At 39.4% G+C, this 118,587-nt stretch overlaps 1 protein-coding gene across 3 annotated transcripts; it reads right to left on the bottom strand.

Moving 5' to 3' along the window:
* Positions 1-23,305: 23,305 nt before the first annotated feature.
* Positions 23,306-108,887, bottom strand: FSHR (follicle stimulating hormone receptor). 3 transcript variants are annotated; one of them, XM_013192471.3, is made up of 10 exons: positions 108,703-108,887; positions 75,228-75,299; positions 52,209-52,283; positions 51,721-51,795; positions 45,096-45,167; positions 42,832-42,909; positions 39,870-39,938; positions 39,682-39,756; positions 34,309-34,494; positions 23,319-26,634 (listed from the first exon to the last, which is right to left on the bottom strand). In XM_013192471.3, the coding sequence occupies exons 1-10, from the start codon at positions 108,852-108,854 to the stop codon at positions 25,407-25,409; spliced, it is 2,082 nt and encodes a 693-aa protein (XP_013047925.2). In that variant the 5' UTR covers positions 108,855-108,887; the 3' UTR covers positions 23,319-25,406. The 3 variants fall into 3 exon arrangements, with proteins under 3 accessions (XP_013047926.2, XP_013047925.2, XP_066849665.1); XM_066993564.1 differs by lacking the exon at positions 23,319-26,634 and adding an exon at positions 30,468-32,337; XM_013192472.3 differs by lacking the exon at positions 34,309-34,494 and having other exon boundaries at positions 23,306-26,634.
* Between the last annotated feature and the right edge of the window lie 9,700 nt (positions 108,888-118,587).

Genomic DNA, 118,587 nt, shown 5'->3' with positions numbered 1-118,587 from the left:
AAACCCTCAGCAAAGCTTTCAGGATACTTATCTAGCAAACACTGTCACTTAACTACGGCTGGAGTCCAATCTGATGCCTTAAATTCTAGCCTCACATAAATATAACACTTTTAATCAGAAAAGTGAGACAAGTTATAAGAGCTTGCTCGCAGTATCTGTCAGCAGGGAGCTGGAGTGAAATCAGGACAAACTCTGAGCTGTTGTTTCCAAAGATGTTTGCTTCTTGAGCTGCAAAGGCTTATTAATGGCAGGGCGAGATAAATGGGTTATCACAAAGAGAGCCAGGGTGAGACTGTGCCATGTTATCTTGTGCTTGGTAGCTGCTGCCACCCATGCAGGGAGCAGATTAGGAAATGTCAGGTAGCAGGTCCTCAGCTATAGGGAGGCAAATAGCAACCCCCCTTTGCTGCACAGCAAGAACATGCACAGGGGTGGATGCTGCAGAAGTGCGGATGTAGTGCAGGAGTCCAGCAGTAGCCTCAGGGTCTTTTATGGAAGAGGTCGGAAGGTGATGGCCCAGCAAGACTTTTTGAAGTATCTATGTACATTGGTTACTGCAGGGAGTATGGGTCAAATCATTTTGCCTCTTCTTGGAGCCCAACAATGACTTTTTATAGAAAAGGTGTCAGCCGAGAGAGTTTGGAAATTGTTGACTAATCCAGCCTGCTGATTGCCTTCTAGGTGTAACTAAAATTTCTAATCCAACATCCCTGGTTCGCTTTCAACATTTCCTCTTCTACAAAAGATCAGATAAGAACCGACAGAAGTGCTTATTAAATTAACGCAGGAGCTGATTTACATATATGAGGGTAAATTCCTGACTGGTGGAGATCAGGCTCTTTTGAGCTGTAATAATTTCTACAAACACAGAGTGATATTCTGATGCTGTGTGGAAAAGAAAAAAAAATCTTTAAAATAAACAGCCAAATACCCAACAAAAATCTCTGAACTACATATAAAAGCATAGTGACATTTATAAACTTGATGAAATTCTACTGGATTCAAAAATTTCCTTATCACCACTCTATCACTGAGTGTATATGGAAGTGCTATCCTTACAGTTTAAAGGAAGGAACAGTCTCAGACAAGATAGGGACAATTTAAGCAGTTATAGTTTCAAATAGAAAAGATTTCCTTGGTTTTAAAGCTTAGTTGTAGCTTTCTGTAAAATATAAATATTAATTGGCTTTGAATAAAAGACAAATCAAAAGACATGCTATTCTTAAAACCCAGCTAGATTTTAGGTGTGCGTTCAGCAGCATGGATCTAAAATCATAATTCTCATATAAACTGCCCATAATGATTAAAATACATTTCTGAACCTCACTACCTTAATCTTCACAGTAGTTTTTAGTAACATGGAAAAACAGCAGAAGCACTTATAACCCATACTTCATTAAAGACGCTCAATTTTTAAAACCTTATGCATTCAAAATTTATACACTACTTGGATGCAAGGAACTGGAGTTTTTTATTCAGCTGGAACTCTGCTATGGACCTACACCAACTAAAAAAATCCCTGCATAAGGCAATGTCAGGTCTAAATGAGGCCTGTAAGCACTTCACACCTAATCACAAAACCAGCATTTTGGGGTAAATACCCCTCTCACAGCAGGATTGGTAAAGGATGCAAACAGTGAAGCAGGGTGAGAGTTGCACATACAGCTTCTCAAAAATCCAGTTTCTGGTTGAAGCACTAAGACACTCCGTGGTCAAACCTCTCCTTGGGAGTGTGCACAAGGCCGAATCTGAAAAGCGGTTTTATGACTCCTGGTCCATGTCTGCATGAGAATCAGAGATTGAAGTAAAGGTGTGAAGACACTGAGCAAAATTCATAGCATGCCTGGATGCTCTCCGTCAGGTGTTTTAAGTGGCTGTAGATCTCTAGTTTATGCCTCAGAGAATTAAATTATAGTGACTCTGCTGCACAAACTCAGGTGATTCATGTTGGGAAGATTTTCTTCCTCCAGCTTGAGACTCTTTCAGCAGGGTTGTAGCTTGGTCTGCCCTCAGCCTCTCTGCAGTGCTGCGCTTATCACTGACTTATTAATTGCTTGCACAATCAATTGTGGTTTGCATTAACTCTTGAGTCAATGAGCTGTGGTGCTGTGTATTAGACTTTTCCTGTGTCTTGAGCTCTTGCTTTGGTGATAGGAATAAGCAGAGAGGGCAGACAGGTGGGAAAGGCAGCGTCCTCTGTCATGCCAGGTAAATCTTGCAGAGTTAGACCCTGAAGCCATTTTAGCATCTTCTTGCAGGCTGATTGTGCTTTGAATAACATGCATTGTCTCCTGCCTGCAGCAGATTGGCCTTGACATACCCCAGTATGCCTGTGTGTGAACAAGTCCCTAAAGAGGAGCTTCTGTGCTCCTGAGGTGAATGGCAGAGTGTTTCTGAAGCATGGGATTGCCCTAGCAATAGTCGTGTGGGATTTAAAAGGCACTTCTGCTGTTTGTCTGTTTCCGTACTTTGCTTGGTTTTCTTACTGAAAGCATAAGTTTGAGATCATTGCTACAGACAAGGATGCTGAGTGACAAAATGTATAATTTCAAGAAAATATATGCCAGCATTGGGTTTGTGTGGATGGAGCTGAACTCCATTGGGGGGGGAATGTAACTTCACACATGGCTGAATGCTATATATTGAAGGACACCAAATAAAAGGGGATGAAGGGGTGAATGGACTTATATGTGATGATCTTGAGGGGCTGACCTGCCTGCAGTGGCTGGAGAAGCAGGTGCTGTGGGTCCCTTTTCTATGTCCACTGAGGCCTCCTGTGGTGGGACCTGCAGAGGTCCCTTTTCTGTCGATGGCAGGAGGGAAGGGTGGCAGAAAGCAGAACAGCTTTCTGCCTCTTCTGCAGGTCAGGAGAAGGAAAACAACAGGCCAAAAAGCTGAAAGCAGCCATCAAGGTCACAGGACTCTCCGGAGGTAATTCTCATTTGAATTATTAGTGAAACTAAAAAAATCCTAACTTTTTATTGCAACATCTTCCTGTCATGGAGAATCCAATTTACCTGTGATTAAGTACAAACATTTAAAAAAAATTATACTGGATTCCAAGTCTCCAGCTTTTCCTAGCTTCAGGTTCTAGCCATCTGATCTTTGATGTATTTTAATGCTAGATGACAGACTGAATACTGCTCAAAATATTTTTCCCTAGGACCTAACCAAGTAACCTCTGTGACTTGACATGATAAATAGCTTGAGCTCCTTGAATCAGTTGTCCTTAACTGTGTTGTCATATCCCCAAATCATCCTCAGGATATTATTATTACTTTTTTTAATCTTTTTTTTTCAGATTTTTTTTGAGCAACCGACACAGTATTTCCATCACAGGTGGGTGAGTATCATGTGCAGAGAAAATCTAAGCTCTCTACTTCTCTATCAATGCTCTTTAATTATGTACCTAATGATTACATTTGTCCAGGACCACAGTACTGTACTGAGTTCACACTGAAGCGATGATCTGCAGATCTACCCCACTGAAGATAATGTTTGTTTACTTTAGAGAGCCATGGGAGGATTTATCCTACTGCTGCCTTAATATGCAAATACTTTTTCTAGATTGTTGTGCAAAAACATGCAGGATGCCATTCTCCCCAGTTAGAGAGCCAGGCTCAGCCCAGATAATACTCTGCAGTGACTTGCTCATGTTTTACCATGTGAAGATGAGAAGGCTGTTTTTCTGCAATATGTGTCCCAGACTTTGTCTATGGACACAAGAAAGGATTTAAATAGACTGCTAGGTGCCAAGGGAACAGAGGGAGACACAACACAGTAACTGGCACCTCTCTCACTTGATCTCCCACCATAGCTTTGTTATCAGGCCTAGCTGCACTTGTCAGATTTCCTCTCCCTTGCAGGAAAAAAAAAAAAGAGAACAGTTGACAACAATACATGCTGGAGGGCTGCATACCCAGAGCTAATCTGTGCAGCTCATCCCAAGGCTGTACAAAACTGCCTGAGGAACACCAGTCAGTGAGAGCAGAACAGCTAGCATGCAGCTTATTTATAACAGCAACTAGCACCAGGGAAATGATGATTGGGGGAGGGTGGAGCTATCCATCAGGGTTTGTGTATAACAGGGTGAATGTTTAGTCTTCCAGACCTCTGTTGATGCTGCAAGTTTGCATCACAATAAGATGGGTTGCGCGTAACCTCTGTTAGTGGAGCAGCAGGTGGTCATAAGGCTTTATATCCTAGGGAAATTGTTATACATGGAACTGGAGGCACTTTATGTGTGCTGCAGCAGTGAATTACACAAATAGTGGTCAGCAAAACCAGCATGGTTAATGATTTTGTTGTAATAGGTACACATCACTATGCTGTATGGACATACAAAAGAGCTTTCCGTGGTGAAGGTAGTTGGAAGGAGGAGGGGACGCCTGGGCTTAAAAATTATAGGATTTAGATAAAGGAAGAAGTACATCTAAAAAAGGCTTTGGACATGATTCTCGACACCAGTACTTCTAAGTGAGAGGGAGTGTTTTATACCTGCAGTAAATCGGCATTGCAGAGCTGCAGGTGACAGCACACCGCAGGGCATGACAGGGGAGGACTGGAAGGCACGTGAATTGCCTTGGGTCTAAGGCAGCTGTCCAACTTGTGGGGAGTTACCTGCTTAAAGTGTCCCCAAGGATTTTAAACCAGCATAAAAATGAAAATGAATTAAGGGACGCTAACACAGCACATTTGCTCAAGTCGTATTACCTAAACTCAAGGTTACAGTGATGCAATGAACCAAAGCACTGGGGGGTTTAAAGAAAGGCAGTCCTTTAAGAACCTTTTTACCAACACAAGAACCTTGGGTCATAAACAAAAGTAATTACACATTCCCCTTCATGAAAAGAAACTGGATATTATTAGTATTATTGAGAGCTGGTAGCAAGACCAAGATAGCTGGAGTGCCCAAATCACTGGCCATAGCCTCTGCAGGAAAATTAAATTGGGCAGCAGGTTTTGGGTTCTTGTGGTAGCCTGGGAGAAGCTCTCTGCATTCAAGATGTTGTTTGTATCCCTAGAGTCATCTATTTCTCAAGATGAAGAGCTCCTGCATGTTGATGGTCACAGGCCTCCATACGGAAGGGCTAAGAAGCAGTGGTTGAATGGAGGAGAAAGAGTGAGGGAGAAAGACCTTTGCAGGTCACCAAGAGCATCCCTTTATAAGTTGAGTGAGGTAAGCAGAGGGAATAAGCAGTTGCTAAAACTGCTTTCATTAGAGTTTCTAAAAATGTTATGTAACTTTCTAAGAATGAAAGAAAAATCGCTATTAAATATTATTAAGAAATACCCATATCAGATCTTATTTTGTTGCATAAGGCTGCACAAGAAAGCAAACAGCATTGATGAAACATGAGAGATCAAACCCAGCTGCATTTGCTGATCCTAACTGGAAGTCAGATATATCCAGCAATTTCTCTCACTCGCTTTCTCTCTTCTCTAAAAATGGATAATTCTCAAAAGACAAACTGATAATGAGAAAAATTGACACATCAGACTACAATTGATAATAGAAAACTCTTGAAGAAAGATTTATTAAATTTCAAGCCCCTGAAATTCAGCAATCAGGGAAAAACAGGTTACAGCCTGCTGCAGATTAGAAGTGAGAACAGCAATTATATGAGAAAACAGATATGTTTACACATTCATACACATTCACATATAGGAAATGGGAATGTGAGGCTCTTAAATCCAACAGAAAATTAAGAAAATAGATAAAAGAGGCTAAAGAAAGTGCTGAACAGTCTAAATACCTTTGTTTTTAAGGGATTCCTCAAATGTATGAGGAACAGATGAGACCTTAGCCTTGGTGCATGGAAAGTCATAGACAAGGATGATAAAATTAGTCCTGACACTGATTTTTTAAATTATATATATATTTTTTCCTCATAATGGTACTGTTTGGAGTTGTGATGGTGTAAAGATTTAGGTAAGGCAAACTTTGCAGGGAATGATAAAGTCTTTTATTAGACTTGCTATCTCTATGATCAATGCTTTCTGTTATTCTAATAAAGGTATTGTTTATATATAAAAAAATGGTTTGTTCTGTGGTCACAGAGAAGCAGAATGATGGTTTTGTGTCTCAGCATGGTAACATACACTTTCTGTTCTATTCTTAATTAGGGAGGATATTAAACAACAGCTATTGAAATTAAGCATTTTTAAAATCTCAGAAATCTAGTGCCTATATCCAGGAGCATGGAAAGGATTGCCTGAGGATCTTTATGACCTGCTTGCACTGATTTCTAGCAAGTCTCAGAGCATGAGGGCTGAGGAATGCCACAGCTAATATTGTGACACAATTTAAAAAGGTGAATTGAATGACTCAGCAAATTATAGACCAATTAATTTTGCAGCTCTCTGGAGGAAAAATCATGTAAAAATAAAAGAGGATCAATAAGTAATGAATTAAAAATAATAACAGAATTGTTGCTTTGGGTTTGTGAAACACCAGTTTGCTCAGTTTAATGATGTCAACATCACATATTTTGATTTCTGCAAAACAATTGAAATTTGCCATCTTGATGAAAAGATTAGCCGTCTGCAAATATCACGGTGGGCCCTTACTAGGTGGTTTGTATGCCAATTAATCTGCTAAATTACAGAATGCAACTGTGAATGGGAAATTGTTATCCAAAAAGAGTATGTTTATTGCACACGAGATTGCATTTCAGTACTATTTTAACACTTTAGCAAATACGAACTGTTTGGCTGGTGCCATGCGCATATCACTATTGAAATTGTCTCTCTGGTCTTAAAATATTAGAAGCCAGGAAAGTTTCAGTGGTTTAAATTAGCAGTAGCTTCAGGCTGAGGAGGTGAGTAAGCTCAGCTGGCTAACTAGTGGAATTCTGCTAGAGATAAAAGGGTGGTTGAGGCTATCTGTATAGTGAAGGACTGGGCTTTTCTCACAAAGCAGCTGTTTACTCTGGCAGATTCATATTATTATTTTTTAATTACTTTTTTTTTTTTTTATTTTCCCTCCTCCAGACTCCAGAATTTTAATGATCCTTTACAGATCTAACTTATCAGCAAATTGTTCTTTCTTATGAACACAAGTGCTCAGCTTGAAAATCTCAAACCACCTTTACAATCTCCATCCCCACAATAAAAGCCTCTGGATGGCACAAATTGCAGAACTCCTGTCTAGCTTTTATGAAATCAAACCCTTAGGCAAAACACATTAAAAAAAAAAAAAAAGCAGATGGAAACGAATGATTTTATTTTGAAGTACTTTGTATTTTGCTATGTATTAAAATATATTTTGCTCTAATCTATTCCTATACTTGCAAGAAGAATCTAAAAGGAGATAACATGATACAAAAAGTGCAGTGACCCGATACATTTACTATTACCATATACTTGTAGAAGCCAAATGTAATAAGTGTGCTTTCAATTCCATGTAAATAAATATGTATTTTAATAACAGCTAATGTCAGTTCATAAAGAGAAGCACACTAGGAGGGTTATTTAGGAGAAGATTACACTATCAGTGCAAAAACCTTTCCTAGAAAGTGACTGAAAAGAAATAGGAACTTACGAAATATTACCTCCAACACAGGGAAGTCTCAGTTCCATTTTGTTCTTCCTCCCTTAGGAAAGTGGCAAGGCATTATTAAGGCATATCAATCGATTTTGGCAGGAATTTTATTGCCTAATATTATCACTGTGTACATACTGATAACTTCTCCACATGTTATTTACATAGTACATTTCATCAGTGCCTGCTTTCTCCATGTAAAATTTCTCATAAAAAAGTCCATGTCTTGAATAATGCATGAGCACACAGCCCTTGGTGACCCTTTGACATTAACCACCATTGGCAGATTTTGGGAGAAATGTGAAGAAAAGCAGGCCCCTTTTGCACAAGCATCATAGGTCCACAGTGTTAGTCAGAGTCAGCACTCCTCATTGGCTTTGTCTTCAAATTTTCAGAAGGAATGTATCATGCAGTGGTGAATGACAAAGAAATGGTGTAACTAAAATTTAAAAAACGCACTTCTTTACAAATCTGTTGTCAGACTCTGGTTTTGGCCAGAGTTCGGTACTGTTTGGATCTTGGGTTTCAACTCAGCTCATCACAGGCATAGAGGCAAGGTCAAGATTGTGGGTCATTGTCACAACATCTCCTTCATCTCTTACATTTATCACTTGCTTAGCCCCAAATAACATGTAGTAAATAAATGCTGCCATGTGGGAAGGTGGAAGGAACCAGCTGTGTTGTCATGACCCACCCCCCACATTCACAGACAACCATATTTTAGGCATTTTATTTAAAAGAACCACTGAACATCTGTTGCATGTATCATTCCTTTCTTCATCAACTACAAAACTAACTGAAGAAATGTAGTGTAAGACCAAACCCCCAAATACACTGTGCCACGGGACAGCTGAGGACGTTTCCAGCATCACAACTCTTGAAAAAGTGAGATTTAATTTGCGAAAAACTCCCAGATATTCAGGAAGTGGGCCATACCAGCAACAGGAAAATATGGACAGCAAAGAAACTAAAAGCAGACAGCCAGGAAACAATGATCATTGCAAACTAATCCGGAGAAAAAATGCGTTTCAGTTCCTAGCCAGGTGACAAGTTTGTCTCTGAACCAGACAGGGAAACACACTAGCTGGACACCTGGATTGTGATAGCATCGAGAGCACACTATCATGTCTCCTGTGGACAAGCTGTTGTGCTTCAGAGGAAGGTGGAAAAAGCCCAGCTCTTCAGGATTCGTATTATGGATAAGAAGGAAGAAAATGAGCATCCAGATTATAACTTTTCCTTTGCCATATTCCAGGTAAAATCCCCAATATTCTGATCTTACCTGAAACCAGTTTCTTACAGGTTCTCAGACCAATCGTGAAACTGAGAAGAAAAAAAAATCCATTATTTCCCAAACTATCCAATAAAGTATTGAGAATTAGAAAAATGAATTAGGAACGTGATAACTTTTAAAAGAAAAGTCCTCACATAACCTCTGTATTCAGCACAAGCCTCCTATGGTTACACTACACCACTGGAGTTCAGCTTTGAATCCTAGAATAACAGCCCTTAGTGCACTAATGCATCACCAATATCTGCTTTTGTCTCTCTAATATGGTAGAACATCTCTTCTTGAGACCACAGGGTGGGTATGCTCTGGAAAGAAGGATTTGCTGCTCACACAATCCTGGCTCAGGCGAGTATCTGTCCTTATAGGGCACTCAGCATAGACAACTGGCTGTCATATGCAGATGTGTTGAATATATTCATATGTTTAAAGCATTCCTCTTTACACTGAGTTAGGCTCAGTTAACAGCATTAATGAGCTCTTTTAGCACATTTTGACAATAGTTCCAAATTATGTTTGTTTGTTGGTTTTTCTCTCTGTTGTGAAGCAAAGGCAAATATATCTTCATTTTATTTTATTATTATTACTTATTGTTATGATTTGGCTTGCAATAATTAAATTCAGTAACTCCTTTCTACCCAGCAGTGAGAAATATTTTCCATCAAACTCAAAAGTCATGTGAAACTCACCTGGCTGCTGTTTTCTGACTGGCTCCAGCAGGGTTTTCTTTGAGATCTATTAGACCCTGCAAATCTTCAACACAATTTGCAAATGGAGTAATTTAGCTGCCTCCAGAGCAACACAAACCTCTGGTGTCAGAATCTCATTGGTTTATTTCAAGATCATTAATAAAAGTCACATGGCAAGTATTCTGGACCTTCATTTGTCTGGGCTTACATGCAGGAGTTAGGAGAAATAATCTCGGCGCCAGTCTCAGCTAGATATTTGTTATGTATCAGATTCTGTATTTCCTCATGGTTATTTGATTCCCAGTGAGCTAAATGTAAAACACTGCTCAGGTCTGTAAACCACAATTCCTCAACTTGCCTGTAGGAATGGAGATGTAATTAATTGGAGAGGGACAATTAATTAATACAAGATGTGAGGCCATAGAACACCTGTTCCAATAAAGACAGTCCGTCACTTCACATTCTAGAAAAAAAGGAATAACGCGATGTGTGACAATTAAAAAAAAAAAAATCCTCTATACCTCCAACCAAGGTGATGATAAAGAAGAGATTTTTCCAAATCAGTCGGGCTTGGTTTATTCAGGGAGGACAGTGCTGGCAGGATCTGGATGGCTGTCACTGCAATGGTCCAGTGTTAGTTATTTTGTCCTCATCCTTGAGGCAGAAAAACAGCTGGGGAGCCTTGAGCTACCCTTGAGGAGAATATAAACATCTAGCAACCTGAAAAGCATAACACCCATACCCAATGGGCAACTGGATTGCTTCATCTGGATTTACACAATGATTTAAACAATGAGTTGTGTAGTTTTTTTCCTTTGTGGGGTTTAGATTAACCCCATACTCTGACCATGTTGCTAGTGTGATTCACCATATGTTCAGCTGATAAATCATCTGTATCGTGAAAACTTTAATGATGAAGTATGTGAGGTAGGATGCCCTTTATTTTTAAATCTTCATTGCTTTTAGAAAATCAATGAGAGAGGAAGGAAATAGTAAAGAAAAAAAAGCGCATACACTAAGAGCGTATGAAAATATTACACTTTATGTTGCAGGCATTCCCTTGCTCATTATTTCATGAAATTCAAGCACACCCATTGGAATGAGTCTCTGATCTACTGGGGGAAAGGTAGGACACTACAGTAATTTCATTTTGCGTTACATTATTAAACAAAAAACAAGCTTGTTCCTCAACAATCATGCATGCTCAATAACATTGCTTCTAAGAAGAAATGAGTGTTTTCCAGGATAAAGCCCCTGCTTACAGTCTGTTCTTTCTGGAAATGGTATCGCCAGCCCTTTTGGGAGCAACAAGTCCATATGGAGCCTGTTCTTCCTCAGAGACTGACTTCTGTGATCATATTTTGCTATTGTTGGCAAACTGGTTGTATTTTTTTCTTGCAGCCTTCTTGTTAATTGTTGTGGATCTGGTATGTTTGGTGGAAAAAAGCATTACATTGGTACCTTTCCCTTCTGGGTGTCAAAACACAATAAAGGCTTATGCAATATGCTTTGCAGTGTATCTCCCTTTTGGAACATATTATTATTAAATTTAATCTAGCACTGTGGTGGGTGTTTGGCATTCATGCTGAGCAGAATGCTTGCATACACTCACTCCCTGTGATTTCACACAAATACGACAACCTTTTCAATAATAGCTCCAGGAACATGTTTGAAGGTTTTATTTTGTGGAGATTTTGCTGCTGCTGTTTTAATTTTCAGACATCTCTCTCTCTCTCTCTCTCTCTCAAATAAATCATCTCTTAATACGATTATCATTTATAAACAAAAGTGAATGGGCTAGGCCAACATATAACACCTAAATTCTTGATATTATATTAGGTAACAGTGCTATAGCTAGTAGTTTAGGAATGTTATGCCGTTGATTATTAGTTTTTCAAAATATAATCTTATTTCCTTATTAAAGAAGATTTATTACCAATTTCTCCATATAATCACCACACAGTATCTGATATCATTAAACAAATCAAGAGTAAACCTTCAGTGAGCACCACCACTTTTAACCTACCTGTATTCATATATGTATTTAAATACGTATTTCCTTGTCTTCCCAAGGTAACTCTGAGGATGCTCTTCATCCTGAGGAGGACGTTAAGCTGTGGAACATTTTATAGGAGATACTGAGAACCTCAGAGAAGTTGCGCTTACACAGGACTTGTTCCCCAATACAGCAGAGCAAATTGTATTTTTATTGATGTAATTAATCTGTCAACCCATAAATGGACAAATACATGAAAAACTACTGAAAGTATACCTTTACCCATGCACAGAGCAAAAAATCCTGAAGTGAAAGTGCATCTATTATAGAGATGGAAATAAACAAATTTATTTTTCTGATTTTTTTTCTAGGTGAAATGCTTATTTGAGAAGGAGAAGAAAGAGCAACAAAATGACATATTTGCAGCAGTAGGTGACAGAAAATATATCAAGACAAATGCCTGCCTTTTTGCTGCAAGCAAATCTTTTCTGTCAGACTCCTACAAGGGTTCACCCATGTGTGCAGCACCGTCTCAAACTTTTCACCTGGTATTAAATATATCCTAACTCCTGTCATCATCAAGAGCACAGACAGCAGAAATGAAATCCAGGGATCTTTTACGTACCGCAGGAGAAACTACGACCCTGGTCATGGTGAGCTGACTCAGCCTGATTACAGCTCTTTTTTTCTGTGCACCTTGCAGATGCTGTTGACACGCAAAGAGAAGGAAATGCGCTTGTGGATGGAACAAGTTAAGTACCACCTGTCTGGGCTGAGATCCAGGCCTCTCTCCAAGGGGCTAGCAGGGCTGGCCACAGGTCAGGGCCAGCTATGTAGGCACCCCCTTAGGTCCCCTCTGACCCTCCCATGTTGAAGTTGAATATGTTCTGGGGTGGTCCTAGGCTCTTCCCAGGCCCCCAGGAGACATTTGGTACCTTAACATTTTTACATAGGTGAGTTACAACATCCCCATCATACCAAATTCCTTTTAGTACTTCTTTTGGTACTTTCTATCATACAACTTATGCTTGCAACATGGACAGCAGAAGTGGAGGCCCCACGAACCTTCCCTTGCATGCCCCAGCCTCTCCCCAGTGAGTTACATCCCTTGGACAGGGAGCAGATGAGCAATACAGGCAAGGTCACGAGGTGTAGGAGTGGAAGGATCCAGCCTTGTCTGCCCCCACCTGCCAGCACCCTTGCATTTTTATCATGCTTTTCTGAGATAAGCTTTCTGCTGTTGTCCTTAAGGAAGGAGTGTTTCTCAGTATAGGCATGATGTAATGCTGCCTTTTATAATCCTGGAGGAAAACAGGCATTACCATCTGTACTTCAATAACATCTATGCAGTTAAATAACACTCTGCAGCTGTGTGTGGGAGTGCTCTGCCATGCCACTCTTGGAGTCATTCATTTTTCAGGCACAGCAGCTCCAGGGAGGAGGACTGACCACAGCACTGACCTTGGGTTGGGGGAGAAGCCAAAGACAGAGCCATGCCAAAGGCTGCTTTGCCCGCTGTGTGGGGGCTGATCCAGGAGAAATCGATTCCTTGGCTCTGCTGCAGCAGGGGAGAGCTGTTTTCCCTTGCAGACTGTGCTTGCTTTGGGGTGTTTCAGACATTGCCCGTGGATGAAGAAGGGAACTCCTTTCCACCACCTCCAGTTTTCCTGGTCACAAGGTTTGCTGAATTCCCTTTGGTAAAGCATCTGATTTCTAGACCCTTCAAAAGTTTTTAAGCATTCAGATACTTCAGTCAGCTCCTGCTGCACAGGCCTGGTTTTCATGTCCTTCTCTGAGCCTCCAACATTAAAGCTTATTTTATTGCTAAAAAACAAGCCCATTTTATTATTTTGCTATTATAAAGTGATTGCCATGAAAGCACCTCACAATAAATTCCTCTGAGATGTGACGGCCTGAACCTGATCAAAGATGTTAGGGAAGCACAGCTCTAAGCGAGCAATTCTAGTCAGTGCACACGTGTGAAGTCGTGTCCACAGGCACCGTGCTCCCAGAGGAGCAGAGCAACATCCTGCACACCAGCCTGGGAGGGAGGTGGGATGCTATAGAAAGGGATTTTTTTTTTTTTTTAATGTCATACCTACCAACTTTGCAAGGTTGGAAATTCTATGGCACAATGAGTACATTTTCCTGATGCATGAAATTAATTTTTTTTTGAATTCACTGTATTTTTCTAATTGAACTAGTTATTAAAAATAAATTTTCCTGGCCATCCATGGAACCTTTCTTTCCAAGAAAGAAAAAGACGTCAGAGGTCAAAAAGGATCTTTGACCTGAGCAGCTGCAAAACTCACTGGGTTTTACTTCACAACTATCTTTAAAGTGTCAGGGCCTAATGCCTCTGTAGAAAACTTTATGCCGTTTGCCCCAAATGACTCAGAGGTCAAGAGAAGCTTGAATGAACATGTAGGGTGTATGCCGTAATGCAAAAGCTATCATTTTCTACACTGAAAGCATCAAATAAGTCCTGTTTTCTAGTACTATGCACACATTTTCATTACGTTACACTAAAACCTCACATCCTTCTACCAGATAAACCTGCAAAAGCTATGGGTGTAGTCATTTTGGTCTAACTGCCCTAAGAGAACAAGTCTGGAGGAAGAACGATAACAATTCCTTCAGCCTCAGTCACAGCAAAGGAAAGGGTTAACCGAGCTGTCCAGAAAAAAGTCTTGTCAGGCTGCAGGTGTGAGAAAGAAAGCGATGCTCATTGCTGCCTTTGGAGCCACTCTGAGAAGACAGCCTGAAGTCCATTCCTGGAAGATGCATGGGCTGAGTCTAGAAAGCATAGTAATCAGGTTATAAATAATGCTGCAAGATATGACAGGAACTGCTACTGAGCAACAGGAGTAACTAATGCCACCACATTCATATTCTAAGCACTGGATGCTGTAGGAATCCAGGACAGCTGCTTGCGACTTGAAGAGGAAAGGGAGGCTTCTGACTTATTAATATGGATGGATTGAGATTGGATTTTTTATGCAACTGTGAGTTAATCTCATTAAGGGAACGGGCAGGAAACTGTGATCAAGGCTTACAAATACAAAAATAGCAGATGGTCACAAAACAGTGCTGCTGAACGGGGGCAGGTGCCTGCACAAGCTCACCCCATCTTCCTGCCCCACCAAGCCATGCAGGCAGGTCCAGATGGCCAGCAAGGACAGCCCACCACCCAGGTTCCCTGAGAAATGTGGGACTTAGGTGGGTATGTACCTCCCCAGCCTGACTTTGTGGCTGGAGGCTTGCTAGTAGTGCTGCAGTGCTTTAATATTTTTATTTTTTATTTTTTATTTTTTTCCTGGCAGGGCTTTAAACACAGCACAGCTTCTCTACTCTGCTATTGCTCTTATTAACTGGTAAATGCCAGCCAGTGTCATGTAAATAATGTGACGATCAGTTCTCATAATTGCTAGCATCACTCACTACCTTTCTCCTTCACAGCAGACAATCTCAATCTATCTAAACCCAGCTTTTCTGAAGGGAATGTTCTTTGGTTGCAAAAGTTGATCCCAAGTCAGGACATGAATACTTTCAGTTCAAGGCTCCTGCTTCTATGTCTTCTAATTTTCTCAGACAAATCATCTAACCCATCGGCTTCTTGCTTACCCTAGGAAACACTGAGCAAGCTCACGCTTCCTGTGTTGAGCCCGCCAAACCTCTGCACAAGTTGTTCATGTGCTTGAGGAGTAAAGGTTATTCCTGTCCAAGAGCCATGCTCTCTGTCTCTGCTTGTAGGCACAGAATAGAAAATGCAACGTGAGAGAAAATCAGAGAGTGTTTTGTGTATGCAGGGGAAGAGAGGAGACAAATATATGTGTAGAGGGAAAGAAGAGAACGCTGTAACATTTCCTGTGATGAAAAGTCCTCTCAAGTAAATGAGAACTGTCAGCATCCATTTCACACTGCCTTTCAGGATTACAAAGAATGTTGTGAAGGAAAAAAAGACACAAAAAATCAAAGGAAAAATATATTGTTAGTTTTTAAAGGGAGTTTTCTTGATTGCAATATTTTTCTGTTTCAGACATTAGTTGTAACTCTATAAAACTCGTGTCCATTACAGGCAGGAACAAGTGCTGAGACAAGAGGGAGCTGTGAAAGTATTGGTTCAAAGAGAAGTAAAAGAGTGGGAAATGGCATAAACAGGAAAGCACTCAACCAGCTCAACTCATTCCTCTGGATCACTCACCACGAGTAGTTAATGCTGTTCAAGCACCATCTTATTTCTGTGTCCTGGTTCTTAATAAGTAGCATGAAGAATGCAGTAGCAAAGCACAAGCTGCTAAACATGTTTATTTCCCCAGCTCAGGTCTTGATCCCTTGCTTATCATACATATTTGCATCAAACCTCCTGGGAAATTTTGCAGTAGGATGAAGGAGGCTCTGTGAGATGGGGGGAGGGCAGGGACTCTCCAGCACACTGTCTGCTCTCTTCCAAGCAGCCCCTGCCACCTATTTTGCTTATATGCCTGCGCGGTAGGTGGGACAATATATGCTCAATTATTTCCCAGGTTTTTTTTCTGCAAGATACTCTCACACAGTATATGATCAAAAACAATTTTGCAAAAGCACTGAGGGCTTGATCTTGTTTTGCAGTGTCTAACGTGCTGCCCGGGGAAAGCATGCATTGCATATACATGTGTAAGTTTGCCAGGACCTGCAGCTCTGATGACCTCTGAGGAGCGAAGGAGAGGCCTGAGTAAGTTCGCAGGCACAGCTGTGACTGACTGCTGATTTGGACATTAGCACTCTGGGAACAAAAAGGGATGGCACCACACAATGCCTGTTTCTGCACATGACAAGGGCGCTCGTTCCAGACAAACTTTTTGGTGGTAGGAGGGACTTGGTTAGAAATGGGTCATTTTCATTAAAAGTGAAGGAAAAGATGAAGATAAAGCCTGGAGATGAAGAGGCAATGTTCAGCAGTGGTACAGGGGGTGATGAAACAACTTATTTTTGCGTCTGTGCGTGCACGGGGAAATACAGCTGTAATTCAGCTGAGGAACTCACTTGGGTCGTTTATAGATAAGGATACAAACACATCCTTCTTCAGAAGCAACAAACATCCCATCTGCTTGGCTGTTGAGAGAACAGCAGCTTCCATGGGCTCTGTCTGCAGAGGAGAGGATACTGCTTGCAGAGGCTGAGACCTGTGACACCTTCCCTTTTCCTTGGCTTTCTTCCCTCTTTCATTTTCCATGCAACTGGAACAGATAGGAACTCAGGTGCGCCTATAGCCTGGCTGCCTCCTTGCTGGGCCTTTCAAATCAAAAAAGACCATCCAGACCCTGGGTAATAGCTAGAAGCTGCCCATTTTTTAGGGCTGTGTTTTCCCATGCATTTTTCAAAATAGCAAGTTACTCTGCTGTTATTTCATGGTGCAGAGCCTGCTAGTCAAAAAGACATGTAAAGAAATGTGCATTAGAAGTATCTGGGGGTGGGGTGGACGTGGGCAATTTTTCATAGGTGAAAGGCAACCATTACCTGCTTGACGTGCAATTCGCTGCAGTGCAGAGGGCCAGCACAAAACTTACACATCATGTCAGCCCTGCTTTAAAGGTCATTTGTTGTGGAAATGGTCCTTGTGCTGGTACTCTGAACAGGGATGAGTATTAGTCTTGGTGCAGACCATTGCTTGCAGGACACCCAGCTTAGAAAAATTAAACATTTTTTTTTTATTAGCCTCCTCTGTGCAATTCCTTTCACTGCCTCATAAGAATTATTTGTATAGTCTTATTTTAAGTGAGATAAATTTAATTCTCCCTGTCTCTATCTCCCTCACTCCTCAATAGCATTTCTTCAGAGTTTGCCAACATTAAAGGGGAAAAAGCCTTTGAAAGCCTCCTCAGGACTCTCTCTGACTATCTTCTCCTTGCTGGCTGAAGGGCACAGAACACAGAAGATTTTGTCCCAATATCATCTGGTGTCTGGATGCGGCCTTAAGATTAAGAAAATCATTCTACTTCTGATGTATGGTTGAAACTCCTCTTAAGTGCTTTGTTGCATCTTGTTTTCCTGGATGCTGTCCATCTGTCCCATTTGTCATTCTCCTTACTCAGCCAGCAGTGCTCACCTATCAAGGTATTCAGCCAAAACGGCCCCTTTAATGAAGAATTTTAGCAATAGATGTTATGATGACTCAACAGAAAAGTCTATATTGCTCCATACTTCCCTGCAATCTTCTACCTGTTCATATATACAGTATGTTCCCACTGCTCTCACGGTGGTCTTACTAACTTTTCTGGTTCTTTTTGATGTGGATACATCTTGCTGCTGGTGCCTGGGTTGGGGTAAAAAAGATCCAGGTGACACATGGCAAAGACTGCATGAGACAGAAAAAAAAAATTACTATATTTCAGTCACAATAAAGTTAAGTGAAGCACTCATTTGCTATGTTAGACCTGGAAATATATTTTTGTCTCACCCAGCATTATTTCTCTTGGAAAACCAATACTTTACAAAAGATTTTCAATGGACAGGGGGAGAGGGAGTACTCTGCAGTTTTTTAATGCTTGAAATCCATTCCTGAGTACTTTCATCCCAAATTAAAGGTCACCTACTGGTTTGAGAACAACCGTTAATGAAGAGCTTAATTATCCAGATGACAGCTGTAAAATCCTGCTCCTATGCATGAATATTTTAAAGCAACAAGGCCCAGATTTTCAAATATGTGTCTGCAGTTAAGTACTTAGACTAAAAACTCCCTCTGAAGAAAAGTGTTTACGTGCAATTCATGTTTGCAATTCACACTGGAGATTACACATGCCAATATTAAGAATGCAAACATGTGAGGAGGTTTGTATGTGGTTACCTGACCATTTGAACTGGATGCACCTTCCTTTTCTGTTCTTTCTTTCAGGGAGGGGGTGCGATGGTTAAATTATTCCTTAAGGATAAATCATTTTGCATTATTAACTCTTCTTAACAACAAAGCTGCATAAATTAAACGTAAGATTATCTGCTGTGTCCTCAGTGGAATGATTAGGAGGGAATCTGTAGGAAAGAAATGCAGTCAGATGATCTGAAGGCTTGCTAAATGGGATGCAAAGCCTCATCTTGCATTCCTAACAAGCTCAAATGTAGACCTGCCTTCTAATGAGCAAACCCTGCTTAGTGTATCTGTGCAACCTCCAGAGCAATGCTGTAAAGAAAATGGCTCATGGTTCATTTTCTCTACTGAGTTAGGTTTTTGCTTTTATTGATGCTTTTGACCAGCTGCTCCCATTAACTTTACCTGTGGTGGCAATGTTCATGATGTGACCTTTAGTCCATCACGCCAGTGGCCCCATTTCTCACTTCCCATCACAACACTAGCTATGTGTTTCTTGGGGAGGTCAGGTATTGGTTCCACTCAAAATACATGCCTGAAGGAGTGATGTCTCCATCAGGCAGACCAAGAAAAAGTTTATGGTGTCCCCAAAGGCAGCAAATTCACTTCCAGCACAATCTCTTATGTCACTCTGATGATGGCACTGTAAGAGGAAAGGAAGCCATACCTTTTTAACCAGGCATTTTCTGGGGCTTGGTGGAAACTGAAATACAAGGGCCGTGTAAGGGTGTGAGGAACCAGAAGAGGAGTGTCCGGGATGTCTTTCAGATTCCGGGAGTAATCAAGCAATCACTCACAGGAAATGTAAAACAAGTAAAAATGGGAAGAAAAAAACAACAGCAGAAAAAAAAAGTTGAAAAGTTCACAGCTAGACAAGTCGTTGCAATCAATTGATTCTTTAAGGCCTTTCTCCAAACAACACATATTCATGAATTACTGCTCTCACCCACATCCAGTGAGAGAAGAAACAAACCTCTGGTGCTGTTTTTCCCTGCAATGTTCTCACCAAGCTCAAACTGTGCCTGCTTGAATCCTAGGCCTTGTGCTTAGTCCTTTCAAACTAGTTAAATGTTAGTCTGGTGCTCATGACGAGCTCCTGGTGCTCAGCTCATGCTCTGGGCTGTCTCTAACATGTCATTGTCCTTGAGTTTGTTCAACACTTGCATTCCTTTGTTCTCTTTATCTCTGTTAGTGTGAGTCTGCAGTGTCACTGGTGGTTCATGGGAGTGGGGGAGAGCACCAGGCCTCGGCCTGTCATGGTGGGCCTTTGGTCTCCTTACACTGCACAGTGACTCAAGCTGTGACATACCCATGAGTTCTGCACCGTCTTGAAACCTGCCCTTGCCTGTGCAGCACTTGTCAAACAGTAGGGAGTAAAACCAGAAGGCATTACAGTATTGTCAGCTGTCAGATGGTCTTTGGAGCAGGCTGGCAGCAGGCTTCAGGTTAGAAAAACCCCAAGTCTTTTCCTGTGAGACAGAGCTTAGCAAAGACTCAGTTTCCTTGTTACTCATGGCTCATCTCATGACTGCCAGGGCTTGGAATCTCTGTTTTGATGAGTCTTCAGATCAGACACACTGCCTGTCAAAAAGAGGGACAGAATAGTGTTTCATCTAAGAAGAGTCATTTATATATATTAAAAAGGACCAAAACTCCGTCAATGATTTGTATCTTACTTCATAGAAATGTGAATTAATGGAAGAGACTGGTTAAAACAATGACGTATGAGTACTGCAAAGTTATCTGTTTTAGAAGTTTCAAACACACATTTTTCTGTATTTTCTTAGCTCTCTGGGAGACTACTTTTTATTTTTCATTTTTTTTTATTTTTTTTATTTATTGTGGAGGCTTTCATCAAGTGAGTTTCATTCATAGGTCACAATGACCCGATTGTGGAGGCTGCGCTGCATAAATGGAACTCCAGATAAGCAGTAACATTAACTGCTTACTTCATCAGCATATCTCTGCCTGCACACTTGCTCTCAAGGCATTTTGTTTGGTTTTATTAGATTTCAGAAAGGAAAATGTAAAATAGTTTAAAGATTACACAAATAAAACACATTGTTCAGTGCTGGGAAAATCCACACTAAACGTGAGCTGGCTTTTTTGACTTTACAAGCATGAATAAAATGTATCTTGCAGTTTTTCTTATTTTTCTTTCTTCAGTGTAAAAAACACTACCTTGAAAACAGCTATAAAAGGACCAATGTCCCACAAAAGGAATAGTACAGGCCCAACAATGCCCCTTACTTCTTTTCTTTTTTCTTTTCTTTTCTTTTCTTTTCTTTTCTTTTCTTTTCTTTTCTTTTCTTTTCTTTTCTTTTCTTTTCTTTTCTTTTTTTCTTTTCTTTTCTTTTCTTTTCTTTTCTTTTCTTTTCTTTTCTTTTCTTTTCTTTTCTTTTCTTTTCTTTTCTTTTCTTCCTCTTTTCTTTTCTTTTCTTTCCTTTCCTTTCCTTTCCTTTCCTTTCCTTTCCTTTCCTTTCCTTTCCTTTCCTTTCCTTTCCTTTCCTTTCCTTTCCTTTCCTTTCCTTTCCTTTCCTTTCCTTTCCTTTCCTTTCCTTTCCTTTCCTTTCCTTTCCTTTCCTTTTTCCTTTCCTTTCCTTTCCTTTCCTTTCCTTTCCTTCCTTTCCTTTCCTTTCCTTCCTTTCCTTTCCTTTCCTTTCCTTTCCTTTCCTTTCCTTTCCTTTCCTTTCCTTTCCTTTCCTTTCCTTTCCTTTCCTTTCCTTTCCTTTCCTTTCCTTTCCTTTCCTTTCCTTTCCTTTCCTTTCCTTTCCTTTCCTTTCCTTTCCTTTCCTTTCCTTTCCTTTCCTTTCCTTTCCTTTCCTTTCCTTTCCTTTCCTTTCCTTTCCTTTCCTTTCCTTTCCTTTCCTTTCCTTTCCCTTCCTTTCCTTTCCTTTCCTTTCCTTTCCTTTCCTTTCCTTTCCTTTCCTTTCCCTTCCCTTTCCTTTCCTTTCCTTTCCTTTCCTTTCCTTTCCTTTCCTTTCCTTTCCTTTCCTTTCCTTTCCTTTCCTTTCCTTTCCTTTCCTTTCCTTTCCTTTCCTTTCCCTTTCCTTTCTTTCCTTTCCTTTCCTTTCCTTTCCTTCCCTTCCCTTCCCTTCCCGTTCCCTTCCCTTCCCTTCCCTTCCCTTCCCTTCCCTTCCCTTCCCTTCCCTTCCCTTCCCTTCCCTTCCCTTCCCTTCCCTTCCCTTCCCTTCCCTTCCCTTCCCTTCCCTTCCCTTCCCCCTTCCCTTCCCTTCCCTTCCCTTCCCTTCCCTTCCCTTCCCTTCCCTTCCCTTCCCTTCCCTTCCCTTCCCTTCCCTTCCCTTCCCTTCCCTTCCTTCCCTTCCCTTCCCTTCCCTTCCCTTCCCTTCCCTTCCCTTCCTTCCCTTCCCTTCCCTTCCCTTCCCTTCCCTTCCCTTCCCTTCCCTTCCCTTCCCTTCCCTTCCCTTCCTTCCCTTCCCTTCCCTTCCCTTCCCTTCCCTTCCCTTCCCTTCCCTTCCCTTCCCTTCCCTTCCCTTCCCTTCCCTTCCCTTCCCTTCCCTTCCCTTCCCTTCCCCTTCCCCTTCCCCTTCCCTTCCCTTCCCCTTCCCTTCCCTTCCTTCCCTTCCCTCCCTTCCCTCCCTTCCCCCCCTTCCCTCCCCTTCCCTCCCCTTCCCTCCCCTTCCCTCCCCTCCCCTTCCCCTCCCCTCCCCTCCCCTCCCCTTCCCCTCCCCTCCCCTCCCCTCCCCTTCCCCTTCCCCTTCCCCTTCCCCTTCCCCTTCCCCTTCCCCTTCCCCTTCCCTTCCCCTTCCCCTTCCCCTTCCCCTTCCCCTTCCCCTTCCCCTTCCCCTTCCCCTTCCCCTTCCCCTTCCCCTTCCCCTTCCCCTTCCCCTTCCCCTTCCCCTTCCCCTTCCCCTTCCCCTTCCCCTTCCCCTTCCCCTTCCCCTTCCCCTTCCCCTTCCCCTTCCCCTTCCCCTTCCCCTTCCCCTTCCCCTTCCCCTTCCCCTTCCCCTTCCCCTTCCCCTTCCCCTTCCCCTTCCCCTTCCCTTTTCCCTTCTTCTCTTAAACTGTCTTTATCTCTACCCCTGACTTCTTGCATTTTTACATCTTTCAGTTCTCTCCCCCATCTCACTGGGAGGGAATAAGCAAGCCGCTGACTGGGGCTTAGCTGCCTGCTGAGAAGCTAACAGCACAAGATTACAAGAAGGAGGTTTGATCTTGGCAACCACGTGGTCTGCCTGCCAGTTTTGGAGCTGCTGCCATGAGCTGAGCTGCTACAGGAGGTCCTGTGCAGTATGTACGGGCAGGATGACATGTGCCTCAGGCATTTTTGTCCTGTCTTACCAAGGCAAGGTATTCAGTTATTCAGGCTTTGTTTGCTCTTCAAGTATCATCCTTTGTTCCCTCTGGAAGAAGAGTGTTGGCCTGATGGCTTCATCCCTTGAGTCCTGGTCTGACTCTGGGCACAAGATGCAATCCTGCAAGGTCTCTTTTCAGAGGTGTTTATTTGTACAGTATGTTTAACTGGGTCCTGATTCTGCTAATGTCCAGGGAACAGTTAACTAGATGAGCTGTACCAAGTTTGTGTGCACAATATAGCCACATATGATTCATACGACTGCCTTCTAGGTTTTGCCTCTTGACCCAACACAACATGACCCAACACAAAAACTCCTTATTCTGCTATGCTCAGTCAGGGTGAGTTGTGCTTGATCCTGAGGGCAGTAATACTGATCACAATAAGCTATTTGTTGAGTGAAGTGCACAAGCACCGAGGACTGTGCCCTGTGGAAAGAAGAGCTTGCTTAAAAGTTGTGTGAAAGTCACAGGGAAATCCAGAATGCCTGCCTTTCAAGGTTTTTGAGGTCTCATTCTGTTGCCTTTGAAAATGGTCAGGGCCAGGTAAACGTGACACACTGCATAAATTTGTCCTTTTGTCAACAAAAATTGTCTAGCATTTGCCAAAGAACACCCCTTATTTTTGACCCAAGAATAGATTCAGGAGCTTTTTCTGAATGCAACTAGACTATCATTTTGGAACATCATCAAGTCATAGAATCGTTTAAATTGGAAAAGACCTTCAGGATCATCAAGTCCAGATCTACCAAGTCACATCACTAAACCATGTCCCCTACTGCTATGCCCACACATCTCTTAAATACCTCCCAGAATGGGGACTCCACCAATTCCCTTAAAACACTTCCATTAGGATGGGTTTTAATCACTGCATACAACTACACTGTATATGACATAAAGTGTTTGTGAAGAAATGATTCCTCTGAGTACTCAGAAGGGCTTCCCAGAGATGGACTGTCTTTGCGGTTTAGCTCTTCCATTCTTCTTCGTCCTGGATCTTGGAGGAAGTGTTACCCATGTTGAGTAATGAAAATTCCATCCCTCTCTCCCCCATCCCCCGTCTTTGTTTTCCCCTGTTTTATGCTAATTTTATGCTAATACCTCCTTTCCCAGCTAGGACTCAATCGTCTCCTTTAGTTATTCACATCAGGTTCAGGTGCTGACATGTAAAGTTGATGACAGGAGAAATTATGGATGGAAACATCAAAAACAGCTGCTGAAATGTTAGGAGTTGTAAACAGGAAATATTCAAAACTCATCATATTAACCCGTGAAGACTCCAAAGATTTTTAATATCATGGGGCAAAAACGTGAATTGTCTGTGAGGTGTAAATGAAGTTCAGACTCCTGCCCTTGTGTTTTTTTCTTGATTGTTTCTTTGCTTTTTTATGTCTCCATATCTTCACATAGACGCATAATCACCAGGAGAAAACACAACCCAACTAAATACTCAATGCATTTTGGAATGATTAACCTGTACCATTTAATTTTTAAGCCTTGCAAAAAGATTGCACACACATTCAGATGTTATTCAAAACATCTGTATTCAAAACGTCTGTATTCAAAACATCCGCAAAATCAGGAAATCTTGAATAAGGTTCCCCCCTCCCCCCCTTATGTCAACATATGCAGCTTATGCCTTTCACATCTTTCAGTCAGGAGCATCGTCTTATAGGCTGCACATGAAACATTATTTATAAGGGAAGGGGAAAGAGTACTTCTAATATCATAAAAGCTAAAATAATAAAAAAGCTAAAAAATAATAAAAAATAAAAAAAAATAAAAAAAAAAGCCAAAAGGATGCATCCGGATACAATGACCCTGACATAGCCTGAGGAATCATGTTAGAACAACCCACATATCCAAGGGGTCCAAGTAACCAAGGGGTCCAACCCCAGAAAAGCTATTTCAACCCAACTTTGTGAAACCAATTTGAGGAAGCATCCTCCTTGTTATGAAGGATTTCTTCTGCTTTTGTTCCTGCTCTTTCTTGTCTTGGAAACAAAACCCAAATCAAACTAAAATCCTTGATATCAACTCACATGAAATCTGTTTCTTTGAGGCTACCAGTCTAGATCAACACAATCCTACCCAACGTGATACTTTTGTGCAGATTAAAGTATGCACACACAGTATGGGACAGCTAACATTAACCTAGCTGGAGATGCATCCGCCCATCTGCTATAGTAAACACAAATGGAAGCAACAGAAGATATTTTCATTCCTGGTAAGTTTGTACTGAAGGAGGGCTTAAAACCTTAAAGACTGGGCTTCTTTCTCCTGTAACCTTAGGAGATATGATTAATGAAAAGAGATAATTATTGGTCATTGTTATAACATGTTTCACAGACAAAAAAAAATAATTTTACATATTTTTTTCTTTTGACTACATATAACCATTATTTAATTGTCAGTAAGCAGGTAACATCTTCCTAGAATGAAAGCAATCTCTGCCTGTATAGTATGAGATACCCGTTTATAAGCTCATTTATTTCTGGAGACAATTCTACAAGGACACTCTGACATATACTGCAGTTTTGTTCTTTGTCCTTCAAGAACTAATGAAGATCATGTGTCATCTCTGAAGACTGTTCATTGAACAAAAAAGCAAAGAGGAAATAAAAATGTTTTCCCATCAAAAATAAGTTTCCATGCTATGTTGTAGTCATTATTCAAATTCACAGTTGAAAGTGATTATCACACTGCCTCAGACACAAACTCATGCAGGCATTTCAGTTCAAGTGATTTAGAGGAACCAGTGAATAAATAGTCCCATCACTGTTTTTTGATGCGGGAGGATAATGACCATTTCTTGTGTGGAAATTATGAGCAGATGAGGAAGTGTCTGTTCTGTAAATCTGGGCTTGCATTTCACAGCAACCAAACTTGCTCAACAGAATGAAGAAATCCCTGCGGAAAGTCTTTGTGAAAATAGCATAGAGGAAAGGGTTGGCACAGGAATTGATGGGGTAAAACAAAACCAGGAGGATCTTGGATTTGGACACTGTGATGAGAGGAACCTTGAGTGAAGCTGATATAGCAAAAAACGATATTGGCGCCATGCAGAGGAAGTCTGTGAAGATCAATATAGCCATGCGCTTGGCAATCTTGGTGTCACTGTTTGAAGCGATGACGTTGGGGTTTCTTACAGTAAAGTAGATGCAGATGTAGCAGGCGCATATGATTACAAAGGCGAGTACATTCAACACTAAAAGAAATATAACATAAGCCTGAGAAAACGGTGTCTCGATGTCCATGGGCAAACAAATGCTGACCTTCATGTAGCTGCTGACACCAAATATGGGAAGAAGTGCCACCGTGAAAGCAAACATCCAGCCAAAAATCATTATAATCACAGCATGCCGAAATCGAACCTTGCGGTGCAGTTGCATGGCGTAGGTGATAGTATGCCACCTTTCCAGAGTTATCACAGTCAATGTGTAGACTGAGAGTTCACTTGCAAACACTGTAAAAAATCCTGCAGCATTGCATCCAGCCCCTGTTTGCCAGTCTATGGCATAGTTGTAATACTGGCTTTTAGTCTGTATATCTACAGATGCAATAAACAACAGATAGATACCTATGCAGAGGTCTGCAAATGCGAGATTGCACATTAGAAAACGAGGTACAGTGAGTTTGTATTGACTGCTTATTAAAATAATGAGGACAACAATGTTCCCAGTGATAGCTAAAATGCTGATAAACCATATCAGGACTCTCAGAATATTGTAACCCATAATATCTTCACATGGATTGAAAGCATCAGGTTTAGGTGAGCAAGCCACATTAACGACTTCATTGCATAAACCATAGTCAAATTCATTCTCTGCAGGGTCAAAACCAATGCCATAGCTGGAAATATAATCTTCAGCTGCAGATCGTCTATGTATCTTATTGCCAGGTTGCTCATCAAGGTCTTGCTTAGCCTGAGATATGCTACATATTGGATGTAATTCAGTGCTGAAATTGTAAAAAGAGAAGAGTTGGAAACTAAGACGCACAACACGAGGCATACAACAAACATTGAATCATGAAGTTTACATTAACAAATCAGTTTTTGGGTTAGCTGATTTTATCGATTTCCCTGGAGCTTGAAATTAATAGGCAGAGTAATGCCTATTTATAAAATATTACATGAAAATGTAGATGGATTTAAAACATAAAACATATGGGAAAGGAAAGCCTGATGTTTGACTTACTAACAATCATGATGATGTTATCCAGCTGGACAGAAACATTCAGTAAGAAGCTTCCACTATTTCAACTGAATTTCTCATGTAACCTGACAATGATAAGTGATTCTGCATGGGGGAAACACATAATGATGAATTCCTACATATGACTGGACTTTGAAGAATGAGACAATTCAGTTGTGCAGATAAGGAGTCTGTATAATCAGAATTACTCCACTGTTCATTAGTATTACTCTTAAATTTCCTTTTTCCTAACAATGTTGTCAGTCAGTGTGTCATATTCAATATCAAAACTCCTTCAGGGCACAGAACAGTTCCAGTCTGTGCAATTCATTTTAAGTATATCATATCATATTGGTCACTGGCTATTAAAGTAAATAAATAACATAAGTGAGATCATGCAGGGTTTCCAGATAGTCTCTGAAAGCCAGATGCCATCACAGATACAAACACTAGACATGGTAGAACGTTTTGCTTAAAAAATGTTTTTAAAGGAAAGTGAAGTGAACAAGTAAAACCAAACCAAGCCAAGCCAAGCCAAACTAAATCAACATTTCTGTAGAAACAATAGTTGCTTTTGTTTCTTTCAGAAGGCCTTTTTAAATCATGTTGGGAATTTTTAGTAGAAAAAAGTCAATAAAGGAAAAGAGTTTCAAGGAAAAATTTCCTTTGAAGGTAATTTTTTTTATTATTATTTTAAAAACAGTTTATATTTAGCTTTGTTTCCTAGAGGATTAACCTCAAGTCCGTCTTCTCCATGCATAGACCAACTGAAGAAACAAGTGTTTTGGCTGAGAAGCTCAGCTCCATCAGGCTAACAAATATCAAGGTGTGTTAGCAAGAAACAAAGGGTCAGCCTTGAATAAGTTTCTCCTAGACCTCCTTTGAGGTTTGTTGCCCCAGAAACTTGCATCCATTACTTTGCATAAAGATGGATCCAGACTTAATTTGAGTCAGCAAATAAAACCATTGACAGTGTGTTGCAAAACCAACTGTTTCTGCCTATTTTCATCTATTGTTTAGACAGCAAATTAGGTGTCCGTGTTCCAGGACAGGATCCTAGCTTATCTTCCACCCTGATCTGCAGTACACTTGAGAGGCCAGCTTTCTAGGCAAGCTAGGTTGAAATTGTTAAACAACCTGTAGCAGATTAAAAGCGAGGATTCTTTTTTTTTGTAACCCAATTTTACCCTTTGACTTCGTGCACTCACTACATCTTCCAAAAATCAAGCTGAAAAGGAAGAAAGAAAAAACTAATGAAGGCCCAGCACCAGAAGGCGAGGAACATTTCCTATGAGGTTTTGAGCATCCTCTGCTATTATCAATATTTTTTATCTTGCCTGTCAACTGAGGCAGAAAGCTGATTTTCTGTGAGGTCAAATGTGCACTATGGAGGTCACAACTGCAATAACAAGGCATTACATTTTGCTCCCCTGTGTTCTGCCTGTGTAAGGATGAGTGAGGGGCCAAGCATATTGATCAATATATCAACAGTTCTCTAGCTGAGAGGGAGTATATGCTTCCAAGGAGCAATAATGGATGAGAAAGTCCCTCAGTTTTGAGTGTAACAGGCACTTGAGGGCACTGAAAACTACTGCAATTAGTAGTTCTTTGTAAATGAACTGAAGAAAAAGGTTTCATCCAATTGCTTCCCAGCTATGAGTTAAAAATAAACATTTTCCTAAATGATGGAGGCACTACCTGGAGCTAAATCTATCCAACAGATAAGACAGCTATGTAAGGCCAATGAAATATTTCTGATTATTATTATTTATTCATTCCTGAATTATTTAGCACCCAGAGCTCCCAAACAAAATCAGACTCCCACAGAGTTAGCCACTATGTTTGTTCTGAGGATAGGTAGTGAGGAGTCTCCTGGCTGCTTCCTTGCACTGTAAGCAGAGTGACAGGCAGTTGCAAACACCCAAGGGAAAGAAAAGCCATCATCTAGTACTGACTATCCTGAGATATTTGCCCCTTGTGCTCTCAGAACAATAATTTAAAACATTTTTTGGCAAGAGATTGGGTCTTGCTTTCCTTTGAGAAGGCAAGCATCATAATAGTCATGTATTCAGACTATTTTTAACACTCTGCTGCTGTTTAACATAGTTTTGCTCAAGTAAACACTCTGAATAATAAACCAGAGAAAGGACAACTTAAAAAGCAACATCAAAATTGGCAAAGCACTCTGACAAATATAACTACCCTTGTGCAAATAGTTATTTCATGCACTCCATCTGGATCTGGTGACAGCAGGATCTTGTGTGCTGAGAAACGTAATTAGCAGAATAAATAGTCCAGACCTCGGTTCTGTGTTAGGCCCTATCTTGAACCAAACATCCTTACCAAAAAGTGACATCAAGTGAGTAGGGAGCAACAGGTATCATGTTCTCATGAAACAAGGCCCAAACACAACTCTGTGTGGTGTGTTCTTTAAAAAAAATAGGTTTTCAAGTGATAGCTTCTCCAAAAAATAATGATCATGTGTAAGGACAGCATCATAACGATCCAGATCTTTTAAGCAGAAGGTGATGTTTACATCAAGGAAATCAATGGGCTATGTCAGGTTGAGGATTTTAATTAACATCCAACTTCTACCCTATCCAAGCTTGAATGATGTTATTTTCCAGTTACAGGAGAGCGTGAGAGTTCAACACACTACATCGGCCTTGTCCGAAAAAGCAGGTTAGCTCCTGTTAGGCCACCATCACAACATTCCAGTGTAATAAATCTTCAGATCAATATTTATCATACAATCCTTCTTAGAATGGGGAAAAACAAACAAACAAACAAACAAAAAAAACACAATGAAACAAAACTGCCAACATTTTAATTTGTGTCTCAGTCTGGCAGGTCTCTGCTTGATGCAATATCCTCCAAAATTTAGAAGGCACTGCCTCTATAACAGGTTTAATATTTCCATTAGCACAACAGAGCTGGTGCAAATGTGTTTAGGAGAGGTGATCACTCACTATCTACTATGGAGACTTATTTTATCTAAGGTTCTTGAGTGCTGGAGAAGTATCAAAGGAAACCTTACACAAATGAGGCAACCAGGAAGGGGCCACACACCCCTGACTTAATTCCTTCTGAGATTTCCCACGTGAGCATCAAATGCTGTGGTGATCCTTAGAAATGCACTTATAGTGTAATGAGGCATCCTTTTTATACTTCCTGTACTACCAGGAAATTATTTTGAGATCTAAACTGTTATAGGGGAATGAGTGGCTCCTGTGACGATGCACAGTAAGTCAGGTAACATCACTGTTCCCACCAGAATAAGAAATGCCTGCTGCACTAAACCAAGTGCAGCTCTTGCCAAAGAAATACTAGACATTGTGTGAGCAAACATTGCAGACTATTAATAACTCTTCAAAATCCTGAGCAGTCTTGAACGCGCACACATCTTGTCAAGAAAACTGCTTTGAAGTGCAAGTGGGTGTAGCTGCTGCATATGTGACTAATCTCTGCTGAAGTGCATGGGAATACCTTTCGTGTTCCGACTCACAGCACTGAACTAACATGCACACATATCTCTTTAAACTAGAGAGAGGATATTGGTCTCCCACCAATTTCAGTACACGACACATGACTGTATGAATGAAATGAACATTTTTAATTGCATTTAAATGCAGTTAACAGGAAAAAATGATCTAAATCATTGGTTCTAATCATTTTGTATTTATGCCTAGTATTTTTAAAAGATAATTCTGTCAACCATTAAAAACGTAGATAAATGCATTCAACTTGGTTCTGTTGATCAGGGAGATACAGCTTATATGTATATGTTTATTCAAATAATCATATATCAGAGCATATATGGATCTCAAGTCTGAATTTTTATATTTTTTACCCAGCAGTGATGCATTTCTTTTATAAGACAATGAATGCTATTTTCTTAATGATTCCTGTCCTAGTCTAGTTGGTTGAAAACTTAACTAATACTAAAATATAGGAAACCAGCAATCAGTTATTTTAACAGTGAAACTAAACTACCTTGAATGTACTGTATACAGAAAATAGTTTATCTAAATGTATTTAACACAGGAGTTCATAATGATAGACAGAGATAGGCACAGCTTGTTTCTTGCTCCCTTGTCCTTCTAGATTTCAGTGTGTCTCTCCTCTTCTACACTTACTTTATAAAAAACAAAAGCCTTCCTGCCTTGTCAGCTACAATTAAGTGGAATATTGTTTGAATTAAATTACTAGAATAAGTTGAAATGGAAAAAAAAGTCTTTGTAGCTAAAGAATAGTTATCCTTTCAAAAGTGTTTTTAGCTTGTAAAATCAGAAATTAATATTATTTTCAATATTTTAAGTATAGCTACTTTAGAAAAACAGAAAGTTTTTTAATGCACACTAAAATTCAGTTTTACTAACTCTACAAAAATAGATCATAAGTAATTTTCTTCTGCTGTTTGAAGGAATTTTCATTCATTTAAGATAGATTTTTTTGAGATAACTTATTGGAGGTATTCTGGAGCTCAACTGACCTCCTGTAGAAACAACATATTCAGTGAGGAATAGAACTAGAAAATGTTTGCACCATTAAGGTCAAGAAGACATTTTAAGACCTTTTTTTTCTCTATGGGGAACAACAGAGATTTGATAGGTCAGCTTAAGTAAATTTATGTAGCTCTGATATTTATTTGCATTTGTGGCAGCAACTTATTATTATTATTAATAATAATAATTATTATTATTTTTAAATCACCAAAACTATTTCTTAGAAAGTTCCACGTAGGGTACCAGTTGCCCTATATTGATTTTTTTTTTTTTTTTTTTAAATTTCACTCCTTTACTGAAATTTTAAATTTGGGCAACTTGTGAACAAGTTTCTGGACTTCACAAATTATATGTGATGTCTTCTGACCTGAAAACTCCTTCACCCTTAAGGACAAACAGTAGAAGAGGAGCTCATATCAATACAAGATTTTTCGCAAAGCCAACACAAAGAGGAGTATCTCCAACTTGTATTCTATTTCTCACCGTTGCATTACAACACATTTTGTAGCAGACTGCGGAATCATGGCCAGACATGCTCCAGAAGCAGCCCCACTACTGTGTCGTGCTCCAGCTCAGCTCACTGGCCATCTGCACTTGGTTTTTGAGTTCTGCACAGTTCATTGGCATTTCTTTGCAAAATTACATTCACCCAGGCTGTGGGAAGGGCTGTCAGTGTCCTCCTTGGTTTCTTACTTGCTAGGGCAGAGGTGCCCAAAAGTGGAGCCATGCTATGGGGGAAGTGAGTGCTGTGAGTTTCAATTCCCCTGGGTAATTGTGGCACAAAAGTTATTCAGAGTGAGGGGACACTGAGAGCTTACTAAAAGCTCAGTGCCATCTCCTCCTGTTGCTTTCCTTCAACAGTAACTCTTAACCTGATTTTGAAGAGCCCTGTTGCCGACTTTCCAGTGTGGATTCTAGGATTTGGGTCTTGATTTGGCTCAGGCAGCCCAGAAGTCAAGTACCTTCAAAAATATGTATGATAAAGTGATATCAAAAATCCCTTTGCAGATTTAGCTTTTTAGAACTAAACATACTTCCTCTGAACTCATTGGAAAATACCACTCTGCCACCAGTGCTGGCAGGACTGGAACCATTTCTAATTAGCAGGCAACCAAGCACTGTGCCTGAGTAAGCCTGTAGAAATGTGTGAAAACATCACCTGCTGATAACCTCTTGTAGCAAAAAGTTTAGAATTTGGGATCAAAAACAGGCAATGAAGGATAGATTCTGCCAGATACTTCCCTTACCACTGTATTGTCTGATATCAAACTTGCACTTTTCCCATGTAGTTTTGCAACACACATGCAGGTGATATGTACTAGCTATCAGCATAGCAGGACCAGGCATCTTTCATTGCCTTTAATTTCAGTGACAGTACACAGTTAAAAGTAAAATAAATGGCTATTATAAGTATTTAAATGAAGCTTACAAATAGCTTATACTTTTTACGCATGGTTTTACTTTTCTTTGAAATTTTAGGCATCTTCTGAAGACAATGTCTTGAACTGTAACAATGAACCATAAAACTTTTTTTTTTTTTCCTTTTCTCTGCCATGGCAAATTCCAAGTTTTTGAGGACTTCCAGTAAAAGAGGAACTTCAAAAAATAACATGTTCCCATAGGTACCAATCATTCAGGTTTTCCAGTGGCACAAATTCATGAGGTTCATTAACTAGTTCACATGTAACATTTAAAGTTTATCTGAGCAGCTGAAAATACTCAATGTGAGTCATTAATACCTGAAGTCTCAGTGTATCTTGATGATGGCAAATCAAAACAAGTACTGAAAATTACTTTGGGAGTCTAAAAGACCTCCCTGTCTCAGTGAATTTGGGTTTAAAGGGATTGCTCTAGATTAACCATTTCAGAAATCATGTCCAAAAATGATGTGCATGTAGATGTGACAGACGAAATATCTGTGGCAGAGGGGATTCTCTCACTGTATATAGCATTGGTGAGGCCTCACCTTGAATGTAGTGTATAGTTCGGGCATCCACAACATAAAAAGGATGTTAAGATACTTGAAAGCATCCAGAGGAGGACAACAATACCAGTAAAAGGGCTGAAAGACATGTCCTATGAACGGAGGCTGGGGACACTTGGGTTGTCTAGTCTGGAGAAACGGAGGTTAAGGTGACTTTGTTGCTCTCTACCACTTCCTGAGGAGGGGAAATGGAGAGGGAGGTGCTGGTCTCTTTTCCCTGATAACCAACGATAGTCGGACACATGGGAATGGTACAAAGCTGCACCAGAGGAGATTCAACTGGATGTTAGGAAAAAATTCTTTACTGTGAGGGTGCTTAAACACTGGACCAGGCTTGCTAGTGAGGCGGTTGATGCCCTGTGCCTGTCAGTTTTCAAGAGGCATTTGGACAATGCCCTTATTAATATGCTTTAACTTTTAGTTAGCCCTGAAGTGGTCAGACAGTTGGACTTAGTGATTTTGTAGGTCCCTTCCAAATGAATTCTGTTCCATTCTCTTCTCTTCTATTTGGTTCCAACATCAGTGTGGCTTCCTGAGGTTAAGAGGTTAACACCACTCTGCAGTTCTGTTACCCACGTGAATTGGTGGTGAGGTATTGACCATCTTCTCTGGAAACACAAATATCCTTCCAGCTACCTCCTGAAAGGTTATCATCATGTTTTCTGTTGGATATCTTCAGTGTGGCTCCAGGCTGATCCAGGACAGCAGGTCCCAGTGAGAGATGACCCTATGATGTATGCGGTCTACAGTCTCAGCTGGAGAAAAAGGTGACGCTAATACAACTATCAAAATTTATTACCAACCTGGAATGGAGAGGCAGTGCAATGTGTAACATGAATAAACATGTATGTATTGTATGTTTATTTATATCCAGCTTTTGAAGAAGTTTGTTTAATTCACTATCAATGGCTGAGAAGCATCAAAAAGAGAAACAAATGAAATCACTTACTTTTGTCTTTTCCAGTTTGTAAATGCACAGCAATGGCTAGGATAGGTGAAATTTGCCTCAATCAATGATCTAAATTTGCTTAAATCAGGAAGTTTTTTTAAATTATATGTAGACCTTGCTCTTAGCTTCTTAATGAGTTCTAATCCGTGACCTGGCAGGAAACTGATTTTTGTCCTGGAAATATCCCTTTAAAAAAACATATGAAAATCATGATAAAAAGCAAATTTACTTCAGCTCTACAGTAGATATGCGTTTTAGACTGTCCTAGTCAGTATCAGAGTACCGATTACAAAGAGATCAGCTGGAAATTTGTGCTGAAAACAGGATCAGGTGATAAACTAAGAGTTTCTCAAGGAAACATTAACTAATATTCATTGCAAACAACAATCAAGTGATGTTAGTCTGATTTGAGAAAAAAAGAAAAAGATCCCGTAACCCTCTGGGTAAAGATTAACAGTGACGTAAACTATTAGCTCCATATGATTCTAGGTTTAGTAAATACCAAAAGAAACACACCAATCATCCAAGAACGCGTTACAGGAGGGAAAAAAAAAAGGTTGGTGAAATCACAAGAGAATTTTGTGATGTTCCTCATCAACATCTCGTCATGCAAAGGCTACCATGGAAAAGGCAATAAACACAAAGAGAGAATCTCATGGGAGGTTACAGATGTGAGGAGAGGTTGAGGATACCAGATTTTGTACTCATTAGGAAGGAAAAGAGACTAAAGAGAGGCAAAAGTGATGTAGTTCAAACTTTGAGGAACAAAAATATCAAAATATTTCCAGAGGTTTAAAAAACAAAGAATTCAGACTGAAGCGAAGGAAGGGGTAAGATTAGAGGAGGTTAGGAGAAGTGCATTTACGTGGAAGGCAATTATTGTGTGGGACGGGCTATCAAAGGCAGCGATGGAAGCAGCAGCTACAAACGTATCACAGAGAGCATCAGCGAGGCTTTCAGGGGGAAAAACATTATGCAAACACTAAATCATGACTTGTGCTACACAGGTAGGGAAAGGGAAGAAGGACCAATGGTGCTTCATCTCCACAGAACCTGTCTCCATGGCTCCAGGGTGTAACAGCTGGGGCAAAACATCCACATATTTCCTTGGCTAGGAACAGACGGTGTCCCTCAGCTTGCGACATCAGAAGTGCATACTTCTTTCTCTTAGATCAACAGTGAAATGGACTACATAAAAATCACCCTGTCCTCCCTTAGCTCCCATGCTCTTATGGCATGAGAGTCATGCAGAATGCAGTGTTTGCTGAGGCTGCTCTGTTCTTTATTCTCTCACAAAAGAAAAGAATTTCCCCTAATAAGGGAATTGAACTGACAATATTTGTCATTTTCTCCATGCCTCCCCTCCCAAGGTACATTAATCTATAACAGTATGATGTCAGGACATGTTATTTTATCTCTATTACATAACAGGCACAAATTGCTTTTATTACCATATTAATGCAGTAGAGTGGTGCTACGTGGAGACCAAATTTTGGCAGCATACAATGAAGTTCGGACCCTCTCTATGTACAATGTGCACATTTGCACCTCTGTTCTCCTATCTCAAAACCAAAATTAATACCAGGAAATGTCTCTGTTTGAACTCTGTAGAGTAGGGTGGTCACATCTAAGAAATTTATATTCAGCTAATAAAGCAGTTACTGGCTGTGGTTAAAGAGGATCTTTGTGTCCATACTGTGCCCGCAGCTGGAGGCTTTGGTTCCAGGCTTTGAAAGAACGTCCCATCTTCAGGTAACACCTTCAGAAGGCAGCCTGTGCCTGCCCCGCTGATATGCCCATTTTCATATTGGGGTATTAACACAATAATAATAACCTGTAGCTTGCTGGCAGCTTCAGTTGCCAACTGGACAGTGAATTGTGGCAGCAAAGGAATGAAGATGGACCCGATGCTGCTGCCCTGACCTAGGGTCATAACTTCTATGGACAAGAAGGACAAGATGGAATGGTGGAAGCAGAAATACTTCTGCAGGTCAGGCTGCGAGAAGCCAAGGTTTGGTCCTGAGGTTCTTTTAGGACTGATCTGTGTCTCACAGGAGCAGCTGAAGAGAAATTTTAGGCTTTTGATTTCTGACTTAGACACCTAAAGTAGTAATTGGGTTGCAGTGAACAATCTCAATTGTTTCATGGACTGACTATTGTCCTTAGTTCACTGCATAATGAATACTGTCACCTAGAGAACATGTGTGTTATTCACCAACTACACAGCACTTTTCTATAGAAATCCACAGACAGTATCAGTCATGGCATCAATAAGAGCCTACAGAACTTCACAAGGGTTCATAATTCTGAACAAGAATCAAAAATGTTTTCCTAGTCTCATTAGCTAGAAATCTTCAGTGCCTCCAAACTGTTATTATACTGCATAGAAGTAACAAGTAAATATGAATAGGAATATCACCTGGATATTCCAGCAGCTAAAATATTACTGGGTCTCTGGCCATATCTAAACAATTTCATAAGTATTCAATATTTTCCCATGAAAATTCTTCTTCTTTTAAGAAGTTTGTTATTTTTTTCTGTTCATTATTTTCCATAAACCAAAGTGAGCTGAGGAAAGTGCTTTGTAAACTACTGCAGGGCTTGATGGGATGTCTGTTAGGGATAGTTATCGATACACCATTGGCAGACTCCCCCCTCAAACAGAAACGCAGACGTTGTGTATGTGGTTTGGTCGCTTTATCCACTGAGTCGTCACAGAGCAGAACTCAGCGCAGAGTTTCTTTGGGATGTTTCCCTAGTTACAGGACTGGTAAATTAAATAAGCAAGATGAACTAGAGGATAAAATAGCAGTAGGAAATCAAACCAGAAAGCATCAGTGACAGGAATACATGTCGTATTATTAATGCTTGGCTGCTAGTCATCAGCTTTGACAGCAGCTGGTGCAGAAACAGCAAAGTGAATCTGACTTTTCTTACAAACACTTCCCTTTCTCTCTGGGAATCAGTTACCGGGATTAGTCAAAATACTGACCAGCTGATAGTCCTGTTTAGGGCTGAAAGGAACATAGCAAGAGAGCAAAATGTGGCTGGCAGAGCAGACATCAGAGAGGAGTGATCAGTGAGACCAATTTTCTCAGCAGTTCTATCTAAACTGCTCTCTGGCTGTGCTTCAGGGATTCAGCTGTCTAGCTGCAGGTCTGCTGGAGCTCTCCCATGGCCCACATATGTAGGTCTCCTGTAGAAAACAAATTGCAAGGACAGGACAGACCACAGACATACCTTGCCCTGCTTCCGAGGCAGGACGCAGCCAGAGAACTCAGCCCAGAATGGATCATCATTAAGCAGCAGAACTATATTTATAGAGAGGGGGAGTCTGAGAGGCTTTCTGTAGGTTCCTGCAATTTGCTGGTACTCCCAATATGATCTTAATTCTTATGGGATGCAGAGTTTTGTAGGGTCGCCAGTAAAAGCTCATGTAGGCCGCTACAGCTATGGGAGCACCAGAAAAAGACTGAACGAAACAATGTGGATGAAAATTGAAGCTACAAAATTCCAAGTTAGCAATAAAGTGTATTTCTGTATAGAAGGAATGTGTATATGTGTGGGAGTAATTAGCCATTTGATTTACTTGCTTACTGTCAGCACTGAAATCCTGTAACTCAAAACTTGATGTCTTTCCAAAAGAGAGATTCTAATTCAGCCAAAAGCTGTAAGCCTAAGAGAGGAATTGATTGCTGAAACTGTGCAGCCAAGTATAAAGCAGACGACGTGCTAAGACTTTGTGCTTTCTGACATTACTATTTGTGTTTGTCTATCTTTCATACTGTTTTAATATTCTGAAATATAAAATAGGAGTTGGTATTAATTGACTGTAGAGCACTGGTTCAGGAAGAACAAGAGTTAAAACATCCTGACATACAGTCTAATAAAACATTGCAATTTGCAACACAAATTTTATTTCAACAGCACTGTTTTTCCCAGCAAAGATATTATGGGTCAATCATCTCCACAAAGCACATTCCAGGTGTAAGCTACAGTGACAGATGTAGCTTTCTTGATCTCCGTCAGGATAAAAAGGTAATTTCCCATCCATAGAACAGTGGATATACAAGTAATTGAATAGAAAACTTGCACAAATAACTTAGTGTTAGAAATTGAACTATCAAATGAATCTGAACTACAGCCAAATCAATTTGATAAACCTCTTGAATCAGCTACAACTTGCAAAGAAAATGCATTTACTCTTTGCTACAGGAAACAATGCTTTTCCAAAGAAGCATCAATGATATTATTGCTGAAAAGATGCTCCACTGTTAGTCTTTTCCAAAGGAGAAAGTCACTGAAGGAGTGAGGGAAGCAGGGCAGAATGCAGTAACCCATACAGTAGCTTTTTGTATCATTGGTGTGTCATAGGTGTATCATAACAACATGGAAAAAGGCCTTCAGAAGTGCTCTTATCTGAACTCAAAGATAACTAGCCTTTTTTTTCCCTCATTTTTTTTAGATTTCTTACCACTTTAACCTCTGTGTAAAATCTTCCAGCAGCTCCCAATACCTGTTTTCACCTTTTATGGGTGACTCCTAGCCCTCTCTGGACATCCAGGATAAATGGGAAGAAAGAAAAGAGCCGATGAATTTGTGACACAAAAAAAGACACCACTGTCTTTGCTGCAGCTGTTATGTTCTGTAGCTGGTGCTCACAAGAAGTTGTGCACACTCTCAGGTGTTTTACAACTTGTCAAAGTGTAGCATGAGGTGCTGGTGATTGAGAGACATGAGCATCTTACTGTTGAACTCTCTACTGCTGAGATCTTGCTTTCCAGCTTACCATCCACCAAAGAGATCCTGCTGTAACTGTGTGATATATATGTGTAATATATATATGTATATATATATATATGTGTATATATATATATTTATAGGGATCCCTGTCCCTGCAGGGTAGGGATTTTATCTTTAGGACTAAGCTTTAGAGATGCAGGGCAGATCTTCATTGGTTTTAAATAGTTCAAGGGGGAGCAATTCAGATTTAAGCACTGAGAACTAACTCACCTATTCCTGAATTTGCTCCAAATAAAAAACAAACAGCATTTTCTCTGAAAAAAAAAAAAAAAAAAAAAAAGAAGCCGAGCTCTTACAGAGCTTAATCCACCATGTAGAGGAATCTGGAGCTAAATTCCTGGATGCAAATACTCCAGAAACCCTGAGGACAGAGTGAAAACATGGATCTAGACTCTCTTGGCTTCCATTTTTTTATATTCAGAACTACACCTCCAATTTTGAGTTGCAGGACTTGTGAGATGTTGAAATCCAGGCTTGTATTCATATGTTCTTCTTTGACCTTTTCTGGGGGCTTAATGATGAGAAAACAAACAAACAAACAAACAAAAAACAAATCTGAATATTACTTACAAAACAACAGGCCCGTTGGCTCCTTGAAAGACCTCATTTGGTAATTTTTCTAAGTTTTGATTGTCACTTAGATTTCTGAAAAACACAATATTGATGCTAAAACAATCTGAAATAAATTAAAAAAAACTTGCAGAAATAGCTACCTTCTAATAATTGCTTTTCAGAAAGTAAACAACAGAAATATTTACAGCTCATCCAGGTAGGTTCCATTAAATGCATGATTCTCAATTTCCTGAATCCCATTTTTATTTAGCCATCTGCAACAGAGAAAAAAAATGCATTCTTACACATGTTCACAATTTATATGTATGTAATTAAAATCAGTGAAAAGGATCTCAAACAAGTAAAATTATTAAATAGATGCTTAAATTATGAAGTTTCTGTGAATCCCAGCTGATAAGCTCCCAACAGTTAGAGGAAGGATTTAGAGAATGCAGATATGAACAGGGCAGATCAGCATTACCATAAGAGATGACAGCTACAGTAAGTTTTTGAAACATAAGTAGAACTGATTAAGACACCGGTGCTGCTCTGCTGCCCTGAGAAGCCTCCAGTGAATCTAACAAAGCTGGTCCACGTTAACCCCAGAATGGGTGAGACCAGAACCTTTCCTACTGGTGCTGTTGGTGTCAACTACAAGATGTTTTTTCAAGATGTTTTTGAAATAGTTTAACATTTGCCTATAATTACAAACAAAACAAAACAAAACAAAACCCAACCAACCAAAAAAAAAAACCACAAAAAAAAACCACAAACCAAACCAAAAAGCAAACCAAACCAAAAAAAAAAAAAAACAACCCAAAAAAGAAAACAAAATAACAAAAACCCAAGATCCAGGAAGTAAAAAAAGATGAGACTATTAACAAACTGCCTGGGAAGCAGCTGGTTCTTCCTGCACCTGCTGTCTCTTCAAATCATATTGCCTTCCTGCTCTCCATCTCCCCAGGATCCTTCTCCTGAGAGAAGACACAGGTAGCGAACTGGGGGGGCTTTCTGCCAAGTTTTTACTGTAGTGCACTAAGTAATTAATGTTTAATGTCTTTCCATCTCTTCCCTTCACGGTTCTGAAAATTTACATTTGAGTCAGTTATATTTATCATCTTTACAGTGCAATCTTTCATCTTGTTGCTTTGCAACTCATGCTCTTTCCAACAGGGCATGACGAGTTTGATAGGTGGCAAAACTTGCGTGATTTAATGAAACTATCAGCACACATGGACGTAGAATTTCTAATTCACACTGAAAACTGAGCATGCAAGTGACCCACTTATCTGAGGTGGTGAGCTCAGGTCACCATGAAAATCAGTTATGGGTCTGGTTGAAAGGATTACTCTTTTGACCATGGAAGGCAGATGTGCATAATTCCAGTGTCTGTCAGGTCAGATCAAGAAAACTGTCACTGTCCCCTTCGCTTGCATACAGTATTAGACATGACTGAGCAGGCACACAGGAGAGACATGTCCCTGCTTATAGCATTTAAAACATTTATTAGATTACATTGGTCTTACCCATTCATAGCTCCCAAGCTGATATATATGCATTTAATCACAGGATTATCTCTTACTGTTTTCTCTCACTGAATATTATGCTAATACAATGAGATACTAAGGACATAAAATCTGAATTACTGTTGCCATGGAGTGTGGACTCCTGTCACCTGGTAAATTGCATTCAGGTAGTAAAAAGAGAAAACAAAATTTTAACTAAATCCCAAGGTTTCATTGTACTTCTTTCTCCATTGTTACCTGGACAAGCTTCTATTGAGACAAATTCTCTCCTCACTTCAACCAGCATCCTTACTGACTCCCCTGAATAACCTGGAAGTCTTATGATAGCAACAAGTGACAATGGAGGCACAGATCCAGAGCTTGGACATAGGGGCTTTTACTCACCCCTGGCTAGATTAGTATATTTAAAACCCACTTAAAATTCACCTGCTCTGTGTTGATCCCTGCATAGGGTAAGCTTAGATGCAATCCAAATTACTGACTTGAACATGATGGGAGCCTGCTACAGTAAACCTAGTAAAACTGGCTCTCCCCACGCTGTGGAGGCTCAGTGGGTCCTGGGTGTTTGGAATGCTTGAGTGGTATTGGGAGGTCAAATCACACTAAAATCTGGCATATATATCTCACCCCATAGTAGTATTATGGAAATAAATAAGGTATGTGCTACATAGTGCTCTGACAAAACCAAGTCTCATGTGGTTAGCAAATACTATCATCACAGGAGAAAAGACAAATAAGTACATTTGGGGTATTGTTACTTGAATATGTTTGAGTTAACTGAATGAATATCTCAGCTGTGTGTGTGTATATTTGTGTGTGTGTGTTTAAAAACTTCAGGGAACTTGACATAGAGATTGTGGACAACTGATGGGGAAAAAGGAGAGATAACAGCCAAGTGACTTTTTACTGTCCTCTCTTCAAGTATTGGTGGCCTGACTCTGTCCCACCAAAATCAATGCGAACCAAATCAATCAGTTCTCGCTTGTCTGTTTTGGTATGAGAGATAAATGGCATACACACTGGGAAATTTTTCCAGTCTGGCTAGGCAAAATGAAGGCAACTTGTTATTAAGCACATAATGCATTTTGATATACTAACAGAAAGGATCAAAGAAGCTAAGTAGTTTATTTAAAAACATGACCGTTCAAGTCAAACAAAAAGTCATCTAACCACACAGCATGAAACTGCATAGTGAACTGGCCTGTATCAATGCATTAACTTTGTATACAAATATACCACATTTCCAAAACATCTACATATATTTTGCCTGAGTAACAAACTTCTTTGAATGATGTGTCTGACTGTAAATATTTATGAGTCACACCATCCTTTTGAACACAATTTGTATCACATGAGTTGTTGTTGTAGGTGGAATACATTTAACCTTGGCACCAGTAATTACAAAATTAATTCTACACTGTGGTTCTAAAATTAGGGCCAGAATTAGAATACAACAAAAACCACAAAAGCATTCATTTTTCATGACAGTAAAGCAGAATACAGAGATTTTGGGGGTAGAGGAGAAGTCTAAAACCTGTAATTGAATTTGGAAGCTGATAGAAAAGAGACCATACTCTCAACCCAATTCTGGAGAAGGAACAAGCTAGCAAGAAGAAGAATAGATTTGTTATGTCTTACTCACAGAATTACACTTTCAGAACTCAGGCCCATGAATGAATTTCTTTCAATTGTACGTATATTTATATTGTCTTGAATATCTCTGAAAAATAAAATACAATAGCAACTACACCTTTTTGCACCTCTGTAAGCCTCTCAATATGTTAAGGTATTTCAAACATAATGTTTCCTTATATTCAATCTGAGGAACTGTTTTATGCAAAGGCTGATGACTTAAGAATTTAAGAGAGCGAACCTTTCTGATAGAAGAAGGTGAAGACAAAACATTTCTATATTCTTGTTCTGCAGACATCCATACCTGCCTCACAGATCGGTTTAAGCCATTGAAACGCATAAAAGTTTGGTCTCATAACCATAATGTGGATGAAATAGTTCTTCCAGAAAATATACTATCCAGAAAATGCAAGTTGAGTGACTGGGAGGCCACCACTCCTCTGAGCCTCCCAAACAGAAGATGGAAAAGCCATTAGCCTTTTTGGCTTGATTCAGCAGGGTACCTAAATTAATATAGTTCCATGAATAGTTTCCCTCCTAATGTCAATGTGTTTGATTATAAGCTTTTGTATGTGCTTAAGAACTTCAGACACGGGACCCGTGTCAGTTCAGTTTGTTGAAGTGACAAGTATGCATTTCAGTCTTTCAGCAGTTTTGACTGATGCACAAAAAGAACGGCAGATATACATTCTGTTGCTTGCTCAAAATAGACCTCAAAGAAGTTAAACAGTATTAGTCATAATTTAGACTGGGGATATGGTTGTTTTCATGCTGTTTCTGTTGGAAAGCATGGAGCAAAATGAATTATCTGCAAAGCTTGAAGTTAAAAGCCATTCCAAAATTATCTCGTACTGACAGTTATTTAACCACAACTGTGTTACCATTCACAACACTGCATTAGCTGACACTTCCACACTTCTGCACATGGAGATCAGCAGAGGTAGGAATAGGGAGGGAGTGCAGCACCCATAGAAGCAGAAGTTTCCCACTGCTAAGGGGAAACAATGAGGCCCTTATAAACCTCAATAACCCATCAAGATCTATCTTTGAGATTTAAATATTGGCACAACTGAAGCCAGCAAGAATTTTGTTATTGACCTCAGTGGTGGCAAGGTTTGAAGCAAGGTCTATTTCAGGTCTTGAGCAAAGTTAAGGCCTAGTTATCTTTACAGAAAGTGAGGAATTTCACCTGAAGAAAAAATCTCTTGCTCAGCAGAACATGGTAATTCAAGTCTAGTTAAGACTGATGATAAAGGTATACAGGAGGAAGTTTCTGTACCTCCACATCTATTGCATTTGCTTGATGGCTTCAAGGAGCCCTGAAGGGCAGTTCTCAAAATTACAAGCGTATTACAGAAAGGTATTTTGTTTATTATATGTGTGTATACAATATTGAAGTGTTTCCCTCTAAGTTTTCTATGCATTTTTATTTATACTGATGGCTCTTACTAAGACAATTGCAGGATTAATGTTTCTGCAGATTTTAATCTTCTAATCAGACTTGAAGAGTCAAAACTTGTCCTATGCGCTAACAATATATCTTGTCCAAAAGAAGAGAACAAATATTTGCCTATTTCCCAGGTTTTCTGCTTTCAGTTATAATCAGAACTGATGGGAAAATGTCTGTCAAACTTTTCCATGAAAAAACTCAAATTTTGATGATATACATTTTTTTTTTTTCAGAAAAAAGTGCTTTTACATTAAAAACAAAAGCCTGCTTTCACACAAAATTTTACATTTTTATGCCCTTGATGGCACTGGAATTTTTCTTAGAAAAAATATAATTCATTCCCTGGACAGTTTTATTGCCAGTGAAAAAAATGAGCGTGGTAGAGTTATTTTCCCTTGCTTTTTGTTTTCTTTGCTGTGGCCATCTGTCTACTGAAAATGGCACCAAGATCAGCAACTCTTTCCATGCAGGCTAGAGAACTGTCACCAGATGGCAACAAATTTCCACTTCCACCAGCCTGGTTTGAATTTCAACCAGTGAAACAAAACTCAGGGGAATACCAGTCCCCTGAGACATCTCGCTGTGCATTTATAATATAGTTAATGGAAGAGTAGTCAGTAGACTGCAAGCTACAATGCTTGATACAAAGAAGAACTAGAGAATACTGTGACCTTTTAGGCCACATTAACATCAATGCCTACAAAATTGTAACCCAAAATGCTATCATGAAGCTAATAAGCAAGCATAAGGGCAATCGCATCTTGAAAGATTTTGTTAGAACAGCAAAATGTTCAAAAGGAGCTTTTAAAATCATTACAACTTACAGTAAAACTTTCTGGAAGGAGTGCACCTTCTGGACAACAGGTAAAAATCTAAGGCCAGTGTTTGATATTAACCTAAAGAAGAGAGGAGAAATTAAGATTATTAATTCTGTCCCAAGAATGAAGTAATAACTAACAGAGAAGAAAGCAGATTGCACTTAAAATGTAAGCCGCAAGAAGCAGACTTTCGCCACATACCCAGCATTTACCCACAAGAATCTTGATACTGTAATGTAAAAATGTTTTTGTCAAAAGCATAAATTGAGTTGTCCCCCACTGCAATCAAGGGAGAAAACGTATCTGGGATAATTACATTTCCTCCTGATGATCTCAGGAAATCTTCAGTATTAATTTCCCAACCATATTCTAAGAAATCAACCACACTGACACAGGATAATTATTTTCATAGAATCATTAAGGTTGGAAAAGACCTTCAAGATCATCTGGCCCAACCATACCCCTACCACCAATGTCACCCACTAAACCATGTCACTAAGCACCATGTCCAACAATTTTCATAGTAGCTCTTCAAATAATAATAAAAAAAATCACTTACCACCATTTTAATCTTCTAATCTAAATGATGATACATTAATTCAATTGGAAATATCATTATTTCATGAAAGTTAGAGAAACTTAGGACACTTTGTTCCCAAGCACCGTTGATAGCAAGGAACTGAATACATGGGAACATTTCAGCAGTTTGCTTGATGGGAAATGGTCTTGATCCTCTGCATTTAGCCACCTTCAGCCTCCCACTGTACTGGGCACTGCTGGCTTCTGTTTTGCTGTTCACATCTGTGAAACGCTGTCCCAGAAATGCTGACTTTGAAGGACAATCCTGGTGCCCACAGCCAGGGAGGAAAATGGGGCACAGCTATTGACAGAGCTGCACCATGTCCAATTAATCAATTTTTGTTGTCCAGAACAGTAGTAAGAGTAGGAGAGGAGCAACAAATGATATTGCCATGCAGAAAGAGAAGGTTGGTGGCTGTTTGATGGCTCGAAGGAGGGCTGAATGCCTGGCTGGGGAAGTGCAGTAGGAAAGAGGAGCTGGAGTTTGTCCCAGCCACCAAAATATCTCATTACCATGCTGATGCTACCAAAGAAAGAGGAAATTTGGGTTCTTGAAAGGGTAATTATCTCTTTGTATTTTTAGTGTGTGAGATGTAGAGAATATTTTACTGAGAATATTGGTTCCTTAAGGTGTGTATTAGTAGTATATGGAAAGCATTTTTTATCTTGGCACTTAAATAGAACAATATTTTTCCATTACTGGATGCAATTTTTTTTGGGCAGATTCATTCCTGAATGGTGTTAGAAGGTGATGAAAAGCACTGCTTGAGACTGGAAAAAAGTGAAGGCATTCATTTGATGTTTATTATGAACCTAGACCATTTCAGAACAGTTGCAGACTTTCAAGTTTTACGAATTGAACTGAAACCAAACAGCCAAATGTGACAACCAAATCTAGAAGGACCAAAAAGGTCCATAAATAGTCATTCACTTGTAGGAATACTCATCTGAGCTCTCTGAGGTGGTATTTGGATATTCTCAGAGGTTCATATTGAAAAGCCAACTGGTTATCTTCCTCATAACAAAAAGCATTGCATTATATGTAGGAAAAAATTAAAGAAGTGTAGTGAACATTCATGAAGCCAATTTGGAAATGTTGCTGAAATGTCATTGACTGTTTCATCCCAGGGGTCAGAGTGGTCTGACATTACATTAGCTTAAAAATCACAGCTGTCATGTGTGACCAAGAAAGCTCTACAAAAATGCCTTTGAAAAAATATTGCATGTAGTTAAATAGAAAGCAGGATTAATGAAACAGGTGGATTTCATAAGCCTGTTATTATTTAAAGTACTTCTGCACTTATACTTTGTGAAAGGAATTAGCCAAAAAAAAATTAGAAGCAATAGAAGAAGAACCTTCAAATCCCCCCTTATAATATCTTAAAGTACACTCTCTAAATCATTGGAGAAGTACAGGGTTTTATTTGAAAGGTGCCTTTACTTTTAAATGAGTCATACGCTAAAAATTCATGCAATTCATTTTAAGAGCCACTTGTTAAATACAAATTACAGCACACATTTGCTTTGATAGGTAAATGAAGAAGCAAACTGCTTCCAAATATTGTGTGGTTATTGCAGAACCAAGAAGACAAGAAAAGCTTTCCTTTCTACTTTACTTTCCCAAGGAAAACTCGATCCTCTTGTTCCGGTAATGAAGGATGATGGTACTCTACTATATGCTGTTCAAGCACTACTCTCACTGGCAACTTAATCCAAATGACTCAAAACAGGTTAGCAGGGTTTTTGCCTTATATGTATGAATAAACACATTCAAGGCCTTGCGTGCCACAATACTACCAATCTTTCAAGTAATCCAAAATTGCTCAGGGTTCAGTTTACATGGGTGATTTGACATCACATGAGTGAGCAGCATGAGATGAAGAGGAAAGCATCTTCAACAAATCATTACATATTGAAGTAAATCTAAGGGTATGAGGTACTGATTGCACAGAGGCACAGAACAGTGATTAGGAATAGGAGAGGATGTTCTTTTAATTAATTGCAGAAAAAGAACTGAAAAAATACTTAGCTAGAGTGTGGCCTAGATCTCTCTTCTCTTTTTATTCAGCCAACAAATCTCCAGAGGCCTTTAAGTGGATAATCTTGTTAGAATGTAGATAATCCAATTTTCTGAATATCTTTCTTGAAGGACAGTTTTGTCAATACGTTTACCATATAATGTATACATCCTTAGTAGCCTTGCTTTAAACAAGTGTCCTCTTTAATCTGTGCTTTAACTGAGTTCCCCCTTGCCATATATAAACAGCTCAGTAAGAATCTGTTTTTCAAACGGCTGATGGCTGCTTTCCAAAGCTTTAATTATCTTTCTGAAAAAGCTTACTGGAGTCAGCATTTAAGAAAACATTGCACCAAGAGCACCAGAGAACACAATTTTTTCAGTAACTAATTCCTGGAAGATTCTGGCTGCTTATTTCCAGATACAGCAAATTTCCAGACCTTTTTCATACCAAGTTGGTAGGAGCTATTCTCACAAAATCTGGACACAGTTTACTCCATCAACTTATTGAGGATGTTTGCTAAATTGCAAATGCAAGGTAGGCTGAGTTAAATACAGCATCACTCAGGAAGTATTATTTATGTGCCCCTTAATCACGCTAGTGACTTTGTACTGCGCTCCAGCAAGAAAGTCCTCTGACTCATGTGAACTGGCCTTGCAGGCTATGCTGAGTCTATAATCCATGGCACTCACTGCTGGGCAAGGTCTTTAAACACAAGGCTCTCATGCAGAAGGATGGAGTGGATCGTCACTTCTTTTTATTGAAAATCCCATTCTATGAAAAGGGTCATCAGTTTGTGGACAGGACATCTCTATTAGGCATGACTAGATTCATCTGCAACAAATACAGATCGGATTTAAGAAGCACGCCAGGCATACGTGTGTCAGGTTCTCCAAGAAATAAGGACAGGCAGGTACAAGCACCTGCAAGTCTTTGGGGCTGGGCTGTTCTCTCCACAATGAAAAATATTTTAGAGATAAAAAACACTTTCATGGCCTACATTTCCCTTCCCACCAACAATCTAGCTGTATGCCCTTAAAATTGATCTGAAAAAAAGCGTCACATTTAAACCTTTCTATTTTAAGATGAGATTGCTTAATACAGGACATCGATGCATGCACTGTAAAACAACCAAAGGACATAGAACTAATTTTGGAAAGAAAATAGGTTTGAAAAGCCATCACTGCATTATTAAACAGACAATGCCACAGCTCTCCCTAATGAGAGCCAGACAAATAATCTCGTACCCATGAAAAGGTCAACAAGTTACCATTTCGAAGCAGTCTGTCTCTTTGGCACATATCCAAGAAGACCAATTAACAATCCTCTTCACATCCTCTTCTAAAAGACTGGCAGGAAAGTTTAGGTTGCATTTTTCTAGAAGGCTTAGGATATTTCAGCATTGGATTTTAAAAGTATTTTTCTCGCCGTAGTATTTTTTGCCATACTAGTAATGATGATGCAGGAGACAAAGGGAGTGGGGTGAGTGGAAAATGTATTTGTACTCAAGTTGACACAGATAAAAGCATATTCATGTTCAACTGCTAGTGGCTATAACGAGCCCATAAAGCTGATGAGAGGGCTGACAATGTTAGCCAGGGCTTCTTGCCTGCCAATAAATAAGATCTAGTGGCTATATGACTATTTTCGAAGCAGCACAGATAAAGTCTTGGAAGCAACAGTTGCAAAGGTCATTAAACTGATGGGCTATAGTGTCTAGCCTCCATCTCAGGCATTAACACTGATTAATTTGTCTCTCTTTTTTTTTTCTTTTCATTTTTTCTTTTTCCTTCTGAAAATGGCTAGTAAATATATATATATGTATATATATATATTTTTTTTTTCCCTGCAAGGTTTTCTGAACTGCATTTTAACAGTTCTGTCATAGCCACAGCACTGTCATGAGGAATCAGACTACATGTCTCATACCCTGCCGGCCTGCCACCAAGGCTGGAAACTTAAGAAAGAATCACAGCAAGCTCAGCAATGTGCACATACCAGAGCCCCCTGCTTTGGTGTGCTGGTTGCAGGTGGGTCTCACTAAACTTCTTTATCCTGAGATTCAGGGGTGCCTGTGTCAGCTATTCTGCTTTGTGGGACAGACCAGGAAGGATTACAGAAGTCTTACAGCAAGGTCTACAGCAAAAGATTGGGACAAAGACCTCTCCAAGTACATGACTTCCTCTCCAGCTCTGCTGCCTCACTGTGGTCTATTTGGAAAACTGGTGTGGACCCCAGCTGGAGATGCCCCTGGGGGACGGGCATCTGAGGGTAAGCCAACTTACTGCAAGTTCAGCTCTACTAATTCAGACACATCTGCCCTTTTTAAGTGGGGAACATAGCTCAGAAACTGCTGAAAAGCTGTCTCAATTAAAGTGTTTTAACCATATTCCTGTGATGTTAACTGATGTCGCTTCACCAAAGCCAAAGGTGTTACATAGATTTATACCCACAATGCAGCTACCTCAAACCTTGTCATTAATATGAAAGAAACATTCAGTAGTTCAGACTCTAGGAGCCGTGATGTCTGCACCTTTTGTACTATTCAGTCTTGCAAGAGCCTTTTTTGCCTCCTAAAATAAAAAACATGTAGTGGATGCAATATGAACCCATTAGTGTATTAAACACCAAAGATGGATTTTTTCAATTTAAATTAGAGAAAATGTTTGGAATGAAAATGAACTGGAATAACATGGCCATGGATAAAATCTGAAGAAACTTTCTAGTCACCAAATCATTGTGTTTCTGTAAAAGCTTTCTATGAAGAACAGAGAAAGGAGGGACCAGTGGAGAGCATCAATAATGTCAATAAACTACCTAATTAATGGGATACATGGAATAGAGACAGTAAGAAATGGGATACATTGTATAGTGATGAATAAACCTTATCTCTTAAAGTCCAAATCTCAAATCTTGAATCTTGAAGTTCAAATTCAAGCCAATGGCTCTTGGCATTTCTGAGCCCAGAATCTGCCAGACACCAGTGATTTTCAGAGACCTGAAACACCCATGCTTATTGGACCACTGACCTGATTTTATCCCATCTTTAAGAAGCAGCTAACCAGACAGTTAAGCACTTATTTACTCAAAAGTAGAGATTGTGATCAGCAAAGCTTCTTATATGAGCAAGGAAAAGAAGGTTGGGTGTATGTGCTCAACAGGATGGACATATGAAAGTCCAGATAATATCCTGTTTGGTATATATGCTGTTGTTCAGCAAAGAGCACTGTAGGAGCCTATTTAAGCTACAGCCATTAAAAACAATTACTGCTAAATGGAGTTAATTGGTTTTAATACATAGCAGAGGAGATGTCATTAGTCATGTTAAGGTCACATGCTAAAAGCTGTGAAAATATTTTGGGTAGTAGTTTATTTTAAGGATGGATTAAATTATCACTGAATTGTGATGGCAACCCCATGAGAGCAGATGTGGCAACCACAGTTGTGCAAACTGCATTCTTGATGAAGCTGGCTAATAAAATAAAGTTATTGCATACACCAGTACGTTTGCATTCTAAGGTTTTAATCATCTCACATCCAGTGTTAGTGAAAATCATTGCTATAACACTGTCGTTGCTAAAGAAAAGAGAACTTGAATGCTTAAGACCATGTGTATGAAGTATAACAGAAGACAGAGCCATAGCAAAGACAGATGAGAGATTTTTTGTCCTAAAGTTCTCAGGAGGAATTTCAACCTAGACCTGTTTTCATAGCCATAAAATAAATGCCCACATCCTTCTCTCATCACTCAGTTTCCACGTGTTACTTAGAAAAGCTCAGATATTTAGTGCGTGGAGACCGTTGGAGAATCTTCATAGATTCTTCGTAGACAATATTACCATCAACTTTTCTGAGGACCATGTGCAGGCTTGGGTGTGAAAACGTGGTTGACAATACGCAACTAAGTGTGTGGGGTGGGGGAGTGAAGACTGGGCATTACCACGTCGTCATCAAATTGCTTAGCACAGGTTGTATGGAAAGACATCTGTATCATTTAAAATTATAGTACTTTCAAAAAGCAAAAAAAATCTTACAAATATCTAAGGCTTGGAAGGTGCTGGAAGGCATCTTGATCAATGTACACGAGGTTGTTGGCCTTCTCAATTCTTCTGCAAAGAGAAAGTGAAACATCAGAAGAAATACATCAATATATTGATCTTAAACTGTCTGTGGTTGCATCCTAAAATATGTGTGGTTGCCCCAGGATGTAGCAGTACTGTACACTGACAGATTATTATTCTTTTTTTTGAGAGCAGATCTGCTTCCAAATAGCAGCCTACCACAGACTGGCAGACCCCACCGCTTTCTGATATCAGCAGTGGTTTGAGGATAGGTTTCAGACTGACCAGGGAAAGAATGAGAGTTAGATAAGAACATGGGAAAGACAGAGGGAGATTTCCAATGTTCCTGCATTACTATGGATTCTTCAGAGCTTACCTTAACCAAACTGCAAAACCTTGATACTTGCCTATAATTCATCTTTATAATTGTCTTCTTTGAATTTAGATTACTCATTACTTACATTTCATGTAGTTTGGGAAGGTTGGAAAACACATTTGCTTCTATGACCTCCAAGGCATCATTCTGTGAGATCTCTCTGAAAAATAATTAAAAAGTCAAGATATTTCAAGCCATGCTTTCAGCCAAAGGGTGAAAGCAGAGAATGGACAAGAGAAAAACTCACATGGAACTTCTTCCTAGATTACAGATCAGTTTTAAAAATCAGGTCGACATCAGATAATAAAACAGACCTCAGAAATGCCTATGACCTGCCACCAAAGGCAAACAATGAGAGTCTGGAACAATACATCTTCCGAGGCTGAAGCCTGTATCTAAAACAGTAGTCCTGCACCTCCTTCTGTCACCACACCCTGTGTGTATTGGAAGGCACCACCACTGGCTATTGGATCTCTGACATCACTAATTACTGATGGAGAATTAATGAAAGCTTTTAACTCAGTGCAGAAAATAGGGCATGAAAGGTGACCGAAATGGAGAAAACAGCTATGAAGTTCCCAAGAAATATGACACAGCCTCAGCAAGTAAGACATGCTGCTATATTGACCTGATGTAAACTTCAGAGATTAAAATTAAGTCACCAACAGACACATCCTTATTGACAGGAGCTGGAGACCACAGACGTGAAGAACTCTTCCATACCCTGGAGAAAACCCTATTTAATCTTTTCTATATATGATTAATGCCCACTTGCAGCCACAGAACTGCAGAATAAAAATGGCTAGTTTTCTGTTATCAACACACCAGAACACTCTTGCTAGTCCAGAGGACATATATCATTGCTTCCTTAATCTATGGGATGCCAAAGAGATAGCTCAGGTTTTAATATAATTCAGAGTTCAAGAATTCTCCTGGTAAATAAAGGGGAAATTACTGAAGTGCAACCCATCCTGATTCCTTCCCTTATACTGACAGTGACCAGGAAAGTTGAGGTGAAGATGACTATGCCAAAAGATTCAACATGACCGTTTTTGAAAATGTTGCAAAAATGCTATTTCCCAGGCTGGGATCAGCTATTGGAAGTAAACATTGTAATGCAGATATAACTTGGTGATAGTGTGATGGTCCATTGGATTTTTCTGGTAATATAACTTTGCACATATTTTGAATTAAACCTTGAATAAATAGTCAGATTGTAAAGTGGCCATCACTTGCTCCTGGATAACTTGTTCTTTTGAAATTGTGATAGCTGCAAATAGATTCAAATAGGTCTGAGGTACAATAATGGATTGTGTTACAATCGATTCAGTGCACAGTCAACCGTCAAAAAAATGCCAAAATTATTACAAGTAATATAAAAATTATTCCACTACCTTTAAGTAACAACTGGAGTATACCTGACAAATTACCCACCCATTAAAGACAACAAAAGCCTTGCAAAAGAAGATAAATTGTTCATCTGACCTTTTCTGCTTTAAAAAACACTTCAGTGGTTTGGTACTTTTTAGTTTAATAACTCTGTATACTCAAGGCTTTTAGAGAAGAAATCCAGCTCTCTGCTCTGGTAACTAGAGAATAAGCAAATAAAAGTAGATGAGGACTGACCAATAGGCTACTGGTAGGGGAGCGATTTGTAGCTATTTGTAGTCACACCATGATGGGAAAGAGTTTAACAGTGCCGAAGCACCAGCTCACATGTGAACATGCCCCTCTTTATCATTTAGGTATCATCAGCAACAAGAAGCTTTGGCCGGTTTTCCTTCATGCTATGCAAGGTACACAGCCATCACAAGGGATGCTGCGCTTGAAAGCTTCCCACCTAAACAGACAAAGGGAAGTGGTGAAAACAGGTACGAAATGAGAAGTGACTTTTTCAGGGTCTCATGCAGCAAGTCCATGGGAGAGATAGGAGATGAGTCCCAGTTCCCACGGTTGTCATTCATTTTGGAGGGGGCTGGTGCTGCCCCTGCTGCGCTGTACCATAGAGAATTAACTCACAGGTCTCCACCAAGGATGTTTTTGTGGCATTTCCCACAGTCTAAAATGCAGTTTTCTAAAAAAAAAAACCAAACAACCAAACAACCCAACACAGAAAAAACAAAACTTTTAATACCAAAATAAATCTGTTTAGCCAGAAGAGATTTCACACCACAAAATAGCTCAGGGCAAAGTGCTGCAGATTTGTTGGCCTAATACAGACAAAAAAGTTTATTAAGAAAGCACAATGTGGTAGTGATCTCCCCCTCAGGGCTGTCAAGAATAATAATTTTTTATGATTCAGTCTGTTATCTAACTTTGAACCAACCTGGACAATATAAACATTTTAATCTAATTCTTACAAAAGAATGTTTCTGTATCAAGAGAGTGTTTTGGCTTTCTAGCACTGGGATAAGTTATGTGCTTTGTTTTGGTTTGAAAAATGGGAGATACAGGCCTGATTAAAGTAGTGCATGAACAAGTCATGACACTTTGGAAGGTTAGGAGAATACAGATTTAAGAAAGGAATGAAAGAGGAGTAGGAATAGAAATCTATAAACTGATTTTAAAAGATTAACTTTAAAAAAGAATTAAATAATACCCGTATGAGGGAGGATCAGATATTTGGGGAGTGACTTGGTTTCCGTATGAATGTCCTCCCTTCACATTCGCAAAGACAAGTAAGTTCTTCAGGTAGGAATCAGTCTTCTGAGCTTTTTTCCCAGCATGGAAATGTTTTTTCTTTTTTTTCTTTTCTTTTTTTTTTTTTTTCCCTAACAGAGGCCATTACTATTCTTGGCCTTGGGGGTCTCCATGTACCTGTTACAGGCTGTCATTCGGGTAAGAAGGAGAAATAAAGAATGATTCAGTTTAAGAGAGCAGTCACATGCTGTGAACAATGAGCACCAGTCTGGGTTTTGTTTGCATGATTTCTGTGAACAATTTATTCATTCATAAATAGTGCCAAATGCACACCCTGCTCATCAAAAACCTGAAGAACACTGTCTTGGACAACAGTGGTATCTTTGGCACTGGAAGTATAAGCCAGTGCTGCTCACACCAAACAACTAACTCAACAGACTCAGATCCTCTCTAAAGGAGAGCAAATAATGCCTGCAGCAGTAGCTACAAACAGAAAAAAGCAGATTTCTGGCTAGTATTTGTGCATGAGATTTCTTTTACAGTATAAATACACATCAGTAGATGATTGCTCATAATGCAGATCTTATTATATGTCATCATGACAAAAGACGGGACTGTTATTACATTGTTTGCCTGTAATGAATGATAATATTAGCACCAGTGCTACCTATCACAGTAAATCCAGTCAGTAATTTGAGCATAATTCCTGATGCATGCAAGCTTTTGAATATACGGTATGTGAAACAATCAGAGGCAATTTCTTAAAGAGAAAAACCGACCACCCCCAAAACCCGAAATCACTCACTAACACCCCAATATTGCAAAATGCTTAAGCATCTGCCTAAACTCAGTTTCCACTGCATGCACAGCTTTACTGAAATAAACAGCGATTCTCAAAAGCATAAATTGTTTACCAAGCACAGCCTAAAAGAGGGAAGAGAATTCGGTAAAAGTGTTTTATTAAGGATAATTATTTTTTTAGTTTTCTTTAAAGAGAACAGATGACTTTAAGGTATGACAATAGCACACAAAGAAACATCCTCTAGTTTGCTACTAACATAGCAAACAGTAATCATTATCTGTTCAGAAGGAACCAATTGTAGTGCAGTGTTTCTACGTGCAATAGTCAGAGGAAGGAGAGAGCAGGAAAATGAAGAGGAAGATGACCTGCCTGCAAAGCTGCCCTCAGGCAGGGCTGGTACTGCAGCTTCGATGACATCTGCGACACAGCCCAGCATGAGGCATAGGAAATACTCCCCTTCAAGCTAGCTGCATGCCAAGCACCATCTATAAAAATCGAGATACATTGAAATGGCCTTTTAAACAATTCTATTAGCAAAGAATTTATAGTTCATGCCAGTTTCTTTGCAGTCCTCTAAAGAAGTCTCTTAAACCAATCAAAGTCTTACAGTGAAAGCAAGACTACATTAAACTCACAAACTAATGGTCTCACAGCCAAGCAATCTCACATTTCAAATTAATGTAAGAATAAAAGACTGAGCATTTATTTGTCTATTATGACAAAAGTTATTTGTCTCTCTATTATGAGAAAAGTTTCTTTCAGGATCAGTGTGGGGCATATAGACAGGGATAGGGCAATTTCTTCCCTGCTAGAAAATGTGGCTTTTAAAAACGTGTGTGTATGTTTCCATATACAGGGTGTGTCACTACAGAAGTGAAGGTAAATCAGATCCTGGTATGCATCCACAGGGGTATTACTAGCAGAGACAGAAATGCAATCATCCCTCTCTACTCAGTGCTTGCCAGGCCACACCTGGATTACTGCATCCAGTTCTGGTCCCCAGAATTCAAAACAGATACAGATAGACTGCAGAGAGTCCAAATGAGGGCCACAAAGATGATCTAAAGGCTGGAGAACCTGCCCTATGAGGATGGAAGGATTGAAGGAGTTAGGTCTTTTCACCCTGGAGAAAAGAAGGCTCAGGTGGGACCTCGTCATAGTATTTCAGTACGTAACTGGTGGCTACAGAACGGGTGGAGGGTCTCTCTTCACAAGGAGCCACGTGGATAAGTCAAGGGGCAATGGGTACAAATTGCATCAGAAGAAGTTTCATCAGAAGTTTTCATCAGAAGTTTCATGATACAAGAAAGAAATTTTTACAGCGAGAACAATCCATCACTGGAACAACCTCTCCAGGAAAGTGGTGGAGGTTTTCAAGATGCAGTTGGATAGGGTGCTAGGTAATCTCATCTAAGCTCCCTTTTCCCATGGAAGGTTGGACCTACTGGATCCTATTTTATTTTCTTTTAATTTTATTTTTCCTTCCTTTAGATATACGTATTCTTTAGAGTACTTCTGCAGTTATATCAGACAATTTGTCAGGTCAGTTTTACTGAGAGGTTTGAGTGATGCAAAAATTTAAGCCAAGTTTAAGAAGGATTTAGCAGTAGCTGGTGTCACACAGAGAACCCCACCCAGGATTCATTGGGTGAGCACCCCTGGGAACAGCCTGTGATGTGTCTGAAATGAAAAATTAAACACTCAGCACTGGTATGTCAGTCTCAGTGTGGAAGGCCGAGGAGCTCTTATTTGTTTTGGACTGATCAAAACCAGGCCAATCTGGAATCTCCTTTTGAAAACTTCCCTCTACAGTGACAGCAAAATACTACCACATTGATTTAGACAGGTTACAAAAGAAAGGTTATTTTTCTTAAAAGTATTAGAGAATTTTAACCTTTTAAAAATAGATACTTGACACTTTATTCTGCCACTGTCCTTGTGAACATGAAAAACTTGTCTCCTACTATGATTCATTGAACACCAGGGAGTTACAGGCTAATATATCTTAGTAGTTATTGACATTTCAAAAATGAATTCAAACACCGACTCTTCTCATCATCACTTTACTTTTGTGAAGGTATACATACATGGTGTACTGACCTGACTAAGTGTAACGTCCATTTAGCCAGCTAAGTATTAATACTGATTTCACACTTAGAACAAAATAGTCTATACGTAAGTCTTTGAAGGAGATTATCAGGAGGCACCAATACTGTGTCTTCCTGCTTTCTCCAAAGGGCATGGCACCATATTCTCAAGTAAATCAGTTCAGGCACAGGAAAAATAAAACACAAATTTCCACATGGCTGACTGAAGCAAAGGGGTTTTTAATTCTATCAGTACTTTAGCATCATGCCAGCAATCCAGATGAAAGTCTTTTGAGAGTTTGGTTGCATTAAATTAATTGTCCATGTAACAGTATTAAATTGGTCTCTCTAGTCTGAAAAAGCGTGTGATTAGTCTGCAGAATTGGAGCTGATAATGACCAAGTCCAGCCACAGAAGCCACATCATCATGAGAATTGATTTTATAATCAGTATAGTTTTCGGGGGATACATACCTCATACTACAGAGCTGAGGGGATGTATTATACTAATTTTAGTTTATTGCCAGTAAAGCTGAAACGGAATGAAGCCTTGCAAGTCAAACAAACCAGGACCAGGTCTTTGGAGGAAACGGCAGCCTTCAGCAGAAAGAAGGCTCCAGGGCCCGGAGCCAGCAGTATACATGCTGACCTTGCACCACCATCCCTCTACTTCACATCTGGGATGGATAGCTGCTACCCTGTGGCTGCTCTCTTGGTCTAAAATTAAACTCCAAATCTCCACTTCTTTTTTTGAGTAAGCAGTTCCAGGCTGCCCTTAATAGAGGAATGCTGATGTGACTCTGCTTGCAGTGGACTGGGAGTTATTGTGGCCATGTGTGCAGTTTTGGAAGGTGCAAACTACAGGGAAAATGGCTGAGTAGTAGCTATAAAGCAAAAGTACTTATTAAGCAATACCCATGCAGGTGTTGAGATTTAGGTTTCATACGTTCATACGAGATCCTCCATATATATTGGGAGGTTCTTTCTGAAGCAGTTAAAAAGAGACAGAGGCCCTGCCTGGACCTCCTCTGGAGGAAATGAAACACAAACTCTCAGTCCTCCCGATCACAGCTGGTGTCACAGAGTAAGATGTTTGTACCCTGGTGCTGCCCAGCCACTTGGGCAGATAGATATACCTGCTGCCCCAGCATCCCAGCTGACCAACAACCAAACTGCTGTGGGGAAGGTGATGAAGTCACTGGAGTTTTACATTGACTGTGAAAGCTTGTAGGGAAGGCAGAAAGATTCCTTGAAAATATAAGCACCCACCCTAGCAGTGGTACTTCTTTCTCAGACATGATGGGCCCCAGAGGATCTTGAGACCCCGGTGGTAAAGAAGGTGGTTGTTCAGCTGAGAAAGGGTCCTCCTTGTTCAGAGATGCTGACACAAGCATTATGCCTGCCTCATAATTCCCGTGGAAATGGGCTAGCAGTGTTTATTGCCACTTATTTTTTATTGCTTCTTTGCTGGCTTTGGTAGTCAGCTAATGATGAATAGTTTTATTGAGAATGACCTGGGCAGATGAGAAAATTATGCTGGGGATAATCAACCAGGAGAGCAGCTGAATGAAGAAACTGGAAGCCTTGCTCCAGAGAAGACTGACACCTGCCTGACCCCAATACTCTTCCTGTAGCAAACTACAGTTCAAATTCATTTCAGGGAAATATCAATAGGCATATTGTCTTGGACTTTGGCTTACAGGACCCAAAGTCTTTCAAAAGAGACCATCTTGAAGCAGATATTCCTGGACAATTTAACAGCCAGTTTTAAAATGTTTTAAGCAAGCAGACACACAAAGGAAATGCCCCCGGAGAACTGTTCATTACTAACTCCGATGTGTTACAGAAATGGGGAGATCCAGAATAACAAGTGTCTCACATACGCACAAATAAACTTTTTATCTAAGAGGGGAAAATTGTAAAAAGAAACTCTCTTACTCCTCAGTTATGGCAATAAAAATGTTCCCGGGCTTATGAGAAGACCCTGAATATTTGCCAGAGCATCATGCAGTATGTTACACCCACTTCAATGAAAATAAATCCCCCTGACCTACCATTAGAAAGATATTTGCACTGTCTAATGTTAAATATAATTATGAATACAGACATTATCTTACAGCTGCTATCATCCACTACGTCTTCCAAATGTCTTCTTGAAGGGATTTAGGCCTCTCTTAGTCAGTGTTCCACAATCCCTGCAAAATATATTTTTCTATCACAGAGATTTCTTCATTTCTCTTTGTGTTCATTCATTCCTTCCATAATGTAGGCTTGACCCCACAAACTTTTATTTTTGAGCTTTGGCTCCAGATTCAGCCAAGACCCTACTGCATAAATATTTGCTTGATTGGGGCACCCAGATATAACCTACTTGGTGAAGGGATCTACTATGCTTCCAAAGTTAAATCCAAACCTCTCTTTGTAACAGAATACCACAGAAAACACAAACACCAGAAAAAAGCTACTGAGTCAAAAGCTTTAAAAAACAAACATGCAATGAGGATGACTTACCTGATTGAGGTTGAACAGACAACTGTTCTATCAAAAGCAGACAAAAATCACCAGTAAGCCCAAATCTACAGGTTCTCTCTTGGAAGACATAAAGATGACACACTATACAAAAATGGGAATTACATACAATCCCTAATCTTTTTTTTTTTTTTTTTCCAAGGAGCTAACGACAGCAAAGAGGAGCCTGATTCAGTAAATCTAGAGTCTTATTTGACAAATAACTGATCAGATCTCCACTATGAAACCTTTGCTCCTTGGGAAATCACATGCTTCCACCTGAATTTCCCTGGCATAAATTAATCCTCTTCACTTGCAAACACTGCAAGACTGCACACAGGTAAGAAAGTCTTAACAGGGGGAAGGAATTATGTCATACAACTCGAGTGAAAATCCAATATATTAATATATCGTGTTGTGTTTGTGTGTTTATAAACAGAATATTCCAATAAAAGCAATAAAATAATAGCCACATGATGGTGGTTACTCACTATTATTAGTGAGCAGGAGCCTTTCTGCACGTGTAACTCCATTTACAGGGAAGATGGTCATGAACTTTGTTTATGAGAGTCTCTGGCACAACTATGCTGTGTAACCTTATATTTGGAGAAAGTTTAGACAAACAAGGGCTTCCTGCTACCATCTGCAGCTACAGTGCTTTCACAAGAAACTCCTCAGGCTGGACTCAGCCCTTTCAGAAGTCTTCAGTACTAATTCCTCCAGAGAAGTCTTCAGAGGAACAAGGTGCAACGTTTGAGAAGGCAACTCCTGATGCTAGGGAGTGATTTGTTAAGACCACTTTGGTCTCCCTGGGAGCTCTTCACATTATCCTGGGTCATAACTTACTGGAGACAGAAAGAAGCTGAAGATAAAGATGATGCAGAAAACCTTATCTGAAGTAGTTCTTCCTTCTTCATCAAGGGAAAGGTAAGTGGGATACTCCTCTCTAGCCATACCGCTTAAAGGAGGAGGCTGAACAAGAAATGTGGTTTGAATACAGAAACAATGCTGTCCTTGGAAGTTGCTGTATCTCTTCCCCTGCTGTACTGCACTGCATATACTTATGACATTTTTCTGTCTGGCTTCCTGTAACAATGTAAACAAACTGGGACTTGCAGCATACTCACACTGCACAAGCCTGGCAAAACCTTTCCTGTTTCCAGTAAAGCATTTTGAAAAAAAATAATACTGATAAGGGAGGAAAAAAAAAGAAAACAAAACAGAAGAGATCCCAAACCACAAAAAATAACATTTGGAAAAGTTGTATTGATGAAATACAATAAAAAAATTTAAAAAAAGGAGAATGAAGTGCATGATTTCTGATTACTGTTATTGCTTTGGTTGAGACTGAAAGAGATTTCACACTTTACTGTAGAAGGCATGTAAATCCTTTGATTTTAATATTTTGGATCTGTATTTACATTAAGATTCTAAATTTTAGAGAAGTGTATAATTTTTCTGTAATTTAAAATAAGTATTGTCTCTAGAAACCACAGAGCTCAATACACAAAGGGACAAAGAAGTGCAGACACTTGAAAGCAATCCTCTGAGAACAGTTTAGTTTTCAGATTTAAATGAATGTTTTGTGTGCGTTACATACCAAATTAAAAACTAAAAGGTAAATGCCTTAGTGTTCTTTTCATCATACTAAAAACAAAATGTATTTTGAGTCTAGAGCAGCTTATTTTCACAAGAAAATGAGGAAACAAATTTAACGCATATTATGGAACGTCATCAGATTTCCCTCTGAAAGATCTTCTAACTTGAAGTTACCCAAAGCCCTAAGGATTTAGAGTGGATCCCTGGGGAGGATTGTATTTTTCTTACATGCAGAAATGCACAATAAACAGAAAGCGACCAGCAAGAACAACACACACTTTTTTTTTTCTATACAGAATAATTTGACAGTCAAGGAAATGTGGTTTCATTATATTCTTTCTACTAGTTTGAAGATACCTCTGCAAGATTGCTCAGGTTAAGAGACATAGAAGGGAAAAGATTCCCCAGGTGAATCCCTTGTTTCCCATTCTCAGCTGGTAGCCTTTGGTTTGGATGGATTAAGTAGCAGGTAAGTACATGGGCTTTTAACTTGTGGCTTCTCTGTGCGTTAAATTGCTGGTAGAATGAAGTGAGTACTTCAAAATGGTAGGCTCAGGAGTTATTTCTACAGTGGCACCTATTTAACTTAAGGACCATGCAAAGCCTCCAATCATATGCTTTCGTTTTACTGTTAGTGTAGTTTTACTCAGATTTAGTTGATCCTAATCAACAAGCTTCTACTCTGTCTCTCTCTTTTTCTTTTCTATTAGGTGACATACATTATATCTCAGTTTCAGTTAAACAAATACAACTCTACAAGCACACAAGTCCCAACTAGCAAAAAAGTTTAGTTTATGATACCTATTAAGAGAGTTTCATGCTAACAGTGGCTGAACTTCTGCTCACTTTTTTCTTCATGTGCTGCTAAGGTCATACAGTGAAGACTGAGAGGGGCCAAGAAACTCACACTCACTTGGGTACTACCTGGACTCAGTACACTCCTATATGCCATCCAGTTCAGTGATTCTCCTAGATATGTTTTGCCTCCTCATTCAAATGGTCCAGAAGAGTAGCAACAGGATGCCTGCTCTTGTTTTTCTCCTCCTTAAAGATCTGCAGATGGAGATGGAGACTCACTAGGAGAGTTAAATGTTGTGCGTGACATGACTGGTGAGTAAGGTGCCAAAGGGGGAGAAAGAGGACTCCCATTAAATCGGGAAGAAAGCCCTTGATTTTCCTTTGGGTCACATTTAGCTAAAAGTAAAATGGAAAGACTTTATTAGATAAGACTGATGAAATCCTCCATCTATCCAAAAACGAGCCACTGCACGGCAGAAGCAATCTGACCTTCCCACAGTGTCCCACAGTGGAGCTTGGTCACCCACATCACATCTCCTGAAGGTACAATCTGAGATCGGCATTTCATGGTATGCAATCCACCAACCTACCCATCTGAAAATAAACCATCGATCACACATATGCAGATATGGATATGAAAAAGTGACCCAGAATTCTGGGGGTTCCAAGTCCTACTACCCTCTGCCTGAGTCATCCTCCTGTCATAGGAAGCTTGTTGTGGCATATTTTGTGTGGGAGGAAGGATGGGGGAGCAAGGAAGAACAACCCAAATTCTACTTTGTCCTTTGGTCCTAAAATTATGCATAATTCACAACAGACTAATAAAAGAACAAAATGACTACAAAAGAGGAAAGAGTAGGAAATAAGGGGAAAACTTCCTTGTTGCATATTGTATCTTCAATTGAATGCCAGAATTAATCTGAATGAATTATATTTTTTAATTTGTTTAACTATGTTAATAGTCACCATGCACTAGTGGTTTTAGCAGTGGTTTTAGCAGTATTTTTTCTTTGTATGTATGACTCAAGAATTACCATAGCAACTTGATTCCTAATTAGCCTTCAGTTAGTAACAATCAATATGATTAGACAAGGTTATTGCTGGAATAAGCTCAATAGATTTTAAAAAAGGCTACTGAGAGCCAATAATGGCTAGAAGAGAATGAGCAGACTCCTGGACAATCTCCCCCAGTGGATGGTTGCTGTTCTGCTGTTGCTCACCCTCCAATGAACAAAAGAAGTCATGGCAAAGGAGAACCTTGCCATTTACGTGACTGCAGAAAGCTTTTAAACCATGAACAAATTCACAAAATATGGAGAATGGAAACATTCTTAGATTTGCAGACAAAAAGATACTTTATGCGTACATTGTTGGGACTGATGTTGACTTCACACCACTGCAAAGCAAAAATATGTATATCATTGATTTTTGTCAGTGTCCCTACATTTGTAATCAACATTTCTATGTGGGAAGGATACTTGAAACCTGGAATAAAGTGAGAATGAACAGTACACAGGAAAGGGATTTAAGCAAGTTCAGTGCTCAGATGACATCCCATTAGGAAGTCCTTCCTCTAGTGACCTGAGTGATTGCACATCACTGACAAATTTGCCCATCATTTTTACCATCTTTTTTTCAACTGTTAACATGTTCTCTCTTAGTCTGAATGCTCTGTGCCTGGCAGCACAGTTGGATGAAAACATGATGTGCTTTTCAGAGGTATTCTGGGCCTAGGGAACACAAAACAGGCTCCTTCGTACTGACAGATGAAGGTTCATGAAAAGCCACTTTACTTGTTAGCACTTTTACATCTGCTACCAAGAAACACAGGCAAAAAAAGCTTATTTTTAAATAAACAGCGTGTGTTGTCAATTACACTGAGGCAGGAGGCTGTCACAGATGTACTGTGATCTATTTACTTGCCTCTTTGTAAAAATGTCTTGCCATTTGGCTCTGCCCTCTATTCTTCTGCTGGGCATAACCTCTTTACTGCAGCTCAGCTCTGCACAGAGATTTGGGCTCAGGGAATGGAGGAGCAAAGACACTGCACACTGTGAAAATGTCATGGCAAGGAAATCTGGATAGTGCTGTAGGACAGCACCTCAAGTTGACCTTCCTATGTATAGAATGCCCCAAAGAAGAATAAAAGGCTTTTAAGCTCAAAAAAGACAGTTTTTATTAAAATATAAACAAGGATAATTAACTATAAAGCAGAAACACCTCAAAGGAAATTGAGGCTAGGTGGAAGAGAACTTAAAAGTGTTTAAACATCTCCCTCCGCTTACTTCCAGAGCTTTTGGAGAAGCTTTAGAGTTCCTCAATGACTTATTCCAAGTGGCAGTAAGTTCTGCTCAGACCTCCTTGAAAACCTGTTCATCACTGGAGACTGTTCCCCAGTGCAGTCTCTAAGTGGCACATTTCCACCTCTGCTTGCAAAATTCCTGCTACTTGTAGTACCTCAAAGCTGCTCCCCTTTGAACATGCTCATTCGCCTGCAAACGGAACACCCAATCCCACTTCCTTCAGGGAGGTCTGCCACTGTCACTTTTCCTAAGGAGCATCATCTAATTGGGAACAGAAGTCATAAATAACCAAATCCATTCCACTGTATCCCGCTTGTCCAATCAAATAGAGCAGGTGAGACAAGCCAAAATCTTAAGAATCTAGCACAGGAAGTCTTAAAGTTATGGAAGACAAAGCTGAAAAACATAACCATAAAATCTCATTCAAAATAAATGATGACTGACAAAAGAATCTGACACGTCTAATGAGCATCTTCACTTCATAGAAAGGATAAACATTTCCACATAAAGATGCAAATCTTTGTGCTCTTGAATAGACAAACAAGACAGAACTAAATCATGCTTCCAAATAACAAAGACTATTTTACTTTAGTTCACAGGTGAAATTCTGCATTATTGCCTGTTTTAGTGGTGAAACTTCACAGCACAAAGGCAACATAGAGAGACCATTCAAGGAGTTTGTGCTGAGCATCCACACTGGACAGCTATTCCTTATCATTTATTACATGTATTTCTCCTCCTCAGAGTAGAAAGCACCCCAGGAGATGGACAAAATGTATTCTCCATCTGGAGAAAATATTCCATAATTGTTACAGTAATGTTCTCTTGAATGTCCTCCTTCAGTAACTGATGTTAGCAGATCTCAGGGACAAGGTTCTGACAGGGGAAAAACACCAGCCTGCTACTGTCCCCAGCTCCTAATTCTCTGCTGACTGCATTGAAAAACGCACAGACACCAATAGCTTTTCAATATTCTGCATTTCTCTCACATTTGTTTGTAATTTCCATCTGCTGTGTTGGCTCCCTTAAACATTCAAAATATTTTCTGGCTTGGTTTCTTTCTTCCATTATAAATCCTAACAAATTGATCATTTCCAGACTACTATATATAAACATATATACAGGTATGCATGTGTGTATATACATATATACATATTCTTCCATGTTTAGTTTACTCACAAATGGTACCACTCTTTATTATTCCTTATTTTTTAAAGAATTAAGCACGTATATGGAGATCTTCATCAAAAACACATTCCTGCTTAAAAAATCAACACAAATATTCACTGTATTTTGTATGCAAATTGTTCTTGGCTTGGTCACAAAGCAAACAATGGGCACAATGAAACTCTGGATTTCCACCTGGGATGAATTGAGGCTAGCAGCGTCTTATAGAAAAATCAAAATGCAGCTCACTAATAATGATGAAATGCTCAACTGCCTCTCCACTGAGCAAAACAGCCATCAAACTAATGATTAAATCCACATCAATCATTTGGTATAATAGAAATAAAGGCTGTGCAATATAGTGTTGTCAGAGAATCAACATCTCCTGCTTAGAAAATAAATGCCTTGACTTCATCTCAATATTTGTTTTCTATAAATGTTGAGGTTTGTATCAGCATTTGTAGAGCAATGGGAAGCAATTCTTCATTGCAACATGCCAATTCCACTAGCATTATTTCTAAAACAAATGGAAAATCTAGATAAAATTAATACGGGAAGATGTTTCTGAAGTCATCCTCAAATTGAATTACCATTTCTAATCCGGTGCCAACTTTCCTCTTTCTAACAAAAAACATTTAGTAATGGTAACAATAAATACTGAATAAAATCCCATCTAAAATAAGTCAGGCATAGTGTCATCTAGGTCACACCTTTTGCACTCACTGTTGAAGTTAGGAACACACAGAAATAAGATTAATAGAAAAAATAATAAAAAACTTTGATAATGAAAAAACCCTACCTTTCTTAAAAATGCATACTTTTTATTTATTTACTTATTGTTATTATTATTTATTCAGTAGCAGTACTTTTTAAAGCAAACCCAGAGGCTGGATATACCTGGAGGGATATGGCACTACTATGCCTCTTGGGATATACCATCACCCAAATTCCCACAGAGTCCCAACAAAACAGTACTGTGGTGCATACTGAACCATAGACCCCCACCAGCAAGTCTGTCAGGCAGAGGAGGTGGAGTTGCTACATGTTTGATCTGAACAGCCAAGTGAAGTGAAACCTCTGTGATTCTGAATGCATGTGTTTGAGTTTTCTCAGAATTGCATTGTTTGTTTGTTTTTTGGTGGTAGTGGTTGTGGTTTTTTTTTTTTTTTTTTTTTTTTTGGTAGTCAGAAGCCCTTTTATAATAATCCTCTTGCAACTCCTTTACATTTCCTTCCCCAGATTTTACCATGGAAACTCTTTGTATCAGCAAGCATCAAGATACCAAACCACACAGAAAGAATACTCTGGTTTTTGCACTCTAACATACTTAAATTAAAATCATACACTAATCATATTAGTATGATTCTAAGGGACATTTTAAATTGGAAAGTTAGAAAATTCTTATATGGACACTATGAACTGATTTTACATTTTCTAGCTTCTTCTTTTAAGTACTTTAATTTTATTTGTGATTTTGTTCCACCAAAGCATTATCAAAAGATTGAGATCAGGTTATGCATTTACTGAAGTATTACAAAGCTGTAATTAAAATCTCTGCTCTTTGACATCAGCAGTGAGTCACTGACATGGATATTAAATGTCTACTTCACTTTTTTGTAACTGTGCAAGGGGTGACAACAATTACAGCATGTAAGATCTCTTCCACTGATAAGCTTTGGCAAGGAAAAGCAGAATGCTAGGCAAGGATGCAGCAAAATATTTATAGACTAGAATATAAAAAAATGGTCTTGGTTCATTACTTATTGTATTTAGAACAAAAGGCACAGCTTCTACTTTCAGAAAATAAATTTAATTAAGGACGTAACAGGCCTCATATGTTTTCATACCAAACACTAAAATTTGCTGTCCACAGATGATATTTGCAAAGGCTGGAGAATAGTCATTTGAAGTAACAGCATTCATTCTAGAAGGAAATGTGTCTAAGCCACTCAGTGCCTTGCTGAGAAACAGCAGCAAAGGCAGCGCTTTTCCCAGCTCCTCCACTGATGATATGTTGCAGGTGCCCTGGGAGAAGCTTGCATGGCTGCTCCCCATCAAACCCCATTTATGGGAACCCATTTCAAAGGGCAGAGCACAGCAATGGGGAAATGAAGACTGAAACCCTGGACACTGTTGAGCTAAGGAATGCATACAGTGCAGGATAAGCTTCTTTACATGACTTTTTTTCTGCTGAACCAGAGGCCTGAACTACAAGCAAACACTCCAATACAGACAAGAGATAGTTCAAAATCACCAATCAATGTTAAATTTGGATAGTCAACTGTGTCAGAGGCTTCTGAGACTTGCAAGTTCACCTGCAGGAACCTGGAAAATTCATGTGATTTATCACTGCCCTCATACCAGTGTGTGATGCTGGGCAGCCTGTAGACGCTGTTGGTTCACACAGGATTAGACCATGGAGAGGGAGGGCAAAACCCCATATCATAAAAGTGGCCCCAATGAAAGATTTATTCTTTGGGATGTCAGCCTGAACTTTGAATTTCTTTGCTTCTGCTGATTACTGGCTTTAGTATTTTTGAACTGTAGTTCCCCGTTCCCTAACAGAAAATGCATATTTAGACTCATTTAAAAGAATTCAGTAGCATACTTATTTTCATGACATGCCCCTAAGGTGCAGAATGTTACACATAACTTCCTATAGTATAGACTAGAATTCAATATCCACGGAGTTACACTTTGAGAATATACCCTGGAGTATTTATTACCAAAGTATGATCCTTACTGATTCAGTACATATTTTGATACTCAAATTGCACTGTGTCCCCCTTTCACCTTAGGAATAAGTATTTTTGTAAACATGCACTATTTAATTTGCATATCACAGCAGCTCCTGCAAATTCATTTTTTGTTTCTTGGGGCTGTGTGTGGGGGGGCAATAGATTTTTCCAACGGATACAACAAAAGATGGAAACGAGCTCCTGACTAGAACCAAGTTCAAAATGTCTTGGCTACATTGAATCCTATCCATTTTCTCAAAAGAATTTTAATAATTGTATTTAATCACTACCTCTCACATAATGAATGAGGCTCAACGCAATACACTGTGCAAGAAAAAATGGAGAAACTGCAGTGTGCTCACGAGCTTTCTTTTGACCAGAAGACAAACTGCTCATCCTTAAGTGATCACAAAATTTCTGCCTCCCAATCCCTTCTTTCACCTCTTTCTGAGCTATGTGCTGCCAAGTGTTATAGAACCATGCTGGCCTGACTGAAACCAATTTCAGGAGCAGAGGCGGTGATCCCTTAGCCATTTGCTATCCCAGGTAGCTCTGAAGGCTACTATTGAAGAAGGCCTGGACTGTGAGTCCACCAATTTGCCAGGTTGCTTAAATTTGCTAAATAAAGCAAAGACTTATAGTCAGTAATACTTTCCACTATGCCAGAGTCTCCTGATAACACTTTTACAATCAAACGAAGAACTTTGTTCCTTCTCTATTCATGGGAAGCAAGTTATACCTTGATTTAGCAACTGTAGCATGTCTCAAATTATTCTCCTGAGGAATCTTCACAGTTCTCAAGTACTTGACTTTGGTTTGGACATTATATGATAACTCATTTTGAAAAGGAATGTATGACCTGCCTTTTAGCCTATGGAGCAAATGGGAAAGATTTTGGCATCATATCAGGTTGGTTGTCATAGATGAAATAAGCTGGTGCCCATGTATCTAGGTCACACCAGACCAGCAGAATCTGTTCAAATGAACCATCACTGGGTCAACAGTCCCAGCAAAACCAAAACCAAACAAACAAACAAAAAAAACAAACTATAAAATCTTGAATGCACTGAGTGATGAAATAAATATATGATCCAGAGATATTTTCTCTACAAATTCATGTGGATGCTATAGATAGCTAGTGCTTACATACTCTCTGTCTTCCATGGACAGAAGACTTCAGTTTCCAGGACTGTCAACTCTGGCAGATTCCCTCAACTCTAAAAGTTTTAATACTTCCCAGGATTTTCAGAGCTCTCATAAAGGATCTAGCTCATCAAGATCTGATGGTCACAGTATGGCTCGCATTCATAAAATATGCTGTTGCCAGAAAGGTAAAAGAAAACCACTTCTCCCATTAATGCAAACTACAAAGTAAGGTCAATAAACGTGTTTCTCTGTGATGTCTTGTAGTTCATAATTTTTTCATCCACATGGTTGAATTTCCTTGCGTTGGACACAAATTAGATTTGATAGCAAATGATGAAGTAAAGCACTATTTTTTAGCTTAAACCTTTCAAAAGAAGAAATAACTGACAACAAATTTTCAAGGGGATTGTGCTTCAGAATACAAAAGTAAAGGCTATTTGGCTTGTACAGGGTAAGGCAATACTATCTCTTCACTACAATATCACTGTTCAGAGAAAGATGGCTACACTGAGTATCTTTCCTCAATGACACAGACCAGGAATATGACAAAGTCCTAAGTCAGACTTGGTTTGTCCTCCAAAAATCATTACAGGGGTATTTCAACAGCCAAGAGAGACCAGCATCCTCAGACTGCTTCTATCATCCACATGACGACTTGGAGCTGCACTTGTTCCCTAGCTTCTTTGGCTAAGGTTTACTAGTCACCATCCCTCTTCTCTCTGCTCTACCACACTCAGCCCAAGACTTGAAATAAAAGCTCACACTTAGCAGCAGGCATTTATGACAATTGATTTTTCCAGGTGGGACCGAGGCATTCACCTTTCCCTAGAGTAATAATAATATATCCTAATTCTCCCCATCATTAGTTCAGCCACTGAGGATCAGACCAAACTCCCTTATAAATATGACGCCTGAGTCACGCATTGTTAAATCAACATTCAAAAATTTGCTACATCGTAGAATCTGTAGGAAACTTAGCAAGAGAAAAAAATGAGATTTCAATATTGCTTCAGGCTTTCTCTCCTCCAAGTTAAGCACTTTCAGTGCAGGTTGAAGATGACATAGCAGCTGCAGAGTATGCTGAATTGATTTTGCCAGTTATGTGCCTGCCTGACGTTGCTTTTTATTTTAGTAACTGGAGAATTAATCAGTTCTGGTAGTGTAAATAAGTTGGTTGAGCAGGAGTCTAGAAAAGCTGCCATGGTCCAGCTTAGTCTTAGCCAAGACTTCTCAGCAGAAAACTAAACTTGCAATGAGAATAACAAAGCTGCTTCCCTGAACAACTATTTGTTAAATCAACATGAACTCAGAACTGTGTAGAAGTCGCAGAGCTAATAGCAATAAGCTGGTTAGGCTGCTCCTCAGACGTGTGGGTCTCTGAAATAGTTTTCAATAAGAAATCTTAAGTTACCCCATTACTAAGAGAAATCTCTTATAATTACAACCTGCCGATATATTTCATAACTTAGAACATTTTATATAACAAAAGAAGATCTTTTTCCTGGACAATATTTGTCCATGTGACAGTCTGCAGAATGGACACTTCATATTTTTTCAGTATCTGAAGGAATTTAGACGGGCAAGAAGAAAAAAACAAGCTGGAATTGCTTCAAATGGGCTCTCATTCTTTTAAAAATCACAAAATGGTAGAAGTTTTCCAGTGACAATTTTCTTCTTCCCCCAATATCTGTATTTGGCATATGATGAAAACCAAGAATTTGATCTGTAACTAAAACTGGAGCTTCACAGGGAGGGCAGATCAGGTTCTCCATGCTGACATTTTGAGGTCACACTATTTTTTTCCATAAGGAGTTAGTGTCCATACTGGAGATTCCTTGGACAGTAGAAATGGAAAACAAACAAGATCTTCTATGGGTACCATGACTGGAGTTTGACTGAAAGCACCTGACTGGAAATATTCAACATTTTGTGGCAAAAAACATTTGTTCAAGGTTTTCAGTTGTTTGGATGTATAGGATGAAACTTAAATGCATAAAGAAAGCAGGAACAATGAAAAATGTTATTGAATGATTTTTCTTTGAAAACTAGACATTTTTGGTGACTGTATTTAAAAGCCTTCATTTGCTTTGAATATAAACACAAAAGAGTTAAGATTCTTACGGAGGACTCATCTCTGACTTGTATTTAACTAGCTCGTCGCCTATGGATGATTGCAAAGATGACCATTCCCTGCAACTTGTGAACCTTAAAACCTACCCCATTCTCAGAAACACTGTTGGAAATGAACCAGAGATGATAACTGATGAAAACATGCACAGATCTTTTGGGTTTTTATAAGCTACTGCTTTTCATCAGTAACACAATCGGAATATATTGTCCCTCTCCTAATTTTTAATCTATTTAGTTCTATGCGAACACTTACGTGCAGTACATTGAAGTATCTCATTTGTATACATCAGGCTATCTACATTTTACCACATGGAGATATCACATTATTAATAGCTCTGTTCCTTAAATAAACTGCAGTTTGCTTTAAACTTCCTTTTTGTGCATAATCTTGCAAGAAAAAAAAGAGGCTTTCATACAAAGACTGTTTTTTATATGCAAATATATCATTTGATTGCACACTTTTTTTTTGCCCTACATTATCATGAATATTTCTGATAAATGTTTTATGGGTTAGATTTTGGATTTGTGATCATTTTCAAATTTTATCTGTTTGCCACACCATTTGAAAATACTGTATTCTTTGTTGATGTTGATTGGTCTCATTTACATATTTATCACATTTTTATTTTCAAGGATATTTTGCTACAAACTGCCTGTCCCCATTTCTCTTCCAGGTAATAATAGCACATAGATATATTTTCAAATTTAGCTTACTTCCATATGTATTTTTCTTTGGTCAACAATAAATCACCACTTAGAGACATCGCATTCAATGTGATCATTAACTTCATACATATCTGACATATGGTTTCTGAGTAATTAAAGATAATGGGAGCAATGCACTTTGCAGCCCACTACATTGCCCAGAGAGCTGAATGGTTTTCCATAAGAACTAGACTTAAAGGAATCCAGCATGAATGCGGAGAAACAAGTGCCAAAAAACTGGTGACACAGTGCTGATCTTACCCCTAACAGGCAATTCCTGACCACAGAAAATAAGACCTTTTTTCTTTTCTTGTCAAGAAAAATAAGCATTTACTGTGGTTCAACTTGATATTGACCAACAACTCTTGAATCCCCCTAGCATGTTCACTGCTTGTTCTTCATCCATCTATACTTTTCTAGGTTCAAAATACATTTAATACATTTCCTTTATTTGTCATCTCTTCTGGTGTGCCCATCTTCTGCTATATCCTTTACTTATGCAAGAGTATGAGGGGAAAAAGGAGAAGCTGAAGCAAAGAAATGTTGGCAATTGATTCCTTTCCAGTTTTGTCCCTACACAGAGAGACTGAAACGGTATAATATAAAAGTGTATTTCCCTACTCCTCCTCAGACCCTTCTTGGACAAACAGCATCTTTGCGATTCTCTCCAGTGAGAGCAAATACTGGATACATTTCTAAACAAAATGTGAGTTGGTTACAGATGAAATAATTTAGAAAAAAACATACATGCCCTGCAATAGTTCAGATTTGATGGTGACTGTTATCTTTTCAGGTGCTAGCACCAGTTAACCCATAGATTTTCTGTAGTTAAGGAATATTAGAAAACATATGATCACGCTAGTTGTGGAGGGCTGCAATACATCCATAATAGACTAATGGGTACCTGACACATCCGTTCATCAAGAGTGCTCATAATTTTATCTTCAGGCTTATCACTAAAATTAGATGCTTGCTCTCTTTATGTGCTAAGTTTTTCAGAATTATCATCTGCAAGGAACTTCTCACACCCTCCTAGCTGGCCCTAAACATGAACAGTACAGTCATATTTATTTATTAGAATTGGCTTACCTGTTACGAACAGCAGTGCTTTCCTCCCTAATCTTTCACTGATTTATTGTGATCTATTAGAAAACTCTCAAATTAATCAGTTTCCCACAGCCTTCTGGCACTTTATTTATTAATTAATACAATCACAGAAAGGTTTGGGTTGTAAGGGACCTTAAAAATCATCTAATTTCAGCCCCCCTGCATTGGCAGGGACACCTTTCGCTAGACCAGGTTGCTCAAAACCCCATCCATCCCCTTGAACACTTCCAGGGATGGGGCATCCACAGCTTCTCTGGGCAAACTTTTCCAGTGCTTCACCACCCTCACAGTAAAGAATCTCCTGCTAATATCTAATCTAAACCTACCCTCTTTTAGTTTAAAGCCATTACCCCTTGTCCTATCACTACACTCCCCAGTAAAGAGTCCCTCTCCAGCTTTCCTGTAGGTACTCCTTAGGTACTGAAAGACTGCTATAAAGTTTTCCCCAGAGCCTTCTCTTCTCCAGGTGGAACAACCTCTGTTTCCTCAGCCTTTCTTCATAGGAGAGGTGCTCAAGCCCTCCAGTCATCCCTGTGGCCCTTCTCTGGACTCACTCCGACAAGTCCATGTCACTTCTCAGATTCATGTCCCCCCCACTGGGGATCCCAGAGCTGAATACAGTATTCTAGGTGCAGTCTAACAAGAGCAGAGTAGATGGGAAGAATTGCCTCCCTTGACCTGCTGGTCATGCTTCTTTTGGTGCAGCCCAGAATATGGTTGGCTTTCTGGGCCGCAAGCATGCATTGCTGGCTCATGTTGAGTTTTTCATCAACCCAAGTCCTTCTCTTAAGGGCTGCTTTCAATCCACTCATAGTCCAGCCTTTATTCCTGTTTGGGATTGCTCTGACCCAGGTGCAAGACCTTGGACTTGGCCTTGTTGAACCTCATTATGTACACGTAGGCCCATGTCTCAAGTCCTCCCCCCATTGTGCTGACTGCACCACATAGCTTAGCATTTTCCACAAACTTGCTGATGGCACACTCAATCCCACTGTCCATGTCACCAAGAAAGATATCAAGCAGTGCCAGTCCCTACACCAACTTCAGAGCAACACCACTTAACACCAGTCTCCATCTGGACATCAAGCCATTCACCACAACTGTTTGAGTGTGATTGCAATGACACTCCCTGCCAAATGAACCCTTTGACCAAGGACTGCCCACTTGCTGATATAACAGTGTATTTATGACAACAATGTTTTGGAACATGTTCTAAAAACAGAAATTATTATTATTATTATTATTATTTAAAAAGATGAAACTAGGTTGAGTTCAGAGACAGGAGTTGCTTACAGGCAGTAAAAGGAGCTGCAGCTAGAAACTGTTGTTTAAAGTAAAATGGTGGTTTTCTAGTAAATATTGACACAATACATACATTTTCTCTAGGTCATGAAGTCCTGCAAAAGCTCCTTTTGGAATGACTCTCATCTTGGTAAGGACAAATCTCCTGAAAATAGAGAAAATGGAGTGATTATTCACTGTTCACAATACCGGCCTGCATGACAGCCTTTGTCAGTATAGAAGAGGCCAAGGACAGAAGAGGCCTAGGACAGATGAGGATAGGCCTAGAAGAGAATAGAACAGAACAGAAATTGAATCATAAAGGTTGAAAAAGGCCTCCAAGGTCATCTGGTCCAATCATCTCCTTACTACCACTAAACCATGTCCCTAAGCACCACATCCAACCTTTGCTTAAACACCCACAGGTCAACCCATTTCTTAAACCACCTCCCTGGGCAACCTGTTCCAATGCCTGACTACTTTCTGAGAAGAAATGTCTCCTCATTTCCAATCTAAACCTCCCCTGGTGCAACTTGAGGCCATTCCCTCTAGTCCTATCACTGGTTACCTGTGAGAAGAGGCCGACCCCCAGCTCCCCACAGCTTCCTTTCACGTAGTTGTAGAGACCAATGAAGTCTCCCCTGAGCCTCCTCTTCTCCAGGCTAAACAACCCCAGTTCCCTCAGCCGTTCTTCACAGGACTTGTGTTTCAGGCCCTTCACCAGCCTCATAGCCCTTCTCTGGACAAGCTCCAGGGCCTCGATGTCCTTCTTGTAGTGAGGGGCCCAAAGCTGAACACAGTACTCGAGGTGCGGCCTCACCAGAGCAGAGTACAAGGGGATGATCTGATCACCTCCCTGGTCCTGCTGGCTACACTGCTGTTGGCCTTCTTGGCCACCTGAGCATGCTGCCAGCTCATGTTCAGTCGAGCATCGACCAACATCACCAGATCCTTTTCCTCTGCACTGCTTTCAAGCCACTCTGCCCCAAGACTGATACAAGGCTGATATCACTGATACAAGGAGTGTCCCGCCTGAAGGCTTCACAGTCTAAATACAGCTATAAAGTTCATAGGCTGCATAGATCTCCAGCTGCCTGCCTGGGTCAAAATTACAGCACTGTGTTGGTCTGCTGCTGGAGCTGGTGGGAAAAAAGCATCCACCACTGAGTCGCAAGTACCCTGTTGGCTTCAGTAAGAAACAAACAGCTGATCACCACAGCTGTGTTGCATGCTGGGAGGTAACTGGTTTTTTTTTCATCTTGTCCTCTCTTTTGAAAGATACTCGAGCACAGGACGAAACAGCTCTGTGGAGCTGAACTGGGATGAGTTGCTTACATAATGTTGTAAGGTGCTACATGCATGCTTATGCAAGATAAGCCCTAAACTGTTGCACAGATAATTTATAATTTAATCTCACAGTCTCCCTTCTAATTAATTCATAATATGCCATAAAATTGGGACTTCAGAATACACACCTCTATCACATAGGAACCAAGACAACATTTTAATCACTTTTAAAGGTAACTGTAGATACTTTATGAAGAATAAGTATTTAAAATACCGTATAAACCGTTTTGTTAACCTGAACTCTTCTTTTATCACAGTAAACAAAGAAGACTAAAAAACTTCTGATGTTACTCAAAAAATGAAATGTAGGATATCTACTACACTTAGGAGCAATAACTTAGGAGTTGTAATTTCACTTAGGAGAAATAAAGTATTAGCTAGGTAATTATTTTCTTTCATGCATTTAATCATTCATAGGTAGTGAGTACAAATCACTGCATATATAAACATGACCTGCTCATCAAAACACATGCTTCACATGATATGCATATGACTAGATGGCAGGTCAAGAAAGCATAGCTGAGGCATGAGAAACCCTGCAGTAAGTTTGCAGGGAGAAGTACTGTCATAAATAAAAGTCATACTCAAACTCTCAGGTGTTAAACAGCAAGCAGACAATATAAATGAAACATCATATAATGTTGGCTACATACATGAGATCAATTTATCATTTAGTTTCTTGGTCTATTTTCCCATGGAAATGGAAATGTTTTCTGAATTACTATTTTATTATTATTATTTTTTTTTTCCAGTGAGCATGCCTGCTAGACTTATTTGTAATCATCTCAGAGAAGAGTTGTTTTTGCATGACTGATTGGAGTCTCCTTTCAGTCCGTGTCTGTGTTGCCTTGATTTAACATCTGCAGAAGGTCAGAAATGGGTACTCAGCCTGGTATTACCTGCTGTGTAGTCCTGCAAATTTAAACACAATACCTAAAAAACTAGAGACATTCTTTCTTTTTGTTCACATAGGCTATTTACAGAAGCCTCTTTTATTTATTTATTTATTTCGGCTGATTAGTTTAGAATTTTCATATAAGACTATCATGTTTTAGTCAAAATTGTAGGCAGAAAGGTATTATTCTGATAGAATTACACAGTGATAGGTTTCTATATACATATATATATATATTTTTGATCGTAGATCTTAGTAGGATCTACCTCCTTATTTATATTCCCAAATACAACTTAGTATTTACTTACTAATGACAAAGTCAATGCACACCTCATTTAGCTCTACGGATGCCCCTGGGATTACATGAGGAGTGAATTTTTCCCCATACTTTTTTTTTTTTTAAGCATTAAGAAATGCATGGTATTTTCAGTCCTGAAAGATAACACATTTGGTATTCCATTATTCTTGTACAGTTATTAATGTAAGTCAGAAAAAGCTTCTAAATACTGTCACACAAGTATTGCAGAATTGAGATCACTATGCAAATGTTAGAAGGATTAAAGAGCTTCCAGAAAAGGCCTAACCTGGATCAGGCAATTTGTAAAGCCCTACTAAAAACATGGCTAGTGTAATGCTAGTCTGTACTTTCAGAGTTCAGATATTGGATCCGTGCAGAACACCCAGCAGGCTTAGTGCTGCAAAGATGAACCATCAGGCAAATCTTTGATCTGCTTTGAAACCTTTTCTAACCTCTCCTTTGTAGAAACACATGCCTGAATTTGGAGCCCTAGAAAGTGGGCTCAGTCTGAAAAGCCACTTTTTTTTTTTTTTTTTTTTATGGCAATACTCTAAAATGAATCCTCTCTCTGTAGATCATCAAGAGGTTTGCAATTCTTTAATTAGATACTGGCCTATGCCATTCTTTACCACAACAAGAACTTACAGCCTGATCCTGAAACTTATTAAAAGAAAGAAGCTTCATTGATACATGAGGTTACCCGCAGAAATAAAGCCATAAGTGCACAGAAGGATCAAACCTTGGGTTTCTTTGTTGGATAGCCTGCCTTCTTGTGCTAATAAGGTGCCAGAATTCAGGACGTACATATCTGATGCCCTGGAGCTACTAAAGTAGAACTGAAGTTTAATAGCTGAAGTCACACATTCCACTTTAAAAACTAAGGTTAATTGTATTTAAATGTCCCTGTTAGGCTAATAAAGTTAGCTTTAATGTTATAACTAACACTGAAAATTAAAATCAGCTACTTGTTGAATTATCAACTGTGTAATGAATAGGAGTCCATTATAACTACTGGCATGCTGTATTGTCAATAAATCTCACAAATTAGGCTCCAAGAATCAATCTGTACTTTACTTGAGATACTGATATTCAGTATGAATTCTTGCTGTGGTGCATGGGGAAAATAATTGATAAGCATTTCCTTGTTTTTGTTACTTGTGTTTTGTTACTGGAATTATTTAAAGTCAAAGAAATGAATACAGTCTGCCTTTCTTCAAGCATGTTTTACGTCAAAGCAAACAAAAGCATCCTTTAAAAAACAGGTGCTTAATGGAGAGATGCATTATTAAATAAAAAATAACTAAATAAAAATAACTAAATAACTAAAAAATAACTAAAGAAAGCACTGAAAACCATAAAAGTTATGCACATGATGTGAAATTAAAAACCAAGAGCCAGGTGCCTGGCACAAGGTGTGAGAAAGGTTAGACCAAAGGTTAGGTGATCCAAAGATCTGTACCCTAAGCAGTGAGCTGTGCAGACCTAGTCCCCAGGAAACTAAATGCAGGTCTCCATCTCAACTCTGAAGCATCCAGGTCTTGTATGCCCTCCACATGTACAAAAAGCCAGAGAGCCCCTGCTCACAGCAGCTTTGCTGGAGTGGAGGAAGGCTTTGTGCTCTCTCACTGCTGTCCTGACAGCAGAAGGACAGACACAGGGAATGAGAGTCTCAGCTTCAAGTACCCCTCTCACCCCAAGTGGTGCTCAGCAGCCAAGAGACCTCTCCCTGTGCCCAGCTGCGGCTCAAGCATTGCGCAGCCAGGGCTATGATACTCCTTGTGCCATGAGGGAGGACAAGAGGGATCTTAACCCTAGCATTCTCTTTAGAGGCATTACAGTTAGATTTGATTTCCGTTGGACAGATTACAAAAAAAAAAAAAAAAAAAATTAAGTCCAAAGTTCAGTAATGTTAGTGTTATCACTATATATGCTACAATACATCCTAGAAATTCTAGCAAGGCCCGCAGTGTTGGAGCCACCAAAAACTTAAAAAATAACGAGAAAACAGAAACAATGACACGAAATGAAACAAAACCCAAATGGTGAACATGATTATCCTGCATCCTACAAGTCTAGAAATAGAAGATGGGTATAATAACTACTGTTATTACCTATGTACAGCAGTATAAACTAGAATTAAATCTGGCCCATTGCTCATTGCATAGAACCCCTAAAGTGCTGGAGAGGTTTCTAAATCCTGATTTAAACACATCTGTCGAAAGTGATTCTTTGGGAGCTTATTAACAGGAACTAAAGTTAGCTGCTACAGTTGTGCAAACCCACTTACACTTTATATATATAAAAATTACAGTATAAGCATACACTTAAATATACAACTTTGCATAATATTTAACTGATTTTTCCCTTCTTCTGTTTTTTTTGACCATTGGGAGTAGTTGGATTCTTTTGTGCAGTAAAATACTTTTACATCTGGAGAGACAATAAAGCTTACTATCAGATATTTCTTTGGACTGAACATGCACATTTCCCACAGGTTTTCACGTTTCATTCCTAAGTTTTGTGCATTTTATATGCCTTTTATCATTTTTTGTTCATCTCACGAGTAGCTGTGAGTAGGTTTTTGTATTAGAAAACTACTAAAAAACTGTTTTTAATTAAGGCTAGACCTGTCAGGACTAGATCAGAGCTATCTCCTACAGATTTATTTATTTATACAGAGACATATAAACCTGGCTATTTAAGAGGGCAAGGTCTCAGTTAATATGAGCCCACTGACACAGATTACTTACACAACCTTATATCACAATGAAGAGCAAACAACCCAAAAACATCTTGTTTCTGTATGGCTGTGCCTAGTATAAGAGAAATATCACAGCGCCAAGTTAATCTCAAAGCCTGTAGGAGACATGATGCAAAGAACAGAAATTATCAGGTGCTGGTAAAGTGATCCCGAATAACCCTCTAACATTTTCAGCTACAAAGAGATTTATTGAACTTTTTCCTAAAATAGTCTTCTGCAGCTGAAGTAGTTCAGACAGACATAGCATAAGATGTGAAGGGGAAAAAAATCCTCCAGAAAAAATAATATCCTTCCTTTCAATCCTATATGAGTGCAGGGACAGAAATCAGACTGACTTCACCAAGAAGAGATAGAGGACTGTATGTAATTATTCAAGTATCTGATGCCTAAGGTGTGGGTAAGTAAAAAGACTTGGTAAATGACAAGATTAGAAAAGTGGATGCATAAAGGTCTGCAAATTGTCTCTAGAAACAAAAGTACATGGAAAGCATGTAAAGTGGGCGCAGTGAGCAAATCAGTGTAAATACACTGTATTTGTGAGGTTAGTCACTTAAGTGTGAAATGCTGTATTTTCTGTACTCATCAAATGAATTCTCAGACCCTGGTCCCACAGACTTTTTCTTGAGTAATTATGAAAACACTCTTTGGCAAAGGTCTCCACCAGAATTTGTTCCCATTGAGCTGGTGTTCCCTCTTCCCAGCTCCCTTCCTTTCTTTCCTCAGCAAAGCTCCTCCCCAACAGCAATAACCTTGCACAACAAGGGACTGCATCAATTAACGTAAATTAAACTAGTAAAACAACAACAACAACACACCCACCCACCCAACCAGAAAAAAAAAACACACACACACACAAAAAAACCACATTACTTTCTGCTTCATTAAGCATGGCTGAATTCGGGTCTTTCAAAACACTCTAAAACCAATTTCTCTGATCTACACAGTTAGTCAGAAGGTACGCATCTTGTAGAGTTGTCTATCCCGGCTTATGTAAATGGCAAATTCATGATGCTAAAATGAACAGTGTCAATCGGATATGGAAACAAAATAAAAAAGCCAAAAGATTTGGTGACCGTAATGCTAAATAACCAAACTCAGTTCCAAAGAAATAAATACAGAATTTTGAAAACCATTTTACTCTAGTCTCCAAGATAATAGACTGATGCTATCACCTTCTAATCCTCTACAGCAGTGTGCATTTTGTCAGACAGACAGATTTACAATAAAATGTAATTTATTCTCTTTCTAATTCTTTTGTTGTTTCTTTGTTTTTGCATCTTGCTTTGGAGATGTGCTCGAGGTACCAGCACAAGCAACAGGTGAGACTGTGTTATATTTTAGGAGAAGACAATATGATGCCATGACCTACTTGGTGTTCTTTTGACAAAATACAAGAACCAACAAAATCCTGCCCCATGTTTTTTTTTTTTTGTGTGTGTTTTTGCTTGGTGAGTCAATGCAACAGTGAAGGATTATTTTGCTTTTTGTTCTGTAATAGAAAACAAATAGACATTGCAGACTGTGTCCTAGATGGTGTAAACCAATCTGTCTGTGTCAGCCTGGCCCTAAACTTTTGTATTAATTCTCACTGGAATGAATCATGAAATTCTTTTGAGCTCAGATTTGATTTGATTTAAAATTGTAAAGAAAATTTATAAGCCCCCAGCTCATTGAAATGCCTTATTTCTGACTAGGGTGTGGGTCTAGTTAATATGTCCCTAGGAAGAGGAATATGCAGAAATACACGAACATAAAAATATTTTCCTTTGAATTAGTCATAAAATAAATATATTTTTCTTAATATTTTGAAATACTTCAATGAATCATTAGGGGAAAATAGGAACTTGCTAATATAACAGGGCAAAATCTACCTTGTTAATGGTAAAAAATTAAGAGTTTTGATTTTGGAGTAGAAATTCATACACCGAGCACAGAAATCCTAACAGTAAGTCAGTGAGCTGCCTGAATCCCTAAGCAGAACTGTCTTCTCTAGACCCTGTGTTCAGCCTTTCGTTTTTCTTAGAAAATTTATTTTACGGCAGCTGTTTCATGTTTTTTTGGCATGAAGGTGGCTAGATTACTCGGCCCAAGGTGGGTGCCCTGAATCAACGGGAAGGCACTGTTCTCAGGGTGCATACAGAGCCCAGACAGACTTCGGACCCTGTGAATCTTGAAGCATGAGTTGCAATATGTTCATCTACAAACAAATGTATGTATGAATGTATGATTCCTTTCCCAAACTGTAATTAAACCTAAACATTCTAGATTTTACATTTAAAAATATTATTTTCATGGATCAGTGTGAAAATCAGCTGTCTAGGGGGAAGATATCTGTAATCTACAAAGCAGTCTGTAGCTGCTTTTGGACATAGCTATGGTTCCCCATTCCTATCAGCATGCAGAGTGGAATTCAAAACATATAAACCAGCTCCAAAACCATCACAAAAAAGGCTTCAAATATCATTGAGCTAAACGCAAAAAGATTGCTTTTATTTCCTTTCTGATTTCCAAGTCTTTAGAGTGCATTCATATAATGTTTTAAAGCTATTTTCAGCAGTCATGAGGATTTAATTTGGAAAAAGATAAAGAAAAAGAAAAAAAGAGTGAGATTTATATAAGTTGCCTCAGTTCCATGAGACATTGAGGCTGAGAATTCATATGTCTGACAGTATCAGGAGGAATGGCATCAGTACTGATAAAACACTGCTCTAGCATGCTACTGGCTCATCTTTTCACAGAGCTACTCCATCATCCAAATAAAAACTAAAACCAAGCAGAATATTTTTCAGTAACGACTATTCATGTAACTGATTTACAAACTTGTTGCAAAAACAGGACCTGACTGGCACAGACATGCTTGAATAATGGAGGAAGAGTCTTACAATTCATTTTTTTTTTCCCATCTGAGACATGATTAGTGCATTTAAGGGTCTGAGAACCCCTACTTTACACACATTTAAATTGACTTATGAGAGAAACTGTAATCCCTTGCTAATGTGCACAATCTGGCTGGAAGCATTGATCGCTGCATTCACATACTGGGATCTGTCCATGCTTAAATCAACTACTCAAACAATACAAATGCTTGTGAAAAGAAAAGTTATCTAGACTGCAGCTAGTTAATGAACATGGGGTGAGAAGAGCAGGTAAAGGAGAGTATTCCAAAGAAAAACAAACATCCAAACATCCCCTCAGTGAGACCTCGTAACAGAATCAATGGGCAAAATAAAGGTCTAGTTAATATATATATATATACATATATTTTAAAGGAGGCATCAGGTCCTGAAAAAGGATTAAGTCAGTCCAAAACCAAAAGAAAATTGGTTATAAGAAATTTTTACAGGTACCTTGGTGCCCTTTCCCCTTAATTTCCAACAGAAATAATTACATTTGCCTTTGTTATACAAACACAAACCAGAAGATATTTTCTTAGACCACAAAGGAAATTAGTCACATGGTCATGGCTTGTAACTAGAGATCCTCAGTTTCAGGTCAGCATTACAGTCAGAAAGTCACCCTTTTATCTTTTATTGTAAAATATTTTTTTTTTTTTGTCTTTCTAGTTCCACCAAAATGGAAGAAATGGAAGCAATCTGATCACAGCTGGCAACCACAAACAGAGATAAGCAAACTGATGAAACATTGAATTTTTACAAGAGACTATTGGAATGAAACTCGTAAAGTGCAAACATTATGGCTGCATTCAAGTTTGTGTACTTTCTGAAGATACGACAGTCACACCATTCTTCTATTTGACTGAAAAATGTAATATAAGTTTGACTGAAAAATGTCCTATAAATGTGGGAAAGAACACGTCATTCTTTCAGGTATGCTATTCAAGAATCTCTCCAGGTCTGGCAGTGACGTAAGTAAGCACCTCTGAGAAGGAAAATGTTTTCATTTGTGCACTATTAAACAAAGTAATGTACAGACAAAGTAAATACAATTAGAACTGTGATGGTACGGTTATTAGTAATGCCTGCCTGCTTTGCAGGGCTGAATTTAAAAGGCAATATGTGCAGTTGCTCATGAAAATTTACTCCTTATTTTTTACTAGTGGTCTCCCTCAAAATCAATTTCCTTTTCTTTTTTAAATTAGATTAGAAGTGCAATGAGTAGTAGTGATGGCATTCCTATTTTAAATGCAGTGAATACTTACTAGGTGAAATAATGCCATCCAGACACAAAAAGCTGTAGAGAAGCATTTTAATGGAACAGCTGCTGTTTCATTGGAGTGCCCACCATACCGTAACATAGTTAACAAGGCACTTCTCTGCCTGCCCTGTTGAGGTCCTTTTTCCCCAACAGAGCTGCAATGCTGCTCACAGGCACACAGAAATGTCTCTGTGGGATTTGTTTTTCTATCAAGTCCCTGCTTAGGTCAGCTAATAAGATGCATGCTGTGCCTCTCACCAGTTAACAGCTGATACGGAGAGATGAGGAAGAACACAATTTTTTGATGAGGGGAAAAAAAAAAAAAAAGAAGCATCAGTTATACTACAAGACTGGAAAAAATCATCAAGCAACATGCTTCTTTCTAAGGACACATGTGCAGACAGTTAAAAATAAAGCTCCAAAATTACTTTAAATACCTCTGCTTGAGTAGCTTTGGGTGAATTTGGAGTCTCAGAATTAAAAAAAAAAAAAAACAAAACCAAAAAAAACAGGATGGAGAAAAAAGTAGATTACAAGAATCACAGCCAGGAAAAGAGATGAAACACCAGGACCACTGCCCAATCTGAGGTATTCTGTGCTCCTTGCTTAGTGAAAATTCTGCATCTATTTAGGCTGAGTTTTTTTTACACTGAAATAAAATACACTGAAATGAAATACACTGGAGAGGAACTGAGCTCTGCAGAGTTGTGATTATTCAGGCTAGTTACCTGGACGTGTCAACTCACTTTGCAAAGAGTCTGACAAATAATTTTGTTAAGATTTAGATGCAAGGCAATAATAAGCAGCACATTCAACAAACGCAAATGACATGCCCAGAGCAGAATGACTGCAGAATACCCTCTGACACAAGGATGTTGGTCTCTTCAGTACATACATACAAAAAAAAAAAAAAAAAAGGTTTGTCACAGGTTACAAAGTGCAAAAACAAACGAGTCCTCTTTAGGTTCAGAGAACAGAATCACAGCTACCATGCTCACATTCAGGAGAGTTTAACCGGTAGGAATGAGTTACCCACAAAAAACGCCAGCAGTAAGCTTGGAAACTCAGACAAAATTGCTTCTATTAATGTCAAAGACATGCTGTGAAAAGTGTTTCGTCTAAGATAAATACCATAAGTGAATGAAGTTACTCTGTCTCAGTTACAGAGAACCAGAAAATACAGATTGCTTTATTTTTACAAATAGCTGCACTTTATTAGTATTGATTATCCTGTGAGACACTACGCTACTTTTGGAAGAGCACTTCCTCATTCCTCATTGCTTAACTTACAGGGGCCTTTGAGAAATGTACAGCATGTGATAAAACATGCAACTTCCTTGAAATCTGACCTTGATGTTTACAACCATCTTTATGGTGAGGAGCTATTAAAAATTCATTCACTCTGAGTAAACTCTCAGTGTTGCATCTATTTATATTAATATCTCTTCATACTTTCCTGACAAAAGGAACACTGCACAAGTCCTAGGTATTTAGTTCTTCCACAGAGAGTGTTTTACTTTATGTTCTTTCCTGCAGGCAACTTGTCAAGGAAAATAGGGTAATGGAAAATGTCTACAACCTAAGCAGATGGGGGGCTTTTTAGGTATTGTCTTCTTCAAAACTTTCTTCCCCTCTTTTGATTCAGAGCAAGAATAGCCATCTGGCTTACACACAGCTGGTCACTTCAGCTCTTTTCCTGTCCCAAGAATGTGTCTAAAAAGATCTTATTCCTCAGCAGGGAGAGGAGCAGTGGTTTCTTCATCACTTGAGGTCATACCAGAAAGGTGACAGGTGTCCTTTGTGTGTAGTGTTTCTATCTCTAAGACCTCAGGACTTTCTGAGTTGGCAATCTCTCCATATATGATGCTGTTTTTATTGACTGAAACAAATTGTCTAGGGACAAAATTCCATAAGTTCTGTTTTGGATGCCTTACTGAAGGTAAAACCCTCTTCAAAGTGGAAGTATTTCTGCATAATGTATTGCTGAACCTTTGCTGTTTAGCAAAGCACCAAATAACATGCCTTTGTCATCTTGCTCGACTAATTCATTAGAAAGATCATAGAATAATAGAATATCCCAAGCTGGAAGGGACCCACGAGGATCAAGTCCAAATCCTGGCTCCACACGAGACCAACCAAAAATCAAGCCATGTGTCTGAGAGCATTGTCCAAATGCTTCTTGAACTCCAGCAGGGTTGGTGCTGTGACCACTTTCCTGGGGAGCCTGTTCAGTGCCCAATCCACTCACTCAGTGAAGAACCTTTCCTAATATCTAATCTGAACCTCCCCTGATGTAGCTTCATGCTGTTTCCTTGGGCCCTATCACTGTCCCCAGAGAGAAGAGATCAGCGCCTCCCCACACCCTCATGAGGAAACCATAGGCCACCATGAGGTCTCCCCTCAGTGTCCTCTTCTCCAGGCTGAACAAACCAAGTGACTACAGCCATTCCTCATATGTCTTGCCCTCTAGACCCTGCACCATCTTCATAGCCCTCCTTTGGACATTGTCTGATAGTTTTATGTCCTTCTTATATTGTGGCACCCAAAACTGCACACAGAACTTGAAGTGAGGCCACACCAGCGCAGACAAGTTGTGGGACAATCACTTCCCTCAACCGGTTAGTAATGCCATGCTTGATGCACCCCAGGATATGGTTGGCCCTTTTGGCTGTCATGGCACACTGTTGACTTGCCACTGACCAGAATCACCAGATCCCTTTCTGTGGGGCTGCTCTCCAGACTTTCATCCCTCAGGCTGTATGTATATCCACGGTTGCCCCATGCCAGGAGCAGAATCTGGAACTTGTTCCTGTTCAACTTCATAAAACTGGTGAATGCTCAGCCCTCTAGTGTGTCAAGTAGCATGCTTTTCAACCTCTTTTCACATTCTTCATATCCTCATAACCACTATGACAACTTTGTTTAATGGGACAAAGCTGAAATATCATGGGATAATAAAATAAAGAGAAAAGATGCTCACTGTTACTTCCCTTAATTAGTGCACACAGCCTAAGAAGTACCAGGGCCGCCACCAAATATTTGGATTCATTTGGATAAATCGAAAGCCTTGTTTGAAGTTGCAATGAGATGTCTGATATTCCCGAATACCTGAGCAGTCAGAAACTGTTTAAGAAATAGCACTTGGAGACTCAATTGTACTTTTTTTTTTTTCTTCCCTCTGGGTCTGAGTGTGAGCTGTGTAATCGTAAATATTCTTTCTGCTATCCAATATGTGCTGTATTTTCCAAAGAGCATCATGAGTGCCAAAATAACTAACTCAGCCTGCAGTCTGGGGAAAACAGCATCTCCCAAATGAAAGGTCCAGGATGTGAACAGCATGTCCTCTGCTGTTCTCAGGGCACCAGCTAGACTTGTGTTGATTCAGTTAATACAGAAATATGCTGGCCCTATGCCACGTGATCCCACATCTCACTGTGGCGAGCGGAGCATTTCCTTCCTTTTACATACTGAAATGTACATTTGAATTTTAGATACTTATGTTTTGAAATAACCAACACCGAAAGTGACAAAGTTGAAAAATCCCATCCTCCTCTTATTCTAGCACCATGCAAAGAAGCAAAACCTCCTGTTCATGTCCTCTGCTCAGGCCTTCCTCTGATCTGAATATGCCAGCTAACTAATGCCAGGGGTTCGCAGCTGTCTCCTGGTTGTGCTGCTGCCTGTGCAAGAGGAATAAGGACATGGCACACCAAGCATGGGAGCACCAACAAGAGCAACAGGCTCTTCTTGTGTGCATAAGAACGCTTGTAGTCCTTGCATCGCAATAGCAACAGCCACAATGAGGTTTTCAAATAATGACTGCCACACTTTGCACATTGCTTTCAAGTCCAGTAAACACTTCTGTTTATTGCCATTGCTGACCATGTATTTGCAAGTCACTGGTGTTCTTTCAAGCTCTTTCTAGTTTCCATGTCACAAACTTTTCTCAGATTAGCTATTAACTACTGCTGAGGGAAACATTCACAGGGATATGAATTGCAGGTGGATGGATTCTTTCAATTTCATTCTTCACTCCCCTGACAGTTTCTTTTCTCCTTCACAGTCTTTCTCAGTTATTGAGATCTCTTCCCCATAGACATCACCAATTTGATATACAGAAGCAAATGACAAACCCAGGAAGCCTTATTACTTCCGCTTGTACTAAATAAAATAAAATAAAATAAAATGCACTTTCCATGACAGTAGCAAAGACTAGCTCACCACTGCAACCATGTGAACGTCATGAGGTTCAGCAAGGCCAAGTGCAAGGTCCTGTACCTGGGTCAAGGCAATCCCAAGCACAAATACAGACTGAGTGGAGAATGGATTGAGAGCAGCTCTAAGGAGAAAGGCTTGGGCTTGTTGTTGGGAAGCTCAATAGGAGCTAGCAGTGCATGCTTGCTGCCCAGAAAGCCAACCATATTCTGGGCTGCATCAAAAGAAGTGTGACCAGCAGGTCCAGGGAAGTGATTCAGGGAGGCTGTTGTGAGACTCCTCCTGTAGTACCACATTCAGCTCTGGTGTCCCCAATAAAAGTAGGACATAGGCCTATGAGAGTGAGTCCAGAGGAAGGCCATGAAGATGACTGGAGGGCTTGAGCACCTCCCCTATGAAGAAAGGCTGAGGAAACAGAGGTTGTTCCACCTGGAGAAGAGAAGGCTCTGCGGAAAACTTTATAGCAGTCTTTCAGTACCTAAGGAGTACCTACAGGAAAGCTGGAGAGGGACTCTTTACCGGGGAGTGTAGTGATAGGACAAGGGGTAATGGCTTTAAACTAAAAGAGGGTAGGTTTAGATTAGATATTAGCAGGAGATTCTTTACTGTGAGGGTGGTGAAGCACTGGAAAAGGTTGCCCAGAGAAGCTGTGGATGCCCCATCCCTGGAAGTGTTCAAGGCCAGGTTGGATGGGGCTTTGAGCAACCTGGTCTAGTGAAAGGTGTTCCTGCTCGTGGCATGGGGGCTGAAACTAGATGATTTTTAAGGTTCCTTCCAACCCAAACTATTCTATGGTTTTATGAAATACTGAGTTTATCTACCTTCCACTAGACATGGATTTACCTTTAGATGCTAAAATGATGATCCTGAACAAATACAGTAGGACAGCTAGTGTACCACTATCCTTAAAAATACTAACTACAGTATTTTAAGATTGACATATCAATAGCAAACAATGAAAATCTTGTAGTAGTGTCATAAATGGATCTCTAATGAATTTGAAAGCAAGTATTATTTTTTCAGAAAGATGCCAGCTTGATGACACTGGAAAATGAAAGTTTAGCTTATATTCAGAATAAAGATATGCTTAGTGCTTTCACCTTCCAAGTTCTGCTTGAAGATGAACCCTCTGTGGAGGGATATATTTTTTTAAAACTAAAATTAATAAACATAGATGGTTCTATTAAAGAGGCCAATAGAATAGTGATACAGAGACAGGAGAAACTTGACTTTCTCATGTCATAGCTGCAGATTATGAAAGACCCCAAAGAAAAACCTTAGCAGTCATGCTTGAAAAAATATATCCTTTCCAATATCTAGCCTCAGTGGATGAAACCTATTCTTCTGCCCCCTTCCTACACACCTTTCCATCAGCTCTCTTGAATTATAAGGTCTCTGAATGACAGTGACAGACAACTTCTTGTGTGAAAATGGATAAAACCTGACTGGAAGAAACAAAGATGTAACGGTTATCTAAGTGAAGGAATGTCATAATAGGCATTCCACAGAGACCTGCACAGGGTCTTCATACCACAGTCAAAAATGATCTGGAAGTGGAGTGAGGAGCAAGGTGACAAGTGTCCATGATGATCAGGGCAGTAGCTAGGTGAGAAGAGTTATAAAAATGGAAGGACTTAATTCTTACACCGCATCTAGTTAAGCTATGCAGCTCCTTTCTATAGGACACTCTGGGTGGTGGACATTCAAGAAGAAATGGATAAATTCATATAAGTAAAATATGTGCAGAGAATTGACTACAAAAACATTACAACACTCAAGATGTCCCTGAGACAGACATGGCTAGAGAGACACACATCTCTCCACTGAGAAACACATCAGAGGAGCAAAAAACCTGCCTAGGGCATCTCTGTCAAAATAGGACTTGCTGTTTGACATGTCAACATGAGGACAGGCAAACACCACCTGTTCTAGCACTAATTTCTGTCTAGACTGAAGTGTCGAAATATTCTTCAATATTTACAGCTAGTGCAAGTGTTTGTACATCACAGAAGAAGAGGTTGCTCCTTAGATTAAAATGATTATAGGATTAGTGTACAGTCTTTGACAGCAGATCAAAAGGTAAAACTGAATCAGAGGTCATGCTTTCAGTGTCTCATTCAGACTATTATTTCATCCCACAGAATTGGCTCTACAAAACATTTCCAAAAATAAATGACACCAAAATGTTTCAGCATTCTATAATAATAAAAATATTAAAAGAATGCTTCATCTCTCCACAAGCTCTTCTTTAAGGTCATTTTGCTAATCTTTCTAACAACAAGGAAAATATGCTGCCAGTATGAAATTTCAAGTTCTTCCTTACCGCCCTCTCCACCTGTACTTCTTTTTTTTTTATTTATTATTTTATTTTATTTTTCCATGTCTGAAACACTTTCCTCAAAACCATTCCTCTTTGAAGCTTTCTGCTTCCCACTTATCATATCAAACTGCAATAGAAAATCTACTGAAAAATAGCCAGGGAATCAGAAACTCAGCAAGAATTAAATTTCTTTTCTCATAGACTAAGTCCTTTAGGAAGCAAACTACTGACCAAAAGGTGATCTCCTCCTTCGCTCACAGCTTGTGGATGCTATGGATTGGCTTCTCCCAGACTTCACACACAAAGCCCTGAATTTTGTACCAGGGATAAGTGATGGTAGCAGCTGGAATAGATTTCTTTTTGAACTGTAAAGCAGACTCAGGCTCATAATAATCCAAATGCTTAAAGGCTCTGTGTGACCTGTTTGCTACACTATTTTTCTAATAACTTTCTCCCCCTTTTCCATGTAAAAAAAGGTGGTTCACACACTGTTTGAATACAGGTTACAGTTCTGATCCCCTTCACCTCCAAAATGTTATATTAGCCTTGGGAGAGGTAAAGAGAAGGGCAATAAGGCTGATCGAAGACATGAAATAACAGAGGCATCATGTGAGGCCAAGAGGCAGCTAAATTGTAAGCAAACAAGATGACATGGCTTTTCATGCTGCACACAGACTGCCAGAACTCCTTCATACAGCTTGCCTGGATGCAAGAAGCTGCCATAAGCTCAGGAGTAGACTTAATGAATAATTTGTGAAAAGATAATTTAGAATCATTAAGGTTGGAAAAGACCTCCAGGATCATCTGGTCCAATCATCTCCCTATCACTGATGTCACCCACTAAAGCAACACAGAATCATCTATGTTGGAAGAGACCTCCAAGATCACCTAGTCCAACCTCTGATCTAACACTAACAAGTCCTCCACTAAACCATATCACTAAGCTCTACATCTAAGCATCTTTTATATACCTCCAGGGATGGTGACTCAACCACTTCCCTGGGCAGCCCATTCCAATGCCTAACAACCCTTTCGGTAAAAAAGTTCTTCCTAATATCCAACCTAAACCTCCCCTGGCACAACTTTAGCCCACTCCCCCTCATCCCCCAAGGGTTATCCTGCTTTCATTGATTTTGGGATTAACCAAAGGATCCCTGAGTAATTCCCTGCATCAAATGCCTTCATGTAGCATGTAGCCAACAATCTCAGCAGTTGAAGATACACTGAAGATGTACTGAGTTAGTAAAACCTAGACTAAGTCTGGGGAAGTGTGAAGTGTGGGTGTCATGTGGTGTTGTGGTGTGCAGAGAGAAAAATCTGCACAAATATGAGCCAGATAAACTTCATGGTCTCACTTTGTATATCAGAAAAACGAATCCAGACCCAGACCTCTCTGCTCCCATTAGAGGTGTAAAATTAAATGTTTTTTTTTTTTTTTTTCCCCCTGAGAGAGAGGAAAAGCAACAAAACAAAACAACAACAAAAAAGCAAACACAGAACAGAACTCTGCTTGAAAACAGAGTGAAAATAAATCAGCAGGGAATGGATTAGCTTCAGATCAGACTGCCCAGAGCAGCCTGATCTGGAACAGCGTAGCACTTAGGGTTTGTGTTTCTTGAGATTTCGTTTTAATAAATATGATCAATAGCTCAAATTATGATGAAGGACAAAAGCACAGATCAAATCGATCTAAGCAGTAGCTTAACATTATAAGCCAATGGGTGTCTTTTCTTGTCTAAACGAGGCTGTAAAACAAACAAACAAAAAACCAACAACAACAAAAAACACTGTAAAAACAAACAACCACTGCTTTTCTTCCCCCTTCAGTATAGTTTTCTTAATAAAATTAAGCCAAGTCCAAACTACGAGTCCTGAATGTATTTAATCAAATACAGTATAACTGAAAAGGTTTTTTGCATACCACATGACATCTTAGAAGTGTGAGAGTAATGCCCAGTACAGATAACTTTCATTAACTCTCATTCATACTCTCATTAAAAAGCTGCCATTGGTTGCATGGGTTTGGTGCCCACATATAGAACATAAGACTCTTTTTCGTTGCAGTGTCTGAATCACAGATAAACAGCAAAAGGGTAATAATAACCTTACTATAACACAATACGTGTCAGATGTACTACTGAAGGTCATGCACCTACTCTAGTGATGAGCATGGTTCAGAAGCGATCTAGAATAGCCTTACACCTTGTTAATAAATATTCAGAATTTTTAATCTTCAAGGAGATAATATTGACTATCTGACAGAAAATTCAGTTTAGATCCATAAGCGTTTTTTATTACTTTCTCGTCAGAGTAGATTTCATAATCTACTTATATTACATAGTCTACTAACTTCATAATTCTGCAAGCAGTACCCTTGCAGAAGACACAGAACTTCCTTGGCCAAAGAAGTCAGAAGTTAACTGCAAGTCTGACAAAATAAACAAAATACCAATTATGATTCAACTGTAGTATAAGTTATTTTCTATTCAGTCGGGAAGAATTGATTTTCCCAGCAGTGTCACTTACACTGAAATGATTATTGGACATAAGACAACTTGAGAAAATGATGGAAAAACAAATTAGATGGGCTGCAGATCAGTGGCTTATCTTGACTGCTCACCTTGAAGACAGAGTTAAGGAAACATAATATACAGTACTTGATACCAGGATATGTGAAATCTCTGCTCTCCTTCCACCCCCTGACATTTTATATTACAACTTCAAAACAGAAACAAACATTTCCAGCAGGGATAAAGCATGAGGCAGCACATCTTGCCACTCCAAAGACATATGCTTAATTAAAAGCAATGGTAACTTGCTGTGACAGAAGATAATTAAAGAAGTAAAAATTCTATAATAACTTTGCTTTGTCTAATACTCTCATTTTATATACACATTTAATCATGAGTAGTATGAGAAAAAGGTTGCCAAGGCTCCTTAGCTTTTATCAGCTGACATTTTAGTACTGATGACCAAATGTTAAAGCAATGCAGTAAAAGACCAGACCCAATATTCTTGCACAATCCAATGGAAATCAATAGAAATTCTTCCACTGATTTTTCAATATGTATTGGATAGACCTTTTATCACATGCATAAGCCCGAGTAATGGGAACAGAGGTTAAACTAATCAGGAACATAATGATAATCTTTCTATGCAGAGATGGAATCGTCCTGATCAGAGTTTGTAACAAAAAAAAAAGAGTTGGCCTCACATTCTTCTCCAGCGACATCTACAATCAGCAAATGTACTGTACATTAAGTGCTGCACATCTTATCTAGCTGATAGAATCCGCTGCAAGAGACTTGGTTAACTATGTTTGGTTTTGCTTTAGGGCCAGTAAAAATGACAGTCAGTGTCACTACTGAACCTGAAATGTCATCGTAAAGTTTCACATTTACCGTTGCAGAATCTTTACATATATACAGGCTTGTTTCAAAGGTCTATATCATTACTTTAAGATCTCCTCTAATTATGGGTTCCTTGCAGGATCTCCATTTTTTTTCCTCCTCTATCTTATTTGGTAAAAGTTCCCTTAAGTTTTAAAGAAGAGTTAGTCTTGCAAAAAAAAAAAAGAGAGAATGAATGGTTATTGGTGTTACTAGCTTTGTTGAGAAAATGTACCATTAATTTACACCCTTTGAGCTGTTGGGTTAGATGTAGCGTTTGGTAAATAACCAGCGCTTCTGTTTATTTCGTCTCACTATGCAAGCACTTTTTTTTTTTTTTCTTTCTTTTTCTTTTCTTCCTTATTTAAGGTAACATTCACATCTATTCTTGCAAATAGATTGAGCAATAGTTAGCATGATCTTGGTCATTTTCTACCGCTTTCTTAGTGATGAGAAAATGAACATTTGCTCTGAGTTTGACAGTTGTAAAGGACATCTATTTCCAAGGCTTTGTTTATTAGCTTGCATTGTTTAAAAGATTATTTAATTCTGCTTTTGGCAAAAGTAACAGTTTCTATAAGATACTATCATTCACCAAACCAGTATTTAGGGTCTATATATTGAGTTACAAAAGAACAAATAATATGTAAAGAAACTACAGAAAGACACAACTAACTTATTATCTGCCTTTGTGTATGCCTTTTGATTTTCCTGCCTCCTTCATTCAAGGGTAATTCCCTGAAACACACAGGTGTTTCAGATACTTATTCTTTTATTTGGCATAAGTAGCCTCTGACATAGTGAGTATTGCTATTTTAGCGTTAGGATGGCAGGAGTTGGTCTGACACCTTCTTTTCTCCAGAAATTTTCTGCCACCACTTTTTCAATAAGATCCAGGGAGTTTTCTTTTTAAATAAACATGAGGGCAAAACATTTGGATCAACATGCAAACCAAGCATAATTTGGAAGTGTGCTGTTAGGCATGCTAACACAGAACCAGGGTCATTGGATTCTGTGACAGCAGCTACCGAAATATGGATACTGCTGTTGGAAGGGCTCAGTGCCACAGAAACTCCTACAATGAGGTTATACTTAATGCCAAAGGTGAAATTTAGGCCTCCATCTAGTCTAGGTGCACTGTCTTCAATCTCTGGAGTGTTTTAAGAAAAGCTGTTGACATCACATTGAAGATTAAAGCTTCTGGATCTTGTGGGCTTCTAAGATTGAAAGCCCACATGAATCCATAGAGTTTGGACCCAAGAAACACTGAATATTTCCATGCAATATAAGCTAAAGCCCAGAGATGTTGTTCATAAAAGTAGGATACCAACATAAAGTGCTTTACAGAAATGTATACATTCCTTTATAGAGAACAGCAGCCTGCTATCCCTTCAAAAGCAAAAGTTAGTTAACTTTCTAAGGAATGCAGAAAATCTTCAGGTAGATGCAAGCAGGAACTTCTGAAGCACCCCCTGCCTCATTCCCTATTTTAGCTGATAATCACAACTATGTTTTTTCAGCCTGGAGGACACCAAGCTGATGAATCTATGCCTAGAACCAAGGCCACCTCTTGGCAGACTGACACAGACAAAAAAAAAAAAAAAAAGAAAAAAAAAGCCTTGAACAAAGAGCCAGATTCCCTGTTTTCTAATACCATACAGCACTTCATCCTGACTGTTCATGCCTATGACAGACAAACAAAATGACAAGCAGCAGTTGCTGCAAGTCAACAGCCCTGAATCTACAAGGCTGTCCCTGCCAGACCAGGACATCAGTATGCCCAAGGGAAAGTACTCTTTGACAGGTACTTCACTGAGACTCTTATCTCAATGTCCAGCCTGTACAGTCTTCCTGTAAAGTCCTAGAAGAATGCACGCTGAATTCTATAGTCTCAGCCACAACAATATAACATGGCAAAAACATACACAAAAATGAAGGAAGCCAAAGTAATCTTATTTGCAGCATTAATACTACATATATTTTAAAAAACATATCGTGTAAATTTATTCATGTATTTATGAAGGGCTATAGCTAAGAACCTGCACAAAGACAGTAGCTAAACTCATAATGGACGAAAACCTGTCAATTAGTACTCCGTATACACACATAATGAGTTTTGAGAAAGGCTGTAGAAGTTGTTCACCTCAATTTTAGTAAAGCATTTGAAGCTGTCTCCCACAGCATTCTCCTGCAGAAGGTGGCATAGGGAGGAGTACAGTTCACTGGGTGAAGGACTGGCTGGATGGCAAAGCTCAAAGATTCATAATAAGTAGAGTTCAACCCCGTTGGAGGCCAGTCACAAGTGGCATTCCCCAGGGCTCAGTCTTGCAGCCGGTTTTGTTTATCATTTTTATCAATGATCTGGATGAAGGGATTGAGTGTATCCTCACTAAGTCTGCAAACGACAACAGGCTGGGTGGGAGCATTGATCTACCTGAGGGTAGGAAGGCTCTGCAGAGGGATCTGAATAAGCTAGATCAATGGGCTGAGTCTGATCAGATGAAATTCAACAAGGCTAAATGCTGGGTGCTGCACTTCGGCCGTAACAAACCCAGGCAGTGGTATAGGCCTGGGGAAGAGTGGCTGGAAAGTAGCCCAGCAGAAGAGCACCTTGGAGTGCTGGATCAACGGCCAGATGAACATGAGCCAGCAGTGTGCCCAGTTGGCCAAGAAGGCCAATACTATCCTGGCTTGTATCAGAAACAGTGTGGCCAGCAGGACTAAGGAAGCAATCGTCCCACTGTACGCAGCACTGGTGAGACCACATCTCGAGTACTGTGCTCAGTTTTGGGCCAATCACTACAAGAAGGATATTGAGTTGCTGGAATGCTTTCAGAGAAGAGCAGTGAAGCTGGGGAAAGGACTAGAAAGTATGAGAACATGAGAAGCAGCTGAGGGAACTGGGATTGTTTAGTCTGGACAAAGGAGTCTGAGGGCAGACCCCATCACTCACTATAACTACCTGAAAGGAGGTTGTAGTAAGGTGGGTGTCAGTCTCTTTTCTCAGATGACAAGTAATAGAACGTGAGGCAATGACCTTAAGTTGAGTCAGGGGATGTTTAGATTAGATGTCAGGAAGAATTTCTTCACAGAGAGGGTGGTCAAGCATTGGAATGGGCTGCCCAGGGAAGTGGTGGCATCACCATTCCTGGAGGTATTCAAGAGATGTATGGACATAGCACTAAGGGATGTGGCTTAATGATGGGACACAGTAATTTAGGTTGATGTCTGGACTTGATGACCTTGAAGGTTTTCTCCAACCTAAATGATTCTATAACAGATCCAACAATTATCTGTAACTGAAATGCTCACAAAAATCTTCACCTCAACTGTCTTGAAATTAGACTGTAGCACTACTGTGCAATGCTGCTCTTCTAGTAAAGTGACAGAAACTGATACAAGGAAAGCATACAAATGAAGAAATTGGAAAATATGATGATGCACTAGTAGCATGTCAGTATAAATACATTTGAGGAAAAAAACCCTGAAACTGTATATACATTGCTTGAACATTATGACTCCTTATTTAGGAGATCCAAAACAGCAGGCCTGCATTTCATGATGCTGAGCACAAAGCCTTTTCATGATAAGAAATAGTTATTAGAAAGTAATATGAATATGCTAAAGTTATTTTTATTTTTTATTTTTGAGCAAGGGAATACATTGTCATAAGAGTATGGTCTGGTGAATAAGATCCTGAAGGGGCTGTAGTCCCAGATACACCATTTATTTGTTACCCTGTACTTTTGGGAAACTACTTCTCCTTTATATCTTGTGGCTTTACCACTTCTGAAATGGATAAAATTATATTTACCTACTTATCAAGAATGTTGTGAAATCTGTTACTAATTATAGCAAACTTTGTGAGCCCTAAGAAAGTCTACATCTCCATATGGCCTACTAAAACAATTAAAACCCTCACTAATAACTTAAAATATATTTTAACTTTTACATATATATCTCATTTGTGCTTTCAACAACTCTATTTTTCCCTGGAGTGGTTTCCTGTGCAGTGCAAGAGCACAAAGTCCTGAATCTGCAAATACGTACAGATGGGTAGTTTTGCACCTGTGATTTGTCCCACTGGAACACCACAGAGCTGCTTGGGCAAGCAATTAGGATGTGTACAAATATTTGTGGACTCAAACTCTACATTTTCTTGTAAGGTATTCTCTCTCAGGGGCCACTAATAGTGATTTCAAAGCGCTGAAGAACAAGGTCTGGGCTTCATCTGCCATGGCAACAATATACTGCAAATAGGAAATTTATAGCTCCTGGGATTCAGATACAGTGAACGTTTCCCCAAACCAGTAATTCCACCCAGAGAGAGTTGTTGTTCTGCTGGGGCATGTCTTGTTTTGCTGTCATTTTCTGACTCAGCCTGTACTTCTTTTATGACTCTCCACTTTCCAAGAAAAGAAAAAAAGAAATAATTTCCATAGCAGCTCTGATGGCCAAAGAAAACTTCAGGGATGAGGCAAGTTTTTTAGCATCAATCCTCTACCTTCCAAGAGTAGTGGGGAGTTGGGGGATTTATAACCCCTCTTCTTACATATAGCTTGCTCAGAAATTTCCATATGTCTGTAAATATTCCATCTGTGAGACAAGACTATTCTAAGAAAAGACTTCAGCATTGGTTATTTCTCAGTAGTTAGCGAGGAAAAAAAATGTATTTGGCTGATCTGTGTTCATTTTCTGCATCTGTGAAGAGACTGGAGATGCTAGAGAGAACAGTATGGGCAGTAACTTCTACTGCTGGAGCTAAGTTTGCTGTCTTGCCTAGATGAGTGTCTGTGGCTGTCATAGATGCAAGTACTTCCAGTTGAATAACATGCCATTTGACATAGGCTCTTGTCCTCAAACATGCTTACTGGGCTACAAAAGTAAATAGCTGAGTATATTTATTGCATGCAGTGGTGTAAGTGAACAAAGAAATCAAAGCTGAATCAAAGTTAGCACAGAAATCCACACTTCTCAAAGCCCAGAGTTGGCAAGAGTGTTACACCAGGGATCATTTCTAAGCATGAGGCATAGCACAGAATATAAAACCACTGAAAGTCTTTCCAGAAGGTTCGTAAAGAAAACCACTAGAATTCCTAGCCTGCCTGTGTGACAATGCTCTTTAATGAAGAAAAACAAACCCAAATAAGTACACATCACTTTTTCCCAGTTCCTCTTCCAATCTTCAGGGTAATTCCTATTCTTCATTATTTTCCTGTACAAAGTGAGTGGCCAGCTGGTAATTTATGTATAAATTAAATCTTACCTTTCTGACTCACAAAAGCAATCCCACCCATTTTGACAAGTCATCTCAGAACAGGGAAAGCAAGATTTGTCCTGTACCTACTGAAATGTTTTTAGTTACAACTAAGCTTGATAGAGACTGGTCAACTCTAAGAAGCTGATGAGAAATTATTTAAAATATTTCTGGTTGAAAGACAGTCTATGACTAGAACCAGTGCTAATTCTTCAAATAATATAAATGTTATGAAAAGTAGATACTCAAACCATTAAGTCAATATGCTGCAAGGTGACATTTTTTCCTATGGAACATTAACAGTTAAAATTGTGGAGTGGTTTGTCCCTGCTTATGAACTTTCTGTGTAAATTGGGCTCTCCCCAAGCCTGCTGCATTCCACTAATATTTCTCCATTAATTTGTTCTTGGGTGCTACTTCCCTTTCATGGCTCTGCTAACCACAAGCTTTCTGTAAGAAAGGAACCTGGAATAATAATATCAGTTGGTCAGAAATGCAAAGAAAAGTATCTTTGTGCTTTATTTAATATAACAGTTCAAATTGGTATGAATCTAAATTCATGATTTCCAGTCCCCTTTCAAATCCAAAAAAGTCCACTGAGCATCGTTTCAACATATGTTCCCTTCTTATTCTACTCTCAAACAAGGGATTAATCAAACACAGAAAACTTGGAATCTTTCCCCACCCCATGTTTATGCACATAGTGGTTTTGGAAAACCACTGAAGATTCACAGGTTACTTACAAATAACTATTCACAAACTAGTTCCAAGTAACGGTCTATATTTGAGCAAAACATCATATCAGAAATCACAACTTCATGTGTGCTATGGGGGAACTTTAAGTAAGTAGGAACATTACTAGGGCTGTCTAGCAAAGACTTTCCCAAAACAGGATTTCCAGGCAAAATATGCTAACGTGCTGACTAGCAACCACATTCTTGTGCAGATAAGAGGGTGTACAGAGGGGAAAGCTTCAGCTCACAGCTCACCCAGCAGCTACAAGTTCAAAGTCCAGGCTGCCCTGACTATATCAAGTTTTGAATGTGTTACAGTCAAAGATAAAGAATTATTTAGCCAGTCCAGCAAAGACACAGGCTCAGAAAGCTCACAAGTTATGGAAATATACTTACGGAAAACAAAGACTAGTTCATGCTCAGTTGGATTGAAGGCTGTTTTCATTTCATGCAGAAACATATCTCCCTTTGCATGTAATAAATCTGCAAATTCTCCTCTAGTTAACTATGAAAAAATATATTGAAGTGGCCTGATAAGGTAATGAGAGATAAGAAGCATCCATATCTTTCAGGCTGAGCTCCTGAAGCACATAAGGATGTTTGGAGAAAAACATTAAGCAGAGCAAACAAATCACATGCTTTTCTAACCCTAGACGACAAAAATCAAGGAAGCTGCACCTGAATAAAGGCAGCAATTGGGCTCCCTATTATAGCTTATGAAAGGCAATTAGAAGAAATAATTTTCTATACTCTTATATGAAACCCAGGCTTGACTCTGACCTATAATTTGATATAAACTTAATTTTAATGACTTAAATTTCACTGCTAATAAGAGGAGTCTAATCAAACTACAGGCAAGGACTGTGAAATAATTTACAAGTTTTATCTGGAAATGTCAAGGTCTTAAACAAAGAAAAGTGACTTTTCCTACCAAAGTGCTTGTCCTTCACAGTGTAAAACTAATACACCATTATGAAAAATGATACTTGTCTTTTGTGCCCAGTAAATCTTGTTTACCAAATACACACACAAATAAACTGCCAGTTGACCACCACCAAAATGAACAACCAGTGTCTGACAGAGGTCCTCATTGCCAGACCGCAAAAATGAACTCAGTTCTTTCCACTGAAGTTAATGAAGCTATGACAATTTAAATTAGCTGTGAACCTATCCCAATTATCTTTTAGCTTGCCTGCACAAGGACACTCAGGAAAGTTAAACAGAACTAAAGTAAAAAGCTGTTAAGTTAGAAGAGATTGTCTGAAGCATGTTGAACTTTGCATGGATTTCTTCCATTCCTCAGTTAGGTGTCTGACAGGTTTATTTTTCTTTGCTATGCTAGATAATTTGGTTGGCTTCAGAGGACCCCTTCCTGTATACAAACTGCAGGCACTTAGAGCAGCTATCCCCTCCAGGCCAGTATATTCACTTGAGATCTTCAATATGACCATACATTCTGTTCTGGCTCTTATCCGCTCTCTTTCTCTTTCCTCTTTTTAAGCTCTCCATGTACCTAATATTTTCAGTGATGTTCCCAGCCCAATGAGAACCCCTTTGGCATGTGGGAGGACAAACATGCATCTTTCTGCTTCCACCTCAGCATAAATAGCCTGAGGTCCATATGAAAGGAATGGAAGGGTAATTTAGCTAAGCTGAACAACTACAACAGAAACACAGAATCATCTGAGAAGCATGTCCTTCAAACTCATAAAAACACTCTTAAAAATTTAATCCTAGAGCTCTCCCACCTAGTAATATTTATACACAGGCATCAATAAGATTCTGGGCCAAAGAGTCTTGGTATCACAGGATGGGATGTGACATGAAACTAACAGATTTCAATATTAGGAAAGAAAAAGCAACAAGGTCTGAAAGAAAAAAAAAAAACAGTTTTAATTCTGGGTAGTAAAAACTGATGAGTTGTGAGAAGCCATAGAAAGGGGAGTAAATGGAGCTAGGAAATCATTTATATGATTGAAGAGTTTAGTGAGGCATACTGTTTAGAGCAAAGGAAAATTAACTGCTGCAGGACACTAGCGAATTCAAGATTCCTCAAGTCTGTTTTCTAATTCATATTCTTATCAGAGGGATAAAAGATTGAGCTCCATTCTCCATTGTAATGTCCCCTAAGCTTAACAACTTCTCCATTTTAACCACATTTTAGTTTGAAAACTACTTATTTCTGATCTTACAGGGACTTTTCTCTCTTGCTGTTCCTCTGTGCTAAACCTTGGTGCTTACCAGCTTGCATCTTATAAATCACATTACTGTCAGGCTCTCATACGTTATAATTAAATGAGACAAGATTTGAATGGGGAGGCACCCAAGATGAAGATATCCTATTCCAGACAAGGGAAGAAAATGAAACAGCTACAAATGATTTGTTTAATCTTCCGAACACTTTAGAAAAACATTGATAATAAACTCATTCAATAAGCAAGTTATGATTCTTTGTAAGTAGAAGTGAAGCAGGTTATATCTAAAATGTCTGACTAGAAGACTACACAGAGCTGACAAGACTCTTCCATCTGCTATCAGACATTTGGGGAGGTGACATGAGCCCAGTTCTTTTTGTGCTTAGGACAGTCTTGGAGTGAACGTAAAAATAAGCATGTACTTCTTTAGCCAATCTTTATGCAAACCTTTGATTCTGAACATCACTTGTACTGTGAATATTTTTATCTTCCTCATTAACACAAAAAGACACAGAAAGAATAGAAATGTCACTCATCAATGAAGTCCCAAACAAATATTTCTCTCCTCAGTTTCATAGTTGCAAAGAATTACTTGCCTTTTTATCAATTATGAAATTCAGAGATCAGTGCTTCTGTAACTTCTGTTTCCTAAACTGGGATGTTTTTAAACATCCTATAACAAGCACTTCCATTTGACAGTTACAGTTTATGACTTAAATGCCTCAGAATAATAAGTAAAATAGCGAAGACTGAAGCTATCAGTTTGGTTGGAGGGGAGCAGAAACATCTTCTGTCCTAGTGACACCTGTTTGCATAGGCAGAGCATCTCCAAAAATGCAGTGGGAGTGGAGATGCTCCAGACAGAGTAGTATGCCGGTTTATGCCTCATGAGGAATCAGCTTTGTTTTCTGTGTGCATGTGCAAGACAGAGACTGCTAGAAAAGTCAGGATTTGTACAGCAGGAGTCAATCTGTAGCTGATCCCAGCGTCTCAGGCTGGGGTAAGACTTTGTTACCCTCTCAGTGCCCCATGAAAACAAAAATCAAGTCTTGTCCTTCACTGTGTTTCCCTGGAAAGAGCTTACTGATTTAACAAGTCATATACTTGTCATTACATTTTAAGTGAATGCACTTTCATTTCAAAGATACATTACATGAATATGAATCATTTCAAAGAATTTCAAAGATACGTGCACACAGCGATCCATCTTCAGACTAGATCATACATCTCAGTCACTGTAAGTCAGGTGAAAGTCACGCATATGTATTTATTGCCATAGTACAATGAGTAATCCAGCAGAGTGTGTTGCAGCACAAAGCCCCTCGTATTGCACACAGTGCACCACCTCATCTTAAAATGCTTCTAAAGCTGTAGAAACTGGATGTTTCTACAGAGATATACACTTGGCGATTTATACTAGCTGAGGATCTGCCCTGCAGAGTTTATTATCTTTCTTTAGTGTCACTTCCTTCCTTGGGCTTTTCTTTATTCTCTGTTATACTCTGCTTATTTCTTTTTATCCTCACAGTGAAAATGTCAAATACAGAATCTAACATATGCATTGGACCTTTCAGGCAATATACAGCCAGCGATCATACACCAACTTCTATAGCTTTCTGCTTCAAAGTATGAACTGGTCATAAATTTGAAAAGAGAAGAATTTAACACTAACTGCAGACTTTTTTTTTTTTTCCTACACTGATAGCAGAAGCAACGCTGGTTAAAAAGCAAAAAAGAAAGTCTTAGATAGCATGCAACATACCATGAATGTGCTCTGCAGTGCGAATATTTCCATCCCTTTCTGATAATGCATGGACTTATTGATTAACTATATAATTAACTACTGTAACATATGTATTTGACAGCTTCATGGGTCTTCATTTCATTAGCTTGTCTTCATCACCCTGTTTGTCTTATATTAAGGTTAGTACTCCAGTATAAACACCTGAGTAAGAGCTGTAATTGCTTGCAGGTTTCGATGTGCTTTTAACTTTATGTGTGAAAGCATAAAAAATTCTAATTGCAGCTGTCAATGACAGCGTTGCAGCTACTGTTCACATCATTTGTAGCTTGTGTCTCGGGGAAGCACATCTGACTCATTTAGTTCATAACAAAGAACTTGCTATTTCAAGGCAGCCACTGTTCTAGTGGGCAGACGTCTACCCAGCCTTGACTTGATAGTCTAAAATAAATATCCTTGAGCAGTTGTACAAAAACACCTATGCAAAGGGCAAGAAAAAATACCACTGTTTACAGTTTGCAGATAGTTGGGAGAAAACCTTCTGCATAACATACATCTAAACTGCTCTGTCGATGGCTAAACTGGTTAGTGAAGCTGGAGAAGGTATTATAAAATACAAAACAACACATGACCAACCCTAAGTCTTACTTATTTTACCTGCAATTTTCCTCTCTCTCAGGCAGCGTTTCAATGGGTGCAAAACGATGGACCATTTCTGTTATCAATTATTTCAATCACCTTAGTTGCTCCTTTCTAAAACTGGCACCATTCCCCTGCTGAAGCCTCTGGCCTGCTAACATGTTAAACAATTGCTCACAAGGGAACTTTTAATTAGCTGAGTGGCACACTTGCAAGCTTTCTTTGAGGAGCCTCCATTCTCAAGAGATGTTTCTTATAACATCTCCGTGGTGTAGAAAACAGGAAAGCAGAAGGTATCTATTGGTCCACATCTCCCTGCTGCTTTGGGCTGCTTCACTTTTATATCAGCTAAGGAGAGTTAACCGTCAAGACAGTAACCTTTAGGAGCAGCAGCAAATCAGGAAATTAAATGAGTTGGAGACAGTTTCTCTTTATAATGAATACTGTATGACCAAATCTGATTTCATAATAATTTTTTATAATAGCATTAATTACAGGATACAGATAAAACACTGATATTAATATTTCTCTCACATAACTCTGCCAACTGCAAGTAGAATTGGACAAAGCAGCCCTCTCCCACTTCCCTTACAAAGTTGCCTTTTACTGTTACTTTATTTTGTCAAAGAGGTATATTCTACTGCCCACATGGGTGCCCCTAACTGCTGGTGTACAGCTCTCTACTTCCCTGGGTTAAGAGTGGTTTAAGGCTCTTCTCAGATGAGAAACCCAAAAGGTGCTGTAAGAGATGAGTAAGCTTTTCCTGGCATTTCTAGTTGTATTCCCAGTTGACATTTATACATTTCTGCTTAAAGCAGTTTGCTAAGTCTTAGGAAGGATCCTTTCTATTCTGAGAACAAGTTATTTTTGTTTACGTTACTTTCTCTAAGTAAGATCTCCAATGACTAAATGAAATCTCAGCGAATAGTAAGAATGGACTGCTAAGCTTAACACTGGCTTTTAAAACTGTTTTAAATCTTCGAGGAGTGAACTGCCGTAATTAGTTGTTCCTGAGCCCCCCCTCCCCAGGTGATTAATAATTAACACACCGACACAAATGATCCTAAGCTTTCCATCTCAACTTTCTGCCTCCCATTTCCCGTGTGTTGTCTCCAGTCCTTTAAGTCACAGCCATATGTATTTTTCACAGTCGTTTCAGTACCTACTTCTATCAACCCCCTCTTCCCTTTGTGCCACCCTTGCCAAAGCTGGTGCTGATCCAATCAGGAGCAGAGCCCCAGCTCTTGTATCAGGAGCGTGAACTTTGCACTGCTGTACAGCATACAGCTGGTGGTTCTGTGAGGACGATGTTTTTATACTGAGAATTTTACCAAGTAACGTAGTACTTACGAATGCCACATACACTGTCCCAACTTAAATATCTGTAGAGAAACAGAAACACAGAAACAGAAGTGCTTGACGCTTATGCTGTTCTCTCTCCAATGCTTTCATGAGCATGTTTTTCATCATCTAAATGGCACTAGGGTAGCTTAGGAAAGCTGTCTAGACCACCTTCTCACAGAAGGTGAAGAGCTCCAAGAATACTGAACAACACACACACGTATGTCTAACCATAAACCATATCCAGCATGTTCAGAATGAGTTCTTAAGTGAAAAAAGCACCTTGCAGGAGCTGTACTTGGCAGGGAGAAATCTGTGCTCATGTGCTACAGAGGATCCTTAGATGCCACTGCCATCTACACTCAAGTTGCTACGCTGGTTTTAAAGCCCTTTTGACTCCTTGAGGTGTTTGGAAGAAACACGGTGAGATCTTATTCTCTGTTACCAACAGTGCATTTGCAACAGCACCTGGAGTGGTGAAGTGTTTCGGTCAGCTGAAACAACCCACTGGGTATTCAGCTTAGGAAGACACCATTCCAGAATACCCTTTTGACCTTGGATGAAGATCTAAGGTTTATCTGTCACTTTAAAACTCCTCAGCTAATGCACCTGTTTTTTTTGTCACGTTAACACTAGAGTCTACAGAGTTTTCATGGACAAATTCCTAAGCTGTGCTGAATTTAATCGCAGGGCTATGGTGATTTAACAGGACAAAAATTGCCCCCCGAGGAAACAAAAGTTGGTGTAAATGGGAAGAGAGTCAAGGCAAGAGATTCAAACTGCAATATTTATACAACACTGCAAGAAGAAAGAGTTCAGCTGCTGTTTACAGTCACAGAATGTTGTAGTCAGCCTGTCTCAGGGAACACACAGTTGTGCCAAAGAACCAGCAAATTAGCAACCTTAAAAAACCCTAGAGAAGTTCACAAGGATCTGCTGGAAACAAACCCCATTATACTGGCAGGTGTTTTTGGTGATTTAAAATTCTACTTCTTCACAAAAATAATTTTTTTTTTTTTTTTAAATCCCTGGAAGGCAGCCCTTAACTGTGTAATCTAAAGAAACAATCAAAGCAAAATTAAACAAAATTAGCAGTGTGTGCCTGGAACACAATTCACGTAAGATTCAGATGACCCAAATTATGGATGGATTATTTTTTCCTCTAGTTGTGAGAATGATTTAAACTTTTACTGACCTTATGTGGTTAATTCAGGCATTTTTCTCAAGTTTTCACCACAATCTGCTTATTCAGTGAGCATAACAACTACTACTTCTGAATGAAACAAAACGTCTGTGCTAGGAAAACTGTGGGACATTAACCAAGGATATATATGGTCTGTAAGGTCAGGATACGGACATATTTATAGGGACATATTTTTCAACTAGGGACATATCATTCTTCCTTGTATCCTCCCTCCAAGTTGCCACTCCAGTTATTAATAAAAGGGTTTATCAAGGACGACTCCTTTCATTTTTTGTGTTAGGTCCTAATGATGCCAGACACCTGTGGGTGTAGGCAAGGGGTAATATAAATTGCTTAAAAAAAAAAAAAGATAAAACAATCACTTGCACAGTTATGTGCTTGACATTGCATGAGTTTTCTTGCTTGCCTGTTCTAGTGACACAGAAAACAGCTACCATACAATATTGTTCATGTTACTTTATGGAAAACAAAGAGAAGATTTAAGATAAAAAAAATAAATCTTGAGTAGTGCAATATTGTATCTTTACATGGTTCACTCTCTTCAACTCAGTCATGCAGCTCCTCTGATAGAGGAGAGTCATTCTCTGAACCACATTGCAGCACTTTCTTTAATGCCTTCACGATTTCCAAACAGAAAACAATAAGCTGCTTCTTGGCAAATAAGCCCAAACCTTCGGAAAGCTCCTGCAGCACAGACAGAAATGCTCACCAAGTTGTTTGGGGCAGACAAGTTGTACTACGTGCTTTGACAATGCGAGAGTAAGCTGTAAAGAAAGCTTAGACCTTATACTTTAAGATGCTGTCACAGTACCAAAGAATCCTGGTTAAAATCTACTCTGCACTTTGCATTATAGCATATTGCATCTTTTCTTAACAGAGATTTTAAAGTGAGCATGATAAGAGTGAGGGAGAAGAGCTTCAAGCTGTAATTAAGTGAGCGTCAGAGTAAGCTCTGTGCTTTTCCAACAGCTGGTGTAAGTTTCCCCAGTGACCCCTACAAACCCAGTCCTTGGCAGCAGTTTGTTTTGAAAGCCAGCAAGAAGGCTGCTGCTCACAACCCTTCCCTCTCCCCACTTACAGTTCAGTGGCATTGGTGGGGATGTCCCGAGGAAGCTGGACCACCTTGCTCTCCTGACAGATGAAAATCCTGCCTGCACAGTGGCATGCGTGGTGCTGGCAGCTGGAGCAGCTTGCCAGGAGAATCAGCGAGCACGTGAGAACCAAGAACATCTCTGTCTTCACATCTGTCCCCTAATCCTCCATCTAGAAGGAAGGAGTGTGAAGACCTCACGATGCAACTCAGAGAGTCTCCCTGTGTCGAAGATCCGCCCTAAAAGCTGAGACAGAGCACGTGACTCTTAGGGGAGGCCTTCTGAGCAAGTTTCACTTCATGGCCAGAGATCCTTTATGGACTTGCTATTGGGATGGAGAAAAGTGATGGTGGTTTTCCGTGATAAAAGTTATAATATATTTTTTGTAATATTTATTTTATAACATTACTTTCTATTTTAAGTGGCGTTAAAATCACAGGCCCCAGCTGAATGGACTAGAGTGCTTTTGGTGCACTGTATATCTACACTGGAAAAGGGGCCTTCCATCTCAGCTATGATATTTTGCATGTTTTATTCGGTAAGACAAGAGACAAGAAACTGTTTTCATGTCCTAGAGCCTAGGCACTGTTGCCACCGAAGGAGAGGTACTATTTGTACTTCCCTTCATGAATCCAAGAGTCCCTGCTTTTATGTTGCTCCTAGGTAAATATACATATATATATATGTATATGTATTTGTATTTTATAAGATATGTCATCTATTTGATAGGTTAAAAGCTATATAACCCTGAAGCTAGAGCTAAATAACGCACCTTTATTTTTAACTGTGATTATTCTACATGCACTTGCTGATTCTTTTCCTTTCTTCCTCGGCACCTTTAAAGGAACACAAAGGGAGAAAATGCCACAACCCAAAAGGTCTTTGGAGACCAGTAACCTAATTTCATCATCTGGAAAATAAACAGATTTGAGACACAACAGGAGGAAACCAGCCTCAAGAATATCATCATAAGGCCCGGACACAGAATCCCATCTTTGAGTCCTTGTCTATTTACTTTTTGACTGAGTTAAATTTTCTTTCTTGTTACAAATATTAGTCCTTGTGGAAGGGACCTTACTAACTCTTTCCTGTCTCTGTCATTCTGCACCAGTCTATCATCTGGAACCAGGATTTGTCTAGAAGACACTTGAAATGAGAGTTTAGAGATACACAGTTTTTGTTTGTTTGTTTTAGTCTGTAAATGGCTGTTTCAGAAACACAGAGCTGTTAAGGTGCTTGCCTGTTAAGTGAACTCAGTAGATGGGTTTCCATGGGTAACTGCTGAAATTGACTCACACTTAGTTCTTCAGATTGCTTGTAAGGATTTTAATCTTGTTAAAAGTAGCTGTTAAATTGCTGTTTCTTTTCCTTCCCCCTCCCCAATTCCTCCATAATCAAAAATGTAAGTAAAGCTAATGAGACACAAGACAGCATCTTTTTCTCTATAAGGAGCTGGTAGAAATACTCCACCCTTCTCAACTTTAAAATAAGTATCAAAATACACATGTTTCTGAGTGAAGTTGAGTTATTTTTAAAAATGAATTAACTAATTCTTTAAGTTACCTTAACAGTTACCATAATTTTACCAAATATTTGCTATTTTCCCCCAGTCACACAAGCCTACTCAGGATGAGAAGGGTGATATTTACACAGAAAAAGTCATTTAAAAAAATCATGACAATCTCTTTCTAACAATGGTAGGCTTGTAATGAGTTGTAAGAGCATTAAATTAGCTATACGTGTGAAATACAGAGTCCATTTTGTTAAGACATCTTTGTAAGTGTTGTGAGAATCAGAGTGACTACTAAAAAAATGACTTTTTCCTTGTTCTTTTCATATATGCATATATGAAATAAAGAATATATAGAACAGAATCATAGAATCATCTAGGTTGGAAAATATTTTCATATACATATTATTTTCTTTGAAATATCTTAGACCTACAAGATCTTCTTTAATGAGCATAACTTTTACTTTCCTTCCTGTTCAATGGGATGAAAACTGCAGGAGTAAGTTTTATGGTCAAACAAATTCCCATTTAGTGAAAAAAATGGCTGCATTCCACTGAAAGCTTAACTAGCTAGACCCTTCATGATTTAAGCAAAGGCCAGGAAGACAACTCATACTAGGTTCTCTGGTTTTGTTTGTTTTTTCAATAGTAAATTTTCAGTTTCTGCAGCTACAGTCAGTTAAAAAAACAAACAAACAAACAAAAAGAAAAAACCCACCAAAAATGAGACCTCGGTAATTTTCATTTATTTACAAATGAATGTAAGCCATATCTCTTCATCCTGAAATATATCAGTGTAAATGGTCATGTTATACTGATGAAATGGATAGTAATATTTACGACAACCTTTAAAAAGCGGTAACATGCTCTGAATGTCAAAATAAATAGGACAAATGTGAAGACATAGCAATTTGATTAACTTTGGGTTTCATATATCAAACTACAAAATTTGTTGCAGATCATAGTAACAATTTTTCTATATGCACAAGTCAGGAGATTAAAAAATATCACTAGGGATCTTTTCAGTTATTAATGACTTTCAAAACTATGCAAGTGTGCTTTCTTTTAAAACAGTTAGTGAAACAGAGACATCTAAAAACATCAGGTCAGGCCCAGCAACAAATTATGAGTTTAATAAAGAAAAATTGGAGGGAGGTTGTCTCCTTCCTGTTTTTGTTTGGTGAGGCATTTTTATCAGTATGGTACACAGTGCTCCACTTTCATTTACAACAGGTGAGATGCTGATTATTCAATAATACAAAACTGCCTAAACCCATGATTCTGTCAAAATACTATGGAGGTAAGACTTTGAGGGAAATATGCAGTTATCATTAAATTCAATGAACCAGGTATCTCTCTCCAGATTTCTGCTCATTATTGTCAATTAACATACAGCCTTGTCACTAAAGCCCCCTGGGTTAATTAATCAGGTGATGATCCTCCCTTTACAGTTGTGTTACCAGTTCAGGAATACAATTGTCTCCTGCCAGGATGAAAACCCATGAAAAGGAAGAAAAAAAAAAGCCAAGATATTTCCTGGTCTCTTCCTGGGATGGCTGGACTCACAAGCCCTTCCTGAGCACCATGTTAGAACAAACAACATGCCTGAAAACCCAAAGGACCTGTTGCAGGAGATCCATGACAGCTACTTAAAGCTAGTCACATATATGTCCTGCATCTTTATGTCACCACAGGGCTTTTTACCTTTTCCTCAGTAGCTTGTTCAAAGCAACACAAAGGGCAAATTACTGCCTCCATAGACATGCTCCAGCTACATACTCTGCTGCCCTCAGAGGCTCAGATGCTCGGAGCAAGGACCTCTCATGGAGATAGTTAATTGTGTTGTCTCTTCACTGACATACATACTAGTGAAAGTATAAATGCAGAGATGATGATGCCTTCAGATATTTCTAAGAGCCTTTGCATCCTTTTGTTGAAGAACTATGCTCCAGCTGGCAAATTGGTCTTGAGAGTGCAAACTGTTTTCCCGAGTAAGGAAACATAAATTTCCTCAAATTGATGCACTGTAGCAACAAACATGCAATCAAGTGAATTATGACAGAAACTCAACAGTGATATTGTAAATTACGTAATTAGATGACTTCTGGGATAGACAGTTAATTCAGTGTTATATGGTCACTGAGAGCTCTTTTTAAAGACAAAGGTAAATGAATCTGGTTAATAGGCTTGGCCTCTAAATTAGCATTGGCCTAATTATGCAAGCACTGAGCCGAAGGAACTGAAGTGTTTTGTAGATGTCATCCTCTGACCAAGGTGCCTGTCACCTGGATTGTTGGGTATACAACGAGAAGTAAAAGGAAACATCCCAGCTCTTTCCCTCTTGTCCTAACTAAACTTGCCTCACATACACCAAAATGACTCAAAGTCCTTCCACTGCAGTGCAAAGACATGGTCAACTCAGCTCCTAAATACAACTTTTGGAGCTGTGGAAACAGTGTTTTCTTGCACAGCAGAATGTTTACTGCATATTGGAGTACATCAACCTACAAGCAAGCAAGTTTGCAGCAGTTTCTGCTTGTGTTTCTGTTTTGAAACATAACATGATATCTAATTAAGTAAACACTCTTTCTAATGATATTTCCTAGTCTCAGAATAGTGTTTAATTACTGAATACCACTGTAAGATTGGCTTTGCTCAACTATAATTGTTCTATAAAATGTTCAGGCAAATAAATTGCCTGTATGAACAGATGACATGCAAACCACATCCAAAAGAAGTTCATTATTCAGAGTGAAGATTTTTCACTCTTTTGATGGTTTCCAGCACATACGTTTTTTTCTGTAGGCTTTGCAGACAGTAATGGCATTTATTTTCCTATCACGCTATGATCAGAAAATGGCATTTTCTGCCCTGAAAAACTTAGTGTGAGACATAACAGATAGACACCTAAGAGAAAAATAATAAGAGGGAGTTGGACTCATCATTGATTTACCTTTTGTGAACGATCAACTTGGGTTTTAAAAGAGTGGGTCACTGAGGCCAACAGAACATTTACCTGATAAAAAATGTTTTTTCCTTCTCAGAAATTTTCTTTTTGAACAGGTTTTGTTGTTTTTAAGTTTTATTTTTTCATGGAAACTATTTTAAAAGACATTTGAATGGCTAGACAGATACGGTGTCAGAAGGACATATGGCTCTCTCCCTGATAGACTAATAGAACAAAATCTGAAATGTTTTATGAACAGATAGGCCAAACCTTTACTACGTTTAGTTACATAGAAGAAAGTCTAGAAACTTTGTATCTGTGGTGCCATCTTACTCACTAATTAGTCAGTGTTATCTGTAAGACCATGCAGAATTGTATCTCAGGATCGGGGAAGGGGGCAAGATAACCCAGGCCTGGAGGATGTGTCTGAAAAGAAGAGGTGAGGAACTCACGGTATGCACAGGTCCTTGGATACATAAATGACTTACCTTAGTACGCATGCCTAAGTTGAAACAATAAGATAAGGAAGAAGGAGATGACCTGAGCATGTGCAAGAACTGAGTTCAGCCACCGAACACAGTGACACGACTATCTACCACAACCAGAAGACCTCCAAAGACCACCAGTAGAAAGAAATGCACGTGCGTCAAGGACATTTACATATTTTAACAAGTTACAGAAAATGTTATGAATATGTTAATTATTTCTTGGAAATCTAATGAATATGTATATTCCAATAGCATATAACCCCTGTAGCTTGAACAATTCAGCATGGTGTGTGTCCAGCATGAACAATTCAATTGTATGTCCAGTGCCACAATCAAAGAATGCCTGTTTTCAAAAACTCTAAATTGAGTCTTAGAGAGTTTCTTTGACTGACTTTTATGCTAACAGAACTTTATCTGTGCCCTCAGCACTGAGAACATAAAACATTAAGCTAGCCTAATAAAAGCATAACCTTATAGCTCTCCCAATTTTAAGCCAGTTGCTTGCATGCAGCCTTAACTGAAAAAGAAATGAAATGGAGATAGTAAATGAGCCACCAGAGGGAGTGCATTCGCTCAAGAAGAGAGCAAACTGGTATAAAGAAAGGATTAAAATCTGTATGGAATTAGTCTCACACAGATGTCTTGTGACTGTCTGCCCTTTGACTTCCAAACTTGACTGTGATCAATTCCCTTACTAAATAGCACCTCTGCAGACCACAGAGCTGCATGCTGTACAGCATTACAGGTAATAAAGCAATAACCAACTGCATTGTGCCTCCTGCTTCCCTCCTGTTATTGCTGCCTCCCTGCCCCACTTTAAAACCTAATTAGCATCTGATGTAAATGGTCCTGCCTGTCCATTTAAAGTAGGGAATGACACCTCTCAGCATGGAAGAGTCTCAGCCCGTTCTAACATTTTTGCTGATGCTTTTCTGCAGTGAGAACTCACTTGCATTATGATCTAGGGGTCAGGGGAATTATGACTATTTCACTCTGCCTGATACTTTTGTGGCTTTGATGGTGGGCAAGGTCCTGCCTAGCCTTTCATCTACACGATTTTCAGAGGCGGTCTAAAGATATAAGCACCTAATGTATTTTAGAAAGAAGAAATCTTATGCAAGAGGCAGCACAGAAACCAAAAAATAGGCTTTGCCACCCCATCTAATACTCCCCAGGCTTGAGTCTGTTCACCCCTGGTCAATAATAAGGTACAGCCTAGGTTTCTTTCATATGTCTGCAAAAGCACAGTTATGCAAGTAATTTTCATTTGCACGGTCTGTGAATGGGTTTGACTAGAACAAAATAATACACAAGAGGCATTGAAGCCTGCCTAGAATCTCACTTTGCATGATGTATTCTTCTCTAATGCCTTTCACCATCAGCAAAGTGTATCTGAAGGCCAGAGGTGTGAGGCAAGAGAAACCTTGCATAACTGTACCATAAGGTAGACATATCCATAATAATAGCAACCATCCACTGTTTGTGTCATTATTATCTGTAGAGAAATAGTTTAAATGGGAATACACCAGAAAAGTTGGGTACCTAAACCTCATTAAAAAACCACAGGAATTAAGGATCTAATTTCCAGTTTCCAAGGAGCCTAGACAGACTGGAGAAACAGCCTGACAAGAATGTGGTGAAATTCAACCGGGACAAATGCAAAGCCCTGAACCTCGGAGGACAAACCCTGAGGATATTCAAGAAGTGGCACAGGTCGGCAGAGAGGTTGTGCTGTCTGCTTCCTTGGTGGTTTAAAAGACCTGATGCTTGAGCAACTTGGCCTGACTCCACAGCTGACCTTGCTTTGAGCAGAAGATGGGACTGGACACCTCCTAATGTCCCTTGCTACCTGACCTTTTTTTGTTATCCTATTTATAGCTCAGAAAACAGTCTCTCCAGGATGTTTAAAATAGAGGCCAACTATTCATGCTTTTCCTCCAACCTACATTGTCAGCTGTTTTTGAGTCTAGTTACAATATACTTCTCAGTCATTAGTCTTTAATCCATGAAAAAATAGCCTGGCAATACTTCCTGCCCACTGTTTCCAAGTTCATGAGCCTGCCATCCAGAAAACCATACAGTTTAGCAGCAAACCTGAATGTCTTACTCATTGAAATTCAAGAATTCATTAACATTTTCAAGTACAATTTATTATGAAATAAAATGAATTAAAAAAACTTTATCCTAATGATGCCTCCATAACATGTAATATAATTACCATATCCTAATAATGAAAGAAAGCAGCCTGGCAGAACACACATGAGGAATTTCAAGGACTGAAGTGCTGAGACATCCATAAAGGGAAAACTTGCTTAACTCCTCTAATACTTATGACCTGCCTATGGACAGCACTGATAACCTGTTGCTTGGCCAGAGCAACTAGATTTACTGAAATTCTTTCAAACTGAATGAGCATTTCAAGTGATGAAATATATTAAAGCTGTCTGAAATGGAAATATCTTGACAGATACCATAGGTGACTTAACTTTCTACTTTTGTCTTTATTTTCAAGTCATGCTGCAATGTATACCTTCTCTTTTGTCGACCTCTTATATCTTAGGAGAAACCACCTCCGCATGAGAAAAGAAAGAGCTTAGCCCTGACTGACACATAAAAGACGCTAAATATCCTTCTAGGAAATACATATTTTTTTTTTTTTTTCTTTCTGGCACTTAATACAAGAAAAACCAAACGACAAAACAAAACACCACAAAGACAAGAATACAAATTAACATCTGTTAACGCCTCTAAAGAAGATGCAAATCCCTATAGCAGGTTTAGAAAAAGGAGAAAAAAAATGAAAGCATTGTGCAATTAGTACAGTTTATTAATATTGATAGAGGAAGGCTAAAAAGTGACCCACTTACTTTGTGAGTGTTACAGTATGCTGTATGCTTCTTACCTTCATGGCAGGTAGGCTAAATAAGCTGCCTGAGGTGATAATTAGGAGTCAAAGAATCATGGAGTCCTTTTTAACACAACACAGTAAGAATGAATATTGCATCTTTGTTTCAAGGCATCCCTAGAAGGGCAACCAAGGTTTTTCCTACTCTGGCTGAGGCTTTTGCAGCAAATTAAAAAACAAAACAAAACAAAAAAAATCAATCAATGCCTGATGTAGAGCTACATTAAAATCTAAATAGTGATTCAATCTCTTGCAGCTGTCTTCCTCTTTCACTTTTCCTTGCTCTTCCTGCTGGGATTCCTCCACTGCTATTCAACTGTACTCCCCCAGGTCCACTGAAGCTAATAGGATTATTTTTGAAAAAAGGTTCTGCCAAACATGGCTTAAAAAAATCAGAATCTGTCCCTTAGCATATAAAATAATGAAAAATGACATACACATTTAAATGTAAGCAAATGAGTACTGAAAGGAAAGTTGGGCATGTCTAAACAAGGAGCAGGTTCCAGCTGCGTCAGCAAGCTAGAATTGGTGCTATAGGACTATTCAGTGATAAATAGTTCCTTGCAGTAGTTTTTGTTTGACACCTCTTCTGCCAGGAAGCAGATTATTGCATGGAAGGTGGCAGAGAGGCTCATTCTTCATCTGCCTGCAAGTGATCTCAGCACATAGTAAGGAGGTCAGTCACATTTCTCTGTGAGAGGAGGAGCAGAATAAGGTCCTGCTGTTGCTCTTAATGCAAGGAATGAAACAGCTGGCAGACTAATGAGATTCTGCAGGTGATGAAAAACAATCTTCTCCATCACACTTAGGTACTTTTATAGCCTTTGTTATCATGTTAATAAAGCACCTCACAATTCTAATATCAATTTTTATCCCTACTTCTGGGTACAGAAAGAGCTCTAGCATCACTTTACAGATGTATCTGGTTTAGGGTCAGAGAAATTTATGGCACACCCACACCCTGGTGTATTGGGTTTGCATGACAAGGCTTTGGTAGCAGGGGGCTGTACGGGTGGCCTCTATGAGAAGAATCCAGAAGCTGCCCCTTGTTTGATAAGGGCCAGTTTCAGCCAGCTCCAAAGGGACCCACCACTGGCTGGAGCCAAGCCAGTGAGCAATGTTGTCTGTACCTCTGTGAGAGTAGATTTAAAAAAGGGGAAACTTCTGCATGCAGCAGCAGTTCCCCTGCAGCCTGTGGAGAGGCCCCTGGTGGAGCAGGCTGTCCCCCTGCAGCCCATGGGTCCCACACGGAGCACATCTCCACGCTGCAGCCCGTGGAGGAGCCCCCGGTGGAGCAGGTGGATGTGGCCTGGAGGAGGCTGCGGCCCATGGAGAGCCCCCGCAGGAGCAGGCCCCGGGCCGGAGCTGCAGCCCGTGGAGAGGAGCCCACGCAGGAGCAGGGGGCCTGGGGGGAGCTGCCGCCCGTGGGGGACCCGTGCTGGAGCAGTTTGCTCCTGGGGGATGGACCCTGTGGTACGGAGCCATGTGGGAGCAGTGCTTGAAGAGCTGCTGCCTGTGGGCAGCCCCTGCAGGCTCAGTTCGGGAAGGACGGCATCCCGTGGGAGGGACCCCACGGGGAGCAGGGGCAGAGAGTGACCGTGACAGAGATGAAGCGTTAGGGACTGACTGCAGCCCCCATTCCTGATTCCCCTGTGTCCCTTGGGAGGAGGAAGTAGAAGAGTGTGGCTGGGGAGAAGGTGTTTTTAGTTTGCTTTTTTGTTGTTTCTCACTGCTCTAGCTTGTTAGTAACAGGTAATAAATTTCTCTAATCTCCCTATGCTGTGTCTGTTTTGCCCATGATGATAATTGTTGAGTGATCTCCTTGTCCTTATCTCAACTCTTGAGCCCTTTCATCATATTTTCACCCTTTTTCCCTTTGAGGAGGGGAAGTGAGAGAGTGGTTGTGATGCCTGCTGGGTAAAACCACCACGCCTGGTGGGTGGATCCACTAGGAAGCAGAGCAGAGGTCCCCAGAGTCAGATCCCAGGGAGGTACACGTCTGCACACTGCAAGCATATTCAC

The sequence above is a fragment of the Anser cygnoides genome, chromosome 3 (assembly GCF_040182565.1).
Source record: "Anser cygnoides isolate HZ-2024a breed goose chromosome 3, Taihu_goose_T2T_genome, whole genome shotgun sequence".
NCBI classification, from domain to species: Eukaryota; Metazoa; Chordata; class Aves; order Anseriformes; family Anatidae; genus Anser; species Anser cygnoides.
Note: the sequence above shows the minus strand (reverse complement) of the source record. Positions and strands in the feature narration are given on the sequence as shown.

What these genes read in the sequence shown, in the direction of transcription:
- FSHR (XM_013192471.3), bottom strand. Translation starts at nt 108,854, where the DNA reads ATGTTCTTGGTTCTCACGTGCTCGCTGATTCTCCTGGCAAGCTGCTCC. An exon ending in CTTCCAAGCCTTAGATATTT is followed by an intron (nt 45,168 to 51,720) that starts GTAAGATTTTTT and finishes TCTCTTCTTTAG; the next exon opens with GTTAATATCAAACACTGGCC. An exon ending in GGAACCTACCTGGATGAGCT is followed by an intron (nt 39,757 to 39,869) that starts GTAAATATTTCT and finishes TGTGTTTTTCAG; the next exon opens with AAATCTAAGTGACAATCAAA.